The sequence below is a fragment of the Tetrao urogallus genome (assembly GCF_951394365.1).
Source record: "Tetrao urogallus genome assembly, chromosome: 14".
In the NCBI taxonomy this organism is placed as follows: domain Eukaryota; kingdom Metazoa; phylum Chordata; class Aves; order Galliformes; family Phasianidae; genus Tetrao; species Tetrao urogallus.
In genome coordinates, this window is record NC_136827.1 from 17,191,048 (window position 1) to 17,322,038 (window position 130,991).

The 130,991-nt window shown below is 49.2% G+C and overlaps 4 protein-coding genes across 4 annotated transcripts; 2 read left to right on the top strand and 2 right to left on the bottom strand.

Moving 5' to 3' along the window:
* Positions 1-44,866: 44,866 nt before the first annotated feature.
* Positions 44,867-47,622, bottom strand: GRXCR2 (glutaredoxin and cysteine rich domain containing 2; the record flags this gene model as incomplete). Its single annotated transcript, XM_079542332.1, has 3 exons — positions 44,867-45,046; positions 45,716-45,931; positions 47,353-47,622. The coding sequence occupies 3 exons, from the start codon at positions 47,620-47,622 to the stop codon at positions 44,867-44,869; spliced, it is 666 nt and encodes a 221-aa protein (XP_079398458.1).
* A 7,436-nt stretch (positions 47,623-55,058) lies between these two features.
* On the top strand, positions 55,059-74,042 carry SH3RF2 (SH3 domain containing ring finger 2; the record flags this gene model as incomplete). Its single annotated transcript, XM_079542190.1, has 9 exons — positions 55,059-55,430; positions 64,728-64,997; positions 66,469-66,564; positions 67,762-68,070; positions 69,987-70,081; positions 70,783-70,953; positions 71,442-71,623; positions 72,694-73,037; positions 73,761-74,042. The coding sequence occupies 9 exons, from the start codon at positions 55,059-55,061 to the stop codon at positions 74,040-74,042; spliced, it is 2,121 nt and encodes a 706-aa protein (XP_079398316.1).
* A 3,739-nt stretch (positions 74,043-77,781) lies between these two features.
* LARS1 (leucyl-tRNA synthetase 1) lies at positions 77,782-100,523 on the bottom strand (the record flags this gene model as incomplete). The annotated part of the gene is made up of 31 exons (XM_079542418.1): positions 100,411-100,523; positions 98,961-99,048; positions 98,257-98,337; positions 97,610-97,750; positions 97,097-97,258; positions 96,343-96,455; positions 95,962-96,025; positions 95,396-95,463; positions 94,827-95,052; positions 94,539-94,626; positions 94,362-94,438; positions 93,667-93,720; positions 92,578-92,718; positions 91,878-91,955; positions 90,970-91,055; positions 90,815-90,880; positions 90,640-90,722; positions 90,155-90,293; positions 88,485-88,697; positions 87,827-87,884; positions 86,853-86,916; positions 86,060-86,243; positions 85,718-85,808; positions 84,828-84,968; positions 84,128-84,268; positions 83,927-84,037; positions 82,772-82,882; positions 81,358-81,462; positions 80,134-80,229; positions 79,056-79,188; positions 77,782-77,987 (listed from the first exon to the last, which is right to left on the bottom strand). The coding sequence occupies exons 2-31, from the start codon at positions 99,009-99,011 to the stop codon at positions 77,782-77,784; spliced, it is 3,372 nt and encodes a 1,123-aa protein (XP_079398544.1). The 5' UTR covers positions 99,012-99,048; positions 100,411-100,523.
* A 1,000-nt stretch (positions 100,524-101,523) lies between these two features.
* On the top strand, positions 101,524-121,657 carry LOC306951617 (RNA-binding protein 27-like; the record flags this gene model as incomplete). The annotated part of the gene is made up of 20 exons (XM_079542152.1): positions 101,524-101,582; positions 103,668-103,786; positions 104,418-104,542; positions 106,362-106,453; positions 106,915-107,108; positions 107,902-108,159; positions 108,669-108,902; positions 110,187-110,321; positions 112,339-112,488; positions 114,012-114,159; positions 114,413-114,566; positions 115,887-116,150; positions 116,256-116,384; positions 117,236-117,358; positions 117,847-117,921; positions 118,029-118,193; positions 118,618-118,722; positions 118,828-119,019; positions 120,905-121,015; positions 121,571-121,657. The coding sequence occupies 20 exons, from the start codon at positions 101,524-101,526 to the stop codon at positions 121,655-121,657; spliced, it is 2,919 nt and encodes a 972-aa protein (XP_079398278.1).
* Between the last annotated feature and the right edge of the window lie 9,334 nt (positions 121,658-130,991).

The window sequence follows — 130,991 nt, forward strand, 5'->3', positions numbered from 1 at the left end:
ACAAAGATCCATGCCCATATTACCTACCAATCTAGCAGCCTGCCGTAAAGTTTTCTTCCTTATCACTCAACACCCACCACAGAAAAGATTTACTTCTACATACATTAATGGGATCAACTTAAACCTTTCACCTTCCTGAAGGCACAGTTAGCAGCAGACAGAAAGCACATTCACATAACAGAAAAAAAGAAAGAAAAACAAAATCAAACCTTTTTCCTTCTGCTACCATTGCACCTCCAGAGTCTTAACAACATTCTCCTTTCTAAATTAACTCAAGGGCAATTTTGGAAGGAGCAAGGAATGAAAAGGAAGCAGCTTCCCTACAGCACCCAGTCACATCAGCTGGTCGGTGATCACAGCTCACAAACGTCTTTCATCATTAGAGAGAAATGTGGGTGGGTTTGGGATGGGCTCAGGATGGGAGAGCTGCCTGGTTGGGTTTGGTTAGTTTGTCTGCTTTGTGTTTCTCTCTCTGATAACTGAGAAATCAATATGGAAGAAGCCCGCTGGACAAGCCACCAGAAGAAAAAAAACAGCCTTTCCCAATAGGCTCAATGCCTCACAGCAGTAAGATGGATTCCTGCCTTCACCTGTCCCTTTGCCTAATGGCACGCACGTGTGTAACAGCACCAGGACCAACGTAATGGAAAGATGCTATGAAAAGAAGAGCACTCACCCATCTCCAAAGAAAAAACTCCACAAAGGAGAGATCACCAGCAGGAGAACCTTCCTCAATGGCAGCCAGCCCTTAAAGGAGGTGTAGGAGGGGTAGAGCCTGGCTGTATTACCTTCACCTGTGCTCTGAGGGCTGGCTGGGTCTTTTCTCCAGGTGCTCAATCAGTGTTTGAGGCCGTGACTCCTCAGTTCCCATACACGGGTGGGCTGGCAGCTCTCCTGCCATTTCCCTCCTAAAAACACATTCTGAAATACAGACTTCTGCAACACTCTGGCACCACAGCTCTGCTAAAATGCAGCAAAGGTGCTGGGGGAAGCTACAGGAGCTGCCAGTTTCACAGCCCTGCTCACGTCTGCAGCCGCTCCTCCACCTGCTGCTCATGGATGGACTCCAGGTCCTGCATAACTGCATCTTGGTGGACGCCCCTCAGTGTGCCTATGAGTTGTGTGGGCAGATGGAAACTGCAGCTTCAAATCGCTGTTTGTGAGGTTGCTGGAAACTCGGGACAACTCTACAGGCAATTCCTGCACTTCCTTCTGTGTCATGCACCTTGCAGCAGCTCCCTTCACATCCAGGCTTGGCATTGGACACAGCCCATCAGTTTGCACAGCTTGCACCGTGCTTATAAATACATGGGATTCAAAAATAGCACCCTGGCACAAACCCAGGCTCCTTATTTTAAACCTCTGATCACCAGCAGTTTGCATGGCATAGTGTGGAAGTACTACTCCAAATAAATTCAACCCCTTCATTATTGACCCTCGCTATCAGGAATGAGGGATCTATTTTTGATTAGAGAGAAATCAGCTGACCTCGTGTTCAAAGGGAAGGGAGGATAAAACTCATGCCTGTTTCTCTGTCTGTGGGCAGGAGGTAACAGAGGAGCTGAGGGCAGCAGGGCCCTGGCAGCACCATGCTGACCTCACCACGCTCTGCCCACTCACTGGAGGAGCTCAGCTCTGCTCTCCCTGTTATACTTCAGTCCCCCACCGTTTTGTCCCCTCCACCAGCAACCCATGCTCACCCCCCGCTGCTGCCCAGAGCAGCCCCACAGAGCCATCCCAAGCCCTGGCTGTGCAGACCAGCGTCCCACCTCTAACAGCAGCTTTTCACGCTCACATTTTCACCACAGGGCTGCAAAGCATCAGTCAACCCAAATAAACGTTAACTCTGCTCCTCTGGGTTATTTTGCAAACAAGCCTGTTTTATGAATGCTAGGAATAAAGAGAAACTTCATGGCTCTCCCAGGGCTGCAGTCTGGCACATCTGAGCAGAACCACCAGCTCTCACAGCCGCACTGTTCACTTCCATAGTTAACCCACAGATGTGTAAATCTTGGGTCAAACTGGAAGGACGTATCTGCTCAGAATCATAAAACCAAGTCCTGATTAATAAACCCGGCTGCAGGGTGGACTTAATATCAGTTCTCACCTCCTTCACAGCAAGGTGGTTATGAGAGAGGTGGAAGAAGGGAAAATAGGAAAACCTGCGTACTCAGAACTGCACCCAGAGGACCAACGCTGCGTGCCAATTCCCGACGCTGCAGCTGAGATCTTTCCTGATACACATCACACACTCTGTGTAACCTCAGGTCACCGATTTCATAACAGCAAGTTCTGCTGGTAGGGAGAATAAGGCGGAGGGTGGCACAGAAACCTCTTCAGCTTTGAGTGGTGCATTCAGCCAGCCGAAACGGGAATGAAAGGGGGGGTCTGGTTAGGAGGGGGGAGCAGAAATAATAGCAGAGCATCTCGTGTCAAATGCAGAAAGCATATTTATAGTTTCTGAGAATAGAGCAAAGGAGCGAGCACACAGGACTCCATAACTCACTGCTGGAATTGGCCTCTTCAGCAGGTAAGCGATGGAGACAACTGGAGTTGCTACTCCCCCTGCACATCCCCCCCCTTCCTTTTTTTATGAAGAAAAAGCTCCTTGTCTCAGGAACCATGCAAGAAAAGACAATTTAGGCTGGAGAACTGATAAATATTCCTGTATTTCTGCAAAGTGCCAGCGGCCTCACTGTGTTGTTGTAAGTCGGCACGCATGGGTGGACAGCAGTGAATCAAAGTGCCCCCGGCACGCAGTTAGCAGCCACCCCTCACCGTGCCTCCTGCTGCAGCCATTTGTGCAGCCACGGTATTAAAAATGTGTTTCCTGGACCCGCTTTACACTGAATGCCCTGGAGACAACTGAATTAGTGGAAATGCAGGCTGCTGTTGTCATACCATAAGTAGTTCAGGATGGAGTTGCCTGACTGCGTTTCCCCAGTGAGCTTTTTACATCTATCTGAGCTGATTGATTTTCAGTCAGTTTTCTGTGGGATGAGTTCAGATTCCCCAGGCTCAGGTATGTGGAAAGAACATGTAAGTTAATTCACTAAACTACACAGTAAATCCAGCCACAGTCTCTTCAGGAAATGCAATGTATGTAATGAAGACTAAATGGACTTTGTTCTGCTTACTAAAATTGTTTTCAGAGACATGCCCTATCCACACTCAGATTTATGGGTGTGCTGGGGGCTGCACAGCCATCACCACAAAACCAGGGAAACTGGAAACAAAACCAAAGGAAAGGAGGAAGGTGGAGGGCAGAGGGAAGAGACGTACGAAAAGATCACTAGGAAGCAGAATCATAGAACCATTAAGGTTGGAAAGGACCTCTCAGATCCCCAGCCCACCAACCACGTCCCTCCGTGCCACATCCCCATGTTCTGAATCCCCCCCAAGACAGCAAATCCCCCACTGCCTGGGCAGCTGTGCCAGTGCTGACCGGTCTTTGGAGAAGCAGCTTTTCCTAAGAAGAACCACTTCAAAGCTCAAGGTGTTCATTTTCCACACCAGCTTTTTTTTCCTTGTCCTTTTTCCATGGACTCCAGCGACATTACCCCCAAACTCAGAGCACTGGTGTGTTATCTGCCTGCTGAAGGCTGTGGTGAAGCGAGCACCTGGCCATGGCTACAATCACCCCTGACATTCCCAGTGCTCCTTTGCATGCTGCTGCCTGCTGGCTGGTTTCTTTGCTGCCCTACTGCATGTATTAGAGTCCAAGGCTGAGACCTGCCTGTGCACTGGCAGTGTGACATCCAGCTGCAGATGAGGCAGTAATGATTTTTAGAATTCTTTACCCAACTCTGCTTCAAGTTGTTTTTTTAAGAGTGATTCCTCTAACCCCACCGTAATGTTTTCCTCCAAATCCATTTCCCGTTAAATCAACAAAACAGCCAAGTCTTTACAGTACTTCAGAATTCCCCCCAGTTCTCTGAGTCACAGTCAAAATTCTATTTGGACATATTTTACTATCACAGAATGGCAGAATTAAAATAGATATCTATTTCTTTTCCTATCAGAGAGCCTACTGCTGTTGTCTTTTTCATTCTGAGCTTCATTTTTTCAGTATTTTTGAGCAGCCTGGTCTAGAGGGAGGTATCCCTGCCTACAGCAGAGGGGTTGGAACCACAGGATCTTAAAGGTCCCATCCAACCCAAGACTTTCTATGATTCTGTGATTTTCTTCTGGAGCAATCATTCACAGCAATGGTACAAGAAAGGCGCTTGGACGATGCCTTTCTAGCATGAGGCACTTATATGGGAGGATACAAATCCCTAAGAACCAATAAAATACTCCAGATTGCCCAAGGCAAAGCATGTGCCAGATCAGAACGGATTATAAATACGTCCTACGCATCAACTTTGGAGAACTTCCCCCACTCCACCCACTTTTTGACACAAAATAAGATAGATAAAACAGAAAAATAGCTTTGAGCATCCTTGGAAATTTAATCTAGTAATGGAAGAGCTGCGGAGTGCTGCTCTCCTGGCAGCCCCGCCAGCTGCAGCGCAGATTAGCAGAGCTCAGCGCCGGCCCGGCAGCTCCTTATCGCACAGCCTTTGTCTGCTGCGCTGCGCTGCCTCTGCCCGCACGGCGGCTGGAGCAGATGTGTGCAGTGCCTTCGTGGCAGGAGCTGCGAGGAGCACGGGGAGATAGGAACGAGCCCTGTGGGATGCAAAGCACGGCGGTGGTAATTATATCACCAGAAAACAGATGCTGGGAAATCTAACGCCGCTCCATCGCAGCAGCAACCAGATCCAAACCCAAATCGGCGTGGGGAGGATGCATGCCTGCGTGATGAAACACTGGGACTCGTTGCACATAAACACCCACCCGCATGCTTCAACTCAATGGTACAAGTAAAGCTTTCGCTTCCATTAATTTGCACGATAAACATCTTCAGTAATTATAGACCGCGCTCACACTGATCATCTGCATGAAGCCAGACTTCATGCAGGGTTCCTGACAGACCTCAAACTGAACAGGGCTGTGCCAGATGCTTGGGTTGAAAGCGCCCTTACCATCCATTCTGGTGCTAAAACAACGTAGCTGGTCCCGAGCCTTTCTTCTCAGTGGACAGAACAGCAACTGACTCAGCTGGGTCTCCCTGTAATACCGATCCCTTGCCTTTGTGGATCCCACAGGCTGTTGCTATTTCCACTTTTGTGAAGAAAGAAAAAAACCTGTTTTTTTTCTTTTTTGCACCACATCCCCAGCGCAGCTTCCTCACCACACACAGATCAGCCAACACACAGACCACTGCCTGCAGTCCAAACGCCCTCCTCCTCCTCCCCCCTCGCTCTCCTCAGTTGCCCTGAAGCAATCATTTATTTCAAGACTATTAACTTTCTGCCACTGTAGCAGCCCCACACAATTCTGAATGCTCTGTGCAAATGTTCCTCTATTAATGAAATTAAACATCAGAGACACACGCTGTCAGGATAAATTGATGCAGTGAGCTCTTCTTTAGCCCAAGTCTGACAAATCACGTGCACCACTTAGAAAAAGATTTGTAAGGGTTTATTAAGAAGCGCAGCTACTTTTCAAATCCCAGGCTATGATCCAATCAGGTTGAAAGTAGCACCCCATTAAATTTAATTGGAAGAGCTAAAGCATCTCTCGATGACTTCATTTCATATTTAAGTATACATAAAGACAACTGGGCTGGGGTGACTCCTGGCCACATACATAAAATACCAAAAGTATTGTGTACACATACGGAATGAAATGATTTTTATGCTTGGCCTGCACCTATACTGAGGGCTATAGCTATCTTATGCACCTCGGAATTCAACATGTTTTGGAGAGGATATGGGTAGCAGCAATTAAAGTTTTGTTTCATTTTACTGCTCTGCAGGTTTGGCTTGATTTATTTTTTAAGTGTTTTCTCCTGATGCAAAGGGGTTCTCTGTAAGGATCTTTCTTTCTCTGGAGTTGGGGTAGGACTTCAAACTGGGGGGCTGGGAAAATGCCTTTGGTAAAATAAATCAAAATGTAAAACAAAAGCCGTTTGTTCTCAAGTTTCTAAAATGGAGTTTAAGAAAAGGACTGTAAAATTCTCACAGTATGCTGCAGAAGTGGAGTCCGGAGGCAGAATTTGCTTTTGCAGTGCTGACCGCCTGTGAAGATCAACCTGCTCTGCAGAAGCCAACCCCAGCAGCAGCCAAGGCCATTATCTTTGCAGAGCAAGTCATCACACAGGAATACAGGAGAGAAAATAGGCAGCAACATCCAGGCAATAAATTCACCTACTTAATTCAATGCAAAGCTGCTTTTCTTGACCCAAAACTTTCAGCTTGAGACGCATCTTATATAAACGTTTCACTGCGTATCATTAGTGTTCTTTTGGGGACTCGAGAGATTTCATGTATTTTAAATATTGCAGAAAATAGCATTATAAAGATTTTATAAATGCTCAAGCATGCAGTTCACCTATGCAAAATGCAACAAATGTGAGCGTAGGTGCTTTAGAGGTCTGCACTGGCATTTCAGATACAGAGAGAAAAAAAAGAGCTCAGGATATTTCAGTGCTTGGCTCAGACTCTCTCCTTGAGGGCTCCCACACACATCCATTGATGTGTTCAGGATCACTTCCCTTTGGAAAGTGCTGTTTCGTTAAGGGCACAATTCCCCAGAAACGCTCATTAGAGCCTGCAGGGTTCAGAGATCAAGATCTGGGTGTAATTGTCATTCACTCGTAGCATCTCCAAAGCAGCTCTGCATTTCTCAAGAGCCCTGGGAAAAGTTCACGGGTTGACCTCTGAGTATTATTGCCTACTCCATTAAGAAAAGGACTCCAAACCATTAACAAAAGGCAGCGGAGGGGCATGCTGGCAGAGGAGAGGGGCAGGTCCTGGGGAGGGGGGAGGAGAGCCCAGGCAATCAGGGAGGTAGATCCGAAGCGCTATTAAAAGAACAGAACTACGTGTGGAAATGGATCTCTTACTGTTTCAGGGCTTGCCAACAACAGGAGGACTTCTGGGACTGCCTGTGATGGCAAATTCCCTCCCCAAAGCCAATAGAACAATCAAAAGCCACCAAACCCACACTAGAGCTTGCAGGAGACATCATACAGCCTCAGCCTCAACGTGATCCAGGGCAGCAGTCCCTGAACACCACCTGCATAGAGTCCAAATGCAATCTGCCACCTCTTTAAGGCAGAGCTCCTCATGGCAATTATTTAATTGCAACTTCCCTTCCTCAGAACCCACCAGTCAAGCACAAAAGGGGATAAATACCAGTTTCAGCACAGGATGAGCTGTGAGTCGCTGAGAGCTGGCTGAAAGAGTTTGGGGTCTCTCAGTGCATGCATCCACTTTGAGCCTCCATCTGCATCCCTCCGCAGGCACCTCACGCACCAGGTCTCCTGCCAGCACAAGGCAGCAAGCTCCTCACAGCCCTTTTCCCCACTGGAGCACTCCGTCCACGCAGGGCTGTGTGTGTGAGCACTTCAAACACGCAGCACCCAGCCCAGCACTGGCACAGGCCATGCCCTTGCCAGCTCACAAGTGGCTGTGGGCACCCTGGGGGCTGTCCCTGCCCCAGACTCATTGTGGTTTCAGTGTCGTGCACATCTTCGGAAAAGTCTCAATTCAGCATCCCTGTGCTGCTTACAGTCTCCTTGGCAATTCATTTCCCCGTTTCTCAATGAAATTCATGAAAAGCTCTGCAATAATGATATTTTCCCCCTTGCAACTGAAAATTCAGCACACAGCTTCCTCCTGGATGGATCTGTTTGGATGCAGGCTAGACTGGCACGTCATTCCAGATCCACTCCCAAGACACTTTTTTAGGCACACCAGTACTGCCACAAGTCACCATCAGCCCTGCATCCACCAGGCCCAGAAGTCCATGGCCAGCACCTGGCACCCGATGGCCAACACCCAACGGCCAACACACAGCACCTCATGGCCAGCACACAGCAGCCCACCATGAAGCACAGGAACCCCAGGGAGCAGCCTGCATGCGGGCCTGAGCCCGGTGCTGGGGGCAGAGGAATGCAGCCTAAAAAGAAGGGGCTGTGGTTAAAAGCAGCTGGAACTACAGAACGGACCCTTAACATCACACAAACTGTTTCCTCTAGTGTGAGGTCTAAAAGGAGAACACCACGTCATTACAACTCCTCCAAGGGGAAGAACGCAGTGCATCTCAGGTAGAACTAAATTTGCTTCGTTCCCCAGCCAGCCTACGAGTTTGTGTACAAAGGGTGGCAGTCACTCTTTGCAAAGGAGCAGCAAGATAGAGGATAAGTGACAGAGAGCACTATGAGTGATTTCTGCAAACCCCCAGTTTTCACTCAAACGAAAGAGACAGCAAACATCACACAGCCCCAGTCGGCACAGTGGCTCCACATGACTCCCTGGTTGCTGTGGTGAATGGTGCTGATTTTTGCAGGGAGAACACACATTCCTGACTACGAAACTCTGGATACTGACATGCCACCGTTCATTCTTTTCCTATTGCACCTGCAGTATTTGGACTACCTACCAAAAGCCCTGCTGTTACGTCTCTGGAAGGGGGTTAATTTCATTTTTTCCTCATTGAACGTCACGTTCCCCTCCTCAAAAAACAAAAGATTAATTAAAACTGCATTGATTTCCCATTGCCTATGTTAGTTCCTGTTTGATCTGCAAGCCTAATGAACTGTTTCTGGCATACAATGAAATACTGCGAGTTAAATTCAGATGAAAGTTTGCAAACAGTGTCTTACTTAATTGCAATCAATATGCTTGCATAGGAAAATATTAGAGTTGGCATATAAATTCAATATTAGTGAAAACTCCACTGAAAAAGAAGCAAAACAGACCATCTTGATTGGAAGTCTGACAGTCCACACATCCATGAGGCCCTTCCTGCACGATTATGGAAACACCATCACTACACGGAGCCCAGCAAAAACAATGCTGGTCCACATTTAAGCAGCTGCCCTCCAGGCCAGGCCGCTCCTTTCCTCTGAGGTCGTGTATTTTTTACCTATTCTGCCAAGGTTCAGTGACAGCCCCAGGGAGGACGTGACTCCAAGCCCTGTGCTTCTCACCTCAGGTTGCTTCTCTTCCTCCTTGTGCTGCCCACCCCACCTCCAGCAGTGCCTGCAGCCACTCTGCAGCCCTGCTCTGCTCTTCCAGCACAAAATGAATGCAATATTAATACTTCATTATAGTACTCCAACTCTGCCACGTCAGAGCTGCAACCTGAAAGCATCCAGCATAGAAAGTGATACTACAACGACAATATCAGAAACAATACATGCGTTCTGTAGCTAAAAACCATTAAAGAAATGAAAATTCAAATTTGGGATTCATTTAAAATTCATCTTCAAAGGAAAAAATAAAAATCACTCATTCTATACTTGAGCTGTCAGTGCTTTTTGAAATAGCATGAAAGCAGCAGGAATACGGTGAAGCTGATGTGCGATTTTCAGCAGGAAAGTACTTCAGGGAACAATTTTCCTGCTATATACTGCAGCTTTGGCCGTGTTATTTTGCAATTAATTCCAGGTTTTCTTATTTTTTTTTTACATATGTCTTTGATCAGCAAATCAGATTATTTTAATTTGTCAACAGGAGCCACTGGTATGCAGAGATCTGCTATGCTGAGCCTAAAATGTCTTTCATACAGTAGAGATTGGGTCTGCAGGTACTCTACAAGAAAAACGCTGTAAGGACCCAGTTCAGATTTACATGATGTGCAGTGCCATGGCCCACAGAGCCCCCATAAACAGACCCTGATCTTGGTGCAACTGCAAAAGCCAACCTCGAATGCCAGTGCCCTGGTGAGAGCAAAGACCCACGGAAAGCAATGCGGGTTTGGGGTTCTGGTGGTGTTTGGTTATTCGGTTGTTCCATTTCTCCCAGGCTCCCTGCACTGTGGAATTTACTGCCTGCACTGGGAGAGGAGCAGCACTTGCATCGGATTTGTCCATATTTGAGCGGTCTCCTTTGCTTGACGAATGTCCTTTTCCCTTCTTTAGGAGCCCCCCTCCACTCCCCCACATTAGAAATAGGCTGCAGGCCTTTTCTCCTCACTGCTTGACGCCGTCTCCTCGTTCCACTGAAGTTTCTGGAGCTCCATAGAGGACACACACCAGGAATGTCACAATCTCATCTTTTTGTACACGCTGAATATTTAAGGGATTTTTGCTCCCTTAAAATAAATCTTCTCCGTTTGGAAGGACAGAGGGCTGCTGTTTCCATAACAACCACTCCTCAGAAAAATTTCTTCTAGTAAACACCACAGAATTAACTGTGTATTTTAACTTTTAGTCATATTCTGCTAGACGTAGACAAAATAAAGGTAAACTTCAGTTCACCTTTCATCTCTATCATCTGTCTCATTGACCAAAATGCAGCTCCTCTCAAACTGAACGATAGCAGAAAGGCACCTGTGAACTCATTCATTATGCCGTTAAGCGAGCTGATAGGAATCACTGGAAAAGAAATAAGACCGAAAATTGCTGAAGTATCTTCCATCACAGCAATTTCTACAAGGTTAGAAGTCATATTGGATAAAATCTTGGAAGCACAAAGGCAGCGGTCTGGGAAATAAATGCAAAAGGGCATTCTGCATCTGCTGCTAGGTGTGGACAAACTGGAACCGAGTGCACCTGGTGGAAACCCCAAAATCAAGGTGTGCTTTCTCCTATCTGAGTACCACAGGAGAACAGGAGGTGAGGGCTGGCACCCGTGCAGGAGGCGTAAAACGCATCTGCATGCATCGTGGCACAGGAACAAACCCGCAGGCGTCCCTCCCAGGAGCTCTCTCACTCAACAGCCACAGGAACTGAACCCAGGGTGCTGCAGCAGGCGTGGTGCTCCCACACTGCCCAGCAGTTCCCCTGCCAGGCCCTGAGGACGTCAGGCAGCAGTGAGCCATCAGCGTCCCCTCCCCTGCTCATCCCACCCTCACACTGCTGGCGCCCCATAGGCTGCATTTGGTTCAGGAACAAGAAGAGTTAAAAAAGTCAAATACTTATTTTAGATCTGTGCAGTGCACTCGTAACATTTGAGTCTTTGTAGGCACACATCTAGGCATATTCCATTCAAAAACTCATTGCTAGAAATGCTTGCATATGAGGGAAATCTCTGTTACAGCTGAGCTACAGCACTGAGTGCTGCACTCAGTGCCCACTCCCAAAGGAGCACCTGCACTGCTGATCAGATCAGCGCTGCTCAGCTTTCACATTAACTCCCCCCATACAGGTGAACTATGAAATTGGAATTCACGCTGTAAAGTTTCAGACAACACTCAGGTTTCACCAGCTACAACTGAAAAACACTCGAGATTGATCTTGGAGATGCTTTCTGCCATGGGCTTTGCACCTTACATTTCTGCCCACTTTTAATAAGAGCTCAGCAGAAAACGTAATACACGAGGTGGGCAGAATGTATTTACTGTGTGCAAATAGGTGTGCGTGGGCTTTATTACAATTCACTGCCGAGCCATTCTGTGCTCCTACTGCAAAAATCCTTTGGCTTCAGCCTCAGGGAGGACAAAGACAGAGCCTCCCTCCTCAGTAAGCCGAGAGAGTACCGTATAATGACCTGAGAAGAAAGAATACTAAAATTCATCCATTTTTTTAACCTCTCAGGATAATAAACATGCAGGTCTTACTTACAATTTCAATTAAAAAGCCTTTTGGAAGCTTCTGATAAGCAGAATATTTTGTAAAGGCCATTTCTTACAGAACCTACAGCACAGCTGCAGCTGTGCCAGAACATCACCAAACTTATCCCACACCTCTGGGAGCCTGGATGCTCTAATCTACACACAGCTGTCCATGCTGCTGCATTGTGCCAGAAAAAGGAGCAGAGGAAGAAGAATTTGAGAGGTAGATATCGAAACACACAGTGAAAGAAATGCAGTAAGGCAATTAGTCTCTCTGAGGTTAAAAGTTGCAGAAATATTGTTAGGGCAAACACTCATAGACCATAAAAGAAGATTAAAGGATGCACCCATTACGCAGAAAGCAATCAAAAGGAAGAACAGGAACTGCTGTAAGAGCCAGCTCTGTCACACAGCTCTGGAGCACAGCTCTGTGGAGCACCCATCGTATCACAGCACACAGCGCCAGCTCTCACAGCTCTCCGCAGGGCCTTGGCCGTGCATCTCACTCACATCCTAACAGATCCTTCATTTCCAACACGTCCCTTCCAACCCTCGGTCACTTGTTTAAGCCCTGCGCTCCCTCATTGCTGCTTCCCCAGCCGGAGCACAGCAGTGCTAACACAGCTCCTGGAGCGAAGGGCGGCACGCAGGGCACCCAGTGCTCACAGCTCAGGTGACACGAGAGCTGCTCTGCCTCCTCACCAGCACTGCAGGTCCGGGCAGAGGAGTGCTGCCATTTGCACTGCTGCATGTCCTTCCCCACACAGGCACAAACAAGCAGCTCTCCTGGCCCCTCACACCCAAGTGGAAAATCCACCCCAGAATTACATGGAAACAAGACCCAACTATTTTCTAACCTTTCTGCTGCAGCTTCTCCTTCAAAACACTCAGAACACTTTCCACATCAAAGGCAAGAGGCTGATCCGGCTGCGTTTGACGTGCCCACGGCTTTTTTCTTTTAACAAGAGGCACAGAGAGGATGGTGAGGACGCTGCAATCAAGGAAATACAGCACAATGGGCTCCTCAGTGAGCGCTGCCAGCCTGCAGCGATACCTCATGGCATCTGCAAAGTAGTAAGCACTGGAAAGAGTTGTTCCAGCTAAGAGAAATGTAAATTGCCCAACTCAGAATTATTGTACAACCCCACAGACCTCAGCATGGTAGAATAGTAAGGAAAAAAGCCATATAAGAAGCTACAAGACATGCAATAGTGAGCTGGCCTGTTTTGTGCTCCTGACAGTTGACACGTTTACCAGCCAGCAGTAGATTTTTACTTTACGTTTAGATATCAGCACACACAATCCTTATCTGTTACTTAAGCACCGTAAAACAGCACTTAGAACCACAGACTGATTATGCGAGAATAGCACCCAGCTTTTCTGGAGGACTGCAGCACAGTGCCAGCGTGCTCTGAGCCCCACTCAAAGGCCTGGTGCTGGTGGCAGGCTGAGAAAACTGCACACAGCCAGAGCCTGCCCAACCAAGCACACAGCCCTGCAGCACCCTGACCTTCCTGCACCACAGCCAGCAGCCCCTGCAGGCACCAAGGGAACGGGGCTCTCCTCATGCCTTCCTCCCAGCGCTGAGGGCAGCTGTGATCCCACTTGGAAGAGAATTTGCAGCTGAACTGGGAGATGTTTGAGGTCAGAGTTGTTTGCTTAAGAAGCAAAAAGCCACAGTCCAGAAGTTCTCAGCTTTGCAGAGCTGTCCAACGCTCAGCCGACGCTCTGGGAAAACCAACGCCAACCAGGCCGTGACAAAGGTGACCAAAAGGAAAGGAATCCAGGCCTGGTTTCTGAACAGGAAAAGTAGAAAAACATTCAAGGGATAAATATCAGAGCCACGAAGGAGGGAGCCACGCAGATTTTGAAAAGGCAGCAAGCCAGTAACTTCCGCACATGGGTGAGGTGATGTGGGGCTTCTCACGTGGCCAGATTTGGGGAAGAGGCAGGGATTGGTGCTATGGATGTCTGAATTGCTGCAAAATACACAAAACTCAATCTCTTGGGAAGTGCTGCCATCCTATGAGGAACTGAATTCCTCCCACTTTTTATGAAATAAATGCAAATTACACACATTTCAATGCTTTTACAGAGTTTGATTTATCAGGGGTCTGGGAAGTGGTGAATAAGAGTGAATCAGACGTAAATCAGCTGTCACAAACTTGGCTCAAACCAATGAAGAGAAATTCAATTCCAGTTTGCTAATGCCATTATTAAGAGGTTTGGCAACACGATGCTACAGGGATTGAAAGCGCTTTGTGCAATTGATGATTTCACACTGCCAATACATCAAAGCAGCAGAAATGGGGATGTTTCACTGCAGGGTCCATCTTTTCACTTGCACAGATCCATGCCAGCCACTGACACCTGCAGGAGCACTCTGGGGCCTTATGGCTGTTTGATCAAACAGTGCAACTCCTGTACAGGTAGAAATGCAGTAAGGAGAAACCAAAGGCACGTCCATTGACCTTTCAGTTTAACAAAGCCATGTCCTACTTACCCAGCTCTGCATACAGAAGCCTCGCATTTTTCAGCTGGCTGCATTCTGTGCCTACTCAATTATGCACCCAACAGAGGAATAAGACTTATGTTTTTCTGATTTTATTTTGAGTGAGGATCCCGATGTAGCTGTATTTCCATTTTGTGCTTTGCATCACACAGACCATTTCCCAGGGATGCTCCTACCCCTGCAGTATCCACGCAGTAACACCAAGGCAACAAACTGGAACCACAAATGCCTTCCAAGCTCCTACACCAATGGCCACGTGCCATTTGACAGAGCCACAGAGTGGCAATGAAGATATTTTCCATTCTCTTCAAAATTCTGCTTTCCTACAGCACTCAGACACATTCAGAAGGATTTTTGGCAGGTAGGAAGAGAGGGGCAGTTACAGCAGCGCCCTGGGGCACACAGCTGCCCTGGGCACGCATCCCACCAGGTCTGGTGGAGCAGGAGGGGCTTTCAGCACAGGGAGGAGGATCGTGCTGTGACAAACGTGCAGCTGGGGCTCCTCAGACGGGACATCCCCACGGCACACGCCAGCTCCCCCAGCAGCCCGCCTGCCCCGAGCAGAGAAACCTCCTCATCCCAAAGCCCCGAGCGGCAGCACAGGAGGCGAAGCGGCTCAGCTCTGCTCGCTCACAGCGCCACCAACCCCGGGTGCCGTGCCGCAGCACGAGGCCGCTTGGAGATGAAGAGGAATTGGGCTGTGCAGAGAGATGCCCCCCGGGCTTTTCCTGTGACTCACTCGTTCCCTTTTCTGACAGGATCACTGGCTGCTGGGAGATTTCAGATCTGAAGACTTCAACTCTTAGATTTTTATTCTCAATCTGTCAAAACAATATTGAAAACAGATTCAAAACCGGGGGTAGAAGCATGAAGATGGGTAGGGATTTTGCAATTCGAACATTTTGCCATTTAGCTGACCAAATTCTTCACAGATAATAATAGAAGCCAAACATTATCCTGACAATGCGGTTCCATGTTTTCATTCCCTCCTGGGAGCAGAGAAGGGAAGAGAACACAGAGCAGTGCAGGTGCTGCTGGCTGCAGGAGGGGGCCTTGCTCTGCAGCACCAGCAGCTCATGCTTACAGGAAACCCGTGCCACCAGCTGAGTGTTCTGCATTCAGGTCTTTGACTCAAATTAAGGATTTAGGAAGCTGATTTAACATCCATACATAGAAATGAATGTAGATTTAATGTCACTTCGTAAAGTCACTTGCAATGTTTCCTGTTAAACAAGCATGTGCTTTCAAAATCCTTACTTGGACTGTTTTCAAGTTTCAGTATAAGTAAGTTCAAGAGCCTTCTGTCATTTAATTCACTGCAGCTGATTTCACTTAATTTTCTATAAGCTGCCATGCTTAAAGGAGTTGCAACGTCTTTGGTTTAGAAAAATCATTAAGTGCTACTCCCAATAACTCCAGGCTGACAAGCACTGTGACCATTTGCCCACCGCAGACTTCCTGCTCTATATAACATGTAAACAAGAATTTCCTTAAATTAAACCCAAAATGATTCTTACATAACACAGCAGGCACAGAATTAGTGCAGCTGCATTCAGCAGGTCAGGCTCAGAAATGCCAACAGCTCCAGTCGGAGGAGTCCTGACACAAAACAGAGAGATCCACTGAGAGCAGAAATTGTGCTTCATGGATGCAGGGAACTGCACGCTCCGTTCATTTCTTCCCCCTTTATTTGCTCTTCTTTATGTGAGGACTTCGCAGAGCACTGACTGCTTGACAGACACGTCTGTATGCACAGCAAACCACCTCGTTAGCCAAACATCTCCTGGGGGAAGGCTAAACCCTTTGGCAATGACCAGTATGTGCACTGTTTAACACAGTTGATGGGTTTTGCCCTAAGAAAGGCTGAGGGCTAAAATGAGTTCAAGCAGTATATTACTTGCAAATCCTCCTTTGCTTTACGAGCTCAGGCTTAAAGGAGGTGTTACTGCGCTCAGCAGCTTAACCCTCTCCTTGCTTGCAATGGGTGCATTCACTGTGATGTTCTGATGGCAATCAGGGGAACATTTAAATGCCAACATACTATATTTACATGAAGCCAGGAGGCAGTGAGGACAGAAGACTTCACAGCCCTTGAAATTCGGTCACTTTTTCAAATAATTGCAAGATGCCTCATGAGAACTTCACCAGGTTCATTGAGAAAAAAATCCCTCCTGCCGAGCTGCTGCATTTGGTGTTCACTGTTACAACTACAACCCTGCGTAACCGTCAACACAAAGTATCCACAAGAACTCAGCGAAGACAAAACATTGGCCAAACATCCAGAAACAGAATTGCAGCGGGCCAGGGTTGAGACCTAAGCTGGAGGGCCATCGTGGGACAGGTGGAGGCAGATTTCTGTTTCACTTTCCAGGAGATTCATCTGCGCCATTTCAGACAAAAGCAGAACAAAGTGTTACCGTTTCCTCCCATGTAACATCTCTACTTTGTGGCTAAGGAGAGCAAAGTGACATCAGCAGCAAAGGACTGGTTCCAGATAAGGAAGCAGCACGAGATGGAGGTTTCAGAAACAAACGTATGTGTAATTTGTCAAATGTAGACGAGGCCAAGATTCCATTGCACTTGCCCTGGGTGTGAGGCGGGGCGTTGTTTTCTGTTTGCCACATGCAGCGATTCCCGAGTTCGATTTTTAGTTGCAAATACTCAAATATAAGAGTTCTGCTTCATGCAGCGCTTGACCTGCGCCCCACAGAAAGGAATAAAAGGTGGCTCTCCATGCAGGAGCATGACAGATCTTTAGGGCTGTCTCCAATTTCACTGTACAGCATTAGGAATCATAGACAGCCCAGGGGCAGCTCTGCACACCATCCCAGCAGCAGCCTCCTCCAGCCCGGCTACCTAACAAACACTGGGCTTTTCTCACACTGCAGAACTTGCAATAAGGGGATATAAACAGGGAAATAACACAGGGGTCAAACATGCAACAAGTTCTCCTAATTTTGCTATCTCTTACATAAATCAGTTCAAGGTCCAAAATATGGTGGAAAGAGAACACTATCAAATACAGCACCTACTGTAGCAGAAGTTGCTCTCAGTCTGGCCAGGAGGCAATAGGAATTGGTTTTATTCACAATTAATCACAATAGGCTGTGATCTTATTTACAACCCTTTTGGGAGGAGAAGAATGAAGGTGTCTTTGACCTTCATCTCCTCAGCAGGACAGAGGCAGCACAGCCTTCTGTTTCCTGTTCCATCCTAATTTCCATGCCACAGAGCTGCTCATTTGGGAAACATGAAAAATACGGCTCAGTCAAATCCTCTGAGTTATTCTGAAGGAATTCGGCTCTCCGTAAGATGGAAAGCGATTGAAATTCTGTGGCTCCACTTTCAGTTATTGAAAACAGAAAACTGTCATCTGCACAGTACTGAAAACAGTCCAGTATTTTAGTAGAACATTTTAGAGCCCGCTATTTATTGTATTTGCTATTATTTATTGCTCATTTTCAACCCTTCATATCCATACCAGAGGTTTTCCCAAAGTCCACGTTTGTACGAGCACACACAGCCAGCAGCCCCTCCTCAGGCAAACAGGAGCCCCCAGCAGCAAGGAGCCCAGAAACAGGGAATACAGCGCGAAACCTGGAGCTTTCTTCTGCTTTGTTGCTTAAACTGGGAGTGGTTTGTGAATTTTCTTCTGAGAGAGTAAAAAGTCAATCAGCTGCAGTTTGTCTATGCTAAATTTCATCTCTATATCACATCATGTTCTGTTATTGTGGCTCTTTCTGTCTGTCCGAGACTGGCAGCAGTCTCCCAGCATTAACCTGTGCTGTAGGAAATCTTTACAGCTATGCAGTCAGATGTAACAGAACAAAACTCTCTCAGGGAGTAGAGATGGCAGCAATGCATTTTGTCAGATTTCCAAGCTGTTTGCAGCCCAGCGGTTTCAAACCCATGTTATTTGTTCACCTTACAAGAAGATGAGGGCTGGTTCTTCCTCTGAGCCCCATTCTCATGGGGTCACTGCAGGGTTGGGCCCTGCTGCTCCTGAATGCCAAGAGCAGCTCTGCTGATGGGGAACCCAGTAAGAAACAATGTTTTGCAAGTGCCCCACGCAGAGAAATCAAGATTTCACTATTGGAAATAAGTTAAGTTCCATCCATCACACTGTCCCTTCAGGGCTGATGGGTGGGAGAGAGTCCAATCACCTTCTCCCCTCCAGCTAGGCAGTCAATCAGCTCCCAGCAAGCCGGCCGAGCAGCTGCTCAGCTGGAGAAATAAAGCGATGTTGTCAGACAGATGAACTCCCAGGCACCTCTGAAACACGTGCTGCCCATTACGACCTACATGAACACCTCTTCCCCAGAGCCTGGCAAAGGCTCAACATGCCACAGTCAGAGCTCTGCAGGATGAGAGCTTCACCATAGGTCCCACTGCAGTGCTGCTTGCAGCCTGCTGATTGCTCAGTGTCCTGTTTCCAGGGGTGCAGCCACACTTAGTTTTGCAGCCAGCCTTGAGCCCAACCTGGCAGCCCACCGTGCCCAAGCCAATATTCCACTCTCCCCCAATTTCTAATTCAATAATCAAAACTGCAAAGCCATGCATGGTCCTCTGATCAGTGGAAAGCACCTAGGAATGGTTCTGAGAAACTGCGCCTCCTCCAGCTCTATTCTTACTTTGGGAAGACCAGATGCAAGAGGCAAGGAGGACCAGGAGCATTAGGTGAGGAATTAGAAGTACAAGCACTGGTATCAGAACAGCTTTGCTACCTGAACTCCTCAGTGCCACAACAGCTTGCACACTTTGCAGCAATTAAACTTGAAAATGGGGACGGGCCGTTGTGTGCCCAGGTTCACAGCTTCAGGTGAACCCACAGAAGAGGAATGAGTGACCACTAAAATCAGACCCACCTGGGTTCCTGATGAAATGCTAGTAAGGAAAACTACCCAGAGCACAGGTTTGATTGATTCCCTGTATTTAAAGGACACAGATTGCCCTACCCATGAAGACAAAGAGCAGGTAAAGCAATGACCAAAGGAGAAATCTCAACAAAACGAATCTTGGAATTCAGATTTTTACCTGTTTTTCACGAGTGAAAAAGCCAACTCTAAAGCAATCCTCCCAGAGCATGTGAGACAGCTGCAATAACCCCTTTTAGCAGCCAGATTTTGTAGGTATCCACATTACATCAGGAGCACATTCTGTCTGCAGCTCTCTATTCCCTGTGCAGGCATTTGCTGTTTGTTCAAGTAAGACCCAAATCTGACCTTGAAAACTGCAGGCAGAGTGAGGCATTATGTAAGCAGTGACAGCTGAAGTTAAACAAACATTGCAGAAGTAAGATGCGCATCACAAAGGGAGAGGAGAGGCCTCCAACAGACGGCAGTGCCAAGCAGCAGCACTCCCCAGGTTCACTCCCCAGATTCACTCCCCAGGATCGAGCTGCTGCTGCTGCACACTCCAGGTACCGCAGACACCAACTTTAATGGTGGTGGAATTTTTAAAAACACAACTCTTTAATCAGCTCTTGGGCTGCCTCAAGTCACCCCTCATTCAGACAGCACAAATTAATGCTAAAACACCCAACTTCTGCAGACAGGATAATTTAAACTGCCAGATCACAGCAAGGACATTTTTCCAAACTGTATTTTGCATGAGCTGAAATGCGATGCAATTAATCACCCACAGCCATGTAAAGACAACTGTGAGAAGGAACACCTCTTTGGTTCTGCTTTGGGCCGGTGGAGGTGCTGTGCTCCTCCAGTCGCTGTTTGCAGGGACTCAGATCCTGTTTGGCAGCACTGAGCTTTCCTGAGTGCTCCTCATATCTCCTTGTTGGAACAGTGAGTGGCTGCCAGCAGAGAAACACTTGTACTGAGGGGTCACTGTGGGGGAGAAGCAGAAAACGTGCTCAGAAACTGAAAGGTGGGTGATACCTTCAAACACTCTCCTGGTATTTCAGAACAGCTGAAAGTAACGTCCAGGTATTTGCAAATCCAAATTCATTCAGAATGAAAGAACAGGACCTTCTAGGGTCATAAGGGTACTTCTGGGATGCTTGGAGGGACAGCAGGGAGGCGAAATAGCAAGCTGCAATACAAGTTGCCTTAGAACTCTGATCTGTGGATGACGGCATAAATATTCACGGAGCATTCAATGAAGCGTACAATGTCCCATGAACATGAGCAGAACTAATTGTGCCTGTAATTAGAGGTGTTTTATTGAATCTACACCAGAGAAACTCCGCTGTGCTGATCACACCATGATAGGACACTGCTGCACATGGAAGGTGTAACAACCACACTGCCACATGAAGCATCACGAATCCTTTATTCCTCATCACTGGTGCACATAAAAGCCGTCAGGCCCAACACCATTAAAATTAGTAAAGCTCTAAAATACACTCCCCAAGTTTCCATGCTCGTTTGAAAATCCCCTAAATTTGTTATTCCATTTCAGAAGATGCAATGGACCTGGATGCTTCAGGTATGGCACCAGTATTTGGATGCTCTCTCCAGCAGTGTGCTCCCCTCCCAGGGCTGCGTGCTGCTGAGTACCCACAAGGTTCCACCACTGCAGCTCCTGAGCACCAACAGGAGCTGACCCAGCAGCTGCTCACACATTTCCTAAGCAGATGTGCCTGAAAAAATTGTTCTTACAAAGACTTGTCGAGTCCTTTGCATGCTTTTACCCCAGTACAAACACCAGAGAATTGTCCCAAGATTATGATCCTGACAGAAGAATACCAAGCAGAGCAAAGCCACAGCTTGCCTGGGGTGTATGTACAGTTTGGATCCCACACGGACAGGTGCCGGCTCAGCTTCAGCTGCTGCCAACAGAGGGGCAGAAAGCACAGGGATCAGCCCCTAAGCACCTGCACTCATCCAACCAGGCTGAATGGCCCACCTGAAACAGGGCAGCCAACGGCAGCAGCCAGCAGAGCTCGAGAACAGCCCTCGGGCTGAGGTGTTAAAGCAGGAGTTGGGTCCACAATGGGATGAACAGCTGATAGCTGCAAAGCAGTCAGTTTTGTACATGAGAAAATTGCATGTACGTATCGGAAGCAATTTAAAGAAACTCAGATAAGTTATACTTCCAAGGCCTTTCATAAATCTAAGGTAAACTTTCATCGCCTGCTTAAATGACATGAGCAGCTCTGTGACATCACCACACTGCTCAGCACTCAGAACTGGAGCAGCCCTTCCTCAACCCACAGCGTGCAATGCCTGCAGTGCCCAGGCTGTGCCTGACTGGTGCTTGGGAGAGAGAGAAGGATGCCTCGACCTGCTGCAGGTCTGAAGGCACAGAGAAATGCACATCCAAACCAGTAGCTGAAGGAACCGAGGTTGGCTTCCAAGGAGGAAACAAGCCTGAATTCTGGGAAAATATTAATGTGCAGGATGCTTAATTGAAACCAAGGGTGCCCTCCTGATTCTCTCCATCCAAACAATTGGCACCTTGCCTCAGAAACACAAATTCTCAAAAGCTGCTGACATTCCCAGGGGTGCAGCAGTTCATGCAGCGCAGATAGAATTCGAAGAGCAAATCAGTGCACACGCACAGCAGAGCAGCTCTTGGTCCCCGTGCCCCCACACCAGGGCTGTGTCCCCACACTGGGCACAGCGCACACGGCCAGGATCCCCATCCCCACCACCTGCTCAGCACACAGCACACAGCCCAGCACACCTGCAGCCCTCACGAGCACAAAGACCGGAGCAGAACAGCAAGGGCTACAAAAACAACTCCCTTTATGTGCACCTTGTCTCCACACACAGAAATAAGCAAAGACCGATCAGCGCCGAAGCTGACCTGGAGCTGTCAAGGCACAGTGCACACTGCAAAGCAGACAGACTTGCTATTAGTTGTGTCGCTATGTTCTAATCTGTGCTTTGTGTTCAACTAATGGGTGTAAAACATCAGCATTTGATTTCGGATCATCTCTGAAGGAAGTGAACATTTCCTCTTTGCTCAGCGAGCGGTGCAGACACAGCGCTCACATTTAGCAGCACTGCTTCCATATGCCTGAGCACTAAAAGACGATTCGTGCCTCTCTGCCAGCACCACTAATTGCAAACACACACAGAAAGTTTACACCAGACCTGTTCTGCTGGAAAATGTTGCTGAATTAAGAGCTATTAAATAACCACTGACAACATTTCATTAAACACTGTCAAAAGTGTCAAAACAAGGCATCGCTGTATTAGTGCTCCGTCTCCAAGTTTGCTATTATTTTTAATAAAAAGCAGATTCAGCAGAGAAAGATGACATTGTGATTGATCTTAGATCCACAGAATTTCACTTAGATTCAGCAATCATGTTCTGTTCTGCCCCTGTAACTGCACAGGGCTCAGTGGCAATCACCCCACAACCGCTGCAGGGAGCACAGCACAGTGAGCTCTCTCCTGGGAGCACAGCAGAGGAGCACCCACCCCACGTGCACCCTTTGCTCATGCAGCTAGAGCTCATCTCACCCCGGGCTGCATGCAGCAGATTCCACACAGCGCTGCTGAGCGAGCCCAGCTGCAGTCGCCCTGCAGAGCTGCTCCTGTGAAGCCAGGCACAGTCATGGGGAATCAAGGAGGGATTTTGTGTTTCATGGAGGGAAATGGACAGATGAAGGCAGGATTGCTATTTCACTTGTGATCTTCTTGGCCCTTGGTTATAGCAATATTAAGGAGCAAGTCCAAGTCCAAGATGCAGCTCCCACTGATGCAGCAGCTCAGAGAGGTGCTTCCAGGGGGTCACAGGGCAGCTGGTTGCAGGCTCACAGCTCAGCCAGCAGAGTGCTGGAACCATACAGGGATGCAAACCCAACCCAGCTGGCCTGTTTTCACATCCTCACTTTGTGGACCCAACTCCTGCTTTAGCATCTCAGCCCGAGGGCTGTTCTCGAGCTCTGCTGGCTGCTGCTATTGGTTTATCCACAATTCCAGCAAAGCTGAGATCCCAAACAATGTTGTTATTTCAGATGCGTTGTTCCAGTGACATCTATAAGAGGCATTTAGCACAGCCTGGCAAAACCCGCAGCCTCCTGTAGTTCAGACAAACACACGGCCAGGAGCGGCCCAGCAACAAGTCAGCAGCTGCTGGAGACCCCGCAGGAAGGAGATGCACCGGGCAGCTCACAGAGCATCTGCAGAGCGCTGCAGACCCCCAGCCCCACGCAGGTCTGTGCTGCCAGGGATGCTGCAGTGCCAGCATGGTACACAGCTGCCAGCAGGAGCAGAGCCGTGGTATTTCACTGCTACAACCACAGCTGGATTTACGGTTGTTTGTTTCCAGCTTCAGCACTAAGGCATGTCTACAGCTCTATTGCTGCCTTCATCTGCTGCAATTACTAGCACGCACCCTGTGGCATAAAGAAATGTAAGCCTATAAACACAGAGGTAAATCAAGTTTTCCCTTCAGCCCCTCGTGCTGGGAGGATGCTGACATGGCTGCGTGCTGAGCCCTGTGTGAGCATGCAGTGCACAGCAGCAGGACACGTGCATCCCCGACCACTCCTGCTGCACCGCGCAGCGCTGCCCACAGCCGTGCGTGGCAAAGCAGCAGAACATGTGTGCAGAGGCAGCAGGGAGAGCCATCGAACCTCATGTAAACACAGTATTGATTTTTTTTCTTCTTCCAGATGGTGCAATTCAGAAAAAAATTGTTTTTAAATTATGCCTTGCAGAAACACTGAGAAGTGCAGCTAATAATGGGTGTATTTCAGGTGCACGCTGACCTCCTTTCCTCCCATCACACTGCAGCACACGAGCACTTGCTGTGAATTACCTGCAGCCCGTGAGCCTGAGCAGAAGGTGCTCTAATTGGAACAACAGCCCTCAGCCACCGCTCGTTTGTGTTCCAGCAGCACTCAAAGATGGCTGCAGAAAACAGCTCGGATTAATTGCAGTGTTTTGTATAACTCCCACCTCCCTTTTAAAGGACAAAAGCAGGACTATTCTGAACAAAATGGTGTGAATGCTGAGCATAAGCCCTGCGCACTGTGCTTTAGGTGGTTTATGACAGCAGCAGGCAGGGCTGTGTGGGGCTCTGCGGGTGTGGGGAGCAGCAGGGGTGTGGGTGCCTCCAGGTCTCTAAGCTGGAAGAGCCACATTGGCATCAGCCCCTCCTGGTGTAAGGAGCTGCAGCATCTCTCCTGTCCTCTCCCACCAAAACTGACAGGGAGATCCCAACCCCTCCAGCAGGTGCTGGAACAGATTTCCATAGCAAAGCAAAGGCAGGAATGAAAATGCCTCCCCAGAAACTCGCTGCTCGTGAGAAATGGGGATACCCACACTGCCTTCCTCCCCCTCCCCCTGAACTCCACCAGCACCATAAACACAACAAGGAGCTCAGTAACACAGCAATCCTCTGCGTGCAACTGCATTCCTTCCTCCAGCTCTGCACAGAGCAGATCTTACAGAGAAGGCGATGCTTTTTTCCACACGCTCCTGCATTTCTACAAAGGACCAACAATTCCTCAGCTCACCCCAGGCTCTCCCCTCCAGCACTGCACCCCATGGCCCCACTCCTGCACTGCAGCAATAGCACAGCTTCGGGAAAACAATCCTGCTGTGGCACTCTGGCTGTGCTCCCAATGCCTCACAAAGTGCTCTAAGTAGGTCACTGTGCAGCACAGAACCTCCCAGGTAGTGGCACTGCCCAGCAGGAAGGCGATCAGCAGAGGAGAAGGATGCACTGCGTGTGAGCAATGGGCTCAGGGTCATCTTAGGGCCCAAAATGGGCTCCAGACACCCCCAGCCCCACAGCTCTCACCATGCACAACAAGAAGCTGCTGGCAGGTGGCACTTCATGCACTATAATCATAACCATACTGGATCGGGTCAAAGACCAAAGAGAAACGTGAATAACTGATGGAAATCCACAGATTTTTACATACAGCAGTCGTTAGCGATTCACTGCTGTGCTTTCAAATACAACTGCAGTTCTCTCTCCCCGAGGCTCAGCTGACACATGGGAAGAGCTTCTCTGGCAGCAGAGCTCTCCTCACACTGCATTATTATTAATTACTGCCATTGCATACTATGGATTTCCTCCAGGTAAAGGACAACCTATGGGCCCTGCAAAGCCCTCAGCGAGCCGCGCTGTGCCCTCACAGCTGACAGGTAGCAGAACTGTAGAGCATTCTCAGAACAACATCATTACAGTTACTTGTTAATGAGATTTATTCCAGCACTTTGTTTTCTTTGTGGCACAACAACTCAGAACCTCCACAGCCCTCACACAACAGCTTGCTGCCTGGTTTGTTGTATTTAAGACATCCTGAGGTGTAAAGAGATGAAAAGCTGAACACAGAAAAGAAAAGGAAGGGAAGCTTACTGACACAAAACCTCGGTTTGTATCAGCCCGGAGTAACTCCTGCTCCACAGCAACACCTCCTGTACCTCAGTACAGCCAGCTGGACACATGCAGCACTGCAGGAGACCCAGACCAGAGCTACCATGTGCACGGGGTGCTGCCCACCTGCCCCAGCCCCTCCAGGGCCCCTACCTGCAGCCATAGCTGGGGGCAGACAGAGAGCAGCTGGGAACTGCAGCCACTGCTGAGACCAAACCAGCCCTGGGAAGGGCAGCAATACCTACATCCTTTTAGCACTGATGGGGTTCAGTAAAGTCCCAGCAGGACCCCAGGTGCTTCCTTCACAGCCCCAGCAGCATTACCACTCCCCTACCCCACACCTGTGTGGCAGTGCCTCCTCCTGCTGTGCCCAACAAGAAACGCTCTCCCTTGTGGAGCCAGAGGTAGGAGCTGCAGCCCTCAGAAGTTGTTTTATATAATGAGATTCATTACAGTTTGATCGATTTCCTGTTCGTAAATATTTGCAGAAGCTTTTTATCTTCTTTCTAAGAGTTGCATCTTTTTCCCCAAGTGCTCAGAAAGGCACCAGAGGATGGAACTGGGGCAGCGGGGCTGGGACAGTACGTGTGGCTCTCACTGACCCTTAGGAGGTGCCCATGAGACAGCTGACAGCAGGCAGTGGCAGGTGGGGATGTGGCACTGCTCCCATGGGGTGCCTGCCTGCCGGCTGCTGGTAGCACTGCAGGAAGGAGCCCAGCGCCACCCAGCAATGGATCAGGAAGTGTTCGTTCAGCTTTTAGAAAGGAATAACAGCATTAAAAAAAGCCTTCTTCTATAAAGTACACTCTGTCCAACGTCCTGTTTTTGTAAGGCTACACCATAATCGAACTGACTCATCTCATGGCATTACACCACAGCTTGATCTAATTTTCCTAATATTTCCCCCCCATCTGTTCCATCATTGCAGGACAAATTGTCACCCTGTGAGTGAAGGACACAATGAAATGCAGTAGCTGGGGATTGTTTAACTTATGCTTAAAGTTCATCCTGCTCCTTCAGTGCTCCAGGCAGCACGGCATGGAGCAGCCAGGACCCACACAGCAGTACCACAACTGTGCCCAGAGCCAGACTGGCACCTGGGGGCCCTCCAACACCAAAAGGTTCCTCTCCACAGCCAAGGCAGAACCACCAGAGGGAATCATAGAATCATTAATGTTGGAAAAGACCTCTCGGACCCCCAAACCCAAACCCAGTGCACCCCACCGTGCCCACTGACCCAGTGCCACATCTCCACTGTTCATGGACACCTCCAGGATGGCGATTCTTCACTCCATGGACAGCTGTGCCAGCTCTGACCGCTCTTTTGGAGGAGAAATTTCCAGAGCCCATCCTGCTGCTGGCTCCATGCAGTGGGAGCAGGGAGGCCACACGTGGTTGTGCATCCCTGCCTCCAAAGGGGGGGGAATGGATTTGTCCTTTCACTTCTCTTTAGTTCTTGAAGGGAGCGATTTCTCCCCGCTCTGTGCCCATCACCTCGTGCTGCCCACCACTGTGCCCATTCCCTTGGTGGGGGCAGTGGAAGCTCTCTGTGAGCTCACAGCTCCACGTGTCTCATGGCAACGGGAATGGGCAAAGATTGCCCGCGGCCACAGAAGGTTAAAAGCTTTTCCATTAGCAACTTTGTTGGATGCTTTTTGTGAAAAGATAAAGCACCATGAGAAAATAAAGGCTTGTCATTTACCTCTGCAAATAGTTCAGGACTGATAATGAGAATGAATCAATCAAGGCAGATTAATCGTATTGCAAGGCCTTCCGAGCGGGGTGAGTGGAAAAAGCACACTAAGCCCTGGCATTGCAATGGCTGCTCTGCATTTTGCAAGAGGATTGGCAAAGGGAGCCCAGCCTGCTTTGGCTGAAGACTCCGATGATTAAAATGAACAAGAACCAAAGCACAAGTGAGTGAGAAATGGTGTGGAGGAACTCTACAGAGGAACTGGAGAACACACCGTTGAGACAGGAGCTCTGCGCTCAGAGCCTGCGTATCACCAGCACAGAGCACACAGAAGAGGTGGACGTGGGTGACGTGGGCAGAAGCAAGGAAAGGTGCACAGCTGGGCTGAGCCGTGCCTGCTGCACAGAGCGTGCTGCTGCACATCTTTGGTGTGGGGGGAACGCGCATCCAAGGGCGAGCTGAAATTTCTGCACAGGGCAGAACCAGCAACTGACACTGGGCGCATTTGCGTTTCATGCTCCTGGTATCTGACAGATATCAAAAACCAGGGCATCCACTCTCCCTTCCCACCAAGCGATGCCAGTGACCTGTGATTACAGAGCTGTCCCTCCAAATGTCAGAAACGTCCACAGCACATCCTGTTTACATGGCAGCACCACATGTGAGTCTTTTCAAGGTGGCAGTCAGAACCACGTCCTCCTCTCAGGGCAGTGCCCTTCGCACCGGGTTCTCCCTGCGTGCCATGGGAGCAAATGCCATCATTTGTTCTTTGCAGGGACTGAATCGCACGCCTTTTTTATCTCCTTCTAAACACTAAAACATAATGGAACTTGGTTTTTTTTTGAGGACTATTTTGTCCACTGTGCATTCAGCACTTCTGAAACTTGTTTTCTAAAGAGTACAGAAGATTGGTGCCAGGCTGCAGAGTTCATTTTCATTTGGGCACTTTGTTTTCTCAGCTAATGCAAAATACAGCATAATGGCACTAGATGGATCTGCAGCGTTCTGTGCTTAATTGGTCTCTTGTCTGCGTGCTGCTTCCCTGTGTCTGCTGCTCTCGGCTCCCAGCCAAGCCAGGTCTTCAGGGCTGCAGGAAGACAAGCACTTGTTCATAGGGAAAACAAACCAACCAACCAACCTCTCCTACAGTTTGGCACCATGACTTTGGTGGGGATGTGCCAGGTGCTGAACGCACCCCAAAGGGCACTGAGCACAAAGGATGTTGGTGCTCCCCAGTGGGTGCTGGGTGCTCCCCACAGCCTCTCTTGGCACTGAGCTCCCATCCCCAGGCCCAGCTCTGCCCGCGCTGAGGGAATTGCACACACAGCTCCCAGGGGCCCTTGGCTGCTCTGGCGGATAGCAAAGCAGCTAAGTGCTCTAAATCTTGCCACTCCTACGGAAACGTTGCTGTCATTAGTGAGACAAACATGAAACGGAAATCACAAAACGAGAAATAAACAGCAAAAAATAATAACGTGCTTGATAACTGGGAACGGGCAGTTTTAAAGCAGCAGGGATAGAGCAGCACAGCTTAACTAACGGCTTACTCAGGGCTGCCAGCTCAGGAGGGAGCACAGACGCAGCACTGCGGGCTGCACCGAGCTGTGGGGCTGCAGGCAGGAGGGCTGAGGGGTCCCTACAGAAGTGGGGCTGCACCTATGAGCCACCTCATAGCAGCAGCAGGGCCCCCAGCTCATCCCATCTCAGCCCCACACACAGCACCAGGGCTGGCAGCTGGAACACACCGTGGGTTTTGTTTCCAAAAACAAATCAAAGCTACCGATCAAACTCTGACACCGGCAGTGTTGCAATTAAATACCTACAGCAGAAACCTGTTCCTACTGAAATTATTTTCCTCCGCCAACTGTTCAATTTCCCCATGTAACAAAATGTGTCATCTTTCTGGATACACCGGGCTGTGCATATGTCACAGCACGGAAGGGTTGGAAAATTTGGTGGCTTTCTGCAGCACTCAGCCTCCCACAGGCCACAGCCAGCAGCCACAGTACAGTACGTGGGCACCCGTGTGTGGCTGCAGCAAACAGGGCTGAACACAGGGCCTCGGCCACGGAAAGAGGCAGGAGGCAGCTGGCAAGGATGGAGGCAGAACATTTTTCTTCTGTGTTTCTTTCCATACTTGTTCCATTCATGGTCAGGCAGCCCATCGCCTTCCCCGGTGAGCTGCAAGTTCTTGTGCCCCATCTCTGCTCAGCTCAGCTGCACAGAGCTCGTGGGGCTCCTGACGTGAGTGCTGATGAACACAGCACTGTGGGACCACCTCACCACCCCCATAGAGTTAATGCCCCCTTGAGGTTCTCAGAAAGGAGCCGTGCCAGGCTCACCGAGCACAGCAGAACCTCAGAATACAGCAGACGACACGTGAGAAACTGGACGGACACAGCGGGGTCAGCAATATTCTGCAAACAGAGAACTGAACTCCAGCTGCCACTCAGCACACAGCACCCATCCTCCAGTGATCAGAGCTGGTCTCAGAGAAGGTGACTTTCTGATGGAAATGTTCATAGATCAGCTGTAATACAGTAATTAAGGGAATCAAATACTGATTTTCTCAACTTCTGAGCTCATCATGTCGGCTCTGTGCCCACCATTCCCTGCACGTGGCTTCAGTGAGTGCAGCATTTGGCCACAGTGAGGTCTGGCAGGACCCCCAGGCTCAGGAGCCACTGCTCCCAGGGAAGGCACAGGTAGGAACTCCTGGGGACAGACAGGATGCTAGTGGGTCAGTGTGGCCACACACAGCTCCTGCTTCCAGGCTGGAGGGAGAACACAACTGCTTACTGTGCTCATCCCAAAAGCCAGAGCAGTGCAGGAATAAAAGCTATTAGTCCTAAAATCGTACAAGCATTTGGAATAGAAGTCATCTGATGGCTTCCTTGGGTGTTCAAAGCAGTAACTGAAGAAGAATCAACATGTTAATGAGCGTATTTAGTCTTGGCCATTACATTTCATAAGTATTTGGTGTTTGGCACTCAGACTCCAAACTCACAGCAGTCAGATAACACCAACCATGCAGCACTCCAGGCAGTTCTGTTCCCGGCTCATTGGGATGGTTTACACCACAGCTCTCCCACCCCCAGCGCAGTGCAGCAGCTGCACGGAAGCACCAGAGCGGGTCTGTGCTCCTCTGAGCTTCGCACCGAAGGTTTGAAGTGATACCATAGTGTTACACATGTGACAGGAGGACACGCAAAGGAGATGCTCTGCGTTGGGCACTCCTGCACCCTGCTGATCCCCCGCAGCCTTCTGCCTCTGCTCAGACACAACAAGAGAAACATTTCCTGAAAGAATTCAGATGCACGCAATTTAAAACTTGTACCGAGGCACATCTTTACAGTTGGGTATAATTACACTGGCGGGAGCACGGTAACCAAACACCGCCATCAGGGCTGTAATAACGAGCAGTGCTGACACAGGCAGGAAGCGGCAGCCCCACTGCGCTGCTGAGGTCGAGCTTTGTTTTGGGGCAGCGAAGTCCATCTCAGAGCAGTGCATGGGCTGTGCTTGAGCCTCCGGGAAAGACAGCAATGGGCTGGAGAGGCTCGGGGCTCCTCATGGCAGCGAGGGCAGTTTGTGCAGCAGGGCTCCGCGTTCCCTGATTGAATGCGGTCCCTAGGGATGGTGCACCAAATTCACAAGGAGATGCCATTCCCAAGCTTACATTTTTTCTCTGTGATTTCACAGTCAGCGTTCCAGTCTACAGTCTTCTCTTTTTTCCCCCCCACCTCCACACATGGAATTCACTCCCCTCAGTAAAACGGTACCAATGAAGATCAGATAACAGCCATGGAGTCGCGATGGCAATGAAGATATTCTGTTCCCAGGAAGCAATGCAGGTTCTTTTTCTCCTGCAAAGCAGAGAACAGAGGCTTATAATAACATTTATTAGGAGGTAACCGACAGCCGTTTGCTCTTGTTCTGAAAGCACTCAGAGCTGAGCAAACTTTCCCTCTATGGGCAGACCCTGAAGATGCTGTTTTCCAGCAGGAAACCTTCAGATAGAAACAACTTCTTTCTTAAGATTACCACACTGTGATGTATTAAGTGAGAGAACAAAAGACAGGACACAGAAGTTGACGCACTGCCCAGAAACTCAGAGATATTATTAAGCTTAACGTTGCAGCAGATAGTTATTTTTCTTGAAAGCATCCCGCTTTTATGGAGCTATTTCTAAAGGACAACAAGCTGTGTTATTTGTACAACTGCAAAAAGCACAACGTGCAACGGGCATCACAGATCTGAGCAGTTTTCCTCACCTGTAGAAGGATGCTGCATTTACAACAGCTCACAGGAGCGCCATCAACAAGCTGCTCCTGAAAAAGCCTCTCTATCATGTTAATACCCTGAACAAAAGCACAGATAAATGGCAACTTTACACACAGCTTCAGTACCTCACACATCAGAAAGAGGAGCCCCACAGTACACAGTGACACCCTAAAGAAAAAAAGCATTTTTTGATCCCATATTTACTCTCTGCAGGTTCCCTGCTGCCTGCATGGCACCAAACACTACTGACTTCTCAGAGAGGAACCAGAGAGGACAAAGGACTCTTTGCAGCTCCCACGCTGTTCCAAGGTGCTGTGATCCCGCAGCAACTCAGTTATGTCACACACTGTGTTCCAGTTCTGCCCCTGCTCCTTGCTTCTCAGTGCACTCCTCCTTAGAAGGGAAATGCCATCGCTTGTATTCTTTGCAAGTGGTTGGGTCTGCAATGATTGAAGTTCTACACATCAGTAACTCTATAATGTAGGAAAACAATACTGAACAAAGTCACAGACACCATCAGAGGACCACAGGGTGAGCGTTTCCTCTCAAGAACGGATCTGTGAAGGGAAAAGGAACCGTGAGACAATAAACTGTTAGTAAGGCACCATTTGGGTTGTTGGTTTGTTGGGGTGCAGGGCAGTTCAGCCCCAGGTGCTTCCCACCACCTCCATTTGGATGCACTGAGCTGCTTCCCTCAGGATGGGAAGCTTTGCTGTTTTGTTCGTTAAGTGCTCCTCCGTGCCAGGGCTGGACGTGGTGTTTTGCAGCAAGGCTCTCCTCAGTTTTGATTTGGATTCAAGTGCAAGCTTCAGTAGTGCAAAACAAGCAGCTCTGCATTTGTTGTACAAGCAGAAGAAAGAAAACACGGTCACCGTGTAGAAGAAAACTTAAAGCACCCCTCCTCGCCCACGCCTTCGCTCTGCACGCTGAATAGCACCCCTTTGCCTGCTCTGCTGCTCCACTCTGCTCCGATGTTGCAGACGTAAGGTTATCTGCAACTGAGATGGGCGAAGGCTTAACCCGGGCTGTTCTCTGCTGCAGCAAAAGAAAAAGAACGTCTCAGTTGGGGCCATTCAGAGAAAAAAGAAAACCACAAAACCAAGAAAAAAGGCAATTAGCTTTAACAAATAGGTCAGGAAAGCTTCCTTTCACATGTCCATAACAAATGAACGGGGTATTTTCTATCTACAGCAACCAGTCCATCTCTCACAGCTTCTCCTCGAAGACAATGAGCTGACTGCCTCGGCCCATCCATCTCAAGAAGAGGTGCCACACTTAGCAGAATAAAGCACTAATTGACATAAGCGAGGACGCTGAGGTTCACCCCAGGGGACTTGAAAATGTTGTTTATTGAATCAATTATGTTCACAGTGTGACAGCTGCTTTTTCTTTTATTTCTCCTCAAAGCACTGCAGACTTTTAGGCAGAAAAGTGTTGAGGAAGAAAAGGGGAAGGAGAGGGGAATCCATGTAATGACTAAAAATCCAAATGGGCAGATACGAGTTGTTACCCGCTATCTTTCCAGCAAGCAATGACTAAATCAAAGCCTAATCAATATATTCCTTTCAACTAAAGTTCAAACACTTAAAGCTCAGCCCCAGGAGATCAGGGTTAAAGGAGCCAAATCTGCACTACTTAGAGCACAATGATGCACTCGAAATGCAGAGCAAACTTTGCCTACTTATTTCACACCGCACCTCTGTGGCTTCAGCTTAAAAGCTGCTCCATCCCAGAGGTGCTGTGCCTTGTGCCAGGAGCTGCCCTGCCCTGAGCATCCCGCACACTGCTGGGCAGCGCTGGGAGCTTCCTCCACTGCAGACCTGCTGGGATCGCATTCAGTGCACACCAGAGCCCAGCTGACAGGACAGAGCACACGGCGTCTGTCGGGCACCCCACAGCTGCACGAACCCTGTAAGGTTTAAATAAGAGGTTAAGAGACACGCAGAAGCACGGTGTTCGAGTTTGATCACCTGCGTTCCCACTGCCAGCACACAGGCAGGGAAGCTGCAGGCACAGCACATCCTGCCCTGCTGCCTCCGCAGAGAGCGCACAGCTTCCACCCCTCTGGAACCGTGACAAAACATTTCTCAGTTAAACACTGAGATTGGAGCTCGGCTCCATTTAGCAAACACCACATTACAGCCTTCCTTTACTTTCCATCCCATATACATTCAAGTCAAGGGAAAGGAATCTAAAAAAGAAACCAAGAAGTGAAAATGACTGAAATACTGCAACATTTCAGAGACAACGGATAAACCGCACATCTACATAACAAAGATGCTCTGCTAGAATCGCTCCTTTATCATGCAGCCTTACAATCGCTCCGGCTTTGCCCTTGGAGTGCTTAACGCCAGCAGAGATCATTGCGACTTCAGAAGGCAGGGACAGATCCGTGTGAGATGGGGCACTGCGGGGCTGTTATGCATTTAAAGAAATAGAGCTGCCAGAGAATAGATTTGATGCCAGTAACAAAAAGTGACTAGAAAGATCGTTGTCTTTAACGTCCAAGAACAGTTCCACGAGCAGTTCACCTGTCCCTCCCATCCCACAACATTCAGTATTTAGCATCGCAGTACATGAGCTCAGCTGCACTCACTCATCCATCTGAAGCTCCCAGCGCTGTCTCCTGCTGCTCTGTCTGCTCCATCCCCTCAGCCCCACACCTCCTGCAGGGCATAGCAGTGCTGCTGCTGGGACATGAGGGTGAGTCTGAGCTCTGCAAGCAGCAGCCTTACTTCTCCCAGCCAGGGCAGGTGCAAGAGAAGCAAGGCCTGTCTGATTGCATCATTAGGAAGGATGCAAACCAGGTGCTGGAGAAGAAGCCAGGCAGGCACAGTGGAAGTGAGGAGAATCCTCACCAAGTTCCGTCACTCACACGAAACTTCTTTTCTACCTCTACATAATATCTGTTTGCATTGCCATGTATTACTTATGGACAAAATGTGTCTCTGAAATAAGCTGTGCCCAAACCACTACAGAGACCCCATCTAACAGCTTAAAAGAAATGAAATGCATACACACAGCTGTTGCTTACAGGGAGAGCAACTTCAGAGGTAAAACTAAAGCCTGTGCATGTATTCCAGGCACACAGCTCATCTGCATTTTTCTTTTCCAGAGCTCTGCAAACACAGCCAACATTTTTAATGGATTTCTAACACAGCACTGAGCGACTCTGTGGTCGAGTTTCTCCATCTGCTCGCTGTGTGCTGCCTGCAGCCTGCAAGACAGGTTCTGTTACGTGCTGTCATTGCTTACAGTAGCAGAGATGCTCACTTTCGCTTTCTTGATGATTTTTTTTTTTTATTTAAAGCAAGAAGATCATACAGCTTTCAAGAATAAGCAGACGAATGAACGGTCATGCTGTGCTTTGAACTCCATTCCCACCTACGGCTCTTGGGGCACAGCTCTCGTGCCAGCAGGAGAGAAGGCAGAACGCTGCAAAGGACACATTAAAATGAAAGTAAATAAGTAGAAGAAAACCTTTACAAGAATTCACCACTCAGTGCTCACAAATAATTAGAGTCACACCTGGACTGTGGGCTTCAAGTACACCTGGCAAACAAATTTCTCCATTAAAGAACTAAGAAAACAACCAATGGGAAGCGTGGGTTTGTTACAGTTCTGCACACACACGGGTTTCGTGAACCCAGCTGTGAAACTGCTGTGTGAAGCAGGCTCAGAGAGATGCCTTCACTCATCAGAAACAAGACGAGAGCCGAGGGGGAGGCAAAAAACCCTCATCTACACAGCAATAGAGAGACTTCTCTTGCTCATTCTGACAGCAGCCGCAATTTTTTTGTATTTTTAAAGTTGAGGCACACGATGAGCCCCAGCCCCCCCAGGTCACAGCTGCAGGACTCTGCACATCCCAGTGGCACCGCAAACTGCAGGAGGCACTGCTGCTGCTGCCAGGCTGGCTGTGCACCGCCGCCACAAACCAAAGGCCTCCGAGCCCTGTGCGCCCCACGGCGCTGCTGCAGACGGCGCCCATCCGACCCACGACCCCACTGAGAGACAGAGCTGCTGAGGTGCACAGAACTGCTGCACGAGATGGGCTGCAGCCATTGGAAATGCACTGGGCTGCCAAAACCAGCCAGCACTGCTGGAGAAAATCGATGGGATATAAATCACGTGGGCTATTTGTGACTATTTCAGTGCAAAGGTGCTATAAAGCTGCAGATTATTATCACAGTATCAGCTCGTGCAATGAGACATTAGAAAGAAAAACTGTTGCGATGCCTGGGGGAAATCAGGAATAAGAATAAATTACAGGAGTTGATACAGACACACACACCGTGCTTTAAAAGGTAGTTGAAACAAAGCTATTACCATAATAAAACGAAACCCATTTTTGTTCCGCGTGTTCTCTGTAGAGAAGAGAAAAGGTCAAATATTCTTTCAGCGGTCAGAAGAGAGAAGGAACCCAGACTAAAAATACCAAATTTATTTTAAGACTGGACAATGGGATGGTTTGAAAACATTTACAGTGTCATTCCAGGAAGAATTTCAAGGAATGGATGAACCTACCCTCTTCACGTCTTCTTCTATGATGAACTGAGGAAAAGCTCCCAGCACACAGCAAACCTGAGCAGAACTGATGCTCTGCCTTTCTGTGAGGTTACCCTACAAAACAGGAACAGAACACCAAATTCTCTGCTCAGAAAATCTTCGTTGTAAATTCTCCTGTAGAAAATCATTGCTTTGAAGTCTCCGTGGCTGCAGGATGGACGTCAGCAGTGAATGTCCAGCACCAAACCCAGCTATACTGGTCAGCATTACTTATTAATTTTGCTGTTTCACCATTCTAGGAGGAAAAAAAAAAAAGGAAGGTATTGATCTCTGATTGATTCCTGGGCACACAGCTGGCAGCACTGCATCCTCACAACACTCACAAAGAGAAGTCTATTAATGAGATCCAACTACTAAATTATTGACCAGTTAAGTACAGCAAATTTGGCCTAATTGTTTTTGTGATGGGAGTTTAATTAAAGTGCCTTTAGTATAAGAAGTCTAGCAGTATCGTTCAGGTGTTGTCAGGGGAGGTTTCAAAATGAAAGCAGCAGTAGCACCCAGCTGGAGCACAGCACAGCCATGCAGTGCCTGAGCAGAGCTGCTGTCCTGCAGGAACCAGCGTGTGCCAGCAGCGCCCAGAAGGGAGAACAGTGAAATTAACCAAAGCTGAGACAGCTGAGAAATATCTTCCTCAGTGCAGGTCCCCCCCAGCTCACAACCGGCACCACGTTCTGCTCAAGCTGCACACTTCCAGCAGTGCTCACACAGGGCATGGCCTCAGCACGGCCGCGTCAGCTCTCACAGCACCGTGTGACCTGATGCACGAGCTGCCCTGCAGGAGGCTGAAGCTGTTGGCTCAGACACACTGCATGGTTTGGGACTTCTTGCTCTCCTCAACTCACAGTGCCCTGAAGAGCTGCACAGAGCTGCTGCTGAAGTCTGCTGGCAGCACTTCATGGGAGAGGAACCAAGCAGCTCCGTGCACAGGAGGTGTCCCTCTGTACTCGGTTCTCATCTCTTTCGTGGCGCTGTTCTCTCTTCAGGGGCACAATGAACAATTTCCCCACTAATCAGATCACTCGAGTCTCCTCATGGCGAGTTCTCTTATTTCTCTCCAGTGCAAGCATGTTGATATTATGCCTTATGCATAATTCCTGCTTCTATTCAGACATGAACATCACCACAGGCATCCACGCAGCTGAAGCCAACCTGTTTCCAATCAGTGCACCTCAAATCCCCTCTCAGCTGCACAGACTGGGGGAAGCAGCATGGCAAACATCAAGGACAGCCCCAGACCAGGGCAGCCAGAAGCAGCTGTGGGCTGCTGGAGGAGCGGGGCACAACTCTGCACCAGCAGCACCAGCACCCAAAGCTGATGGGAGGAAACGTCCCCCCCCAGAGCAAATGCTGGCTGGGCTCTTGCTCTGCAGGGCTGCATGGCGGGGGGTTCCAGCAATCCAAACCAAAATGGCTCATAAACCAGGAGGAGCATATCCTCAAACAGCAAAGTCCCACTACTGGACTTCTAAAAACACCTGAGTGAGAAGGACTTGAACTTTGTCAGATTTATCAACCATTCTTGTAGCAGCCACGTGGGCCCTGCTGGACAGCAGTGCCACACTTCCCAGGGAACAGCACAAGGCAGAAGTAGCAACTAATTACAAGACACCAGAGCACAGTAAGAACTAATGGGGTTGACATCAGCAAGAAACAAATCATTTTTAAAGACAGTCTCATATCACATACCTGCTTATTCCACTTCTGCAGGAATTAGGAATTCCACTTTAACCCTGCCAGAAACCTGCATGAAGACATTTCTGTGCTCCTCTCTGCACAAATACCGATGCCTTACTCCCAAGCAAAGTCCCATGGCAGTTCACATCTCTGAGGCCCAGCAGGCCAAACATCAGAGAAGGAAAACTGTTTGGGAGTGGGAACGCTCCCTGCCAATGGCCGGTAAGCAGGAGCCAGCTGGTAGTTTTAACTGCTGGCCAAGCATCTGCTGGTGGGCATGAGAGTAAAGCAGATGCCCTGGCTGTGCTGGAGCAGCAGGGCAGACTTCTATGACTGCACAACAGCACATGGAAAATTAATTTCCAGCCATTCCTTGTGCTCTGGCCAGAGAGCCTAACCCAGAGCTTGAAGGCAGCAGCAGAAAGCTATGGGACAGCAACCAGCACTGCTTTACATGCAGTCAAGACAAAGCAAAGGAAATCATTACTCATCTCAAGCTCTCAAAAGGCAACAGACAACACTTCCCAGGGAGGGGGAGCACAGCAGGCACTCAGACCCTGGCCAGTTTGGGTTTTCCAAGCTCTCCTTGAAGAGGGACATTCTCATTCAGGAATGCGTGCTGTGTCCGTGTGAGATAGGTAGTGAGTTTGCATTGCCATTTTTCTCTGCTGCATACAAAGCCAAGTTTCCTCTTCTCACAAACGGTGAAGGATGGGCAGCCACTGGAGGACACACAGGAGTGGAACACCAAGGGACTGTGCCCTGGGTTCCCACATTTCCTACAGCCTGTAAGGGATCCTCTCACCTCCTGTGCAGGGACTCAGGATGCCACACACAGCTTGCAGCATGCTAAAGGCCCAGTGAGAACTATTTTAATTCCCTCTGAGCTCCACTGCAGAGCGGCTTTTTGTAAGAGATGTAAAATTTCACAAAATGAGATCAACCACAATCAGGTATTCAGCTTTATGACTTACCTGAACTTCTCCAAATGATCATCTTTCTCAGGATTTCAGGAATTACAGCCCTGCATGTCACAACTTCCCTCCAGCAAATAATCCCCACGGACAAATCTGATGATGAAAGTACATTGGAAGTGTTAAAGAAGCAGATATTAGCATCTTTTAAATAAAAATGGAGACATCAGAAAACCTCACAAGCACAGCAGGCGTGCGAGCAGGAATGCTGGCAACAGATTTTTATTGCTTTGAACACAGCCTTGTCCTCTTCTGCTGGAGGGCGGTGGGCAGGCAGGGCAGCAGCACTCACTGAAGCTTTCCCTCATTGCTGCCCACAGCCCCATCCGTGTTCCCCAGCCCATCCCTGAGCAAACACACTGCGGTCAGATTTACAGTGCTGTCCCGTCTCATTTATTACGCACTTATTTCTGTGCTGAATTGGACCGACGACAAGAACAAAGCTATCTATTAGGAGACAAATTACAGTTATTTTGCATCTCCAAAAAATGGCCAGCTTTTAGAACCACTTTGTCTTTTAATATTTAATGACCCAGATGAAGAACAGAAACCTCAGGACTGTGCAGAACACGAGGCCGGCTGGCAGGCAGCCTGGGTTAAGGACTTGTCAGGGATAAAAGCATGTTCTCGAGCGGCACTCGGCTGGGTCTGAGAGATGAAAACTTTATGGAGCTCAGCTTTCAGAACTTAAATACATCACATCAGCGACACGAAGCATCTTCACAGAGCAGAGAACAGAAAAGCGTTCTCCAGGAGGAGTGCTTTTCTGCCTTCAATAGAGCTGCCACGGCAGCACTGATGCCCTGCTCTCTGTAATCTCAGAGCATTCTCACTGACTTGCTCACAAAGAGCGCAGCCCCAGAAGGAAGGGCCCTGCTAATTGTAAGACAGAAGACACCCCCAGATGTATGACAAGGAGCACCCACAAGCACTTGGGTTGAATGGGAGGCAAGTTCTTATTCCACTGCCAATAAGAATCTCATCACTGGCCCAGTATTTGAAAGAAGAGAATTATTTTCAGGGATAGTCATACGGCATTTGATCTCCACAGTGCCATAACTGCTTAACACGTACCCTACAGAGGCATACTACTTTACATGCCAAATATCTCTTGCAAACTCAGCAACTGAAACACAACCCACACAGTATCACCAGGCCTCATACATGACTGCTTCCAACCCCAGCAGATTTATTTCCCATCGGTGCGACTGGGAAACAGCAACACTTCCACTGTTTCTGCAGCCAAAAGATGCTGTAGCAATTGGACAGACCGACATGATGGCAAATGGAGTTTCACCAGAAACATAATGATTTCACCGTGCAAGAAAGGTGCTATAAGTGAAAAAAATTGCTTACCCACATCAGAAGATTCCAGGCTCACAGAGGAAAGCTCCACCAAAGAGGGATCTCCAACCAGAGATCCTTCCTTGCTGGCAGCCAGCCCTTAAGTGAGGTCTAAGAGAGGAGCAGCCAGGCTCCATCCCTCCCTGTCACACAGGTAAATTGCTGCACCTGTGTTGGTGACTGACCTGACCAGGTCCTTTCCCAGGTGCTCCATCAGTGGTGCAGGCCAGGACTCAGCAGTTCCCCTGCAGATGCTTATCCATGGGACTGCCTTACCAGGAGAGAAATGCACAGTGCAAACATCACAGTCTGTCATGCAGGAACAGGGAATAGCCCTGCTGCTGAGGGGATGGGGCTGCAAGGACCTTACTCCTTCTGTGGAAAGCAATCAACACTCATCAATAATGAAATATAAAATTTAAAGCATATGAGAATGTATTGAACTCAGTTCTTAAAAGTTACTGTATTGCCTATGACGATAAAAATGCCAGATTGAAGAAATACTGAGCACCAAATAATGACCAACGTTAAATAATACGAAGCTTTAGAAAAGGAGAAGTTGCATTTAAGACCAAATCAATCTGGGTAATGCAGTGACAAAGTGCATTTATGGGAGCTCTAAAATTCCAACACAGCAAAACTTTGGCTTCTGCGCTGGCGTTCGGCTCCAGCACAGGCTGCTCCGTGCCCAGCTCTCCTGCCTTCTATTGCTGCAGATCACAGCTTGGCTTTAACAGCACAAGTCTCTCCCGTCCCGTTGCTCGCAGGCTGGAGGCTTCTCCTCCTCGTTCTGCTCTGAAATGGCAGCAGCTGCACAGCTTCATTAGCAGCGCAACGTACACACAGTGATGCCCAATCGCGTGAAACAAAGAGCCATCGACATAAATCTTCCGCTAAATAGCAGGCTCTATTACCCAAGTATTTAAACAGAAATAGACTCAATTTCCCGCACAGCACAGAGAAATAAATGATATTACGAGTCTGCGAGCAGAGTGACGGCCGGGCGCCCCCGGCAGCGCCAGAACCCCGCAGGGAGCACGGCACGGCACGGCACAGCCCCGACGTGGTGTCCGCTGCCATCGCTGTCACACCGGACCGCTGCTCCTTTCCCAGCTCCTCGCGTCGTGTGGCCGAGCTCGGGCTCCTAAAGCTTGGGCTCGCACAGAGCCGAGAAGCTCCTGCCGTGCTTAACGTGGGCTCGCAGCCATCCGCGCTCCCCGGCTCTGCCCGCAGCACTGGGCCGCTCCGTTCCGTTCCGTTCCGTCCCGTCCGGCTTCGCTCCGCTTCGCTCCGGGCGCGGTGATGGCGGCGGCCGCTGCGGATGAACGTCGCCCCCTGGCGGCCCCGGGCGGGCAGCGCCGCCTGAGTCCCGCCGACGTTCGTTCCCCCTCGGGATGCCGGAGCTGCGGGGCTCGGCTCGGCCCGGCTCCCCGCAGAGGGCTGCCCGGCCCATCCGCTGCTGAGCAGCTCCACGGAGGGCGGCTGTAGATCGGCCCGCTTACATCTGACCCCATCATTGCGAGAGGTCCCCAAACAAATTCTCGACACTGCACCACAGAGCGACCGTCTTTAAGCCATCGGTACCACAGAAATGACTTTTTTCAGGAGTTTTTTGAGCCCACTGCACGGATGCAGAGCGCCACACAGAATTGCAGAACCACTAAGGCTAGAAAAGACCCCTCGGATCACCAAGCACGACCCCAACCCACCCCCAGCACACACACTAACCATGTCCCCAAGTGCCACAGCTCCAGGCTCTCGCACACCTCCCCTGTGCTTCAGCACCAGAAGTGGCCGCTCAGGACAGAGCCCCGCACCGGACCGCCCCGCGGTGCCCGAGCACAGCCACGTTCCGCTGCATCCCATCCTCCACCAGCAAAAACAGACAATTAAAATCGGTAATTTCTGTTCTCATTCGCTCTTCCTGCAAGTGTATCGATTGCTTTCCACAAGAAACAACAAACAGAATTGATTCCATTACTCATTATGCTGAATCCAGGGAATTAAGACCCCTCATGCCTCTCCTAATGGGAATGTGTGCCATCATTTATCAGAAGCAGCAGTTTTCATCCGCAGCGATGTTTCTTAGAAGTTACTTGGGGGAAATAGCAGGCCTTTTACAGCAGCGCTCTGTTCAGCAGCAGAAAGAAATCACTGCAGGTTACACGTAATGATTTGTATAAAAATGAAATATTTCGAAGCAGAGAAGGGCTGGTTTTACAGCAAAATCAAATGGAGCCCCCATAAATCAAACTGACAGCTTCAAAGACTTGCAAAATATAATAGCGTTTAAATGCATAAATATCCCAGTTCTTTCTTTTTCAACTCCAAGGAAATGAAGTGGTGACACTGCAAAATCAGCTGAACCTCTCCAGGTTCCTTCACGTTGTGACTGTGCTGCAGAGGTGGAAGTTGGGAATAAATGGGAATTTAAAACAATACTCCAGCAGCAGAGGCACAAACGCTGCGGTGCAGGCAGTGTGAGGGGTGCGAGTGGGCAGGAGGGGATGGACGCAGCCCCACGAGCTGCCTGTGTGACTTTGTGCTCTGAGAACAGCTGCGCCTCCCTGCAGCACTGCGTGCTTCCACCCACAGAACCCCGGCAGGAAGAACAAGAGCAGGAGAGCTGCAATCAGCTTTAACTGTGGCGTTCTGAGCAACTGTGGCAATCCTCTCTTCAGTCATGCAGAGCTCCTGCTTAAAAGCAAGTGATGCACTTTGCTGGCACATGGAAATGAGGATTATTTTAACCTTTCTGCTCTGCGCCTCTGGCTGTCATAATTAGCCTCACTACTCACCTCCAACTGCCCTTCTTCGGTCCTATAGAAATTTAACACTGAATACGATTTCTGTTTGCGTTTCTATGCCGGCTCATGTGTTCCACAATGAAATAAAGCAGCCCTGCTTCTCCCCGACCTCCAGCTGCCGAGCAGCCGGGAGACTCGGCAAAGGGCAGCCCCTGCCGTCCCTCCCAAGTTGGCTCAAAGGTTTCCAGCTCAGTTTCAGAGCACATCCACAGGCAGCCATAGCGTGGCAGTGTAAGCCGGGCTGTCAGCGGGTGCGAGGCCCGAGCGGGGAGCCACGGCCCAGGACTCCCACAGCAGGACAAAGGCCATGGAGTTTGCTTTTTTTTTTTTTTTTTTTTTTTTTTTTTTTGGAAAGAGAGAAAGAAAGAAAACCTTAAATGTATCTTTGCCACAGCCCTGTTGTAGGGAAATAAAAGAGCAGCTGTAAATGATTAAGAGAAACAGACGATCGATAAAAGATTCCAGACGAAGCACGTGTACCAAAGTTCTGGCATTTCAGCCCATGAGGAAATTTGGATTTTGCCCGGGTTGGGGTTTCACACAGAGGACATCCCGGTTCCCGTCAGGGGCCGCAACGGCGCCGCAGGGACCCTTAGCGAGGAGTTGGGCTCGGCGTCCGACCAGCAGTCCTACATCACCGCCTTTATGTGCCACCCACAGCCCGGCCGTACGGCTGCCGAGAGCAGCGCAATCACCGAGCAGGCAGCGGTGACCTCAGCGACGAGTGCTTGCATCAGCTCTGCCGTAGACATTGAAGGATCAGGCAGCAGCTCCGCCCGCCGCTTTGTTCTCACCGCAGAGCTTTGATGCCGGCCCGCAGGGATCAAACGGCCGCTGCGGGGCTGAGCGCCCCGGTCGCTCTCGGAGCCGCGAGGATTCCTCTGCCCTCACCAAGAGCCGAAGGGCTGCGGTTATTCACACTGCAGATCCCAACGCGATAAATGGAGCGGAACGAGTATCAGCAGCATTTTTGTGCGCTTTGTTTGAAAATTAAATCATTCGTCCCCGCTCAGGAAATCCAGCGGCCCATCGGTGGAAGTCCGAGGGCTGAGAGGGCTTCCAACCATTGAAACAGCTTGGAGAAACCTCGCAGCCATCAGCAAACAGAAAGCTGGCAGCGAGCCGGGCCTGCAGCCTCAGCGCGGCGCAGGTGGGCAGCGCTGAGCTCATCGGTCTCACCGGTACGGCGCAAGTGAACGCAGCCTCGGCTTTGCTCATGAATATGCGGCGCCATGATTTAAGGCTTCGGGGAGAAAAAAAACACACAGCGTGTTTCCCCCATTTGCTTCCAGCTCCCGAATCCCGCGCACTCTGCACCACCAGGGGCAGCCTGCAAAGAGCTCAGCATCACTGCTCCACCTTAACTAATTAGAGTTTACCTTCTGCAGATTACATCATGGGATTAATATTGGGCAACTGGAGTCCTGCTCGCTGCCAGCCCGATCCAGAAAAAGTGCTGAGCAGTGGAGAGGGGAATTTCAGTTCAGCACTTCCTCCTAAGCAGGCTAAAAGCTTATTCGTTTCTAGTTGAATAATAAATTACTGTAAGTTTCTACGGCTCCTGATTTGGGAAAAGTTTTCAGTTTCCCCCCATAAGCCAAACCTTAAAACAATCGTTGTGTCCATTAAAACAGACGTAAGAATCAGCAAAATCTTCAGGAAAAGTTCGTGACACCACGAGTTCAGAGGTAATTACAGAAGATGGTCTGATGTTAACGTGCTCGGCAAATTAAAGCCCAGGGGAGGCACCGCTCTGTGCTGCCGTGGCGCAGACCCACACCCAGCTGTGCCCATGCTGCTGCCATAGCAGTGCTGCAGGCACTGCCCACGCTGGGCTCCCGGTGCCAGGTGCAGTCCTGCAGGTCTCAGCCCCCACGTGCAGATCACATCACGTGGCTGTGCATTCGCAGGACGGGGCTCCGATTGAGCAAATGTTGCAACAGGCCAAGAGGAACAGCGTGGAGCAGAGGCGCTGCGTTCGTATTTATGGCGATCTCCCGAATCGTACTGCTCCCATCTTTCAAAAGTCCCCATGAGAGCAGAGCTGCTCGAGGTGAAATAACGCAAAGCTCCCCGCAGCCCCGGGTGCAGCGCAGCTCCGTCACGCAGCGCAGACCTGGCAGGGCTGCACGCCGCTCTCGTTGCAGGCTGGGCAGCGCAGAGCCCTGTAGGACTCCTTGAATCTGTTTGCCAGCATTGAAAACTTGCTGCCATGGCACAGCGAGCAAGGAGCACAGCCTGATCCTTTACACTGGGAGCAAGTGCGCTCAGCACCTCTTTCCTGCAACAGAAAGGTCATGAAAAATGCTGTTACTCAGCATCAAACGTGAAGGTCAGTAAATACCTGGGCTGCTTTCAGCTTCTGCAGGGTCCTCCTGTGAGCGAGCCCTGAGCGAGGCTCCAAGCAGAGCATCCCAGCACCCTGCACTGCACACAGCAGGGTGGTTTGGGGCTGGCAAAGCTGCAGCGCTTTGTATTTACCCTGCATGACAGCATTTGTATTGTGGGATCAAATTGTGGTCGGATTAATTGGGGTTCTGACCAACAAAGTCTAACCCGTGAGAAAATAAGTGGAAGGCACAATCTCGTTTCAGCTGATATTAAAATTTTAGCCTGGGGAAGTCTCAGCCACACAGCAGCTGTGTTTGGCCTCGTCAGGCTGCAGAAACTCAGTCTGCTCTCAGTGATGGAGGACGGAGCTCCACCACACTGCTGAATGTCAGTGACCTCCAAAGGAGAACCAAGCAGGAGGCACGAGGGCACTGGAAGCAGAACAACAGCTGAGGGTGCTGGCTGTGCTGCTCAGTCACATCCAAGTGAGAGGAACAAAGCCATGCTCCTAACCCAAATTTAGCTGAAGTGACAGATACTGACAGAGATGGGGATGGATGGGAGCACTGAATGGTTTGACCAGAACCAGGAAACAAAAACACTTCCCATTTTCTCTTACCTGCACGTACTGGTTGCATACAGCCTTCTTTTCCACATCCTTTTTATGCCCAGCACCAATTCTTTCTCTCCTCTCCCTGTACACAAAGGCCCAGTCGCTCACCCCCTCTGTCTGGATGATCCTTCTCATGAGCTCTCTCTGGTCCATTGGCGCACGGATGATTTTCAGGTTGTTGGTGTAGATGATGATCTGACCAAAGTCGATAACTGGGGAAGCCTGCGAGAGGATCTTATCAGTTTCCCACCTGTATAATATATGCTCTGCAAACACGTTTTGGATGGGGAAAGCTTCCCAGGATGGAAATTCTCATTTCAACCCAGAAGAAATGAAAAATGCACAATGCTCAGAGCAGCAGAGCCAGCATATGCCAAAAAGCCTCCGCACTGGGGACTGAGCCACGTCTCTTTGAAGGCTGAGCAGTTTGGAGGGGATGTCCAGAGCTTGGCCTGGAAGTAGCCGTTCAGATGATGGTTACCTATTAGGCAGCATTTGGTGGGGTTTCCAGACCTAAATGAAAACTTTTCTTCGTAATTTGCTAATGCTGACCAAGTGGTCAGATGGGGTGAAACAATCTCGTTACCCAGTGCTAAGCTGTGTTCCTAACAGCCAGCCTAAACAGCCATCCATGGGGACCCTTGCATTTATATTCTTTTCTAATGGTTTTAAAACCAGCTTTGTTCCAGTCACAGACATTTGAAAGCATCACTTTGCTTTCCTGATCATTCTTTCCCTCACCTTTCCCAGGTATCACATGGCAGTTACCACATCCTATTGCTTTACCTACTCTTCATATCTCGCCCTGTGTAAGTATCCACAGCAAGAAGAGGTGCTCTGCTAACAAAAGGCCGTGCTGGCAGCTGGGCATCACTGCCCCCAAACAGAACCACAGGGGCTGTGAGCACCCGCCCTGCCCACAGCACCAGGCATGGAGTGCCCGTATCTGCACAGCTGTGTCCCTGCACCAGGTGCACACTGACACAGAGCAGGACCAGTGCTGGGCAGCGAGGTTACTGCAAGTACCAACGGTTAGGGAGCCTGGAGAATGGAGATGAGCGTTACCCAGGAATGCAGAACCAATTAACAGCATAGATAGGATCACATCAGCGCTCTGTCTGGGGCAGGAGAGATTCACAGTGGTTTGATATTTTCGGTTAAACCAGATGCCCAGGGTATTACCTTGGTACAATCCAAGTATCAGCAAGTCAGGGCTCCTAAGACAAACCTGAGGCTTGATTTAGCACCACTAATTAGCAGGGGGCTTGCTCCAAGACACAGTGTCACGGGCACAGCCCTTCTGCCAGCACAAGTCATGCAGCTCTAATGCTTGAAATGCAGCTAATTGAGATAATATCCACCTTACGTTTGGATGCGTCGGGGTTATTCTGTACAGATACTGGGATACAGGGAAATGTTTCATCTCACTCTACAGAACAGACAGATGCAAATCAATGTGGTGAGGACCGAGGATGAAGCACAGAGCAGATGCTGCCGTGCTGATGGGACAGGGCTGTACGGGCGCACATTTAAAACGCCGCTAACAAAGCTGGCTACACCAGAACGAAGCCCCCGCCTGCGGTCCCTGGGCCCACATCTCCACCCGCCCCGCACGTCCCAGGGCCGAGGCCGGCACCACTCACCCCATAGAGCCCGCTGCCGGCGGGGGGGCAGCCGGGGCCGCTCCCATCCCCTCCGCAGCCGCTGCTCTGCGGGGGTCCCGGCGCGGGGCCGTCGGGCGGCACCCCGGGCTCAAAGCTGTGCCGCAGCCGCCGGGATTGCTCCACGGCCGGCGGCTCCAACGCCTGCCCGTCCTCGTAGACCTGCTTCAGCACGCGGCCGCTGCACGCCGACGAGATTCGGAAGCGCACTTTGCGGGGCCGCTGCCCGGGGTTCTGCTGGAGCTCCTCCATGGCCGCGGCGCCGCGCTCGGCTCACTGAAAGCTCCCCAGCCTCCCCGTCGCACCATGTATAATTCAGGCTTCTCGTAGCTCCTCTCATCTTACAGCAAAACCGACACTGCTGCGTTAAATATTGATAGAAGTTCACAAAGAGAAAATACCGAGATGTGTGGCAAGTTCTGCAGAGCTCCGGCGAGTGGGAACAGGAGCGCAGGACGAGGAACGGAGCGAGCGGGGCCACGGGACTGAGCGGACCGCCGCGCTCCGGGCTGTGCCCTGCGGTCAGCGCTGTCCCACTGTGCCGTCCCGCAGCTCCCCACCATTTCTGACAAGATGAAATTCACAAGGACAAGTTCACTGGAAAAGCTCTCCTCTCTCACTAATAGGAATTGTGAATAATTCCTCTCCCGTTCCGGCTCTGAAACCCTGAGAGTACAAAGCTCCGTTTCGTTTTAATCCAAACGCGTTTCTCTGCAGGGCGGTGGAGATCCAATTAAGATTTCATCCCCTTTTGCTTTCAGCCTCCATCGCCAGTTCCTGCAGGCTTTAGGCTCCGGCCCCGCTCTGCAGCAGAGCTCCCTCCAGGGGCAGACGGGGCTGTGGGGCAGCAGGAGCAGCCCTGGGGGGCCGCAGTCCCCAGATCTCCCCCAGCCCCGTTGGGCCCCTCCCGACCAGGGCTCGCCTTTCCTCTTGCAGGGAAAGGAGGGGTGTATTTAGTACAAAATGCATCAGTGGAGCAGCTGCTGGCAGCTCTCAGAGATCCCGACACCTGTTTACACCAAGCACTCACAGCAGGTGAAGGCTCTCCCTTTCAAGCTTCAGCATTTCAGCACATTTCTGCTGCTGAAGGAAGCTGCATTGACTGGAACCTGAGCGGAGCATCCTGTCTTCATCCTGTTGATCATTCACAACCAGAGCTCTATAGCTAAACATTCTCAACACACCCATTTATTATTAATTAGGAGTTGGCCATGCAGCACCAGGAGGGTTCAGAAGGCCCCTATGGCCCTCCCTATGGTGCCACAAGCTGTGGGCATGCAGCAACGTGCCACGTGAGTGCAGCCAGGCACACCTCTGCATTCTCCAGCACCATGCAGTGCCTGTGCCACCACCTGCTCCACCCCAACATGACTAGCTCACATGGTGGAGCACTGATCTGCATCCATCAGGCTGTGCTCTCTGTGTACCTGGGAGCCCCATCCACCCCTTTCCCTGACTTGTCCTGTGCCAAGCAAGCCCTGCTGTTCAAAGGCACACAGCAGTCCTAATTGCCACGAACCACACTTTATAAGATACCTTAATTGGAGTTCATTTTCTTTTGATTAAGAGAACAATCAAACAGGAAACAAAGTTGAAAGCAGCAATGACAGCAGCACCGCACATCCACACCAGCAGCTGAGCGGCTCCCATGTTACACACAGCTCAGTGCCACGGACCCACAGCAGGCCCAGAACTCCCATAGAATTCCTTCTGGAGCTCTGCAGCCACCAGCACAGTGCGGGCCGTGCCAAGCCCTGCTCACAGCACCGCGCTGGGCCCCATCCTGCTGAAGGCACAGCGGTGATGCTGCACATAACAGAGGTCACCAAGCTCCACAATCTGCATTATCACGGGGTTATCCCTTTAGCCTTTGGTCCACCAGATTTAGCTGCGTGTCCTCCCAGCACACAGCCAGCCTGCACCCCCCCTGCACACCAGGAAGCACCGAATGCTGTTGGAAGCATTCCGAAGGTTTGCAGAACAAAGGCAGACAGCCTTGCCCTAAGGAGCGTAACATGTTGCTTTATGTCTATTGCAACAACACAGGATACGTACAAACGAGGACAGATAGAGAAGTGGTGGTGAACTGCACTGCAGCTCTTTGAAGACATGTTTCCACCTGCACATTTTGCTGAGAAATGTTTTGTTGCTCTTTGCTCATTTTCGCTTCCTTGGAGCGCTGCGGCGCTCCTCCTGACAAAGCAGCAGCAGCAGCAGGAAGGGATGCAGGCAGCTACTCACAAAGGGATGTGCAGGAGCTTCAGCTGGGCTGCATCCCACGCATCATCGCTGCATTGCTGGAAGCGGCAGGCAGGAAGGCAGCTGCAGCCATTGTCTAATGGAGTCGGAGGGGGCTCTGTGTGCTGAAGAGAGCAGGAAGTGAAAGCAGGAGAGAAAGATACCTCGTGGGGTCACAAGTGGGCATCCTTGCTGCTGGCATAAGAAAAGCTTAATTTTTGTATAAACACTGGGAAAAATCTCACCAGCACTCAGACACCCCGGATGCACAAAGAGGAAGGTTGTGAGATCTAATGGGGGAGAAGGTAGCGGCATGACCACAGTAAATACGGTGGTGAATGAGGAAATATCAGCATGCCACATTAACTGTAACTGCCTGTGAGCAAGAGGAGGAAGCTGGCCTCACTGTGCTGCTCCACAGATTCCCACAGCAGGGGCAGCCCAGCCCCCACCCCCTCTCCCCCTCAGCCTGCACAGCGCTGTCACTGCTGGGCTCAGCCCGGCCCCACGCTCCCTGTGGCTGCTCTCCACACGTCTGTGCTGCAGGGACCCACAGCAACAGCACCACAACAGCTTCGTTCCTGCACAGCACAGTGACAGGCACACCCTGTGCTACCGAAGGGGCCCTTACCAGCAGCACGGCAGCAGCTGCCCCTGCCCTGAGCCCCATCCCATTGCCACACGCAGCATTTCCATGCACTGCTGAGCAGACCCAGCACAGCTCTCCAACAGCAGCTGCACACTGAGCTGCCAGCTGTAGGGACCCAGCCATGCAGGTATCTGCCACCACTCACTGTCACACAGTGAGGGACTGCCCCATCCTTCTCCTTGCCCCATCCTTCTCTTTGCCCCAAAGAAAAGATACCCTCATCACTTTGATCTCATAAAGCAAAGAAAAACCGTTTCCTTTCTGCATGTGCTCACTGTCAGCAAATCTCCACAGCTGAGCTGCATGAGGAGCAGCCTGCAAGCAGCCAACATGCCGCAGAGATGTAGCAGCACCCCTGGGCAGGATAGGCACCGTGCCCACTGACTGGGACTCCTCAGGGAATGGTGGGACAGCAGGAAACTACTGCTAAATTGCAGTGCCCTGTGCAGGTGCCCCATGCCTGATATAACCCATCTGCTGCCATCCTGCTGGGCAGGAGCACCTGGGAACATGGAGGGACAGCAACAGCACTGCTCCTGGCAGCTGTGTTTAATGAGGTAACTGAATCCTGACATTGTCTGCTGTCAGCCCTGCATGAGGAACAGCTGAGCAGCACTCAAGGCAACGTTCAAAGGCCTTTTGGGCTGGTGCTCGGGTCCATTGCTTCTTGAAAGCTTTTATTTCTTCTCATCTTAAAAACTGAAAATCACCCCCCTGCAGACTCAGCCCTTATAGGGTAGGTAGCAGGCAGCAGGCATAGTGCTCCCAGTTTTGTATCCCTTTGCTGCACTGTGGGCACAAACAACAGCGCTATGTGGACGTGGTGCTGCAGGGATGGAGCTCCATCGGCAGCTCCTTGGGCTCCCCATTGTTGGGCTCCCCACCTTCCCCTCCCCAAGAGCAACTCCGGTCCCAGACCACAAAGCCATCGCCACGCTGCCTCTGTCTGCATGCCTGGCTCCACATTCCCACCTGGCTCCACGTTCCCATCCAGCTCCGTGCCCCCCCACACAGCTTCATCCCCACTGCAGCCACCCAGCACAGGGCACACACAGCACTGTGAGTGGCATCGGAGCAGTGCGTGCGGACGTGGCCGCTGCGGTTCCTCATCCCTGAGCAGGGCTGGGGGGCCGCTCGCCCTCCCACGGGCGCTGAGCCATGCGCTGTGCCTGGGCCGTGGGTGGCAGGAGGACAAGCTGTTAGCATGAGAGCTATAATTTGCAGCTGCTCGCAAGTGGCACCCCCTCTCCCTGCCCTCCAGGATCTAAAAACAGCACGAAGGGTCCCTCGTTTCCTGGAGGAGGAGGCATGTGGCACCCACCCGTGCTGTATATAGCGACAGCAGCTTTTTATAAACCCCACGAGGTGCTGTAGCCCATGCCCTGCTGCCCCGCTGCCCGCACACACTGTGACCCTGCACACTGCTGTGGCCCCACTGAGTGCAGCCCGGAGCTGACCTGGGCTTCTGTAGTTACTGTAGTCACAAGAACTCCAAATGCTCAGCAGATACAATATGTGAAATTCAAAGCTGATGGAAGGAAATGCTGTTTCCACACTTCTCCTCCACAGTGGCTGACCTGACCAGACAGAACCCTGCTCAGTGCAGGGCTGCTGCTGGCAGGGACTGCGGGGATGAGCTGGGACTGCAGCCCCTGCAGATGGGCACGCAGCCCCTCAGTGCTGCTCCTCTGGAATGTCCCTTGCAGGTTCCCAGCACTGCGTGGTTCCCTGCCAGCACTGGGGCTGTGCACTGCCACACAGGTTCAGAGCAATGGAGCCCCAGAGGAGCAGCACACGGCTTCATCCAGCCCAGAGCTAATTACAGCATCAGCATCAAGCACAGACTTCCTAAATGAAAGGGAAGGACCAGCAGCTTCGCAGCTCTGCCTTTGTGCTTTAACTCCAGTTATGAGGCAAATGATAGAGCTCTGTGGGACGGTCTGAACACTGAGAAGCAGGAAAGCTGCACAGCCCAGCCCCAGACTGGGCACTGGTCTGCTGACTGGCCTCATCCTTGAGCTCCTCCATGCAAAGTGGGGGGGTGACACGCAGCCCAAGGGGGCGTTCCACAGCTGAATTAATATTTGCAAAGCACTTTGAAGATTTAAGGAGTTGTGTAATGCTAAGTGTTGGAATCATCCATTTTTTATATTGCAGCAAAGCCTAGCGACTGCAATCAGGATCAGAGCCTCTCTGTGCCAGGCAGGGCAGCTGGAAACTCCTGGGCAGGAGAGCGGCCACCCCTGTCTGAAGGGCTCGTGGTGCACAGCAGGCAGGGAGCTGCGTGGACGCTGCTGGGGGCAAAGAAAGAGCTGCCCCAAGCTGCAGCGCGTGGCAGCGCTCTCAGGCGATTGCCAGCACTATGCCTGCCTTCAACAGACTTGTTTTGCACAGGATAAAGAGCAGCCCTCGGAGAGCCCCCAGTCACTGGAGCTGGTTCCTGGCACCTGGCACCCTGCTCCTGCCCTGGCCTTGAGAGCCAGCACAGATAGAACCCAGTGGAAGCGCAGCTGGGACTGGCTGGGATGTGGTCAGGATGCAGCTGGGATGTGCCTGGGATGCGTCTGGGGCCAGCTGGGATGCAGGGCAGCAGTGATTCACCCGCGCCTGTGCAGCACCCACAGATTTCCATGGAAATCCACCATGGGCAGGAGAAACGTGTGGTGAGGTGTGCAGGCTTCTCGTAGGAGCTTTCAGTCCCACCCATTGACCACAACTAGTTCAAATCAGGACTTGGGAAAAGTTAAAAGAATTTTTAAAGGACTCGTGAACAAATTGCATCTGAGAGCAGCGCTACCTGCGAGCACAGACTCAGCTCTCAGCTTCATCCCCACCAGCTCCCAACTGCGCGGTGTTTTGTAATTCATTTCCAGTCAGACGAAAATACACCGTGTGCGTACGAACCACAGAGCAGAAATAGAGAAGCAAATGTAAAAAAAAAACAACAAACACGACAAAAACCAGACTTCAAAACCTGTTCTCAATATGGCTGATGTCACACATTGCATCTTAAAGCAGCAGCCTGGCACAGGATGTTGCTCTCAACGTCATGCATTACAAAGTGTGCGCTGTCAGCCGAGCGCGGATCAGCGTATGACAGACTACAAAGAAATACCAAAGTAAATGGAGACCTGAGATGAAATGGAGTGAAGTAATTGTTTCTGTGCGTTATCCTGAAGATGTCAGTGCTTAATTCAGCCAAATGGCCACCATTTGAAAGAAATTGCTCTGACAAAAACACACTGTGCGGAAAAATCATTGAAAGAAGAGCATTTACTGTATCTGCTGAATGTTTCTGGAAATAGCCCTCCTCAGAGAAGTGAAGTGTGTCCTGCACTCACAAATCATTGCATTGTGTGTAAAAGCACCAAGTAGAAATAAACCCTTCAGATCTACAGTCGTTTCCTCTAACTCATAGGCTGCACACAGGTGAGATTGTGGCCATCCCTGTGGCAGTGGTTGGTGCTGCACAGGGAGCTCCCAGCAGGACAGCAAATCCCTCTGGGCCAAAGCCTGGGAGTGCAGTGTGCCCAATGGGCCCAGAAATGGAGGCGTGCAAAATAAATCTCATAGAACTGCACCTTCCCACCGCTCTGGCCCCCTGTGAAAGCCATGCTGGGTGGGTGCGGGTGGAGGTGGCCCAGCATTCAGAGGGCTGTGTGAGTGTCACAGTGCTGCAGGCAACAGCACCCTCCTGGGCATCATCAACCCATCACTGTGCAGGGAGGACGTGGGCACAGCTGGGGTTGCTGGAGCCACCGCTGGGACTCATGTTGGGACACAGAGCCGCGTTGCTCAGGCAGAGCAAGGCCGGGTTCTGCCATCCCCAGCAGCACCCCGGGCTTGCTCAAGCATCCGCAGCTCAGAGCCTGGGAGCAGCGCTGCCGGTGCCCAGCCCTGGCCCAGCTGTGTGTGAGGGGGTTTGTGGCCATGGGCACCCCATGACCGAGGCAGGGAGAGCCCCAGCAGTGAGAAGCTCACACCCCCAAACCTCCGTATTCACACACCATCACCAGGGGAGGTTTCGGCACAGGCGGCACTGCTCTCACCTGGCCAGCACACGGGAGCTGCTGCTCTCCCACAAGCTGTGACTTGAGCCCAGAGCCGCCCGCCCGAGCGCAGCCAGCGCAGCCCCGAAGGAGCCGAACGGGTTGAGTGACTTTGTGCTGTGGGAGGAATAATCTCGCTGAGCTGCGGGAGCTGAGGCAACCTGGCGGGTGAGGACGTCGGCACAGAGTTTCCCCACGTCCCTCCAAGGTAAAACGGGATCGTAGTTGTGTTCGGAGGGCTTTTTATAGAGCTGCTGTCAAAACCGGTAGGCAGAGAGCTTAATTAGGACCGATCTTGGGAGCGAGGCGGTGCATGGGTGTGCGAGGGGCCGCTTGGAGCCGGAGCCGGGAGTAAACAGCTCGGGCTGATCTTATCGGGCTGCGCCCGCACCGTGCCGCGCCGCCAGGCGCCCGCAGAGCAGCGCAGGGCCGGAGCTCCTCGGGGTGCTGCCGGCACGGTGCGCGCCCTGCCCCACCGCGCGGTGCCACGCGGGGCTGCTGGGCACGGCCCCCTCGCTCCTGAATCAGCACTGACTCACCACAGCTTGGATGGGAGTGCAAAGTAGGCATTTGCAAACGGGCTCGTGAGGCGCTGCCTTGCCATGTAGGTGGGATGCGGTACAGGCTCCAGCAGCCGAGCTCCGCTCTGATTCCTCCACCCCTCCGCGCAGGGTGCCTGCCTCAGCCCGACGCCCGTGCCCGTGTCATGCGGGCGTCTCCGGCACGGCCGTGACGGCAGCTCGGTGCCGACGATGGACGACCTGGCTCTGCTCGACCTGCTGGAGTGCCCGGTGTGCTTCGAAAAGCTCGACGCCACGGCCAAGGTGCTGCCGTGCCAGCACACGTTCTGCAAGCCCTGTCTGCAGAGGATCCTCAAGTCCCAGAAGGAGCTCCGGTGCCCCGAGTGCAGGACGCTCGTCCTCTGCGGCATCGAGCAGCTGCCGGCCAACCTGCTGCTCATCCGCCTGCTGGATGGTGTCAGGTACGGGCAGAATGCGCCCCGCTTTGGCTCCGTGCAGCGCTCAGGGCTCCTGTCCTCCCCCGCCTGCATCCGCAGGGCCCCGCGGGGTCTGCAGCTCGCCCAGCACCGGCCGCCCACCGCCCCCAGGAGCCTCACGGATGGGGTAAGCAGCGCCCGCGCTCGTCGCTGTGTGAGCACACAGCTCTGTCCCTGCGTGCCGGGGTGCCAAACTGCCGTGGCAGCAATGCTGCACGGATGTTTGGAGTAAGAGAGATTGTTCTTTTGTTTGCAAATCCGGCCGCTGTTTTCCTTGCGATATTTCTGTTTGGAGCTCATCGTAGCAGTAACTGCGCTGAGCCCCCGGCTCAGACAAATGCAGATTGCCTTCCTCTTTACACAAACTTTGCTGCTTTTCTCTGGAGCTTTCAGGTCCCTCCTGACTTTAAGGGGGCGTTTCTGATGCTTTAACTTTCAGGCAACTCACTGGGTGTGATAGCCATCAGATCAATCACTGCAGGGCAGTAACTATCAGAGATGGAGAGAGGCACCTCAGTTTCCTCAGAATCAAAGAGGAAGGTAAAGGGACATTTGAGTCCCTAGCAAAACACCTTGAGATTCAGTGAACTCTACTTTCATCTAGGGAAGCTTTCCTCAGACAATTTTAAAGCTGCAAGCTGTTCCTGTCATTTTCTCTAACAGTACAAAAGCTTTTTGGAAATAATTAGGACGTGGCATGAGACCTATGAAGGGAGCCTACCTCTGCCTGAATTTGGGGTTATATTTCTGAATTTCCTTTTCATCCACCTGCACCACTCTGTGCCATGTCTCTGATAGCCCAGGGCACCCCTCAGCCCTGCAGACACGGCAGACCCACAGCAGATCTGTCGCTGCTGTGCCACAGAGGCCCCATGCTGCTGCTTGGCTGTGAGCTCTGTGCAGCAGGGATGTGCACAGCCAGGGGCCTCAGTGCCACCAGAGGGTCGTCCCGGCTCCAAGCCAACCTCCTGAGCTCTTGGCCCGGGGCTTCCTGCAGGGAAACATCCAGCACGGCCCTGAAATGCACAGCACAGCACCCACCTCAGTTGGAGGGCAGCTCGCCACAAGGGGTGCAGCACACAGGTTGCAGCTTTCCTCTCACCCCTTTCCCATTCCTTTACCGGTGCTCAGGATGCTCAGGGACAGCTGTGGGTGTTGCTCTATGGCAGCTCCCTGCTGGCTGCCAAGCGTTCCCAGCTGTCTCTCGCAGCTCGGGGCAGCACACAGCAGGGTGGCATTGCCATGGTCCAACCCTGAGCCAACTGCCAGGGCCACCAAACAGTGGCAGCCCGGAGAGCCGAGGACCCTGTGCTCAGTCCGGAGTCAGCATCTCTCTGTGGCCTTGGCTAAGGCGGCAGAAGTCCATAATGCTGCGATTACTACTACTTTTACTATTATTATTGTCACCATTATTTAACAAGCACTGCTCTTCCAAAACAGAAATCTGGGCTCACGATTATTTTTAGACTTCTTCTACGAAAAAGTTTGAACTGAGCTGATTTACTTTTCCTCCAGCATCCTCAAGGCTGTGCTAACACTCCTGGAATGACCCCATTACCAAAATCCCAAAGAGGGGGCAAAAGCACTCACTATCAGCAGTGAAGCCAGCCGTCCCACACTCAGGCAGCTCCCGAGCACTCTGATGTCAGCCCCTGTGGCACTGTGCTCAGACCCCAGGAACGTGGCTGTCCCCACCACCTCATGGGCAGCATATGGTGTCCCCATCCCCACGGGGTGTGTGTGTTCCCAAAAGGAACCGTCTGGGTTGGCCGCAGCCATCCAGCAGTTGCCCAGGGAGTGCTGGGATTGCCGCAGGGCTTCCAGCACTGAGGCTGGGCTCCCACGGGACAGCCGCCCCCAAACAAACGCTTGCTCTATTTGGGGAGCCCAGAGAACAGCTCTCTGCATCCTGCTCCTCCACTGCCGCTCTCCTGCTGCTCCCCGGTGCAGCTCTCCGTGTGCTGGGAGGTGGTGGGGTATCCAAAGAAGCACCACCCCACCTGCAGACTGCTGATTGCCATTGGGATGAGCACCACTTCATGCCACAGAGCAAATAAATCTAGCGCCGTGCTGCGCTGCAGCCTTGTGCACCATCAAGGCAGGATAGAGGACACATTTTGTTTTACAGAAAAGACCACCTATAAATAAACTTCCTTTACTCCGCGGAGCTGAGAAATCACAAGTTCGAGTGAAGTTTCGCCTCCCAGAGATGCTTTCTTGCCAGCTTGTTGCATGATAAAAACACCAACTAAATCCCCAAAGCAAACCAAAGATCCGCACCTCTTGGCGTGCAAAATTACCAGCAGCCCCAGCAGAGCTGCAAGATTGCTGGGAGCACAGAACACAGGCTGCAGCCAGGAGCTGCAAGGAGCCAGGAGTTCCAGCTGCAGCCCATCCCAAGCTCTCTCTTACCACCCATCAGTTCCCCTCTCACCGTGCCATGCCCAGCCCAGCTGCTGCAGGTGGCAGTGCTGCAGGGTGCTGCCCAGGAGGCAGCCCAGGGAGGTCTGCCTGGGCCCCGGGACTTCACCGTCTGTGTTGAGGACAAGACTTTGGATTTTCAGGATCTCCACGTAATAAACCGTCTGGAACTCAGGAATGAAAGCATTTGCTAGGAGGTGAACGCACAAATAATTGACACCGAATCCTTTGAACTCCTCGGAGCCGCCCCTACCATGTGCAGGATGCGATTCTTGCTGCACCAAAGCATCCCTCTACCCGGCCCCAGCCCGGACACGTGGGCAGCAGGAGGCTGCATTCTGCAGTGCAGCACCCCCAGCTGGTGCCCACGCAGGGCAGCGACAAGTGGGGGCCAAGGCAAGGCAAGGGCTCTGAGCCCTGCAGCTGGCCAGAACAGCACGCCGTACTGCCTCACCTTCAGCTGCTCCCTGCAGGAACCGCGCACTGCAGCCGCCCCTCCTGCACGTCGTGGGAGATGGGCAGATAACAGCTCTCCAGGATAAAAATACATCGCACTCCAACGTTGCCACCTTCACATGGGCACTATATATAGAGCCCGCGCTCGGTATTTTCTGCTCCTCCAGAAACATCTCCAGCTCCTTTCTGAATTTGACAGACAGGATTTGGATTGCTGGATCTTGGTGAAACCTCACTCAGAGCCACCCTCGTGGCTGCACCCAGCAGGGGCAAACACATTTCTGACCCAACTGCAAAACCTCCTGGAAGAGGAGAGCCGGTCACCATGCTGTCATAAAGCTGTTGTGCCAGGCACTGAGCTGCGGGGGGAAGCCCAGCTCCATGCAGGGCCAGCCCGCCCCAGGCCATTTCCACCTGCACAGTGCAGGGCTGCACTTTGCTAAGCGTGGGGTCTGGCAATGCTCTGGGAGGAGAGATTTGCCCCAGTTCACTTCCACTGCTCCCGTCAGGGTGACCCAAGTGTCAGTCTTTGCCCTGTTCACCATTGCATGGTTTTTCCTCCTCTGCACGTGGTTTTAGCTTCTTGTGTCCATAGTAGAGGTCAGCCACATCAGTATCCATCACCCAACAATGCATACCCCAGAGAGCTGCATTCAACAGCACTGTGCTCAGCTGCGGCCGTGGAGCAGAGCTGGAGCTACACACAGCGTGGCACCGGGGCATCCATCTGTCCTGGGCAGCGGCAGCCACAGGCAGAACAGCACCGTGGAGCCACGGGGCAGGCAGGGTGCCGGGTTCCCCATGCAGAGCCCACGCAGCACTGCGTGCCTCCAGCAGCCAGGCACAGCGGGGCCGGGCGCTCCTGGGCCGCTCCGTGCAGGGCACCGGGACAGCGGCAGGAGCCAGTTTCCCTGGTTCCACAAAATGAGGTGCTGAGCTGCAAATACATGAAAGTGTTTTAATTTGTTACCAAGGCAATGAGTCAGACTCAGATGGCGAGTCAGGAATAGAACAGCAGGATTTCTGCAGGGTAGCGCGTTCACCTCTAAGCGCCGTGGTCAGCGAGGAGGCTGAAAGTCTGAGGCTCTTCACCGCCGCTGCCCGCCGTCACCTGGCTGCCACTCGGGCACAGGCAGCTCAGCACCTGGATGGGCTGTGCTGCACTCCCTGGCACGGGCACTGCGACAGGCACGCTCACACTGGCTTTGCCAGGCGAAGCTCAGCAGTGTCCAAGAGGAGCACGGCTCGAGGCAGTGAGAACACCAGCGCCGTGCTTCGGGTTGAGCCTTCTCTCACTCTGCTTTACCTCTTCTCTGCTCTCCTCACAGGGGAATCTGCAGTGCTTGTCCCTCAGTGCAGCGATTTGCTCTGCTGTTACTAATTTTCAGGTACTCAAACTCCACTTAGCCTCAGGAGCGCACTGTGCGAGGCACCGTACAACTGAGTGATGACAAATTTATATGAAAACTTTTTCCTGGTGACCGGAAAGTGGGTGATCGAGCCATTGATCTTTCCATTCCTTTTCCTAGCTTTCCATTCCTGGCCTGGGGAAGACCCCTCTTCTACCAATGCCAGTTCCAGCTTGGGCACTATTTCTGAGAGACAAATATCTTTCTTGTGGAAATCAGATCCCTTATGAGGTTTTCCTTTGGGTTCAGAACAACTGGGAACCCAGAAGTTCTGAATGGTTTTGCAGGGAAGAGAGAGCAAGCCTTGCCTGCTGGGAAACCACATCTGCTGGGATCATGCATACCTTGGTTTCAGAGGCAGTCAGACTCCTTTTGGAAGTGGAAGCACAGGAGGAGGAGAGCAGCTCCTTCATCTGGCTGCAGGCCTGGGCTACAGCAAGTGCAACCAAGGGCGTGTGGGCAGTGATTGTTGCAGGCCTGGCCCACGGGTCAGCCAAGGGCAGCGCATCACACATCACAGATAGCTGAAAACTTACCATCACAACATCTGCTAGGCAGAGGTCACAGAGGAATGGAGAGATGCACCATCCTTAAGCGAGCACTTTGCTGAAATAACATGAAAGCAAAGCTGCCATTGCAGGGCAAAAGCAAAGTGCAGAGCACTGGCAGGTTTAATGAGCGGCAAGGACTCGGCACGGAGACATCGGCTTCCTGCAGCCTCGTGAGCCACCGCCTCAGCCCCTCTACAGCTCTGGCACTGCTGCACAGCCCTGCCCCGCCACGGCCCGAAGGGCACAGCGGACAGCACTGCAGCCAACGGGGACACGCACGGGTGGGAAGTGGAGAGCAGCAGTGCTGGGGTTCCTCCCCACATGGCAGGCAGGCACGGCGGGGCCACGTGGTCCCACAGCAGCACATCGTGCTGGGGCACGCCGAGGGCTGACACATTTGTTTTCCATGCGGCTGAAAGCCGTGGCGCGCAGCGCAGCCGCCATCGCAGCGTGCTGAGTGCAGCACCGACAGCCAGCTGAGAGCGGCCACGTACAGCAGGGGGGGGGGGACCCCAAAGACAGAGCGGAGCCCTGGCCCTGCTCCAGCTGTGGGTCCCAGCTCAGCCCTCAGCCCCACATCGCTGCCAGCTCTGTCTGCACCGAGGAGCACAGCTCTGAGACAAGGCCAGGCGCAGGTGGAATGCCTGCATTGTTGCATCTTGGCACCGGCTCTGCTCACCTCAAACCTCTCTTGTGGCTTTATATCAGCCAGGTGAAGCCTAATATGGCCTTGTCCTCTGCCACAGCTGCTGTGGCAGCTCCACAGAGCCCCAGGGCCGGGAGCGGTGGCTCTGAGTCACAAACTGCTGCAGAGCCCTCGATAAGGGCTGCTCTATGCCTCCCGACATCGCTGTCCCTATTTCCCATTCCTCCCTGCAGCCTGAAGCCACATCAACAGCAGGCACCGTTCAGAAGGGGTTTGATCCCGAGGGCTGTGGGCCTGCAGGACACGGCTGCTCTCCCCACTCCGCTGCCCCTCGTGTGAGCAGGCTTCTCTGTGCCCCCTCCTCACATCCCCACTCGCCCTTCGGTTTCAGAGCTGTGGGCCGTGTTCCCACCCTGGCTGTGCCTCGGGCTTGTGCTTGCAGCCCCCCACACTCACAGCCCTATGCTTGCAGCCTCTCCTGCCCCACAGGAACGCAGACCCGGCCTGGCGCTGGCTGGGAGCGGCTGCTGGCACCTGGCGGGTGGGAGCAGACCTGGGAGGGGAACTCAGAAACCACAGCCGTCTGAGCCGTCAGACGTAATTACCCGAGGAGATGGGAGCGACGGGTTTGCTACGGATGGCTTTGTTCCGTGACGAGGCGGGAATTATCTCCTCCGCCGAATAGCAGAAAAACAGAATTGCGATGGCAATTAATTTACATTCAAATAGCTCCTTTCATCCGGCCGGATCCCGAAGAGCCCCGAACACCGCGCTGTCACAAAGGAGACGGGCAGGGCTCGTCCGTCGCACCGAGGGCGGGCAGCGCCTCGCTGGAGGCTCCCGCGAAGGCCGCCGCGGTTGGGACGCGGCGCTGATGGCGATCGGCCCCCGCGCAGCGCAGCTCCGCCTGCACAGAACGGGCCGGGAGCGGCGCGAGGCGCTGCGTGCAGCCCTGCGGAACCGGACGGCTGCACGACGAGCCGCCGTCCCGGAGATCGCAGCGGGGGAGCAACGAAACTGGAAGATGCCCAGGGCTGGATTTCTTCCTGACAAAGATTGGCGCTGTCCTAGAAATAAACCTCTCGACGAGGCTGCTGGGTGCTATGGGAATATCGCTGCACGGCCCGGATGCGGCGGCGGCTCCGCAGGCAGCGCCCACCCTGCCGGCGCCGGGCGCGGGGCGTGCATCGGCTCTGCCGGCACGCAGCTGGACCCCGATGCACACGTTCCTCTTGATATCTCGGTGCTGTGAGGCTGTGCTCACGTTCACCCGCTGTCAGTAGCGAGGAGTTTATAACGAGCCCATTGAAGATAATTACAGCGCACATTTCTCCCAGCTATGAGGAGATGCTTTCAATCGCTCCCTTACACTCGCATGCATGTATTCAATTTGTGTCTTTGTTTGCTATGGAGGGAGACTCAGACGTGTTGGATGGCTGCCTGGCGCAGCTGATGCCAAATGCCGAAAATAATTAAACAGTTCTCTCTCCCTTCTCAGCCTCAACTCCATCGGGTGGGAGCAGTCACCCACAGCACAGAGGGCAGGGAGGTGCTGCGCGGCTCCTGCTGTGGGTGTCCCCCAGCAGACCAAAATTCTGCATAGTTTTGGGATGCTAAAGAAGCACAGAAGCACTAACACTGACAATCAGATGTCTGCATCCACAAGTTCTGCAACAAGTTCCCATCCTCTGGGAGCAGTTCTGCCTTCCAGGAGCTCTTGCAGAGGAGCAGGAATTGTTCGGGGCGCGATGACCCCTTCCTCACCCCCCAGGGCTGAGTTCTGCACAGACATCCCCATCCCATCCCGCTCAGCACTGTTCTGGCCCACATTTCTGTCTGATTAAAACTAATTTTGTAGAGGGTCCGATTGTCCTTCCTCCTGCTGAAGGAAGAACATTCCAGACTTCTCAGCACCGTCGCTTGTTTGACTTCTCCCTGTAGTAACAGGTTTGCATTTCATTTCAGAGTTTCTCTTATTTTCAATACATTTCCATAACTTGTTCTCGGTTCCTTTTATGTTTGGCCTTACTTTGCTGTGCAGCCACTCTCTCATCATCCCCGGACATTTGTGTTCCTCCTCTACACGCCTGCTCCCACAGTTTGCATGGGTCCTTTTGTTTTGCTCCTAACACAAGTGCTACCTGTGCTGTGTCCTGGGCTGCCCCGTGCTGTGTGAGCCCCTGCTCCCTGTGCTGCACAGGGCCGTGCACTGCCATGCCTTTGCAGGGTGTTTCCTCGGGCAGCACTGCTGCTTCTTGACTTCCAGCCCAGGCACTGAGTGGGGATGGCTGAGCGAAGCTTTCCTGAATTTGGTTGTTATGATTTCCCTTTTTTTCACCGATGCACTTTCAGTGTTACTAAGCCAAGTGCATGTGTTTACTATTACTGCAAATTAACAGACAAGACGAGTCAATTAGAACAAAACATTAAACTAATTGCTTCCTGTTCCAAATGCTTTGAAGAAAATGCAGCACATGAAATGTTTCTCCTCCTGGTTCCTTTCTCCTCCTGTCAGCATTTGGGAGCACTGGAAGATGTTTTCTTCCCCGGACTGCAATCCTTTCCTGCACTTCTTTGGTCACCCCAAACAAACCAGTGCTGTGTTTTTCTCCCCCCCTTCTTGCTCTCCCAGGGGTCCAGGCTGGGCAGGTGGTGTGGGGACCATTCTGGGGAGCTGATGTGAGCCCAGATGGAGCTCACCTGACACACGATGGGACGTCAGTGTCCAAATACAGCCTGTGCTAAAGTAGCAGAGTTATGTGACCGATGCCCAGGGAGGATGCTGGTACCCCAGCTCTGAGTGCTGCCATCCTAGCAGCACCCCATGGAAGGCAGCTCCATCCATAGGCGCAGCACAGCTCTGCTGAGCTGCCACGCTCCGTGCTACGGACGAGCCCTTCCCGTCTCCTTTGTGACAGCGCGGTGTTCGGGGCTCTTCGGGATCCGGCCGGATGAAAGGAGCTATTTGAATGTAAATTAATTGCCATCGCAATTCCTTTTTCTGCTTTTCGGCGGAGGAGATAACTCCCGCCGCGACACAGCAACATTACAAAGCACTGAAAGCACGAACAGGGGCTGCTCTGTTGTTTTAGGATGTGCTGCTGTGGGACTCAGCACTGTGCTCAAGGATCTCCATCATTCCTCCACAGCACTAAAAGCAAGCCTTCCAGTTTGCTGATTTCCAAAGGCACGTCTCGGATTGCTCAGCAGAGCACAGACACACTGCAGGATGGGCACCTGCTGCAGCTCAGCTGCCAGACCCCCCCAGCACTGTGGCCAGGGTGGGCCTGCCTTCATTCAGAGCAACGGTCTGCTGCCTGTTGTGTTAAATTGAGTTTTCTGGTGCGGATAAAGGTCAGGGAGGCTGTTATTTTAAATGCACTTTATTTCGATGACAGTCAGGATGCTAAAGGTCCCTCGCATCTGCTGATTCTGGCATTTCTCTTCTTTCTCATATCGTACTATGACAATAGTAACATTAAGAAGCTTCTCTTCCTGTAACCCAGACTGAGCACCAAAATCTTAAGGGCTCTTCCCCAGCCCTGTGCTGTTGGGCACTGATGGTGGCAGCTGCTGGGAGCTGCACAGCTGTTGTCACCTCCAGCCACACCAGAACAGAAACACCCAAATTCATTCCAGGGAGATTTTATTAGAAGGGAGCTTGCAGCAGGCAGTAGGATCCCTTGGGATGGCTACATTAAGGCATGAATTGTTCCTTAATACTCTCAGACAAGTTCAGCCTGCTTTTCATCTGGATACACATTTAGAAGAAGTATTTTGGAGCTCGATTTCATTAGAAAAAGACATCAAGAAAGGATGGGGGCAGTTGGTCGCAGCCTTGTTATCCCTCTGCCTTTTCCCAGTAATGACAAATTCTTGCCGAGCTGTGCCTGCATGAGCGCCGCTGCCGGCTGAGCTCTGTGCCGTTCCTCGTCCCGCAGGTGCCGCGAGCCAAAGCGCTGTTCTCGTACCGGGGCCACAACCCCGGCGAGCTGCGCTTCAACAAGGGGGACGTCATCGTGCTGCTGCGGCAGCTGGACCAGAACTGGTACCTGGGGGAGCTGAACGGCGTCAGCGGGGTCTTCCCAGCCAGCTCCGTGCAGGTCATCAAACAGCTGCCGCTGCCGCCGCCTCTCTGCAGGGCTCTTTACAACTTCGACCTGAGGAGCAGGGATAGGAGTGAGAACAACGACTGCCTGTCATTCCACAAGGTAACACCGCCCTGCGGGGGCTGCGCGCTACGGGCCGGGCCGGTGCTCTTCTTTAGATGGCATCGCATTCAGCGCCATAGCAGCTCTGCGCTGAGAGCCAGGAAGGTTTACAGACACTGACAGCAGTGATAAAGCCGGCTTCCCCCGGGGGGGTGCGCGGACTCAGAATGAGAGCATCCTGGGAGAGCACAGTGTGACCCTGAGCAGCCATTTCAGGCCCCGGTTTGACTGATGGAGTTGATGAGCAGCAGCTGCTGGTGGCAGTTTGCTCTCCCACCAGATCACTGAAAGAGCCTAAAAAGATACCCACTGATATATCAAAGAAAACTGCTTGCAGGTCTGAGAACGCTTCTCTTTCACAGCCTACACACATTCAGGCAGCCTGCTGGAGGCACACGCTGCAGAGCAGGACCTGAACTTTTCCTGTATTTCCTTTCATTCCCCAAAGTCTGCAGAGCTCGTGTTTGCTCTCAGCTGGAGGATATGGCTTTCAGGGCAACTGCACCTCCTAGCAGCCAACTGTCACTGTGCTGTCAGAAGGAGGTGAGGCAGTGCAGAGCACAGCAGAGAGCAATGCCTGTAGGCAGCAGTGTCCCTGCAGAAGCCACCATCCCTCCCAGCACAGCACAGATGCTCCTGCACTCCGGCCAGCAGGAAGCAGAGGCACAGGGCAGGTGTGGGCTGCAGCGGGTCAGGGCTGAATGTGGGGTGCATGCAGGGCAAGAAGCCAAAGATCCCGGAGTTCCCTGTGCCTCCTGACTAAAAAGAGGAGCCAGAGGAGAAGCAGTGCAGAGCAGCACTGCACGTAGGAGCACCAAAACCTCTCTGGGATGCCTGCTCCAGTGCTCTGGTTGCACCTGCCTGCTGTGCAGCACAGCTCGAGCTCATTCTTCAGAAGCAGAGCTGGCTGTTATGCAGACCTCCAAAAATCTTCCACCTTCCTGTGGCTGCCTGCAGCCCTGCAGTGTCCCTGATCTGGCAGCATCTCCATGCTGGGAAGAGCCCCTGCCTGTTGCCCCACCTGCCACCCACCCCCGCCATCGTACTTCCAAAACCTGCATTGCAATAGCAGGGGCAATTTCAGCTCCTGAAGTAATGGGCTGAGGGTTGTAGCAGCGTGACACCAACTGCCCACCACTCACACTGACCTCTTGCTTGGTTTGGAGCTAAAATGCCATCTTTGTTATTCATTCTGGGCATGGTGATTGCAGAGACGTTTCCCCAAGGTGGGAGCCCCCAGACAGCACCTCTGTGTCTCCCATCCCCTTTGCCAGGCTCGTGCCCATGTCCACATTCAGCCACGCTTGCACCCTTACACAAAACCCACGCTTGAGCATTGTGCTGAGCAAGGACTTGTGTTTGGGAACAAGGACACACCAAAAAGAGCAGAGGGTTGGCAAGGGAGCAGCACTGAGGTGCAGCATTGTGAAATGTGGGGCGAGCCGCCCGCTAACAGCGCTCTGCCTCGCAGGGAGACATCATCACCGTCATCAGCAGAGTCGACGGCAACTGGGCCGAGGGCAAGCTGGGCGACAAAGTGGGCATCTTCCCCGTGCTGTTTGTGGAGGTGGGTACAGCCCTGGCATGGGACTGCAGTGTGGGGAAGGAGGGGGCAGAGCATGGGCAGCAGGCAGAGCCCTCACAGCTGCGCTCCGGACACAAATTGTGCTCCTGTGGTGCAGCTGCAGAGTGGGAGTGTGGCACCAACAAGAATTCCTCGAAACAGAATTAACACTTATAATCACCATAATTACAGCAAACACATCTTTGTGGCTGTTTTATAAAAGGGCAGCAGTAGAACGTCCTGTTTGAAGCTCTAATATATTTGGTAAAACATCTTTTCATTTAATTAAATTGTTTTAACTCATTTAAGCCTGACGTTAACAGAAATGAGCCAGGCAGGGCCACGCAGAGCCACCGAGGAGTTAGGAATTAACCAAAGAGGAGCAGCGATGTGTCTGCTCTGAGAGGCATGGGGCTTTCCTGGCTTTGATGCTCCCATCCGTGCCCTTTAATGGGCCCTCTGCTCTTAGAGAAGGCAGAGAAGTTGGGCTCTGGCTGCGGTTTAATTGCACAGAGAAATGACGCTATGACCAGCCTGTATTTGTGCATGTGCACACACGATTCTTTTTAAACCTCGCTGTAAGAAGTGAGGAAGGAAATGAACAAATAATCCGTGCAGCAGAATGACAGCACTGAGCAGCAGCTCCCTGCCCCACGCCAGCCGCTGCCATTCATCCCCAGCCGGGCGCATTGCCTCACATGAGTGGGTGAGAATCTCCAAGTTTTGCAATTTGTTCATGTCAGCAGTAAATCATGATTAATTCCTCTGGCAGTCATCCTGGTGAAAAACACTGTCACCACATGCCCTTTGTATTAATGCTGTAGTGATCAGCAGTTTCCAAGAAACACTGCTTGAACGTTGCCTCTGTAAGCTCAGGGCTGGGCCCTTCCCACGAGCGCTTCCAGTGCCATGGGCTGCAGGGGCACAGCGGGCTCCAGCCTTGCTCGGAAGCCGCAGGCAATGGGGGCTCGGTGGCAGCTCCCGGCTGTGTGAGCCGTGTGTTTTCCAAACCAGTTTCAATTTGGCTGCCAGCCCTGCGCTGATAATTCGGTGTTCAGAACTTGTTGCTGAAAGCACGGCAGGGAAGCACTCGAGCCCCGTGTTCCACAGATGCCCACGAAGCCGCCTGCGTCCTGCCTGCGGCCGTGCTGCTGAGGAGGACCCGCAGCAGCCCCTGGGCCTTCCCTGTGTCTCTTGCAGCCGAACACGACAGCACGGCAGCTCCTGCAAAGCAGCAAAGGCTCCTGGCCCACCCCGCTCCGCTGCGCACCGCTGAGCGTGGCCTCCCCGAAGGCGCAGGGCCGGGAGCTGCACAAGGCGCCCGACGCGCGGCGCAAGAGCCTGCGGCCCTTCTCCATCACCACGGCCCTCAACACGCTGAACCGCATGGTGCACGCCCCTGCCGACCGCCCCGCGCTGCGCATCAGCTCCCCGGTGCTCATCAGCTCCAGCAACCCCAGCGTGGCCGCTGCCGGCAGTGAGGATGCGGCCCGTGGGACCCCCGCCCAGGTGAGGCTGCTGCGGGGCGGCGTGGGGCGGGCGGCCAGATGGAGGGCATGAGATGGTTGGACCGAGAGCGCCTGGGGGATTATGGCTCAGCGGGCTGCTGGGGACACTTGTGAACAGGGAAGGTCGGTTCTTAGAGCCCAGGGAACCCATAGAAAGTAAGGGACTGGAGTTCCCTCCTCAGAGATCTCCAAAGCCCCTCGACGTGGCCCTGGGCACCTGCTCTGGGTGGCCCTGTTGGGGCAGAAGGAGGCTGGGGGCCCGTGGGCCGTGCCATCGTCCTGAGCCCCAGCATAAAAGCCTGACTGAAGCCCCTACTTTGGGAGAACCCGTCTGCTGGGCTCTCCTTGGAGGCCGCTGCAGGGCAGGCTTCTGCACGAAGGACAAACGCAACAGTGTGAGAGCACTTGCAGGAGCAGTGCCCCACCTCCTGCTGCTTCCAAGCAGCGGTGTCAGCCCTCCTGGAAGTTGGGGTTGCTGCCCTATCCCGAATCCACTGCTGCTGCAGCTCTCTGCTTCCAGACTGATGGCTCCTGCACACTGGCAGTCCCTGGGCAGCCCTCCTGCCCGCAGCCACCCAGGGGTGCAGGCTGACCCTGAGAGCGCATCCTCTGCTGGGTGCAGGGGCAAAGAGGCAAAGAGCCTCGTTGCTGCTTCGTGCTCCATCTGAAGATCTCAATAGAGGATCTTCACAGATCATCTGCAATGGGAGGAAAAAGGTTCTGTTTAGATTTATGTGGCATCTTTCACACTGAAGGCTGCTCCAACATTTTATAAAGCAATAAGCCAGCCCCTGGCACTTCGGTGTCCGCACAATAAAACCCAGCAGGCATTTTGTGCTTAGCATTAGCCTGCAAACAGCCCTGGATATTAGGCCCTCTTTTATGTGAGTGGAAATGAAGCCCTACAATAGAACCATAATTCAATTGAAATGGTACTGTGTCTCATGACCCCAATATAATTTTACCAAAAGTGTCTCGGTGTGAGCTATTGTCAACAGCGTAAGTAGCAGCACAGATGCGTTGATGTGCTGCCTGTTCAGGTTTCCTTCCTTCTGAACAACCATTTTTCTTTGAGGACACACAGGGGTCTGTGTGCTGTGCATCAGTCAGTGTGTGAGCACAGTGCCCAGTGAGGCACAGCCACAGCACTGGGGTGGTGCTGGGGGGTGGGAGATGTTGGGGGTGGGAGCCCAGAAACATAACAGAAGAGGCAGCAGTTCCAGGAGGGGTGCAAGGGCTGTGGGAGCGGTGTGGAGCAGAGGCAGAAGGATGCTGGAAGGTCTGGAAGGGCTGTGCTTCCAGGCACATCAAGGTATGAGCAGTGCCAGCCTATGATGCTTTACTGTCTCCTGCCCGAAACGTGGTTACTGTCCTGCTTTGTAGGCTGTGAACCCTACTTTCCTAAGTGCCAGTGAGAAGCACTGACTGTAACTTGATTCTAAAACAGGTGCCTCACACTGGGTCCCTGTGCTGTTCCCGGAGCACTGTCTTCTAAGCAGACAAATCGTTTCCCTTTCTTTCCCTTTTTCTCTCCATTTCTAACTCCAGCAGCAGCACAGCGCGGTGCTGCAGGATGGACTGTGCTGTCCTGGTGCCGCTCATCCTGTGCTGCTCTGCTGGGCACACAGAGCAACCAGCCAGGACAGCTCAGGGAGTTCAGAGTCAATTGTTTTGCTTTTGAAAGTTTTGCTTTCAAGACCAAGAGCAGGGTCCATCTTCCCTAGAAAATTCTGTGCTCGTTAAATGACCTTGCGCCTCATTTGCTGGATCCATCTGCAACTCAGTGAGGTTCTGTATCTCTTTTTCGTCTTTTTGGAAGCATGGGAGAGGCCCGTCCAGCGATTTCAATGGTTTCTCCCGTGGCTAAAATAAGCCCCTCTTCACATTAACACACTGCATTCTGTTTCCTCTTGGTAGGTCAGCGCATCCTACTATCCTGCTCCAGGATCACTGAGGCACTCGGCAGCCATCGTCACTCTGCCCCACCTGCAGCATCACCTCTCAGCCAACATGTACGTAGTGTGAATCGTGCTGGGGGTCACACAGCACTCCGCACTGCATCCATGCCTCTTCCCAGCCCAGTTGCTCCCTGGGCTCCTGCCTGCAGGAGGGGCATTGGGGTGCAGGGCTGTGTGCCTGGGGCTGGGGCCGTGCATGGGTGTCTGCCTTTCTGAGCAGGAGCTGCACAGACTGCTGGGGCAGCTGACCCTGAAGGTTGTTGAAGGGGTATGGCAGGAATTTAGGTACAGTACTGGAAAGATTTGAGACAAATTCTGACCGTTCCTGTTGCTACTGCCCAGGCAGAGCACACATCTGCACTCCTTGTGGTGTTTTACCTTAGGCCAGGTGCTCTTTAGTCCTCCATGCCCTATGCCACTGGGTACCTATGTGGTAGGATGGCACAGCAGCATTCTTCTTGCTCATTGCCCTTGGCTGGTTGCCTACTGCTTCTGAGAAAGATGCTGTGACAAGATCTACTTTTCTTCAGTCCTGTTGGCCCTTCTTTTATTCATATCCCCTCTGGTCAAACCCTGCAGGCAGGCTCTTCACTGTGAGTCATCTCTGCAGTAACAGCAGCACCCCATGAGCTGTGCAGGGCTGCAGGGGGACTCTTGTGCATGCAGTGCCCACAGCATACAGCCCCACGCCACAGGCAGAGCTGCAGGCACTGGGCACAAGGACAAGGCCCCCCCACATCCCCGTGTCTCCACAGCTGCATGCCTCTCCACCCGTATGTGGAGCACGGCCCTGATGAGCAGAAGCTGCAGAAGGGTGAAGGGGTTCACGTCCTGGGGCAGCACCACAACGGCTGCCTGCAGGGCGCCTCGCTGGCCAGGGGCAGGGCCGGCATCTTCCCCAGCAGTTCCTTTGCTCCCCTCCTCAGGTCTGATTTTCCTTGCATGGAACCAAAGCAGAGGGATGGGGAACTGTAGGACGCAGCCTTCTTGCCACCACGGTGATGTCACTGCTTTAGAGCAGGCGTTCAGATGCTGGAAGCCATGGGTATAACTGAGTGAATGCATTAGGAAGAGCAATCATTAAAATATACGCTTACTTTAGGAGAGAAAAAAATTGCCCGTGCCCTCAGTTTCCCCGAAATACACCCAGGTTGGGCAGAGACTCGGCCACGGGCTCACAGTGCACAGCGTCTGCACAGGGAGCGTGGGGGAGCCGTCAGGAAACCTCACCCTGGACTCGCACTGAATTATTTGGAGCAGCAGCGCCCAGCCCTGCAGGGAGGCGTCCGCGCGGACCCCACCTCGCCGGGACCGGAGCCGGCGCTGCAGCGGAGGACTTGACGGCGCTGAGCTCCAATGCGCACAGCGCCGCGTTCCTCCACCACCAGCTGACGTTCTGCTCCTTCGCCAACAGGAAGCCGAGCGTGCCCGACTCGAAGCTGCCCGCGCTGTACGCCTCGTGGACGCTGTCGGCCTCGTCGGTGTCCTCCCAGGGCAGCGCCTCCGAGAGCGCGCAGCGCCAGAGCCGAGCGCTGAAGGCAGCGCTGCCGCTGGGGCACACGGCGCTGCGGCGCGGCCGCGGCTGCACCAGGAAGAGTGAGTGCGGGTGGGCGCTGGGATACGGGCGGTGCAGCCCTACGGGCGGTGCGCCGTGCTTGGGATGCGTGCAGGGATGCCCGAGGTGCTGCCAACGTGCTGCTAAGGGGAACTGCGAGCCCTGGTTGTGCAAACAGCACCGGGAGCTGCGTTGGTTTTGGTCCTCCGAAGAGAGGTTTAGGGGTTGTCACAGAGGACCCTGAGAGCTCCGCGTGCACAGGCGTTTACAGAAGGTTAAATTAAGGTATTATCAGGAGTTATCAAGAGAGAAGCTCAGAACAGAAGGGTAAAACTCAGCAGTGCCATTGTAGGAGTGCTGGTGAGCTCATATCCTGAATACTTCTCATATCCTGATAACTCAAAGAGAATAGAGTAAAATTAGAAATAAGCATAGGAAGGATGAGCAAGAGAATAGAATAATTCTATTTCAGGAGCAAAGTTTTACAGCATGGAAATATCCAAGATGCACGAAGTCATGAATAGGCTGCAGGTGGAAAGGTACACTGCCTTGGAACAGCTTTCTGAATGTGTTTGAGCAGCCACAGCACGCTGCCCAGGTTGGGGTGCAAATGGACAGCCATGCTGGCTGGGACCTGGCTCATTTGCAAGAGCCACTGTTGGAGGCTTTAGACTTCAAAGCTGTTTTGCTGTAGAGAACCCCACGCACCTGTGGTGGCTCTTATTAAAAAATCAATCTTGTAAACAGCGAGGCACTGACAAGGAAATTAAGTGTGCGACTTCCAGTGCTGCAGCCTGGAAAGCAGCTGCCAGATGGAGCAGCCAGTGCAGAGCAACCAATGGCAGCAAACCGTGGGGGAGGGCTTGGGTGCAAACTTACAGATGTGCTCGGCCAAAAGCACAACGGCACAGGATGGGGAACGCCAGGCCTGTGGGGTGCTGCTTCCCCCATGGCACCTCGGGAGGCTCCATGCAGGACCACGCAGGGCCGGGCAGTGCTGGGAGTACGTCCTGCAGGGCTGTCTGCCCCCCACTGCACGCAACTGCCCCACGCCTTCCCGCTGGGACCCCGCTAACCACTCTGCCCTGCTCTCCCCTTTTCTCACCCCCAGATGGGTCCCTGCAGAGGCCGGGGCAGGCAGGGCTGCAGGCTGCCAGCTCCCTCCGCCGCGTTCCCACGGCCGGGCTGCAGCCGTACCCACATGCTGGCAGCTCACCGCACAGCAGCCCCGCTGCCGGCACAGCCGAGATGGGTGCGAGGCCCAACTTCTCCCACGAAGCCCTGCCAGCACTCGTGGTCAGAGGAGGGGAAAGCAGGACTCCATCTGTCTGCAGTTCGGTGATCCTGGACACCACGGAGCCTCTGGCAAAGAGTGAGTCGGTGCCCCGGCCGCCCGCATCGGCCCCGCCATCCATCCTGGTGAAGCCGGACACCTCCCGTAACAGCAGTGACAAGGTACAGAGTGCTGCCCACGGGCCGATGGGGGCTACTGGGGTTGGTGCCTGCCTTAAGCTGTCAGATATTGGTGCTGCTGACTCTGCTGTTCAAATTAAGCCCTTCAGAAAGGCCAAGTGCTGCAGGGTGTCCTTCAGAAGGGGCCGGTGTTCATTGGTTCAGTGGCAGTGATCAAACTTTGAGGCTTTCTGAGGTCTTATATCAGGCCCCCTCACTGAAGTCCCCATAAATCACAGAACCATTAAGTCTGGAAAAGACCTCTGATATCTGCAAGTCCTACCCCAACCCACCCCCACCATGCCTGCGGACCATAGAACGGCTTGCAAACCCCCAAACTAACCCCCAAACCACGAGGGGAGCCACCAACCTCCAACCACATCCCCCCGTGCCATATCTCCACAGTTCTGGAACACCACCAGTGTCAGTGACTGCTCCACTCCCTGGGCAGCTTGCTCCCACCTGACTGCTCTTTCAGAGACGTCATTTCTCCTTATCTCTCGGGTGCTGAAAGAGCAAACACCAGAGCTGGGTGCCGAGCCCCGCGCTGGGCTGCTCGCTGCAAAGCAGGACAAAAGGAACGCTTTCCTGCCCTCGCCCCCATGACAGCTCTCCCTCCCCGGGGCCCCCAATAGGTCCGTGGTTGACAGAGCGGTGCTTGGGGCTCCCGGTGCTCGAGGCGGGCGCCACGCCGCCCCTCGCGGTGACGCGATGCTCTCCTCGCAGCAGGTGAAGACGGTGCGGTTCCAGAACCACAGCCCGCCGCCCAAGCGGCACGGCCCGCAGCCCTCCCCGCGCCTGCCCCGCAGCAGCACCGAGTCGGCGCTCGCGGCTGAACCCCCGCCGCCCGACGGGAGCCCCGAGCCGCCCGCGCTGCCCTCCCCGCGCCTGGGCAGCAGCCCCCTGCATCCCCGCAGAGCGCTGCACCCGCGGGCGGCATCGCTGGAGCTGTCAGCGCCGCTGACCTTCCCCGTCAGGAAGAGCTACAGCAGCGTCTCCGCCAACTGACAGGTAGTGCCCGCAGCCCCGCACCCATCTGCCCCTCCTGGGGGTGGTGTGGAGCTCGGGGACCCCGGAGGGTGGTGACACGGAGCGGCTGCTCGCGCAGGGAACGGGGATGAAGCGGGACGGGAGGACGGGCACAGCGGAACGGCGCTGCGTGCTGCGATCTCCTCGGGGCCACAGCTGTGCCCACGGGGATCCGAGCAGCAAATGTCACCTTCCTACAGGATGGGGCTCCGGCTCACGTGCTCGCCACTGGTGTTGAGACCACCCGTGCCCATCTGACACAATGAACATCGGATCCAAAACTGCTGTAACGTCACATCCATCATTAATCACGTTCCAAACCTGTGGAACTAGCTTCATTGGTGACCCAAAACTCACCACGGCCCTAGAGCAGCCCCAGCAAAGGAGCCTTTGGAACAGAGAGACTGACAACTGTCTGTTATCCCACAGGCTTGGCTCTCTCAGACCCTTTCTCTTTAAGCAGCAGAAAGGGATTTCCAGCAGCACTGCATCCTTTGCCCGCTGCTCTCAGGTACAGGGGGCAGTGCAGGCAGAGAACAGGCCGCCCTCAGTGTCACTGCACAGCCCAGAGCAAACACCAGCGCTTTGCCGAAGGTTCCTCTCATCCCCTTAAAAATAATCCAGAAACCTCAGCAGCTCTACAGCCAGGAACAACTGCCCCCTCCAGACACGTCCAGAGGTGAACAGAACCGCACAGCGCCCCAGGCCAGCCGTAACAGTGATTTACACACGCAGCAGCCACGCAGCGCTCCTACCAGCCCCTGCTCAGAACACCATTCCCCCTGCCAGGACAAACAGCACCGAGGCAGCACTGCACAGAAGAACACTGCAATGCTGTGCAGCCCGTTGTGTGGTGCTGAGACTTCACACAGTGCTCCCAACCCGCTGGGTGATGGCAACCACTGAGCATCCATCTAGCTGCTGGGGGAAGGAAAGGCTCTGCCACTGCATGTGAACAGCTGGGGGCAGCGAAGGGGAAAGGCACCGAGTGGAAGGGCTGTTTTGGTTAAGAGCAGGAGGCCATTCTGGGACAGATCCCAGAGCTCCTGGCACAGGGCGTCCCTGCTTTGATGCTATTCCCTCATCCAAAATGTGGAGGGAGAGACAACCGAAAACAGGGCACTACTTACAGCAACAGCTCTAATCGGTGCTGTCAAGCTGCTCCCAAGCTGCAATGAGGGTGTCAAGCTGCAGTGAGGGTGAACCCAGCTCCTCACAGCACCTGGGCTGCATGCTGCACTGCGGGATGAAGGCTCTCATGGGACGTTCCTCCCAGCCCCAGGCTGAAGGAGGCTGTAGGAGCAACAGGAGCAGTTCCAGGGGCTGCCAGCAGCAACACTCCAAGGCCCAGGAACTGCTTCCAAGTGTTTTATTACCCAACCTGATCCTGTTTAGTTTTCCTTAAGCCACCAAGGCAGTGCCCAGAAAGGCAAAAACCCAGCCCCAGAGCAGCAAGTCCACATGTGTATTTATCAGTATTTTAGAGGGCTGGCTTACTGCTGAATGGCTCTAGGTGCGTTTGTGCAAAATACTTGTATCACACATAATTATAGCTATAGAGACTTTAGATTTCCCTTTTCCTTTTCTCCTCCTTCCCCAGCCACCCCCGGGCTCAGTATTTCCCTAAGAGGCCCCATTTCAGAGCAGGCAGCACTCAGCCCAGCTGCACGGCTGGACCCACACCCCAGCAGCCCCATGGGGTTGGGTGCTGACAGCACCCAGGGGGGCCGCGCACTGCTGACAGGCGGACAAAGGACCATTTGTATCAAACCTCTGACCTGAATGCTTCCTGAAGTCAGCAAGGGTCAGACAGTAACTGACTGCACTCATTGGGCCGTGAATTTTGATACCTTTCTGCACTGAGCCCAGCAAACGTTGCAGGGAAATGTTACAGTCTTATTATTATGAATGAGAGCACAGGAAAGACTGTTTTACACGTGTATGTTTAGAAACAGCTATATATAATCTTTTCTTATTTGGTGACGGGCAGGAAGAGCAAACAGAACACTGACATTTACCTTAGGGTTGAAAGGCACCTGTACAAATTCAGCACCGCTCAATATTTTTTTCCATGATGTGAAGTTCATTTTTTAAAAAGGCTTTTTCAATTTAACGTACCACTAAGGAGAAGAATGAACTCAATAAACAAAAAGATACCCGCTTCCTGCTCTGCGTTCATCTTCAAATATTTGTTTTCTATTTCTGTAACTGAAAAACAAAGGTTTGAAAACACGTGAAGTTTACAAATGTTTACTTACGTGCATCGGACAGCACGGCGCTCTGCAACCTGCAGGAGGGGTCAGCGCGGCGCAGGGCAGAGCAGAGCAGAGCTGCAGCATGCCACGCACCAGACAGGGGCGACCCATCCTGCAGGGCTGCTGCACTGCTGTTGCACCACATGCACACCCAGCCCCACGCTGGAGCTGGAGCCTATGCACACTGCAGGCATGCACTGAGCACCCATTCCCCTCACGTAGCAGAGCTGGGGAAAGCAACGCAATCCAAGAGACCCACCTGCTGCCCGAGGAACAGAACATGAGAAGCAGCAGACTTTGCCCCGTTAGATGCATATCTGACACCCTGTGGCAGAAAAGCTGCAGTGGGGGGGAAGTTGGGGCTGCCCAAAGCTCTGCACGGAGCACAGAGCCAGCACAGCACACCCAGTGCCACATGGAGCAACGGGAGATCCTGCCCTGACCTCCCCACAGCCCCATTCTGACTGCCCAGGGCTGATGGAGGCACTGAATGCTGCCCACCTCTGTGCCCAGTAACTCACACCAAAGGTCAGGCAATGCTTCTAACGCGGGGAGACAGCACTGAAGAAAAACTGTTACTGCTTTAAACAAAATAACGATCCCACACAGACTGCTGCTGCCACAGTCAATAATTCTCTCTTCTGCTAGGAGAACCTGCAGGGATTAATAAACTCTGAGCCGAATTCCTGAGCAAAAGGGGATCCCGCATCAGCAACATGGTGCTGCAGCACGACGTGCAACGCTGAGCAGCCACTCCCATCACCCAAATGGTTTCCATATGGATCTTCTTACAATACATCATTTATAATGGTAACCAAGGATCAGCTCCTAACCTCAGCCATGGCTTCAGAGCAGGAAGAGCTGCTCCCAGGCACAGGGGCTGCCCAGGCAGGAAGGGCAGCCATTTATAAACAGCTTTGTGAGGGAAAAAAAGAATTCATGTTTTAGCCTTTATTTTAAAAGCCTAGCATGGAAGCTTTCATACTTTTACCTCAAAGTTCACCACTACTGAGCTGATTCTGACCTGATGGTCCATATGGTAATGCCCTCATGCTGTTCAGTTACTGAAAAGCAAAGTACAGAAGTCTGTAAGTGACTTTTCCCGTCTATTAGAGGAGATTCATGACCAACTGCTCTGCCTGGATCCCAGTTTGGCTGGGAGAGAAAGGAGTGCTAAGCCTGCTACTCTACTGAGCACACAGGCCCCAGCTGGAAAGGAAGATTTGCCACATTGTTTGGGAAAATTGTTTATTTTCAAAAAAACCCAAAAGGCCAAAGGAAAATAATTCCATTATATCCACATTTTAAAGAGTGGAGATAAACTCGCATGCAAAAAAGGCATTGTTTTGTGTGGGCTTTTTTCTTTTTTGAAGAACAAATTCACATCTCTGTCAGAAACACTTTCAGAGTCACTCCATGAGCTCTCTCTCTCTCAGCCAGGGATGAAGCTGCACACAGGCAGCTCAGTGCACCAGGTACACCATGGTGTCACCGACGTCCCTCCTCAGGCCGCTCTCTGTGACGCACACACGTTTCTCAGCCAGGTCGATGTGGAAAACTGCCTGCTCTGGAATAGCAGTTTTCTCTGCTTCTTCTTTGCCGAGGACCGGAACACGGCGAGGCCCAAGAACCGGATCATCAAACCTCATCAGCTTCACTTTAGAGAGATCTGCAATACAACCACAGCTAATGAGGACACATCTACACACAGACCGCGATGCCCAGCTCATCACAGCAGCACTGAACACGTGGCCCTGCTAGAGATCCTCTCCAAGGAGATACACTCCCAAAGACTTGGACCCATTAGAAGATGCCATTCAGCGGGCACAGAGCAAACTGCAGAGAGACAGCATGTCTGTTTTATCTCCAAGTCCCCCCGCCCCGTTCCAAGCACGTCTGCCTTTTTGCTCTCATGTCAGCTGTGAGTGACTTAGCAGTGCTTTTGTTTCGAGGAATTAATTTCAGAGACTGGGGGAAAGGAACAGGAGAGTTTTTGTGAAATACAGCTCCTTTTTAAATTCGCACCAGCAGAAGATTGCTGAGCAGACCAGAAAAAAAAACAGGATCTTTCAGCAACGCCTTCCTCCAAGCACTGCCTCTCTCTCCTGTGCACCGACAGAACAGTGACACCTTCTGGAAGAGATGCAGAGCTTGGAAAGAGTCACTTCTTCCCAATCATCTCAAAATATTCACCTTGCAGCAGGGCATTAGATATACATATCTACACCTACCTGGTGTAGGGAACCTGCTTTGGCAGGGGGGTTGGACTCGATGATCTCTGGAGGTCCCTTCCAACCCCTACAATTCTGTGATATACATCTCTATGTGTACAGCACATTGCCCTCCGCATGCATTTTGCTACACACAAGTTATCATGCACTCCCCCTGCGTGCATCACCATCCATCAGTGGTCACCTTTGTTTGACAGATAAACGTTAATATAAACACAAGATACAGAAAAATGAGGAAAAGATTTCTCTGCTGTCAGAACCTTTTGGATTCAGCCCAGTTTTCCACTAACATTCAGCTCTACGGTGATTCAGATTTGCTCCATTCCTACTTTCTGCACTCCTCAACAGAACCACAGCTGCTGTTTCCTTAGGAAAGCTGTTTCCTTCCGTGCAGAGACCTTTCTGAGCCACGGCTGCACCTGTACTGCACCCACACTGTGCCACTGACACAGCAACTCTGTGCCCACCTCCCCAGCACGGCACATCATGTCAGCTCCAGGATTTACCTTTGATGCCTCTGTCCATCTTCATTAGGCGCCTGATCACAGTCTCTCTATTATCTCCTTGCCTAATCTCAATTTTCGTAGAGAAGTGGCCATTTGATGGTTGAGGGTTCACCAAAAACACAGACACACTGGGCTGCAAGACAGTTAACAAACAATTAGAGGGGGCTCCACATTTGTGATTCAAGGCTCAGAGGAAATATGCACCTAAACCAAACCAGCCACCACCGAGTGTTCCAGACAGATCACCTTCATTGCACAGCACAGAATGCCAGTGGCAGAACAGAAACACCTACACAAGTTTTTAGAATGTAAGCTGCAGGGTATGTGACTTTTTAGGACATATCTAAGGAAAAAAAATCCATGAAATTTTTACTGTTGAAGAGTATCAGAGCTAGAAGCATTCACATTTGTTACTGCTGCTCTAGCGTTGCACAGATCTCACGCTCGCTGACCAGTGCTCTCAGAATTCCACAACAGAGCTGAAAGGATAATTTAAGTGTTTGATTTTATGAACTGAATGCCATTTATTAGCCCACTGTAAACTGACAGAAGAGCACTGAAAACATTAAGACACTACAGAATTCAGCAAATGAAGTTTCACATGGGAGCTTGTGATGCCTTCCAGCAAGCACAGCACCGCCAGAAGCTCTGAATAACAGCAGAGAAGCAAAATTCAGATCAGCAGAATCAAGAGCTCTCAGTTCTCTATTTTTTGGCCCATGTTTTAGCTGGAACACATCTACTTGATCTGAAGGGTGGTAGGCAAGGCACATGACTGAAGGCATACACACTGATGCTCAAGTCACTCATTTAACAGCCTTCCAGCCAGCACAATTGAAAGATTTGATCTGAAGCGCCTGAAGGCCAAGATAGAATTGTCACATTGACAGCTGTATGCATAGGAAAGAAATAGCAATTGCTTCAGTAAACCTTTCCTGTTTTGAAGGGTGTGAAGGGCACAAATTCCTATTTACACCTCTGAGTAAACTTTCAAATGCCATATTTGTGGGTTGGTTTGTATTCCACTTTTCAGACCTCCAATACCTGAACATCGGATTTTTTTGTTGCTCTTGGTTACCTCAGTTCTGAATACAGAGAATGGTTTTCCAGGACAGCACTCTTCTTTTATTTTATCTTCTGCTTCAGAAGCAAACTTCACTTCAATGTGATCCAGCTGCAGGAAAGGTGGGCGGGGAGAGGAGAGGGAATCAAGAGGAGTTTGATCACATTAGAGGGAACAAGAGGAGATACCAGACCTCCATGCACTCCAAGAAGTTCACACCATTGCTCTTGATGGCCTCTGCTCAATAAGCTGCAGTTCCTCATCATCCTTTCTAACACTGGGAGGAGGGTGTGGGGGCAATGAGGAGGACAGAACTCTGACACACATCCTCCAAGTCTGAGATCAGCAGAGCTGGGAGGGATGGCTTCCCTTGGCTTGCCAAATCACATCCTGTGCAGGTAACTCCTTCTAATCTAGGTCAACAAACAGCATGGCCCATTTGCAGTAACAGCACACTCATACTGAACCTGACAGTAAACCCCACAGTAAACAGTGACCCACAGTAAACCCCAAATCTTTCATAGCAGAAAGACATAGCTTTCATAGCCAGCCAGCCCCCAGCTCACCCAGAAACAGAGTAACTGTGCCAAGGTTCTGAACGTGGCAGCTCCTGCTGAACTCTGCGTGATAAAGCAGTTCAGCTCTTATGTATTTTGACACTCTCCTGCATGAAAGCCCCGCTGTGCAGCAGGACATCTCCTTCCTTCCACAGTTCATCAAAGAAAGCAAACTTGCAGATACTTTTAAAACAGGCACTGCTTGCTCTAGACTTTGCTCTGATACAGGACAAATCCAATGGGCCCACTTTTATTTCATATTGCACAACTGAAAACAATGAAATTCTGTGGTTTGTATTTTTGAAATTTCTAACTCTTGAAACAAGCTGTTTCTCATAAACCTGCCCAAGCTGTCCCCTCATCAAGTGTTCTGATGATCATACTGAGCATAACTTCCTCTAGACTGCCAATTTACTTCACAACAGTTTTAAAAGCCCTGCCCAGATTCAGCTTTTGAAGAGAACAAAGTAATCTGCTACAGCTCACGTGTGCCACTGCCAGAGCCTGAGGACTTCAGGCTAAGGACTGCGACCACTCTCACCAGTGATACACGTCCTAATTCCTTCAGTTGAAAAACAAGGTTACAGGTCAGAGCAAAGCTCTTCAGAAGCAGCACTGAAGAGGCTGATCCTCTAGCTATCCCAGTAAGAGCCAAGCAACAAGTGCATCAGAACAGGCTAACCTCCAGGGAATTTGTCAGATAGACGATGTTCTCCATGAGCACAGCCCGCTCGTCAAATTCCAGCTCCAGATCAAGAACACGCGAACCATTCTTCTCCAGGTTTTCCTGCCAGAAGAAAAAATGGATTAAAACCATCTAACACTGCAAGATGATGCTTCAAAATTGCAATCTATCTACATTAGTCATGAAAAGAACAGGCTTTAAAATACGCGAGCTCTCTGCTGGCCCAGGAGCAATAATTCTCCTGTAACAGGGTGTCTTCTACAGGGAGCTGGCGACACTGATGGGAGGAGTAAGAGCAATTATAACACATCTTTAACACAGAACTCAAAAGGTGTTTTATATTCTGTCACTCGTAATCTCCATTTAATGTGCGAGTTGAGAATTCTCCCAATAAGTCAGCACTTCACTGCTGTTTCACAGCATGAAATTCAGTCTTATGACCTAGTTTAGAATAAAGAACAAGCATACAACAGCTGAACACGTTCACAACAGTCATAAAACAGTTCTCTGCAGGGAAATAACAACCACTTTATATGTTAACATAAAGGTAAATTAATTAGTATAGAAAACCAACAGCAACAGTAACAATAGCCAAAGTATTAAAAGCAATATAACAACCACTTTTATTTATTTATTGGAGTAAAACAGAACTTCCTCTTTGGAATTTAATTAGTCTCTTGCTTCCACACAGTCAGCTGTCTCCTCTGAAGCTCTGCTTCATCACTCTCGGCACAGCCACGGTTCCCTCATCAGTGTAACATGCAAGATTCCCTGCACCAACAGTGAACTGCTTCCCTTAGTAAATCACAAAGCCTGATCTTCTGACAGAGAGGAAGCACAAGCAGAAATGCTTCTTATACCCTGGAACTGCTGAATAATCTGTTTCAGAGAACATACTGGTCTAGGGAATCTAAGCTCACATGTTTCTTCTATGTATTCATATGCAGTCGCTTACTGCTCTTCTTTCAAAGCACAGGGATGAAGTGTTGGTAAGTCTCAGCATGCCACACCATTCCCTGCATGTAAGGGAGTCATTAATTGCCAGACTAATGACAAAAAACAGCTACATTTCAGACCTGATCTGCTTGTATGGCTGAAAGTTTGGCTGATACGTTGCAAATGTACGAGCTGATCTATAAAATACTGCCTCTTCTTACAAATTTCTCTTACGCAGGAAACTTCATAGCAGCTGCTTTGTGCCCTCTTTCCTCTGAAGGCTCATTTTTGGCAGCTCTTCAGCAGCTCTTTGTCTCCCTTGCACTGTGAGGCCCAAAACCTGGTGCCGTACTGCAGGTGCAGCCTCACCAGTGCAGAACAGAGCAGAAGAACTGAGTCCCTCAACTTGCTGGCAACACTCTGTGCAAGGTCAGGAAAACACCAGCCTTCTGCATGAGAGCGCTCTGACACTCACCTTAACCATGGCAACAAAAGGCATGACCTTCTTCATGTACTTCTTCAGCTCTGGCAGGGCACTGAGCTCACTGGCAATCACCTTGTTGTCTGGCAGCCGACCTCCGGTGACCTGAACAATGATGATATCCATTAAGTACAAGGACCAGAAGGAAAAAACAAACCACAGCATGTTCCCATTACTATCATCTATCCCCCATGCTTTACCAAAACGCCCTCAAGGACTGTTATCATTGATTCCACACAATCATTTTCCTACCCTTTAGAAGCATTTAAAATGTAAAATTTACCAAAACCCATGGATATCTACTGCCATTCTTTAATCTTGTCTGCAACAACATATTAGTGTACCTAAATTATCAAGTAAAATGCATCTTAAATGCATATTTAAGTCCACCCTCGAGCAGCTATTTAAGCACTAGTTTCCTCAACTGTTTTGATTTTACACTCACAGTTCAGGTATTTGCCATTACTCCCATTCAGCAAACCAGACTGAACAGCAGAATTTAATGCTGATGCAGGAAATGCTATAGAACTCCCAATGTTTAATACTCTAAAGACAAGTTTCACACGAGGAATAATGATTTAATTCAACACTGCAAGTTATAAGAGCCCTGACTCAAAAGGTGTCAGCTACAACGCTGAGGATAGCAGCTCACCAGCAAGGCAAAAGCCACCCAGCAGTCTCCGTGTCAGAAACAGGTTTCTCCACTTCCAGAGAAGTGAATTTCTTGCATTTAGGACACGTATTGCTTTCCAACATATTTCTTGCAACCTCCTCACTGAACAGTACATGCCTACTTAAGGAGCAGAAAACACCTATAAGGCCACTTGTGCAGCAAGGCAGCATCAACCTCTTGGCCAGTAAGATTTCCTCAGAAACACTGCTGGGAAAGAACTCATTTACAAGTGGATAGCCTTTCAAATGAAAGGGAAGACGGGCCCACTTTTACTCAGAAATAGCCAAAAGCAGTAAGGACATGCTGTTGAATTAAAGACACACCTCAGAACGTTCTCATTAAGCGTTAAAATTCATTGGATATTTGTAGAAGAAATTAGAACCACCTCACTTTAATTTGGTAACAAGTTACAACTTACAAACTTCCTTACAGATAAAGCAGAGAAGGAGCCCAAAAAGCCACAGAAGAACACCTGCCTGGTAGTGCTGGCGCAGAAGCAGCAGGGTGGTGTGCTGCCATGGGGGGTAGCTCTTGGCGACGTAGATGGTGCAGTGAGAAGGCTTCTGGGAAGGTTCTTTAGCACCTTTCTGAGGAAAGGAAGGAAGAGATTCATAACATCAGGAGGGAGGAGGCAATGCAGAATCACTGCGCACACGTAGACGACCATTACACACCACTTTTCCTTTCACAGGTGCCATGTAGCCCTTGAGGCGGAGTCGGAGGTCGTGAGCTGCTTCCATGAGGTACTGAGAAGAGCCAATTAAGATCTCGTCCACAGGGCCAGCTTCTGGCCAGGAGGCTTTCATGATGGAATCAGGCTGTTAAGAAAGGAAGTTACAGGGCATTTTTATCTCAGTGCATGTATCTGGTGGTCCTTCAATCAATTGGCTCGACTGGAAACAAGTTCAGGCAGTATGAACCTCAATGAGCACTCATCCATTACTCAGTTGCAGAGGAGTAAGAACACAGCCAACGTGCATTTATTTGTGTTACATACGCAAGCACACCTGCCACACAGATGCATAACTTCTCCGGATTCATTTCCCCAATTTACCTGGTAGCACAAAAGCAGCTGTTCCACGCATAGATGCAGGAATATTTTGTGATCAGATTAATTTTAGATCACCCTGTGTGTGAAGTTAGTCAAAGCAACTTGCATTGAAGTGACCCGTATCACTACAGTAACCAAAGACGCAGGGTACCTCGACGTACCTGCTGTCACACACAGCATTCTACCATGGCAATGCATACATTAACGTTACAGGACAGCTGTTTCCCCTACTTGCAAACAAATGAAATCTACAAGTCTGACACCAGCCTAAAAATCAATTAAACCTCGGATCTGAACCAAATGACAAAACAAACATCCATTAGTACCTTTCCCAGCAGTGACCAGATGTGCTCACACAGGTGGGGACAGATAGGAGCCAAGAGCAGAGTCTGAACTTCAATGAACCGAAACACCAGCTCTCTGTGCATCCCTTCTATCGCCAGCTCACGGTATTTATCTTTTGCTGCCTGGAAGAAAGTCAACGTCACCACCATAAATACAATATTATGTATTACAAAATATAACTGCCACAGAGAAGCTCTCAAAGGGAAGATCAGCCAGCTGTTTGCTCCAAGGTGCCTGTAGAACGTAAGAAGCTTAGAACTCAATAACAGATTATTGGAAGTAGTGCATTTTTCTCAAGTATCTGACTGCAAATATGTCAGCTGGCAGCTTCACTTTACAAAAAGTACCTTAGTGTTGATTAGGACAGATATAAAAGACCCCAAAATGCCCTCACAAATAAGTACAAAGAGGAGCAATGAATACCATCTACCATTACACATACAACTCAGCTTATTTAACTCCACTCCCAAACATAAAGAAAGGAGAGTCTGTAACTCGTTAAGTGAAGTGGAATGCTTCTGCAGACACTCTGGATGTGGTTCATGGAGTGCATCAAAAAGCACTATTTGCAGAGAACTCTGTTGTTATCTGGATTACTTAAAACTCTATTGAAAAGGACCTAGAGACAGGAAACAGTCTTCTCAATAGTGCCTACATGCAACATCACAGGTGTCTTCCTCCAAGCCTCTGCAAAATGCCACAAACAGACCTTTATAATTTCAGATTAAGCCCATCTAATTGGTCTTGTTTCTTGATATAACTCAGATTCCAGTTCAGCTGTCTGGCTAAGAATCACAGACACCAGGATCAAAAGAAACCCACACAACGCAATAAATGTCAAGCATTATTTTTCTATAACGAGAGCTCTTACCTGAAATTCAAAGAAGCCAGTCTTCAGAGCCTCCTTAAATAACATCTTCTCATAATTCTGATCTGTCTTCTTTATGCCTGCATTAATTTCACTAGGGAGGAAAGTAAAAACACCAGTATTGCACAGCCCACCCCACTTAATAGGAGTACTGTGTGGAACTATGCAACAAATGCCACCAGCACAACACAGTCACATCAACTCTTCTGAAAGTGTATTAAAAAACATTTTTTAATACAAGTTAATGAATTCCATAAGACTGCTACAAAGACAATCCTTGCAAGAAAAGAAATAAAACAGAAAACCAGCTGGCACCACGCTGTATTAGCAGCCTTCACACAGTACCTGGCAAAGACTCTGTCATTGAAGGTGTTGGCAGGACCACTTCTTAAACTGTCTCTGTTTGCAATCATCTCCTTTACCCACTCCACCCATGTGTAGAGACGAAGAATCCCAGCGTCAGCCATGGCTTCCACAAAGTTGGCATCTTCAACAGTGTCCCCAGCATCAGCCAGGGCTAAACGCATTCCTGAGGGAAATCACATCAGCTGACATGGCTGGTTTGCAATGAGCTGCTAGATGGGGGTGCAGGAGGCAGGGGACTCCAAGTCAGTGACAACCAACTTTTAATTCCATGTTAATGTAAATGTGGAATTAAGTTACAAATTGCCTGGCCAACTAGACACATGCCCCAAAGGATGCACTTTACCCAAGGAGCTGAGCACTGCTTTCCTTAGGAAGCAAATCAGGCAGACAGCAAGAACCAAGAGCCTGACATCGTCAAAGTTGGAACAGAAAACACCAAAGAGCCACCAGGAGGATGCAAGGAGGAACACGGCATGCAGGAACACAGTGTGTATCAGCAGCATTTGTCTGGTATTTTCATCTCCAATAGCAATGTGTGAAATAAGCACCTTCCAGAAGACCTCAACCTGGGAGAAGGTCTTGATTTAAACAGGTGTTCCATTAATGCACATGCCAATTTTCTAAACACAGCTCAGCTTTTCAAACAAAAGCAGCTGGTAGGTTTATTGCAATGCAATACTCCAATATACCCACTGCTCCTCTGAGAGCAAAACACGAGTTCTCATCATTTTGGCATCACTGAAATAACAGAGACAGGTCAGAACATACTTACCATCTGCAGAAAACTTGTCCACAGCTTGAGTTAGGGTAAGGAAGTTGCCTGTAGATTTAGACATCTGAAAGAAATAGAACCACCTTTGTTTTCTCATATACCCACTCCACTGCTTGACAGGCAAGAAGACAGAAAAAGTTTGGTGAAAACACTAGGAAAGCATTTTCTCATGAATCAGAGCAAGGGAACTTTGGTAAATCTGAGCGAGGTCACACTGCAAAAACAGACTGACCTTCACAAGCACAGATCTGCTCAGAACACAGAACTCAGCCTGTGACTTGGGCAACCGCGCGATGACCAAGGCAGCCATAAGCTATAAACTCATGGAAATTGCAGCTGCCTCCTGGGTCGTTTGGGTTCCACCCCAGAACTTCTCAGGCCTTGGAAAATGGAACAACTGGCACCAAAACTCAGTTCCAGAAATTACTCTGATCCAATCCCTGAAAATTAAATACTACTTCAAAATCAGCATTTTCAGCTCATCCTGCATCAGTTTTTCAAGAAGGATCATGGTGGCTTTCTTGGTTTCACATCAGACAATCTCCAAGGCCAAATTCCTAGGCTCAGGCACTTCTACTTTCAAATTCAGTTTCAGAACTCATGTGCATTAGCAAGTCATCCACACAAAATTTCCTCTTCTTATACTGACTCCAGGCCTCAAAGCTAAAAGGCAGAATGATTTTGTTTGTTTGTTTTACTACATTTTCACTATCCTAAAACATAACAGAAACTCACTGAAATCTTCACTAAACCAATCAAGTGATACAAGAGCTAACAGAAGAACGTGAAGCAGCAATGGAGGAACAGCAATTTCTGTCCCTCCAGTAACCTCTGGTGAATGAAAACCTGGAAGGTAAGAGTGAAGGAACAAGAATTTTCACTTTCCTCCTTTTATCTTCATATGCATTTTTTTTGAGTCTGGTAAGGGCCTATTGAACATCCACAAGAAGTTCACATGCAAAACCTCACCATACCTTTTCAGAATTGAGGAGGAGGTGTCCATTCGCTCTAACAGCTACCGGCCATTTTTCTCTGTTTGAAGATACAAAGCATATTACAAAGTAAACACGTTCTCTTTCAAGAAACAAACTGTTTTTTTTTTTCCAGTCAGGGATGAACACCTTAAGTAGAATCTTCAGGAAAGCATCTGGGAGGTGTCTTAAAAATTAAGAAATCAAGGAATGCCTTTGAAAACGAGGAGAACTACAGCATGAGGGGCAGAGCTCACCACTGCTGAAATACCAGGCAGGGAGCCCGGCATCCAGCCTTGTATTTCATTTACCCCACCCTCCTCTATTCAGGTACAGGCAATTTAAAAGTCAGTCATTAGCACTACCCGACAGCACTGGGGAAAGCTATTCTGTTTTCTGTTGGGCAAATCTGTTGGTCAGTGGAGGAAGCAGATTTAATATTTAACAATCAGGAAACTGCTTTTCCTATGCAGAATTTCATACAACTTTTAAATAGACATTCAAGGAAATATTAACTGTGTTCTCATGCACAGGAACTGCACCTTGCTAGGAGTCTGCCATGGTTCTATGATTTTTGTTGTCAGTATTGCACATCATAACATCATGCAGGGTCTGCAGCTTTACCTCCTGCACACCTGCTCTGCATTGTTTCCAAACTTACCTCTGATCCGACCACATTGCCACATGGTTATAGAGGTAGTATGACAGGTGATTTGGAACAAGATCTTTGCCAGATACTCTGAGATCCACAGGGTACCAGAACTCAAACTCTTCCTTTAGCTTGTCCAACTTCTCTTTCGGAATCTCTGTGTTAGGAAATGGAGCTTCCTTGAAGAAGATGTAATCCCAAACTTCTTTGCTCATTTGATTTGCTCTGCGAGTTTGAATGAAGATACAGCTGAGTCTGCACTAGCAATAGTTTTCATTCTACACAGTTTCATTTCTGGCTTTTTACAATTTCAGGGGAGTCCACCCCTGATACGTATCTCAAACCAAATAATTTCAAACTTATGTTTACCATCCTTTAACACCTCTCGAGATGATTTGCCCTGCATTATGCAGAAAGAACACATTCCAGATCCAAAGCACTTTCTGTACCTATCAACAAGTAGTTCAAATGACAGACAACAACACCAGTCTTACACACTCTTCTGTGCAGCACTCCACTGCTTTATCTCTGGTATTTATTGTTCTATGCTTTAAATCACCAGTGTGTGCTGTGTCCTCACTTCTACACCTGGTGCTAAGGTTGCTTACCTGAATGGCAACTAATGTGCCATAAAGCCCTTGCTTATCCCACCCCACGGAGTCTCAGCAAAAAGCATTTCTTAATAATAAGAAGAAAGATGTGATCCACTCATGCAGTAGCACACTGTAATTTTACATACTTAAGCGTGTTAAATCTGTAACTCAGTGCTAAGAATGATCACAAAGTTTGCATCCAGGCATGGCTACCGTGCTGGTAAGCTCTCTGTAATTAGAAAGGTTCAAACCCAAATGAAAGCCTTTCAGAATTACTTCTCTTTGTACACACATTACTTTGGAAATGCTTCTCAGATTAGTTATAGCATCAAAAAAGGCATGTTGCAATTCCACAATGTGTGAACTACTCCAGAAAGCAGCTCACCAAATAGGCAAAATTAGAGCGTAAGATTCGAGACAAGAATGCCACAGGGTTGGGTTTTCTGTGGCTTTTGTTTGTTTTAAATTCCAGACCAGCTGTGCCTCATCATCTCTCTGATATTCATCACTGGAACGATGTTCAGTCATCCCATCTAAAAGGTCAGAGCAGTTCTGAGAGCTGTTTCAGAACAAAGGCTTTGTCCCTCTTAACTTTAGCATTTCCACACGTGGGCTATGGATAGAAGGCTCTACACCCCCAGGAGTTACCAACTTTTAATGCAGTAACAAAACTGGAGTTTGATCTTGTGCTCTATGTACACCGAACCATAACATTCTTCAGAGCTGTACAGCAGTCTCTCAGCAAGAACTGAGACACTTCAGCAGCCACTGAAATAAGTCACTCTAACAGCTGGGGAGGACCACTTCAAGGCAAGCCAGACAGGTACTAAAAAAGGTGATTTACTTCATGTGCAGTTCTGCTTTCAAGGACATTCCCCCCTTCTCTCTGGGGACAGCACTACATTCTCTTTCCCTCATTTTTCCTTCTACACCACTGCTTTAACACAGCAATCAGCAAGTTAAGTTTCTACAGTGATGCTTTTAAAACACAAAAGCAAAGCATCAGCCAGCTTGGCAAGTCTTTGTCAAGAACAACTCAGAAGAGAAGCACACAACTGAACAGGCAAAACGGTGTTACATTCTCCTTACCTGATGCCTAGAGGAGATTCTCCCTGACCTCTCAGGTTACCTCCCTGTAACAGATGAGCTACCGTGTAATAGGCCATGTAGATTGTAGAGTCTGACAGAGACTCAATCAGCCACTGCTCATCCCAAGGCAAACGGGTACCTGGAAGAGGCAGAAGCCAGGTATCAGACAGTACCACCCCTTGCTTACAGCACCTGCTTTCACTTCGCAGTCATCACTTAAGGAGATGCTAAAGAAATAGTCATAGGTTTCTTCTGCTGAAATCCCTTCCAAAATAACTGCCCAAGAAAAAGTTCTGTACCACACGAGTTCACAAGATACAGCGTGCCGCCTTCTCAGGGACGTTGCATCTAGATTTAAGTTGGTTAAACCTGCTCTACACTTAACTGCACCATTTTGGATTCCAGGCAGCACTTCAGCCTTTCAAACGATGTAATGAATACCATGCTCACAAAGCACCAGGAGAGAAAAGGAGTGCTTTCCCTACCTAAGCCGTATGTCCTGGAGCATGCGTGTTCCTGGAGCCAACCCAGAGTAGCTTCGAAATTCCGCCTCGTCTCCTCACAAAACCTGGAAGAAACAAGCTATGAGTATCCACTCCTCCCCGCCCTCACAGTACCTCCACACAATCACTCCTCTTCACATCTGCTTTCATAACTTACGTCTCCAGCTGTTTCAAGCACTCTGATGCCTGTTTCTTCCAGTCCACTTCACCGTAATCTAAATACCTACGGTCAGAACATTTTATTGTTAAAGAACACCATAACTTAGGATGTAAATTGACAGTGACTTTTAACTACCCCTCTACTTCACTTACCACTGGTCACAAAGGGCCACAACACATTCATCAGCAGACCTTGACATCACTTGTTTCTCAGGTTCCATATAAATCATGGCTTCATCCTACAAGAGATGTTACACACCTGAAAGAGCAATAAAGCTAAGATCTAAGTACAAAGTCTTGCAAATCCTCACGTTTCACTAAAATGTGTATCGTCTTAATTCCAGTCTGTTTTACAGCATTTCTTACATGGCTTCATTACTGCACTGCCCCAGCATTTCCTTCCAGAAAATGAAGATGATATTTGACTGTGTACCTCTCAGATGTGTCAGTTCACATAATTTTGAGAGTACCATCTTCATGCACAATGACAAGGAGGGCAGAAGCAAAAATTACTCATTAATCACCTCCCTACCAATTACTGTTCAGTGGGAGTTTTTTGGTAAGGAGTTATTCATAGCAGAACCTGAAATGTATCACACATGTCACAGCTAATACAAAAAAACATGAGGCAAAGAAAAGTAGAACTGAAATTCTGCCTTCCCAGCCCATCCATTCTGATGCAGCACCAAATACCACAAAGTGCTTTACTATAATCTGAAGATGACAATGCTGTGACAACAGGCAAATACAGACTAACAGATGCTGTCCCACTTGCTGTCCTCATCAGGAAAATCTTACTGGACATGATATGCTCATTTTTCAGTTACTACTCTTCCTTCTCTGCTTGATGAACCCCAGAAAGGGTATCTCCATGTAAACAATCCCCTCTACTTTTCACTTGAAGATGACTTACAGTTCAGATACTCCATTTTCAGTATCTTTACAAGTACATCAAATATGATAATCAGACCAAAATATTTGCTAGATAAGGTTGTGAGACAAAGCAGAGAACAAGAGGTCTCTGCTTTAGCCATCCATCCCATATAGGTATGCATACATACATTATCCACCATCATCTTCTGTACACGTTTCTTGACATCTTGAACTTTTTGTCCTTTAAATCCATCCACCAACATTACCTGTAAAAGATGAGTCAGAGGAGTTTATTCACTTTAAAGTAAAAAGAAAGAGGTGCAGTAGGTTTTAGACCCAGCAATAATTGCCGCTTCTTTGTTACCTCTGACAAGCAAAAATAGGAAGCAAGCTTTTGCTTTTTGGAGACTTTTGTTTATTTGTTGGGGTGGTTTGTTTGGTTTTGTTTCTCAATCTTCTCCTTAAAAATAAACTGTACGTGGCAGCACGCGCACAGGCAGTCACACAGGGCTAGGCAGAAATTCAAATCATTGCCAGCTTACAAAAACAGACCTGAGGAATACGTCACAGTAAGCCATCATGTAAGCACAGACAAAAAAAAAGCTGCTATCTTTTTACACTAGTTTCCAAATCAACACTTGCAACAACACTGATCAGCTCCTCAGAATGGGACCATTTCCAAAAAACTAAGTTACGAGCCTCAATTTTAAGTCATTCACTTCTCCATTCTCCCTCAATTCCACACAACTCTTCCAACTGCAGAAGTTTTAAATAAAAAATGGTGAAAAATAAACCTCTCCCTTTCCTGTCCTTTTTATTTATTTCTAACTCTTGCCCTGGCAATTTTTTCTCCCAGTCAAACTAAGCAGAGCCACCTTTATTACTTACTCCTTCATAAAATGCTTTAAGGTATACTCTCTCCTTGGCCTCAGCAAGTTTCTCTCTGTCATTCTGGCTCTGGATTTTGAGCTCATCACAGATGAATGGAGCACAAAGGTTGCCATAACCTGGGATTTCAATGATGGGCACCTGAGAATTAACAAAACAGCATCGGGTATTTATTTCAAATCATCTCAGCACAATAAAATCCACACAAGAATTCATCTCCCAGATTTCACTTCAGAAGAGACATGCTCTATAAGAGACGAGTATTTTTAGCTTGGTTTGCAGCTGACAGCGGAGTTTGAACAAGTGATGACAAAAGGAAAAAAGGCAATTTTTACACATTACCTAAACACACTGCATGATAGCAGGGCAAGAGCCAGTACTGAACAGCCCCAGTGACTCAGCAGGAGGTGCCAGAGCAATGGCTGACTTCCACTGCATCGTGCTACTCTGTGCACACTTACAGCATCCGTCACTAATTGAGCTTCACAGGCATTTACAAAGTATTGGTGCAACTCCCTGATTAGGTCAAGAATTCCTGATGTCTCCTATGAGATGCCTCACCTGCTCCCCCACAGGCAATAACCCAGTTTTATCTCCTCACATCATGCCAGTATCACACTGTACCAGCACTGCAGCTGGCCCACGGAAGCAAGGCCAACACAAAACGCTGGGACAGCTCTACAGCAATCTGTGTTTTCCAACAAAAACTGATTCAGCCATCATTTGCATTAATAGTTCAGTAACTTCAGTCCTTTACATCTTGCCTTGAAGGCAAGATTATTACTATAACCAACAGGCTATCAGGATAATGATGTACTGCATTCTCCAGAACAATAATTCCCACAAAAAAAAAAAAAAAAAAGCTTTTGTACATTTGTTATATCACAGAATAAAAAAAAAATCTTGACTGCAACCCTTCACAGCCCACACACAACAGCTGTAAGAAAACATGACAATGTCACTCTAAGCTTCCCAGCCGAACAGAACTTCAGACAACAGTTCTGGAAGAGGTGCACCATCCTGGCACGTTTCTCAGGGAGCACAAAGCCACCACACATACTGCAGATGCACCCAAGTGGGTGAACTCACCGGTTCAAACGGCAGGACCATCTCATCTCTGATACCATACTTCCCTCTGAGGGCCTTTGAAAGTTAGGGGGAAAAAAAACACAGCATATGAATGGAAGAAAGAAATTTACCTTAGAAGTTTTTTAATCTGTTCCCAAGGTCTTTTGCAAACATGCTAATTTACTATAAAACAAACAAAACTGCTGTTCTGCCTGCTCACTACTTCACACATCTGACTTGCATCTGTTTAATTTTCTGGTGACTCTCTCAGACCACGTACGTATCTGAAGATGGGAAAAAACACATCACTGGAAACGAGCGGAACCAGAATTCCACAGCCAGTGACAGCTGTTCAGACAGCGATGCCCTTTTGAAGCTGTAACAGCAACAGCTACTCTAAGACTCATTTTAAATTCATATAGAGGTCTCATCTCAAATTCATTTCCACAACAGGAATCATTTCTAGTTCAATGTACAAAAGAAGAATGTCAGTAAGACAAAAGCAACACAATTCCCATTCAAAATCCTTCTTGAAGACAAAAAAAACCTGACTGAGCTCAGCTAGTTTTAACTTCATTTAACTACAATGATGTGAAGTTAGGGATGGCAAAGCTCCAATTAAAAGGAGTTTTGATTTATCCACTGAATATCCATTTTCATCCCTCCACACCTTGGAAAGGAAATAAAACCAGAAGTCATTGAGAGAAGAGATGAACCTGTTTTTTCTTCAGATCCCTCAGGGCAGCAATGTCATCTGGAGAATCAGAGGGGACACTTGTGACCACTCCCGTTCCTTTACGAAGAAAAAGATACAACAGATAAAACATCAGGTGACATACTGAATGCACAGCGTGCACCAGGCAGATCTCAACAAGCTGCTGCTGCAACTTTACCTTTATCTTCCTTGATTGTGAGCATAGGAAGAGCATACACAACTTTGTAGCTGGTGAGAGGTGCAGAAAGCGCAGCACCAAGAATCTCCTGTGTGGGGCAGAGGAACATAATTACACAAACAGCATTTCTTCAGCCCCACTAAGCCCTTCCTGCTGATACTCATTTAAACTTGCTGAGTTCATCTACCAAAACACATTTACATTTTCCTTATAAGTAGAATTCTACCACCACCGTTAGAAGTACAAGAAAAAGAAAAAGACTTGGCCAGCAAGCTGCAAGATGCTTACTTCTCCCATCAGTTCCTTCACAACAGGCACAACTCCGCTGTCTTTCGTAAAGCCCTGGTAGGACATGTTCCTGGCAGCTCTCTGGGTGCAGATAAAGATGTCCCCGCTCACAGTTTCAAAGCCAATGTATTTCATATCCGGGCGGACCCAGCAGTTGGTCTGCCCAAACATGGTCTCTGGTCTGAGCGTCGCAGCCACCAAGAAGATATCTTTTCCTCTCAGGCCACTGGTGGGGGGGGAAAAGCATTTTGTAAGTCACCAAAATAAAAACATCCAGGGTAAATAACACAAAACATGCTCTTAAGCCAACATGAACTACAGGTTACATTTCCTATCTGGCTCATTAAATTCAGTGCAGGGCTTGCTTCTCGTTTGGTGCATGCCTGCTTGTTTCAACTCAATTCTGTGCTCCACACAGCAAATACAGCAGCTCAAAGCAGAGACCACGTTCAGGAAGTGACAGAAGTAACTGGATGAAATTAAATCCTGCATTAGGCAAACCAGGCTAACTTAAGGTCACTTTTGGCCATAAGAGGGATCTGACTTGCTGTTATGAATTCAAGACTTACCTTAACTTGGCTGGATAAGGATCTAACACCTTCATTTTTATTAGAGTGTATTCTTGAGGTCCAACACCCTGCAGTTCACATAAACAAAGCAGCAATCAATACATGAAGTTGACTCTAGCAGTTAAGAAAAACTGTTCTGTAGTTAACCTAAATGCTATTTAAGGCAACAATGCTTTCTTCAAAGTAAACCACAACTCCATTGAAACAAAACTACTTCATAAAATGCAGACTGAAGAGAGAGGATCTGTTTTATACCTCTGTCCAAAAATTTACTCATGCAATCAGCTATCTCAGCAGCAAAATAAAAGCTTATGTCTCAACAGATGGATATGCTGCAGCAATGCTGATGGCACAAATTGCCAAATACTCACAGGGAATGATCACAATGGAAAATATCTGCAGTTTAAGGTAAGTACTCTCAATAGTTCACTCAATTTTCCCCATGTACCAACAATTGAGAACAGGCAGTTTGGAATGCATAAAATACATTTTGCTCCAAGACACTTTTTTTCCCTTTCAGCAGATAAGAGCCACAAGCAGTGCATGAAAACAACTGAAAACACTACCTCTCCCGTTTGCCTGTCATGATCCATGCAAGGCTGCCCATCTTTTGGAGAATAAATTGTGTATCTAAAAAATAAAAGTATATGTTCATAAAGAAAAATTACCTTTATCAAAGGGAGAACCAAAGGATATCCTCAAATTTTGCTCAACTCACTATCCACAGATGCCAATGACAGTTATTGCATGAGCTGTCAGTACTGATTGAACCTTGAATTGACAGCTGTGGTAAAACTACAACACAAACTGAGCACAATAAGCCCCCTGCCTTTTACACCGATAGGGTATTCGAAATAAAAGCCTTTTAGTTCAGTCTGAGTTACAAACATGCTGTCATGCTTCCATCTGTCACAAACTCAGCTCACCCACATTCACAGTAGCCTTACCGTTTCCCAAACTTAATCTTATTTCTCTCCTTTAACGTCAGGAACTGCCATCGCACAAAGGAATCGTAGTACGGATTAACATCTGTGGTAATGAAGGAACGCCTCCAATCCACCTGGAAATGCATAGGAGTCTCTACTAAACACATCCAACACAAAATTTAAGGAACCACAGAACAGCAACGCTAATTTTAAAATAAACAGAAGTGCATGCACACTAATGGCGCATGCTTAAAAAGGCAACTGGGCAGCCTGCACGCTCAGCCTTGAGAGCTGACATGTGTGACTCCAGGCCTTGTGGGCCGACTGTCCGGTAGAAGTTGTAACCAATCAACAAAGCTGAATTTCAGTATCTGTTTCTCAATACCTGTCTGTTTTTAGACATTTATTATCAGTAGGACAAGTATCTTCCTGTGTCATCATATCATTACTCCTCCTACTACTGTCAATACTGATTATAGAATGGTAACTTCATATGGAAACAGGGAAAGAATGCCCCAATTTCTTCATCTGATTCTTGTTTCAAGGAGCGACTGACACACAGTTACACTCTGTAGATGAGAAAGCTCTTAATCACACGAGACTATTAAAAGATCAATATTAAAAGATTAATTTAATAATTCCATAAATAACAGAAACACTTTTGGGATAATGTCTTTATTGTGCTGATGATTTCTAGTCCCAAAGGAACAGAACCATATTCATAAATACAAATATGGCTGCTTTCAGAACCCAGCTTTACATTTCTAACAGTTACCTTTAATCCCATACTTTTCAGGTCCTGGACAGCAAGGGGAGGGAAATAATCCAGCCAGTGCTCAGCTTCAGAGAAACTGACCACGTCTTCATCCGACAGACCCAAAGACTTCATGATGCCCCACTGGTACTTGGAAGAACCACTCTTGGCAGCAGCTTTACTCTGAGAGGACAATTGCAGTGAGAAATACAGTACATGTTCTCACACTGGCAATACCTGCATACGCTTTTTCCCCCCTCTATTAAAGTTACTACCCAATATAGAAGTTAATACAATCACTAAAGTACATCAGCTCACTGTAAAGTTTTCACATAACAAAAGGTATCTCTTGATCCATGCAGCTGATGCATTTTTCCTCAAGTCAGCATTACAAGTACTGAGGTGCCTTGGAAAAACAATTTAAGATCTGCACCCCGTTTCTCTCTGAGGAGTGTGAAGGAGGGAAAACAGGCTGTGCTACACAACTGGAAGCTCTGAGAGCACAGCTACCAATCCCTGTTTGATCAACTTTACCTTTTTTCCTTTTGCTTTGTCTTTGATGATAATCTCTTCATCTTTTCTAGCAGAATTTTCTTCCTCCTCTTCCTCCTCATCGGGAAATTCAGGTGGGCAGCCATACAGCTCCATTTCTCTTTTGAGTTTATCTGCACAAGCCTAATTAGAGTTATTGGAAGTCTGTCAGCACTTCTCCATATCTATGACTGAAGCAATTACCGAGGATTGATTTTTACTGTGACGCTGTGCTTCCCACTACAACACAAACTTTTTCCAGACGTTGCATCAACTTATAGGAAAGCCTTGTAGTTGAAGGATCCTGGCTCCAGCCCTTCCACTCACTGAGGCACACTGCACACACTTGAGCTTCCCTGGGCTGGGCCTGCCTTCCTCACCAGGTGCCCCATCACTGCTTCAAGCCATGACTTTGCATCTCTGCTACAACTCTCAAACAAAGAACTGCTCCAGCTGAATTTCAAAAACTTCATTTTCTTGGAAGTCATACTGCAGTTCAGTTCAAGAACAGAACACACCTTTCCTACAAAGCCAGGTTTCTTGATAAAGCTTTGAATAAATCGCCACAGTGTTCTGCACTGACAGAAAGCAATGCTCCATGTACTTTTAAGAGTGGAAAGCAAGAGGGAAAACCCCTCAGCAAGTCCTACCTTTATGGGCATCCCAGTGCAATGCAGACCAAATGGGAACAAGCAGTTCTTCCCCTTGAGCCTCTGATATCCAACTGCAAACTATATAAAGTAGAGAAATGAAAAGAGAATGGCAAAAAGTTAAAACAGCACCCATCCCAAACAGAAAATACAATTCCTTCCTCCCATTAAGCTACTGAAAGGCAGATGCATGCAGCAGGCAGCACCCATGAAGGTGCTGAAAGAAATGAAGGTTCCAGAGGCTACCAGACCTGCACTGCCTGGCCACATCAGGACAAACCTGCCAACCTTTCCTGGGAGGCTGCTTTAGGCTACAGAAGAATGCAAAGAAAAGATGGAGTTCGTGGAGCCTGTTAATGTAGGAAACAGAGCACTGTACTTACAAAGAGGGCAGTAAGGCTCTCTGTGATGCTCGTGCCAGTCAGCAGCTAGACAAGCAATAAGCAGCAACATCTCCTAAACACCTCTGATCTCTGAAAGAGCAGCACCTGCAATCCAGTTTCCTAGAACTACACAGGTTATATGCAATCCTTTTCTCCCCCCAAACAGTACTATTCCTATTGAAAATGTGGGAAAAATAAGAAAGCAGGAAGACATCATCATTAAGCCTACAAAGTACTTAGCAAGGCACCCTGTTAGCTCCAAAGAAGCATTAGCTATTTCAAAAGTAGCATTTAAGGGTATTGGCAAAGGAAAATATTTACCTCACATTTGGATAAAGAAAAGGTGTGTCCCAGGTGAAGTCGGCCATTCATGTAGGGGTAAGGAAAAGTAACAAAGTACTTCCCCTTGCTGGGAAGAAATTCAAAGAATTAGAACACCCAATGCAAGCAGCTTTAAAGCAAGCATCAAAAAAAAGCACAAATAACACTGTTAACATCATTATACATTCAGACATTATCACCACACAGTGACACCAAAATAATCTGTATCTTGCAAAAACAGCCCAATTTTAAAGCACTGCAATGACAACAGGTTTTGTCCCCTTATAAAACAACCCCACAGCTTCATAGGACTGACATCACAAAGCAGCTCTGAATTAAATGCAACACGTTCCCAGTTGTAAAAGTTCTAGTCCTGATTCTGTAGATGAACTGCTGCAAAGGCTCAGAGAAATCATTTATCTTCCACCGAGTTCAGCTTTTCCACTCAAACACTGCATACAACTACTTGGTAGTAATCAAGCATAATATTGTTGTACAGCTCTTTGAATACAGGTTACGGACCTTCCAAAACATCTAACATAATTTCTAGATCATTAGGCCATTTGTAATTACTGCCTCCATCTTTGCACTCTACCCCAACCCACAGCATGGACCCACCCTTCCGACGCCACCGATTCAGAAACACACAAAAACAAAAGCCAAGTCATTTCTTTGCTCACAGAAGATTACAGCTTAAGAAGGTGCTATTTGTTAGAGCACTTAGGTTATTATACAGGAAAGCCAAACTAACCAAGATAAGAAATAACTCACGCTGCCAAGGTTGCTGTTTTTTCACTACAATACCCACTTAAGCTACTAGTACTGTTTCACAAGTCTTTCCACACTGTAAATAGCAATTCTATTGATCAGGGAGGGATTCAGCTGCCAAGCACGCTCAATATTTCCACAGCTTCAGGCTTAAACAGGCTTCTCAGGGTTATTCAGGCAGAAATCAAACCAGGAAACACAGCTGGTCTACAACAATCTCCGTGCCAAGGAAAACAGGTCAGCCTGCGTCAGGACCCAAGCTGTGTGTGCAACCACCCCTCGTGGTGAGGCAGAGCAAGCCCGTGTCCTGCGAACAGCCTCACCTCAAACCACGGAGCTGTGCTTCTACAGGGGGAGTCATTCCTTAACCTCCCACTTTGTCACACTGAAAAAGCTTCTCCACAGCTGAGAGCAGAAGTCACTGAAAAGAGCCTCACTTTTAAAATCAGGGAGCAGCGACAGCACCAAGGAAGGCAGGACAGCTCGCCCACCCCGCTGGGATCCGAGCAGCACGAGGCCACCTCTGCCTGGTGCCAATGTATCACAGCACTGCCACCCCACAGAGGAACTCGACTCACAGAAAGACTTTTTTTTTTTAACCCTGGGTATTGATGGGAAAAAACGTTCCATAAATAAACAACAAAAAATTGAAAATAAAACACGCAAGAAAATATAATGCTACCTCTTTGGATCGCGCCTGTCCACAGCGCTGGTCTCAAAGACTCGCTCATCGTCCCACTTCTGCTGGATCTCCTTCTCGATTCTCTTCAGGAAGCCGACCTTCGCCGTCCCTTTTCGCTCCTGTGAAGCGCGGGGGGACAGAAGTCGGCACGAAGGGCCCAGCAAACACGGCGGGGCCGCAGAGCATCGCAGGTCGCTTTGTTACCGGCTATCCTCGCTGCGGAGCACTACCGCAAGCACGTCTCCGGGACGCGCGCACTGCAGCACGGCCTCAGCAGAGCATCGCGATGTCAACCCCCCCCCCCACACCGGGAAACACGGCCGGCTCTTTCACGGAATGACACCGGGCACCGCGCCCGAGAAGAAACGCGACGAAACGCGACGCCGTGCCGTAAGGCGCGACTCTCTATCACGCTGCACAGCGCTACGGGACGGCGCTCCGCCTCCGAGCCGCGCGGCTCTTCCGAAGGCGCTGCTCAGTGCCGGAGCCACGCGCTCCCCGCTGCCGTGCGGGACGCCGCCCCACTCACCGCCATGCTGCCGCCGGGCGCGCCGTGCTTGATGGGAGTGGAACGCTGCGCCCCGCCCCACGGCCGGAACGTACGGCGGCGGCGCGGCCGGTTCGGGCCGTACCACTGCGGTGGGGTCGGGGCCGCCCGCCGGGAGCCGCGGGCCGAGCGCGGAGACGCGGCTCCTTACAGAAAGGCGCCTCGTGCGAACGCAAATAAAAATAACGCCGGCTCCGCCCGCCCCCCGGCAGCCGGCCGTCCCCCCGCGCCCCGCCCCATTTGACGCGCGGCTGCGCGCGGCCCCTTTAAGAGCCCCCCCAAACATGGCGCTCCGGGGTTCACGTGCGCGCCCGGCCCCGCCCGCTGGAGCCCCGCTGACCTTCGGGATGGGCGCCTAGCCGTTGCCATTGGCCGGTCGCGCGGCGGCGCCGCCGTCTGATTGGCGCGTGGCGGCCGGGTCCCGCCCCCAATGCGCCCAGCAGGCTGCGCCGCGGCAAGCGGTACTTCCGGTACTAGGCCTCGGCGGGGGGAGGGGACCGGGCAGCAACCGCCGTGGGCCGGGTGCGATGCGGGCAGAGCCGTAGGGGCGGCGGAGCGGCGGCACCATGCTCATCGATAACGTGGACGCGCTCAAGTCCTGGCTGGCCAAGCTGCTGGAGCCGATGTGAGCGCGGGCCGGGCTGGGGCGGCGTGGCGGGGCCGGGGCGGTTACCGCGTCCTCACGTCTGGGGGGAGCCGGGAGGGGAGGGCGCGGCCGGGCCGGGCCGCCTGCGAGGAGAGGAGGAGGCGGGGATGCGGGGCTCGGGGCTGCCCTGCCCTGCCCGGCCCTGCCCCGCCCCGCCGCGCCGGGGGCGAGCGCTGCCCGGAGCCGCCGATCGCTGTCCGGGCCGTGGGGAACGCCTGAGGACGGGCACGGCTCTCCGCGCACGGTGCGGCCGGGGCCCGGCGCTGCCTGGGGCCGAGAGTTGTCGGTGCGGATCGGCCGTAGCGCGGGGCTGCTCGCACGCGGCGCGTCAACGGCTTGTGCAAATTGCTGGGGACTCACCGGCCTGTCACACCTGCGCTACTGCGGTGTGGCCGCTCTGAGCACCAAGGGTCGGAATGTGCGCGTCCAAAACTCGGCTTGGTTTGTTAGAAGCGCAGGCAACAAGGAACGTGGAACATCTCAATGGTTGTACGCTTACAGACACGTGTGCTTTGCTACAGGAAACTCTGAAACTGAATCTCTGGAAGGCTTTATCTTAACGTGCCCAAAGTAAAGCATCTCCTGCTCTCCCCCTGTCCCTGTGTGCCACTTGCATATGCACGTGTTGGTGCATATCTTCTGAGCAGCGTATCCCAAGGCAGGTGGCTTCCTTGCCTTCTTTGTTTCTCGTGGAGTCTCTCTGACACTCGGTCAGATCCCTCTGAAAGGCTCCTCAGGCTCTGCTCCCCTCCTCACAGCTCCATGTGAACACTTGGGAGGAGGAGACAGGTCACAAAGTGATGGATGCTCATCTCCTCCTGTTCAAATATAGCACTTACAGTCAGTTCCACTTGGTCACTGCCACAGAATGCATTTAGTGCAGTTTATTTCTTTTTCTCCATGTGTGCATAAGAACTGTAAAATCTGTACATTTGTGGTTTCTTTGTGGTTAATTGCTGCATTCTACGCGGTTTTAATTGGATTCTGGGAACAAGCAAACTAGTGTGGAGCAGAACTGCTTGACTGACAGCTCATTAAGAAGTCTTCTTTAACCAGTTGTTGTCTACATGAGTTTGTGTGTTTGTTAGTTTGTTGAGTTTTTTCATCTGAGATTGTTTTGGAGTCTGCACACTTCGTGTTCTTCATGTTTCTATAGCTGACGTTCCTCTCTTTAAAAAGCGTGTTGAGATTTAAAGGTTTAAAAAACACATTGAATCACTGAACTGCTTTGGGGTGCTGCCTGCTTTCTGATGGTTTACATCTGCATCTTCTTAAAGAGAAGCAAAATGAGGAGTTAATGCTTAATGATATTGCACTGAATAGTGGAACCTAAACAATATCCAGTTTAAGATTAGTGGCAGAGTATCGCTGCACAGTTGCCTATCTTTCGCTTTCATGAAGCTAGATGAGGGTTTTGGTGAGGAGCTTAATGATTCTGTGCTAATAATTACACCCTTTTTTGCACTTTACCAGTATGAAAGGACTAATGTGAAATTTGTGGGCATGGAAATGCTGGAAGTGCAAACTTCTGTACGTTATGCACAGTAACTTAAGCTGTACAGAGTGTATCTATCTGTGTGCTTTTGGGGAGTATTTCTCTGGGATGCATATTGTATATATTAAATATTATGTGTATTTTAAAACCACATTAGTACTTTAAGACAATTACGCAGTGACTTTTCTTCTCATTCTGTAATTCTTGTATGGCTGCTCTTGGTGGTGGTTGCAACGCTTAGTGAAAGTTGAGAAAAATGTGCCCTGCTGCCCTGGAATTGGATGTTTGTAAAGAGGCTGGAAGGTATTATTCTGGAGCAGCCTCAGAGAGACTGGGAGAGCTGTCAGCTGTGGTGGGGCGGGGTGGTCACCAGACAATTAAAGTATTTCACTGTAATTAACGGGGTGGGGAGCGGGAGAATGCTAGTTCAGTCCTCCTGGTGCTCTTGTGTCAGCAGGTGAGCTGCATTCTGGGTTTCCTTTGGTGGTCCTTCTGTAACAGTCAGTGTCCAAAGCACAGCGGTTTTGCTGTTCTTCAGCTGAATCAAGAACGGTTCTTTCTCTCTGTAGATGTGATGCAGACCCATCAGCCTTAGCCAACTATGTTGTGGCATTAGTTAAGAAAGACAAACCAGAGAAGGAGCTAAAAGCTTTCTGTGCTGATCAGCTGGACGTCTTTCTGCAGAAAGGTACTGTGGATCTCCTTTGTTTCGGCACCAGATCGTGTTTCTGCAGCCCGCTCTTGTTCATGGGGAGCAGGAGGAGCTCTTCTCAATTAAAAGCTAACACCTGAGTTTGTTCTGAAATGTCTCTCGTACTGCTGGAAGTTTCTCTGTCGCATGTTTGATGACTTCTGAAAGCCTGACCTGTTGAACTTTTGGAGAGCTTCTCAGGGCGGTTTGGTTCCAATTTGAGGTGTTAAAATCAACTGTTGATTTTATTTGGTGGGCTAGGCGTAGACCTTTTTCCTTGATCATAAATTCCAATCACTTTTGCCTCTTAGAACATTTCAAAGTTGTAAATGTGATTGAAAGAAGTCTGTGTTTTTGTCTGTGATGCATTTGATGGTTTTTTTTCTGTCTAAAAAGACAAGGTAAAACTCCACAAATGTAATTCTGTTTTCTTGAACTATTAATCATTAATCTGAGTTACTGCTGCTGTAGCAGTAAGCAGTCTATCAAGGTTTTTTTTTGTTTTTTTTTCCAAGGACTTTTCTGGCAAATCCATTCCTAACAATGACTTAAATCATATATTAATATGATTTATCTTAAATCATACATTAATATATGATAATATTTTTGTTATTTTCTCTATCCTCAGAAACTTCAGGTTTTGTAGATAAACTTTTTGAAAGTCTGTACACGAAGAGTTACCTTCCTTCTCACGAACCCACAAAAGTAGAAGTGAAGCCTGCAGGTCAGGAGAAAGAAGTCATCAAGGAGGAGGTAACCACGTTCATTCCCTACCTGCCTCTAATTTTGAACGTAGCCATCCTGTAACAGTTATGGGAGAAAACACAATAGCAAAATCCACTTTGTTGTGCTGGGACTAGTGACCCTTACTGTCTGTGTGTGTCTGAAGGAAAATGAAAGGTAATTCAGGCAAGAATATTTTAAAATCCCTTTGTGAAGTCTGCCTTTGATCAAGGTCAGTAGCATCCAAAAATCCTGTCCTGTTGTCCCTGGTAGTACGAGCTGGCACTGATCTGAAAGGATTTCAGAGGTGAGCGAGAAGGAAAACATTCTATTCCTTACAGAACATTAAAAAAATGGAATAGGAAATGTTCTGGAAATTATTTTAAATGTGTTCTGTAATATGTACAGTTGAATTCTCTATTTGAGGATCAGTTACTGAAAAAAGTGAGGTAGCATTCATTTGCCAGCAGTTCTTGTTTTGTCTTTTAACCTTTATTGACAAAATTGAAAGCATTCAAGTTTTTGAGAAAGCAAGGTCATATTTTTGTAAGTATCCAAACCCCTTTCAATTTCAAATATCCTCACCTGTGTTTGGTACTTCTCTTTTTCCTGTGTTGGTAGTATTTATATAAGAGCTTTGTGTCTGTGTGGTTTTATAGCATCCTAATGTATCACCTCTGAGTGAAGATGGGGAAAATTGCTACAGAAGTAAATTTTCTTTATTTCTAGTATATTGCTAGTATAGTCCTAGCACAATTTGCAAGATATTTTAGGCTATGTGTGTGTTTCCTTTGCTATGGGAAAGATTCAGATAAAGCAGATAAAATATTCCAGTTCTTTCCCTTCCAGGGATGCTTGTGTCAGGAAGTGCTAAGAGCAAAAACTGTTGTTGTCTTTTACAAATGAGCCCTAAGAAATGCTGTTTGATGCAAGTGTTCTGAACTGGTATTCAAACTTATTCGTGTATTTGTGAGCCTAACATAAGATGAAGGAACACCTTGCTGGAATGAGTTGTTCTGTCTTCAGTGTTTGAACTGTTGGACAGTCTTGATAGTAACAAATAATTGATGATCGAACTCTGCTGGTCAACTAAAGCAAAGTTGTATTGTGCTGCATTGTGGAAAGTAGATGTTATTTGGGAGAAACGACTCATCAGTCCACTTAAATCGGAGCTGCTGCTTGTCTTTCCTTTCTTATGTCCTTTTCTGTTTGAGGATTAGCTCCAGAATTCTGTGACAATTGATTGTCATTGTAGCTTTGGTGACTGAAGGTTGTGATTTGGAACAACTGAAGGCTTTCACAGTTTGCTGATCAATTCTTCAAAAACAGACATAATTTCTCAGTTTTTTAAAAACTACTCTGTTAAACAGCAATGAAATGGTGGGAGGGGGACTGCTTTGTTTGACTGGTTGGTTTTGGTTTTAATTTTGTTTTGGTTGTGTTTCAGGGATGTGAAAGAAGAAAAAAAAATATGTTGATGATAGTTTTATGTGGCAGGGCATTCAGTAGCTATTGCACCTCAGCACCTTGATTTGTCATGCAGCTCAGTGTATTGCATGATTCCTGCAAATGGAGGAATGAGAATGGAATCATACGTAAGCTTTGGTTGGAGGGGACCATAGATCGTGCCATCCAACCATGTTTTCAGAGTATCACCTCAGACTGGGCTATCCTGAGCCCTGTCGAGGCAAATCTCGAGTATTTCTAACAATTCTTCCTGAATAATCCTGAGCAAGGATGAGCGAATCATTATTTAAGGCTGCCTTTCTGTATTGTTTTGATTTGAAAAAAATCTTTGTTTTACAAAAAAGTAATGTTCACCGTTATTTTGTAGCTGTCTGTTAAACAGAATTTTCAAGAATCAGTGGAAGAAGAGCGGGATAGCAGGAAGAAGAAGCATTCTAGTCCACAGAGAAGCCGTGCAGATTCCAGTGAACAAAGGCTAGTAGTTGAATACCTTCTGTATTTCCCAGCAGTCTTTAGCTGAGGGTTTGTACCTCTTAGGTTATAACGTAAAACAGTGATTTGCTGCCCACTTTCCTCTGTCTGCAGTGTATTTCTGTGCTGATTGCATGTATGACAACCCTATCCTAGATTTTGGCCTCCTTGGGAAAAAATGGCAGTACTTTTCCACTGTTGGTGCCTAGAGATGTTGTCAGTTCCGTTCTTTCTCTTGTTATATAAGTGAAAATCATCGGGGGGGGGATTTTCCTGCTGCATTTCCCCTGTCTCCTCCACCAGGACACAAACATACAGTCAACATCATTCTTAAAATTCCTTCTGTTTTTGTTCATCTATGACTTCCTCACAGTTCTAATTTTCGTTAGTCCTCCCTTGGCTGCTTTCTGTGAATGAATGAGTTTCTCTTTTCATAAATGTAGTCTACGTGTGTGTTTTTCTAGAACCAGAGAGAAAAGGAGAGATGATGGAAAGTGGAGGGACTACGACAGGTACTACGACAGGAGCGACCTGTACAGAGACAAGTCCAGCTGGCGGCGAGGCAGGAGCAAAAGCCGGAGTAAAAGCAGAGGGCTGAGTCGAAGTCGCAGCCGCAGCAGGGGTAGAAGCAAAGACCATGATGCAAACAGAAGTGTTGGTGAGTACTCGAGGTGCTGCTTTAGGAGGACAGTGGTGTCAAGGACTCCTGCACCTGGGATGGTCTAGCAGGCTGCAGGTGCCCTTGAGCCATCTGAGCAACTTTCGAGAACTTTGTCTTCCTGAAATCGTTAAGGTGCTGTTCATCAGGGTAGGATAATTAAGGGGATTGTTTTCTTCTTTGCTAACCTCTTAATTTATCCACAGGTGTATACCGGTGGATATCAGTAGCTGATATTTATGTGCTCTATATGCTAACAAAGCTGCTGATGTTTTTAAAGATGCACTCTTTTTTGCAAAGTAGCGTAAATCTTTTTGTTACCGTGCATTTTTAGAGAAGGTCCTTTTGTATTGAAGGTCATGACCACACAATCCTTTATTTCTTTAGGGTTAATTCAGAACTCTAGGAAAAATAAGAGGCATAGATTACAAATGTGTTTTGAGACCACCTCAATTACTGATGGGTGGAGGTTTGCTGAGTTTATTCACCCTTTCTACTTTAAGAGGGAAAGCTAAAATCCAAGGAAGTATAAGGAGTAAAAGAAAGAACGTTCGTTTTGTAAAGAAAGCATCTAATTTTCTGATATGTAAAACCTGCCTGCGTTATGGTTCGTTGTTGATCCATGGGTAAGACTGATCTTCAAGAACAATCTCACGTACAGATTAATGAATATTTAAGCGAGCGTCTGTGTTGTTGTCTGGGGTTTTATTTTTTTCTTCTAGGGCTCTGATTTACAGAACAAATTATGAATCCTTAGCTGAATCGTTTTGCTTTCATTTTGTTTTTTAACCAGAGCACCGTGAGAGATCAAAGTTCAAGAGCGAACGAAATGATGTTGAAGGCACATATAATCCAGTTTCTGCATCTGCCAGTAACTCTTCTGAACAGTATTCTGCTGCACAGTCTATTCCCAGTGCTGTTACTGTAATTGCACCTGCGCACCATCTTGAAAACACAACAGAGAGTTGGTCAAATTATTACAACAATCATAGCAATCCCAGTTCATTTGGCAGAAATCCTCCACCTAAGAGAAGGTGTCAAGATTATGATGGTAAGCTGTTTTCTGTCCCTGCCTGGTTTTCGTTATATTGCAATATCCATTTTTTTCCCAAGTATTCAAGTCAAAGCACAGAAGCCTTTAGAGCACCTTCTATGTAAAAATGCATGTATGTGTGAGCTGTATTTAACTGGAGAGAGAGTTGTTCTTGCTGGGAGCAGTTTGCTTTTAATTTGGTGGTTGCTGACGTACAGATGTTGATCACAGTTCTGTGTATGCCTTGGCAAATAATTCAGCAACCAGCAGTTCTGAAAAAGCTATGGTTGCACGTGTTTAACATAAAACAGGTGATGCATCTTTATTTTTTTCCACGGATTTTATGGTGCATAATGTATGTCTGTGTGCTTTTATGGAAGATTGCATTGGGTTTGTTCTGAAAATTCACGTGGTAGTGCTAAATCAGTAATTGTGTGTTCTCTTTAGTACAGAATTCCAGCAAAAACCGGGATGATATTGTTTTGAGGTTTTTTTTCCTGAAAATATAATTTTTTTTTGTTTTGCAGAGAGAGGATTTTGTGTACTTGGTGATCTTTGTCAGTTTGATCATGGAAATGATCCGTTAGTAGTAGATGAAGTTTCCTTGCCAAGTATGATTCCTTTTCCTCCACCACCTCCGGGACTTCCACCCCCTCCAGGTATGCTTCTGCCTCCCCTGCCAGGTCCAGCTCGCAGTTTGAGGATCCCAGTTCCACAAGCTCATCCGCAGGCACCGCCTCCTGTTGTGCTTCCTGTACCAAGTAAGTTAAAGCACTTTTCTTTGTCACTCTGTCTTAGAAGTTAAAGTTGTCACTCTTTCTGAAAGGAAGGTACCTGTAGTTGAAGCAATGAGTTGCAGTTCCTCTTGTAGTCCAAATGTACTAACCAAAAGATTGCCAAAATAATTTTGAAAACTCAGCCTGCAAAACATGGTGTTTCTTATACTCCAAATTGAATTAGGTGAACAGAACAGACTGGGAAGGGAAAAATCTTTCAGATCATCTCATAACCCAAGTGTTGTTTGGATTGACAACTTTTCTGTTTTCTAATGCGAAAACAGAGAGGTCTAATCTCCTCAAAGGTTTAATAAATGCTGTTGGTACTATGCTGTATGCAGTTTCTTAGCAGCAGAAACCCGATAGATCCGTGATCTGTTCAGCTGGGATCTCTGAGGCAGTTCAGCCTTTTCTGTTATCTCACTGTTTTATAATGCAAGTTCTATGAAGAAAAATGTAAGAATATTGAAGGTGTGGTTGTATTGCTCTCTATTCCAGTAACACAATGCATGTTTTGACAATCGTAGCAGCTATGGGATGCAGAATGATTTCTGTATCGGGTTTACACTCAGCAATTAGTACACTGAGCAATTAGTAGGCAGGCTTCTGGAAAACACTTCCAAGTTGTTGTAGGAGGATTAATTAATAAATTAATCTTTGGGAAAACAGTTGTTTGTGCTAGTGTTATTTTAAGATGATGCTTCTGGTGAAATTACATATGGCTGTAATTTTGTGGAAGGCTCCAGTGGATCACTGTTAATTTTAGTATGTTGCATAGTATTATCTCAACTGTCCTTCCTTGGCAGTACAGTAAGCAGGGAGCTTGTGTGTGCTGCATACAGGGAGAAGCAGCTAGACCTTGCCTGTTAACACCTTTTGCCCTGTAGCTTGTGGTTTAGAACTGTAATTTTATGTGGTTTAAATGTAGGTGGTGTGATGTCGTGTTCTGAGTAAGCCTTGATTCTCCATGGCAAGGCTGAGGGAGGAGCTGCTTTAGCTAATGAAGTTCCAACAATAATAAAGCTCTGGGGAAGCAAATTTTGTATTTATTTATTTATTCATTTAACTCTTAAGCTTACAGCTTGATTTGTTCTGGGACAAGGGAAGGGTGGTTGTAATCGGAGTAACTTACCTGAGCGGGGCTTCTCATCCACTTGAACTTCTGATGTGGTAGAGCTGTGATTGTTGGCAAGGAGTGAATTAACTGCACAGGATTGTTGCATGTTTCTCTGTGGAGTGTTACCCATCTGTTCCACGATGTGGTTGCAGGGCCGCCTTTGACTCAGTCCAGTCTGATCAATAACCGCGAGCAGCCCGGGACGAGCGCAGTGCCCAGCCTGGCGCCTGTGGGAGCACGGCTGCCCCCCCCGCTACCCCAGAACCTCCTGTACACAGTATCAGAACGTAAGCAATGCTTTATTTTCTCTTAAATGTGCTCGGCATGTCAACGTTACATTTCTTCAGCTCGTGGGATTAGAAGTTATTACCTCTGTCTTCTTCCGTTAGACACAAATCTAAAAAGAGCGCTGCCTTTCCTTGTGGGAGCGCATCATCTGCTGTTGCTGTGAGCGGAGCAGCACTGTTCTGTCGCTGCCCGAGGAAAAGTCATCTGTAGGGAGATTTTTTTTCATCTCGTATTTTCCAAGTAGCAAAACTGTAGTGTAAGGAAGGGAACCCTTTGTTTTCAAACTGTTCAGTAGAACATCAGCATGGGAAAGATGCATCTGCTGATCTGTAATTACTGGGTAGCTTGGTCTTCACCCCTACTCACTTCTGTGTACTACATGAGAGGTTTTGTTTTCTTTGCTGTTCATCAGAATTGTCTCTATGTTTTCCATATACATTAGTACTTCATTTCTGTCTCCTTTTCTTTCCAGCATTGATGTAATTCTAGCTTTCTAACCAAAAGAAAAACACGTGACAGTTGATGGATGTGACATCTTTTTCTTTACAGAGCACAATTTTTTTTAAACGTGTATTTTATGAAAGGAATAACAAAATAACTGGAGAACCCTAAGTTGTTTTTTTTTAAATCCAATAAAGTTTATATTTTTTTGGTAATGAAAAGAGTAAAAACACTTTGATGTTTTATACAAGGAGAACTTCAGTTTACGGTTTGTGTCATTTCCTTTGTGAATTCTGTACTTTTTAGAGCTGTTTAAAAGTCATTTTAGAGACCTGAAAGTCTTCTTAGAGTCATCCAAGTATCTCATCAAGGTCTCTGTTCAGTTGAGTCCAAATGCTTTCAGACCACATTCCCATCTGATTCTTTCAGCTTCAAAGTTTGTTCCAAACTTTGTTTGTGTCTGTTTTAACTAACAAGGCATCAGTGACTTCAGTTCCTCTATGTAATTCTCTTCTCTTAAACTTCTGTAGAAGTTGGATCTCATGTCCTGTTCTTGCACTGGTACACTTACAGCTGATTGTTACCTTGCAATTGCATGAAGAATCCCTGAGCAGGTGGAACTTGTGGTTGAGCTCACACAAGTTCAGTGAAGGTTCTTGGTGGTGCTGAGCTGTGCTGACTGCGGAGTCAGCACTGCATGACCGAACACGAGTGTTGAAGTTCTGAGGCAGCTGCTTTAGGCTGCAGTTTCATTGCCATCTTAGAATAAGGACACGTAGAGAGTTTTGGGTCCTCTGACTCCCTCTGGATCTGCATCCAATTCTGTTCCAGGATCTACTGTGTTTCTGTGGAGGCTTCTGTTGGGTTTTATTCATTCAAGTTCTTGTGTAGGTTTTCCTTTTTTATTATTTGAAGAATGCATCGTCCTTAATGAACCGCAGACTGGGTGAAAAATGTGAGTCAGTTCTGTTGTCTTCTCGCAGTCATCCCTGTAAATAGCATTGTGAGTGCATCCCCACAGGTAGGCTGCGAATCTCGCTCTTACTGACTTAAGAGAATTCAGTAGGTAAGTAAGGGGCAAATTGCATGATTTCTCAGCTTGCTTTGATTGAAATCGCTTAACTGCATTCTTCAAAAATCAGCTTCTGAAGTAATGTGACCTGTTGGGTAGGAAAGAATGAAAATCTCTTTGCATCTTAGGACAAGACATAAGAATAAATACTCAAACGAAATGTTCTGTTCCCTTTGGAGCAGTGTCAGGCTTGCTGAAGGCTGTGATAGAGATGCCTCGTTTCTTTATCAGGCAGGTTGCCATCAATGCTCAGTTATGGAGACTTACATGCTTTTGACAAACAGTAATGATCATTAAAATAGGAGAATATTCCCAGATATACTTGAGTGTAAAGCTTATTTAAGGGCTTTTATAGCTACTTGGTGTCTGTATGACCTCTCTTCCCTCTTCATACAGAAACAGCTTCTTATTCTTGGACAGCCGTGTGTTTCCTTAACGGAAGATTGACCGTGAGTCTTAAGCTCATGTGAAAACCTCTTGCATTTCTCTCCTCTTTTTTGCAGATACGTATGAGCCAGATGGCTACAACCCTGAAGCTCCTAGTATTACCAGTGCTGGTAGATCTCAGTACCGGCAGTTCTTTACAAGAGCACAGACGCAGCGTCCGAATCTAATTGGCTTAACATCTGGGGAGATGGATTCAAATCCAAGAGGTGGGAAGGGTTCTGTTTTTGTCTCTGAACATCAATGTTTGTTTTTACGTTTTCCAGGCTAAAAGCAGTGTTTTTTCTCACTGATTTGGTATTTCAGAGCAATTTTCAGGCATCCAAAAATCTGACGTCTCTACTATTTTTTTTATTTTTATTTTTTAATTTTTAATGCTAATCTTAAAGTCAAACCAGTCTTATTGGTTAAAAATAACCACTTGCTTGGGAATATTAGAAGGGTCGTTGTTTTTTATTATTATTATTATTATTATTGGTTGGATGGTGGGTTTTTATTCATCTTTAGCCTAGGTATTTGTTGGGTATTGGGCTACTAGAAAGAAGAAATCAAATGGTGCAGGAAGTTGGCTTTAAACAGGAGTTTGAAGCTGGGTTTGATTTGACAAGGACATGTTTAAGAGCCTTGGCTGTTCTGGTGGTCGTGGTGAGGGGAACTGCTGTGGCATGTGCTTGTGTCTGATGGTCTGACTTCCTTTCAGCCTGCTGGTGTGTTTAAGGTGCTTGTTGCAGCTAGCATTCTAGTTCTCCTAGCTCATGGAAATCCCAGTCTACGCTTCAGTAATTCTGAATCATAAACTGGATGAGCGTGGATGTAGTCCCCTCATGATGACGTGTTCTCTCTCTCAAAAGAACTTTTGTACAAGTTACAGGTCTTGAAAGAAATTTTTGTGTTTTCGGCATAGTTGTCTTTTTCCTCCTGCTTTCTGCTCATGATCTCTAAGGAAAAAGTTGTTGCATTTCAGTATTTGCTGTTACACTGTGGTGTTTCTTACTGACCAGACAAGAAAGGTTTGCTTTGTTGTTGTTTTGTTTTCCAGAATTTCCTTCCAGGGACTCACCCTGTATAGAATATTATTAATTATTACTGCAGAAATTATTGTTGCTGTTTCCATCTTACTGAATTTCATAAATCACGATTGGGTCTGTATTCTGGTTCCAAGAACCCATTCCAGTTGTAAGGGATTGTAAATCTCAGAGGTGGATCTTCAGACCAATTGCTTTGTTGCCTTGTCAAGTGCGTGAAAGGTTTTCCCTAAAACCATCCCCTAATGTAAGAATGAAGCTGTATGCCTGAAAATGCCCAGACCTTTTTCTCATCAGAGTAATCAGCAGAGCTCTGGCACATAGGAAAACAAAAAGAAATTGATTTACATCTCACACCTCTCTTTAGGAGTTGAGTGTTTTGTATGTGCCAGTGGCCTAATTTTCATACCAGAAGTTCCAGTACCTGCAAGTAAGGCCAAAACTGCATTTCTTCAAGCTGGTACTGAGCTTGAAGGTTAAAAGTCTCCTCTCTGCTGGCAAGACTAAATGCTTGTATTTCTCACGTGGGTTAGCTGGGCTAGTAAGTCATCTCTGAAGTAACTTGGTAAGCAGAACTGACTGACTTAAGTCTTCCTATTTCTTTAATGTTTTTAAACTCAATCCTATGTTGCTGTTTAAATGAGAGCTTTTCTCAATGTTTTCATTGATGTGTGGTAAATAACACAGGGCTTTTTATTTTCCTCCAGCTGCCAATATTATCATCCAGACCGAACCTCCCATTCCCATTACAAATAATAGCAGCAATGTAACTAGAGTTGTGCTTGAACCAGACAGCAGAAAAAGGTCGCCAAGTAGTTTGGAATGTCCACCGCTGAAGAAACCGTGGCTGGGAAAGTAAGGATTAACAGCTGCACTTGGCTAACTGGAATGCACTCGATTGCTATCAATGCTGTAAAAACAGTAATTCATTGGCCTCTGTAATTTGAGTTGACTGAGTCAGAAAATGTGTTGATGTAATCAGAGGCTAAATATTGGGGAGGTTGTTGTTTCTAATCTCTAGAGAAAATTTAAATATGCAATAACTTGCTACCTTACTTAGGTGTGTGCATGTCTCTCTCAGTTACTCTCTTGCACTTGTTTTCTGCAGGCAAGCAAATAATAACCAGAATAAGCCAGGTTTTCTGAAAAAGAATCAGTACACTAACACAAAATTAGAAGTTCGAAAAATTCCACCAGAACTGAACAATATTACACAACTCAACGAGCACTTCAGCAAGTTTGGAACTATTGTAAACATTCAGGTAAAAAACAAGCACAAAAAGCCCTCAGTTTTATGTGTGTGTGTGGGTATTTTCCCCAGAGCCTTCCAGAACACTGCAGTAAACACTGAGCAATCTTAGAGGAAGCTAGCAGGAGGAGGTCACCGAATTCAAAAAAGCCTTTTCTTTTGTTTTTGGAGGCCTGTCGTGCTTGGTTTGCTCCTGTTAAATTTGAAAGGCTTGCAGATTTAACACCATCTAAACTATTCTCAGGTTTCTGAGCAGCTTGCCTATACTTTTTAAACAGATCTTCTAGATTCAGGCTGGATATTCGGAATAATTTCTTCTCCAGAAGAGTGGTGAGGTGCTGGAACAGGCTGCCCTGGGGGCGGTGGAGTCACCGTGCCTGGAGGTGTTCAGCATCATCTGCTTGTTTCCTGGGGATGGTTTAGTGGGGTAATACTGGTGGGAGGTCGATGCTTGGACTGAGTGAACTGGGAGATCTTTTCCAACCTTGGTAATTCTATGATTCTATAAAACTCTGTTTGGTGTGAAGTCCTGCATCGTTTCTGAGCATTTTGGCTGAGATGCCGTGGGTGTTACATCATGTTACGTCCTAGAAGAGGCTCCAGTTCAGTGGTGTCCCTTGGAAAAGCACTGTGTAAACAAAACACAGTTGGCTACGTGGTTAGAGTGCTGTTTTATTTTTGCAGAAAGCAGTGACTTCCTTCATCCTCAGTTCGAGGTCTGAATAAGGACAGACACCTGGCGAGCCTCTGTATTTTTGAGCTCACAGTTTTATGCTTTAGACCAAAAGATATTTTGGTTCTTTCTTTGGTTCAATCTCGGTAGTGCATTCTAAAAAACATGCTACCTCAATCACCTTGTACTAGGTATGTTTTCACTCCTGTGATGATTGATTTTTAGAGAAAAATACTTTTGTGTGACTGTTAGATAAGGTTTCTTTGGGAATATGGTGAACCTCTGCACTGTACGTCCTTGGACGTTTCTATCTCAGATCAGAATAAAGAGCTTTGGAGTCAGCACTGGGTCTCCTCAGTTCTATCCCAGTTTACAGTGCTTTGAATATCTGATGATATTCGATGGATAACTTTTTAATTATTTACTCAATTTTTATTGTACTACATATAGTCTTAGCTGCAGTTGTGCATAGCATTTGCAAAATGTACTTGATTCTAATTACATAGAGGATTGACTGACAGGAGAGGATTGCCTTTATTTTGGGTTGCTAATACCATTACACATTCCACTTGTTACTGTGGATTACCTGTAGCTTGGATTCCTGCTGGCTGACGTCTTTTCTTCCTTGAGAAATGTATTCTCATGAGCTCTTTCTTTTAGGTTGCTTTCCAGAACGATCCTGAAGCTGCTCTGATTCAGTACTTAACTAATGATGAGGCTAGGAAAGCAATTTCAAGCACAGAGGCAGTTTTAAACAATCGGTTCATAAGGGTGCACTGGCACAGAGAAAGCGAGCAGCAGCCCCCCCTGCTGCAGCAGCCCCAGCAGCAGTCGCCCTCGCCGTCTCTTCATCACCAGCTTCACCTCCAGCAGCAAGCCCTGGCCCCGGCTCCCGCTGTGACAATGCACAGCAATCTGCCCAAGGTACTTTCATAAGCGACCTGCAGAGCTGATAGCAGTGCTCCCAAGTGACAGCTGCTTTTAAGTGCAGCACATGTAACCTCTGGTTTTTCAATCTCTGACGCGCAGGCAGTGAACAAACCGCTGGCATCTGGTGCCTATGTCCTGAACAAAGTCCCGGTGAAACGTCGCCTTGGAGCAGCAGGTGGAAATCAGTCTGATCTCAGTCAGGCTGGGGCTGTAGCAGAGGACTGTCAGGTATGGTTATGAAACCTGACCGTCGTGCTTTCACTTACAGCTGTCATCTGTGTGGATCTGCTAAATGGAACTAGGAAATGGAGCAGGATTTGCGAGTCCTCAGTTGCTTGTTCCTTTCATCACTGGTGTTCTGTGACGTGATCGTTTATTTCTTCCAATTTTCATTAGCTGCTTTATATAAACCAGGGAGAATAATTCCAGAGAGTGTCACCGTCTTCAGCAGCATAACATATTTTTGACACTGTTTCATTCTAAACAAATTTTACAGCTTACATGTCAGCTTTCTGTTGACTAACCTAATTACTGTTCAGTGATTTTGGTGTTTACACTGTGCTTTAACAATGGTACTGGAAACTTACAGAATACTTCTGCAGAGTTCATTCTGATACAGTTTAATTAGCACTGATGTCATAAGGCAGCACATGTTCTTGGTCACAAAGAAGTTATTTCTTGTAAGAAAGGAAGAATGCAAGTGACAGTTGCTGCCTTATTTCTTTTCTGAATGTTTGATCAACAAGTGTGTTAGGTTGTGCTACCCAGCTGGGTTGGTTCTGATGCAGGAGCTGAGTGTTAGCAGTGCTCCTCGTGGGTATCAGGAGAGAGGGGGAGTTTTTGGATGAAGACCAAAAGAAATTATCTTTTGCAGAAAGCGCTCTATGAATCATTTATGCTGGTGGCTCCCAAGTAGGTTGATTGTTAGACTGAAGGCTTTCTGCATGTTTTCATTGCGTTGCTGTATTTGTCTCCTTTTGTAATTCTGGAAGCACGCGTTGTTTCACAGAAGATATTTATTTAAAATTCCTAATTTTAACCTGCCACATATTGTTGTGTATGCATTTCTACTGTTTCAGACATTTCCTACTCCTACAAGCCATTCAAAAATGGTTTATAGTTCTTCAAACTTGAAGGCGGCTATGAAGCCTGGTGCAGGATCTAAACCTCACGACGTACAGGAAGCTCTTAAGAAGAAGCAGGTACTGTGCTGTGTGCTGCTGGATGAACAGTGCAGTGCTTAAAGTACTTTAAAAAAAAGAATTGATGGACGATTTAAACCTCAGATGTGGCTGTGTAGCATTTTGCACAGTCAGTGTAAGCTTTATCATCGTGGAACAATCGTGATAATGCACATGGAAGGCTTTTTTTTTTTTTGAGGGATGGAGTTCTGGTGGCATTTCTCTGATTTTAATCTCTGCAAATACGAGGAACTTAACTGACAGCATGGGATATGTTTCTTCAAGGGGTGTTTGGAGGTGGAAAGAAGTTAGTAGAGTACTTCACAGCAGGAAATTGGCAGGATTTCATTGTTGTTTTCCAGACCAGATGTACTGAATACTTTTGTGGTTTGCAGACTAGTGGTTTTCATTATGGCCCTCACTTCTGTAGCTTCAGAAAGAAAATGTGACATGTGAGTACATATAATGCTAGACTACTTCTTCTGATTGGAAGAGTTTTATTCTCCTAGGAGGCAATGAAACTCCAACAAGACATGAGGAAAAAGAAGCAGGAGATGTTAGAAAAACAAATAGAATGCCAGAAGGTGAGTTGGGACTGACTTCATTAAGCACATCCTGGTTTTGTAGATATCTGTCTGTTCAGCATTATTCTTGCTGGAATTTATATTGCTGCTCTTTTATTAATGTACAGATGTTGATATCCAAGCTGGAGAAAAACAAGGCCATGAAACCAGAAGAGAGAGCAGAAATAATGAAGACGTTAAAAGAACTAGCAGGAAAAATATCCCAGTTAAAGGATGAGTTAAAAACTTCATCTGCAACCTCTACGCCATCAAAATTAAAATCCAAGACAGAGGTATGTGTTGTGCAATGCACTTGCACATCTGTCTTCTGTAACTGTTTCTAATGACGTGTCCTAAAAACACAACCATGTTCGATCAGCTTGCTTCCCAGCGTGTTTTGAATTTGCCTGGTCACTGTGGAGAAGCAGACTGTGGTTCTAAGTAGCTTGGGTGAGCGACTTACAGCTCATTCAGGATTGTTCCAGTTCTGAAGCTTGGAATTCCAGGTCCTTTCAAAACTGAGTCTGGGGGAGAGCCTTGGAGGCAAGCAGCAGCATAATGAATTGAATTTAGAGGGAGGTGTGGCTGCTGTGTGCTGACCTGTTTGTGTCAGTTACATAAATTCACTGCTAAAGAGGGGGATTAAAGCATTAAAAGTGTGCATTCATGTTCTGCCTTCCACTTCCATTTTCTCTTTTCTGTACCTTTTTCTCTAAGGCACAAAAGGAACTTCTGGATGCAGAACTAGACTTCCACAAACGACTCTCTTCTGGGGAAGACACAACTGAACTGCGGAAAAAGCTAAATCAGCTGCAAGTAGAGGTAAGTATGTCAGGATTTATGCTTTTAATGTGCTTTACATACACAAGTTTAAGCTCCTTTCAAACCTTTACACCTTATTTGCCTTTTTTTCCTCTTTTTCCACAGGCTGCCCGTTTAGGCATTTTGCCTGCTGGCCGAGGAAAGGCGGCTCCAGCCCAAGGGAGAGGACGAGGACGGGGCCGTGGTGGGAGAGGAAGGGGGATGTTAAATCACATGGTGGTAGACCATCGTCCCAAAGCACTAACAGTTGGAGGATTCATTGAAGAGGAGAAAGATGAATTGCTGCAGCACTTCTCTGTAAGTTTGAGGTCACGTTAAAAAGAAAAACTGAAGCTGACAGTTAGGGCTGCACTTTCAGTCTCAGATGAAGTGAGCATCTGATGCCGTGAGAGTGTGCTGCAGAGAGAGGCAGGCTGGGAACTCTGTAAGCAACAGTTTATTTTCCAAAGTCTTAAGGATGAATAAAAGTCTTCCTTTCTGTAGTATGAATTCATCCTGAATTGATGGAACAAGCTATGAATAAACACTTTCAAGAGTGTGAATGTAATGCCTTTTATGGCTGCTTTACAGTGGCTGCCTAGCACATTATTTTAATAGGAAAAGCCAAATGGCTTATTTTTATTCTGCATTAGAATAGTTAAAAACAGATGATGGAAGGCTGAGAAATACCTGTCAGCATGTCTGCTTTAACAGGTATTGGCAATTCGTGCACATTTGTCTTGTTTCTCTGTAATTCAGAAAGCAAAACACTGTTGCTTTTTCAATTTCATTAAAGTTAAACTCATTTGGAAACAGCAGATAACTTGGTAGTGTGCAAGGTGAGTTACTGAGCACGTTGTTCTGTTAGCTGAGTTCTGATGCTGAAGGAAGCACATGTTTGGCATTGCCCTCAGTCACGCTGCCCAGAACGGCACGTCCTCCTTCGCAGGGCTGGTGGAGTTCTTTCCATCTGCTCTTCAGGGCCACCTGGGATGGGTTCAGGCTGCTGGTGCTGCCTCCAGAAGCCCTTTGTGGTGGATTTGGGTGGTTTGGCTTTGTTGTTAATTTTTTTTCCCCTCTTTTTGCATGGTTTGTTTTTTGTTTTAATCTGTCATAGCTGTGGACGTTGCAATTTTCGTTCTTAAAAATGGTGTTTGATTTCTAAAAATAAAGCCTTATGCTCATCTGGCTATGCTAGACATTTTTCTCTTCATGGTCACAGACAAAATTGCGTTGTGTGTTTGCAGAACATAGTCAGGTGTGTAGCAATGTTTGATTCCTATCTCCTCTGCAAATAAATGAGCTCTAAAGGACTGGTTTAACAAGTCTGCAGTAGTATTGAAGGGCAAGAAAGATAAGTGAAACAGCCAATTATTTGAATTGAATTCAGTTATACATTTATTTCCTTTTTTCCTGCAAAATTAAGTTCCATTTATGAGAATGTGAATAGATCTCAGCTTTTGTCCAAAAATACAGGCACAGGTGCTGCGGTGTTGCCATCCAACGCAGCTGAGGTTCCTCTCTCTCTCAATTCTGTCCTAAAACTAACCAGGTTTCAGGGCTGCTCTGGACCAAAACAATTCAGGTGTAGCATATAATGATGAGTCTCTTGAAGGAAAGCATTGCTTTTGTTCCTCATCAATTTTTCTTCTTACAGAAATTCGGAGACATTGAGGATCTCCAAGAAGAAGACTCCCCACTGAGTGTTGTTCTGACCTTCAAATCTCGCTCTGAAGCTGAGAATGTAAGTGATGTGATGGATTTCTTTCTCCTCGGTTCCAGAACAAGGATTTTTACCTGCTTGTGTCTGCCTTTTTGTCTTTAAACTTCAGGGGGTTTGGATCCCACTCGTTTGAGCTACGTAGTGCAAATATTTGTTTCTCCTGCATGTAGTGTTGCTAAAGGGGGATGTGCTTCATGTTTGATGGATTATGGTGGGTTTTCTGCTGATGTGGACTCAATGTCACAGTCAGTTTAGAACCCTGTTAATATCTTTGGATTGATGGTAGGTGGGCATTATTCAGTAGATTCAGGCTTACGTGAAGTTGCTCTTGAGGACTGCAGAAGGTGATGCACGTCTGAGATGTTCAGACACACGTCTGCACTAATTAGTGCTCACTGGCTTTAACTCGTTATTGGTGATCTGAAGGCTTCTTAATTTGATTTTCCCTTTAAAAACGTGTTCATTTAAAATACAATCTAGGCTGCTAACCAGGGATCCAAGTTTAAAGACCGAAGGCTGCAGATATCGTGGTACAAACCTAAGGTACCCTCTGTGTCCACAGAAGTTGAGGAAGAGGAATCTAAGGAAGAGGTAGGAAAACACGTGGGTAAAGTAATAACTGCTTTAGCATGAGAGCTCCTTTAGAACTCGGGTTTCTGTTGACAGAATAAGTTTCATTGCAGATGTTTCTGCAAAGCAGAACCTCCCCTGGTTTTGATTAATCCAGTGGAAGAAAATAAAACACCACTGGAAACTCGCATTTGCAAACTGCTAGGATAAACCTCACGTTCTCACGTATACGGAGGCTGCTCATCTTGTTACTGGGTGCGAATCCTCCACTGGAGGATAAGTTATTAATTCTTAGATTGCAATTGTGAGCCCTTAAAGGCTGTTAAGGGGTTTCCTGGCCTTGTTTAACGGGCCCGTTTTGGTGGGCGGGTGGCTTCATTCCTGCTTCCTTGAAGTCTGGCTTCTTTCCCTTTCTTGATGCGAGAGTCCACCGCTCTCCTTGACGGTCTGTGGGAGGTAACGAGCTGTGTGCACTGTGCTCTGTGCTCTGTACGTGCAGCCCATGCTGTGCTGTGTGACAGGTCCTACACTAGTGCACAGAACTTTGGTTTCAAACCGTGTTTCTTCTTCATCCAGGAGACTGAAACCTCAGATTTGTTTTTGCACGAAGATGATGATGATGAGGATGAAGACGAGGATGAATCCCGTTCTTGGAGAAGATGAAACTTGACGTTAGAAATGTATAACCTTAGGCATATAGTTCAAGCTACATCTTTTAGACATCTATTTAAGAAAGTTGATGAGCCAAAAAAAGCTTTACTTTCTTTTCAAACCACAAGATTTAAAGTGAGCAAAGTTTGTTATAAAAACATTTCAGAGATAGAGCTGCGATGCCAACCTAGCCAAAGGCCCAGTAACTTTTTATAGAAGTATCAAGCTCACCAGGATGGTGATTTTTTTCTATTTAAGAAGGATAAAAAAAGAGAGAAAGAAAACAAATATTAGTATTTTCTTGTCCTCTTTTTGTGTCGCCCTCTATTACCTTGTTTTGGGTTTTCTATAATGTGATTGATTTGTTAGCTTATAATTGAAAAGATGTTACAGGTTTTATTTAGCAATATTCTAGGCTCGGGGGAAAGACACAAACTGTCATTAAATGTTATGAAAGAAAAAACGCCTCATTTACTAATTGAAGAAAGGTGGCATTTTGTTTCACGTGCAGTCACTGCCTGTAGAAGTTACTGTGGCTGAACTCGTCAGACACCTCAGGATGTTTGAAAGCCACGCAGTTTCAATGTTTGCTTTGTGAGGGGGTGAAACAGGTAATCCAGCAGGGGCTGACTGTGACGCTGTCCGTTCGCTCTGTTCTTCAAAGCCCGCTGCACACAGCAGCAGTGGCTCAGCTGCAGGGCAGGGTTTGCTCTCCCATGGTTTCCCCTGTAGTTCAGTGCAGTCCAGTCTCAGCCGCGCCGTTCGTTCGCTGCATTCCTGAGTCTGTGAGCTTGAATCGAGCGAGTTTCCTGCTTTCCCCAGAAAGAACTAAATGGGCAACTGCTCACAGCCCCTCCAAACTCTTCTTCCCTCTGGCTCTGTTTATGTTGGAGCCAAACCCACGAGGTGTTCAGAGCAAAGCGCTTCCTGCCTCGCTGCAGGGCTGCGGTGCTGCAGGGTTTGGAGCGGCGCTGTGTGTCTGCACCTCTGGCTGCGTTTCACGCGGCGCCGCTCGGCGCTCGGCTGCCTCATGGCTGCACCATTCCAAACCTGCACCCACCGGCGGCGTGCGATGGTAGAAAAGAGGGCAGCGAGCTCAGACCCTGCAGCCACATCTCTTAACTGCTGCGTGGCTTTTGTGGCTCGCCAACATCAGTGCCACCTAGGGAGCGCTTTCTTTGGCCGTGCGTTTGCACGGTGCACTTCTCAGTACGCTTTGATGTGCTTTTCTATACAAAATAAACTGAATGTCAGTGAAAAATGCTCTCCTCTTTTTAGTTTACCAGAGTATTTGCCAGCAAGTTCCCGACTGAAGAAAATTTAGAGAGACCCCTGAGTTGCTGTGGCTCTGATGTTGGTAACACAGCTGAGCGCGCTGTGTTTGCTGCTCCCTGCCTGCGTTCCCTTTGTGCTGTGGTGGTGCATTGGAAGTCCAAGCGGTGTCATCTTCGGTTTCCTCACCAGCTGAAGGGAATTCAGCCTTTCAGTGCTCCGCCTCTGCGCGTTAGAACCTCTGTGTGCGATGTGGACGTTCTCGTTAACGTTGAGGTGAAATTGCAAGGGAATGAGGGAAAACGTATCTTAGCTATTCCCCATGTCTCTCCTCCCATCGTCTCCTCTGATGTTGTTCTTGTTGTCTGCGGTTCGGTCGGTGTATATGTTGAAGTGCCCATGGCAGCAACCGTGTTGAGTCCTGACAGTTAAAAGTGATAGAGGGAACAAAGGATTTATATATTTTTTTGTACAGAGTTTTTTCTTAAACTGTATAATTTTGTAAATATGTTGCTTTTTTGTGTACTAAAACTACCAGCGTATAGATTTCAATAAGAACTGTTGTATTTTTGTATTTGCAAAATGAAAACTACAGTGAATGAACGAAGCCGTAAGAAAAGCTGCGGCGCCGTTGGTGCAGAACGGGGTTCCTTTTCATATGGTTTGGGCTGCCGGCGGCTGGCAGGAGCTGAGCGGCGGCTCCACGCGCTGCTTTCTGCAGAGCTTCCCGGGATCGCTCGGCTTTTCTTACCGCTTTCCTTCGCAGCCCACGTGGGCAGCGACGTGCAGATGCGATTTCTGAGTGCTGGAGTGAAAAAATGAGTCGTGCATCTGAGCTTAGCCTGTGTGCTGTGAGCACGGTCCCCTCCCTGCACCGCCGCTGTGCCAGGAGCAGGAGGTGTCCCAGGGCGAGCGTCCTGCCCCAGCCGCGGCTCTGCTGGCCCTCGGGCGGCGCCGGGCGATGCGCAGCTGCTCCGCTTTGGGCGCTCGGTGGCACGGCGGCGCTGCGGGCTCCGCTCTGCGCTGCCGTTCCACGCCGATGCTTCCCGAGGGCCCGCGAGGCAGCAGTGCAGCCTGAGGGGCAGGAGGTGTCGGGTCTGAGCTGTGGGGACGGAGGGCATCCGGTCTGTGGGGCGGGGAGCTGCGCCGCCCGCGCTGGGCGTCAGCTGGGCAAAAGGAACAGCAGCCCCAGAGCTGGAAGGTGGACGTGGAAACTGTCACTGCTTGCTGTGAGAATGCACCTCTTTTCTTTTCCTCCTTACGAAATCATGTGAAAAGGAATGAAGTTCCCTTGGTGTATAGTAAACTTGTACTATAGTTTTTACAGAATTGTGAACTTGTGTAATAGTGTAATAGGAGATACTGTTGAATTTCTAACTGTTTATACATTTAAATTCATATATGTAATGTTTGTTTTATTGATTACAATCTGAATTTCTAAGATGCATGTTGACTTTTTTGCAATAAAGATATGCTATGGGAATGGTTCCAAATGGAGAAAAGAAAAGGAAAACTAAGTTAAATAAATTGGACAGCAGAACCATTCAAAAAAAAAAAAAAAAACCAAACCACCCAATGATCACAAAAAGAGCGTCATCACTTTGGTGCTGGAGCTGTGTGTGGAGCTGCAGTGTGTGAGCAGGTGGAGCTGCTGTGCTGGGGGGTGGCAGAATGGCAGCATGGCGGGGTTGGAAGGGCTGGAAGAGATCGCTGAGCCCAACCGCAGCGACCATCAGTTCCTCATCACAGTGTCACACGGCCAGGGGGCCCCGCACACCTGGGAGTCTCCACCGCCCCTCTGGGCAGCCTGTGGCAGTGCTCTGTCACCACGCAGTTCTTCCACGTCTTAGTACAGCGCTTCCTACACTCAAGTTTTAGGCCGTTGCTCCTTGACCTATCGCTGCACACCGGCCTGTAGAACATTGCAGGCACTGATCAGATGTCCCTCAGCCCCCTCCCCAGGCTGGATGTTCCCAGGCCCCTCCTCTCCCCTCTGGGAGATGCTCCAAGCCCTTCACCATCTGCGCTGCTGCTGGGACACCGCTATGCTCGTAGGCCTGAGTGCAGGACTGACATGGGGCAAACGGCTGTAAGGCAGCATCTGCTGCAGCCCCACATTCGCACACAGCACCCGGTGCTTTTCTGTGCTTCGTGTGCATCGCTGCCAGTGTGAGCCTGCATGTGCCTTCCCATGAGCTGTGATGCATTCACAGCACTGCTGTGGGTTTTCAGTGCTCCCCATCTTGCTTTCTGCCCAGATATTTACTGAGAGCTTACAAACACACCCAGCTGTGTTGGGCTGCCTTTGTATCACCTGAAGGACGGCATCCAAGAGCTGATGCTGTGGCTCCCCTTATTGGGATCCACCTTTGCAGCAAAGGTCCTCCTGCCTCACAGAGCTGAGCCGTCCCACACTGCTGGGCTGGGGGCTGCTGGGAGCACAGACCCTCAGTGCCTGCAGTGCTGTGCAGTGTGGGGCAGTTGCTGGGCAGTGCAGTGCTGTGCAATGCTGTGCAGTGCTGTGCAGTGCAGTGCTGTGCAGTGTGGGGCAGTTGCTGGGCATTGCAGTGCAGTGCGATGCAGGACGGTGCAGCTCCCTGTCACTGAGTGCTCCTGAGGTGAGCACAGCATCCGCCGTCAGCGTGCAGCTCCTCTGCTCTGATTTATTTAAATGATGATGAATTAAACATCCGTGGCACTTTAGTAATTCATGTGAAAATTATTTGGAGTCGACTCAATGTAATGCACCTCTGCACGGTCTCTGGTGGCTAAAGATATGTCAAATAGCAACTCCATCCACTCTTCGTTTCTGCTTTTTAATGTGACTTTGGGTTATCTGTAGGTCAAAGAAAAGTGAGGAGGACTTCTCTGAGAGGTGAATCCCCAAGTCCCAATTTCAAATTATGAAAGACGAGTCTAATTCTGGCCAGAAGCAGCTGCCTGTAAGGAGGCATCTGGGGCTGCACTGTTGGCTGTGCTGGGGCAGGACGGCGACTGGGACAGGAAGGCCAGCAGTAAGACTCGCTCATTTGGCTGCACCGTGTCAGAGTCTGAGGTTTGTCCAGTGTGCAGGAAGGGATCCCAAAAGGTGGACGCTGCCTCGAAGGGGTGGTTATGTGGGCAGAGGGCTGATATGGGGTTATACACAGTGCCGGGAGCTTCCACTGCCTGCACTCCCCATCCTGCAGGTGTGCCCACCTGACCTCAGCTGTGTGCTCAGGAGGATGCAGCTCTCGCCTGCGGCTGCACTGGAGGATTTCCCACAGCTCCACCAGTTCCCCCAGTGCTCCCTGCAGCCTCTGGGCTCCCACGGGCTCTGGGAGGAACCGGTGCCTTCCAGAGAGTGCCAGGAGTAGCTATAGAGCAACCTGCGGTGAGCACTGCCCTGAGACCCAGCATTTCTGTGAGGAACACAGCAGTTCTGTGACAGCAGTGCTGCCCCGGTGTCTGCTGCAGCAGCACAGGGCTGTGGGGGCTCTGAGTGGTGCTCCCGAGGTCACCCTCCCCCCAGAATAAACCACTGTGGGTGTGGGAGGATTTGCACAGCAAAGCCTTGAGGTGCTCCGAGAACCCCCAGGGGTTTCTGCAATTGTTCTTAACCATGAGCTTTCTGCTGCTTTGGAAACGCCTCTCACCTGCCAGGCTTTCTGGGGGACATTTGCCCCTCGGTGTAAGGTGGCTCAGTGAGTCAAGATGCACTTTGCCTGATCACAGCAGCGCTCCTCAACACGTCTGACAGGTGAGAAACAGAGCAAGAAGCAGAGAGATGTCACAGATGCTGACAAGCAGAGCTGCTGAAAGCAGAGCAGCCCTGCAGCGCCCGGAGCTGCGGTGACACACAGCCCTGTGTGGTGCGAATGACCGCCTCGTGTGACTTCTCTAATTAAAAATCCAGGAAATGTAAATGTGGGAGCGATGAGTTTAATGTTAGGTGACAGAATTCCTCCCTGCCCCCCTCCGATTGTTACATTTTAATTTCAAATTTTAATGAAGATTTCAGGGAGCATTAACGTAAAAGGAATGTGAAAGCAGCACAGGGCTGAATAATTTCATAGAGCTATGGGGCACAGAACCCCCCCCACCCCCATTGCTGCGCTGTGATTCTCAGCCCGTGGGCACCGCAGCCCCCAGGGGGGACTCAGCAAACATCCCCTCCCTGGCACAACACTCAGCCCCGGGGGGTTGCACTGCACCCTGCACAGCCAGAAGGGATGCAGAGCAATTCCCACAGCACAGTGATGGGAAACCGCCACAGCGGGCAGGGCTGTGGGCTTGGTGTTAGGGTGGTGAGCAGCTGAATGGGGGATTTGGGGTCCTGGAGGGAAGGAGGGGCTCTGCTGCGATGCAGACCGGGATCCCAGCAGCCCAATCCTCCCCTTGGGATGGTTTTAGGATGCAGTTTTGAACGGAGCTTTGAACTGCGTGGGACACAGAGAGGAGAGACTCTGCAGTAGGGATAAGTCACAAAACCTGTCTGTCTGTGTGACCTCACTGGCTCTGAGGCTGCCGTGGGGTCAGTGCTGAGCTGGTGCTGCTTTAGCACAGTCTGTGGTGCTTTAAATCCGGCCTGAGTGGGGAGAACAAATCTTTCCAAATGCAAAATATTTTGACTATTTTCGCCTGTGGAAGTATTTAAGCTGTTCAATCTCTATGTTAATTATCATGGATAATTAATGAAATGTATCTTTGCTCTTACTGCCTTGCGGATGATGACCAAAATGTGGTGAATGTGAGGCCGTGGGGCCGTGCTGGCAGAGGCGGATGGGGATGGACGCAGAGCTGCTTCCTCTGCCCCCGTTTGCTCCAATTTGCCTCCTGCTGAACGCTGCAACGCCGCAAATCGCTTTGCTCCGCACGCCCGGGGCTCCTCCAGGTGGCTGCGCAGACAAACAGCGTCCGCCGCACCGCGGGGGGACGTCGTGCCTGCGCTGAGAGCCGCGCTCTGCTTTTGTGACAGCAGCAGCCGACCTCACGGAACTGGGAGCGCAGCTCCGGGCTGAGGATTCTGGCAGAGGGAAAGGATTTGGGGACTTCTGGGCCGCGTAATTTTGTCTCTTTGAAGGAAATACATGTTTTGATCTTGTTCAATATCTCAGTTTCTTGTCTGGAAGAAACTCGTTGTCCATTTACGCTTCAGTGAATTTGTCTTTCCTAACTGGAGACCTCCGTTTCTAAGTGTGCTCCGGGCAGCCGTCTCAGCACCTCGGTTCACATCATCGCATCCACCCGAATGAAGGCCCGCAGGAGAGCCGAGCGCGGCGGCCCGGGGCGGAGCTGCGCGCTGCGGGATCCCGGCTGCGGCTCGGATGCTCGTTCCCGGCTCCGGACCCCGCCGGTGCCTTTTGCAGCCTTTTGTTTGTTTCGCTCCGGCTGTTTGTTTCCTCCCCTTATTCCCTCACTTTCCCCGTGTCAGGGAGGGCAGCGGGCGGCTTTGCGGGGCGGCTTTGCGGGGCGGCTTTGCGGGGCGGCTTTGCGGGCTCTTTTCGTTCCGTGTTTCCGCGGGTGCCACCAGGCGGCTTCGGGAGCCCCGGGTTGGCGCGGCAGCGCGGAGGCAGCGAGGCGCGCATCGCAGCGCTCTCCTCCTTCCTCCCCGGGACCGCCGTGTGCTGCAGCTGTGCGACTTGTTGATGAGCGGGAACATTAGCAGACCTCCTGTTTCAGGCCATGAATAATTAATGCTTGCTCCTCATTAATTTCTTGTGGAGCAGAGTCCTGTTAGACCACATTTAGATGTATTTCTAGAGTTGGGAGCAAATATAACAAGAAAGAGATGCCTGATAGATGAGCGCTCTGCCCTCCTCCTGCCTTGGAAAATATCGCTCTGTCATTCATGTGATCTTCATTGGAAACAGACGGGTTTGATTTTTAACGAGCATCAGAGTCTGCTTCGTTACAGTTTTAATTTCAGGGAAAGACACACGAAACAAGCTCTATAATTCATGCGCGTTACAGAGGAGTGCATGGAGCTCCTTGTGTCCATCAGACCTCAACCAAAAACTTGGCTGAAAAATTCAGAGATGGAACTGCATCCATTCCCAACGGCTGCGATGGGACAGAGTGCCACCCCCGCTGCCCTCCAACACGCATCACTGCTTTTGCTCCTTTAATATTTTAGTGCAGACACAATTTTCCTCCAAGGAACACTTTTGATCTCGAGGCGATACTTGCAAACACCTGCATGGCTTTCTGGGAATGCCGCGTTGGTGCTCAGTGACACATCCAGAGCTGAGGTCTCTGGGAGCTCCCTGCATGCAGCTGGAAAAGACAAGAAGGGCAAAATGCTTTAATGTTTTTAATTACAGGAGGTGAGAGAGAGCCCCTGTTACTCAATTGGAAGCAGTGAGCACATCACAACAGTTCCTCTTAGCAGCTGCGTGCGCAGCGCCGTCACCATGCAAACGTCCCACATCCCGAATGTGAGACCCCAACTTCCACCTTTGATAAGACCTCACCAAACGCTCCCTAAGGGAAACGAATGCACTCTCAGAGACGCAAAGGGACGATGTCCTCCTCAGCTGCTCCTTTGGCCAGGACACGGTGACCCCAGCAGGATTCAGCCCCAGCCCCACTGCAGGGCGGCACTGTTGCCCTCCCGTGAGCCGGGCAGCTGCCGTAGCTTAGCAACTTTCTTTTGGCTTTGTTAAGTCGGGCTCTTCAATCTCCTTAATGAATAAGAGAATCAAGCCAGGTAATTGATGCTGAGCCGTTTAGCTGATGAATAATTGACCGTCTGGGTAATCCTAGCTATTTCCTCGATCAGATTGTGCAGTGGAACGGCCGTATCGTGCTGCACGCAGCGCTGTGTGGGGCTGAGGGTGCACTGAGAACATCCTGGGCTCGACGCAGAGCTCCTCCTGCAGGGCTCCAGCGACCTCAGAGAAGGCGCTGTGCCTCAGCAAAGAGCTCGGGTCGGCCCTGGAGCCTTACTGGAGGATGGAAAGCATTATTTGAGAAAAAAAAAGTCATTTCTTTTATAGATGGGCAGTGAAGAAGGCTGAGGAGAAACCCCACAGTGCTGGGCAGGGGATGCAGCTCCATAGCAGTGGGTGGGAGCTGTGTGTGCAAAGGGACAGAAGGTTCACATCCATGAGCCAGTCCCCTCACTTCAGCTGCTCACGTGCAAAGCAGCACCGTGGGCTGTTTGCAGGAAACCACGGGTGCTTTAAAGAGCAACTGAGGAAAATTCATGGGGTGAGATACATCAGCCTGGAGGTGGTGTGGGGCAGCGCTGATGACCACCCACCATAGAGAGTGTGTGAGGACAAACTGCGTGTTAAACGATGGACTTCTGTATGTCAGAGCATCCCTCACCCCCATGTAAGCATTTACTACAAATCCTTCCAACTAAATGATGTAATGAAACCGAGAGCCTGCTGACAGCGCGCCGACTGTGATGGGCTTTGAATTAAATCCTAAATGAGAGCAGAATGTTTTGATGTCTTAGGAAAATGGATAACGACCTTCAAATGGTGACAAAGAATAGGATGGCACCGTGGGCTCAGCACACGCCTTCAATCTGACTGCTGCCTTCAGATTTTCAATGAGTCAGCGGTGATGTTTCATCAGGGTATGGGCTTGGTGTTTTTTTTCTTCCAGAAATACCATTAATTATTTACCAGTAGATGAATGATCTCTGAAATCTATGGCAGTGACACCTTTGAGTCTGCAGATAGTTTCTGATGGCAAACCATCTGGGCTCTTTTAACTTGTTATTGTTTATCCCTTGGACTCCTCTCCTCTGTTTGTAAGGTGTAACGTCAGTAGACAGGGCCAGGAACATCAATATTTTACAGCTTTAATTAAAGGGAGCTCAGCAGCTAGGTTACCCCGTTCGGTGTCTTTCAGAACAGTGGCCTTCGGGATGGAAGGAAAAGCCACCACACGGTGTGGGCAGCAGAAGGGCTCGGGCTGGGCTGGGATGCCACACGGCCCCGGGCAGAGCTCTGTGCACACACATAATGTTCGGCTGCTGTGTGCCTGGGCCACATCTGCCATCCCACGTGGGAGTGGGAATGGAGGCCCCACAGGCTGCTGCAGCTCCTGGCCAACAGAGGGAAGGGGAGTGTGAGGATGG